This window comes from Microtus oregoni, unplaced genomic scaffold, assembly GCF_018167655.1.
Source record: "Microtus oregoni isolate MIOR12 unplaced genomic scaffold, Mior012 000117F_ref0000505, whole genome shotgun sequence".
Classification (NCBI taxonomy): Eukaryota; Metazoa; Chordata; class Mammalia; order Rodentia; family Cricetidae; genus Microtus; species Microtus oregoni.
Window position 1 is genome coordinate 257,422 of NW_024544746.1, and position 135,107 is coordinate 392,528.

General features: G+C 40.9%; 2 protein-coding genes and 2 pseudogenes across 2 annotated transcripts; 2 read left to right on the forward strand and 2 right to left on the reverse strand.

The window, feature by feature from the left end:
- Positions 1-12,850: 12,850 nt before the first annotated feature.
- LOC121444136 (60S ribosomal protein L6-like) lies at positions 12,851-13,748 on the reverse strand. The gene has a single exon (XM_041645930.1). The coding sequence runs from the start codon at positions 13,746-13,748 to the stop codon at positions 12,867-12,869; it is 882 nt and encodes a 293-aa protein (XP_041501864.1). The 3' UTR covers positions 12,851-12,866.
- A 6,762-nt stretch (positions 13,749-20,510) lies between these two features.
- LOC121444142 lies at positions 20,511-21,011 on the reverse strand (annotated as a pseudogene).
- Positions 21,012-27,910: 6,899 nt separating this feature from the next.
- On the forward strand, positions 27,911-29,809 carry LOC121444139 (annotated as a pseudogene).
- Positions 29,810-81,865: 52,056 nt separating this feature from the next.
- Positions 81,866-120,412, forward strand: LOC121444075 (zinc finger protein 120-like). Its single transcript, XM_041645833.1, has 5 exons — positions 81,866-81,949; positions 116,661-116,787; positions 116,971-117,031; positions 118,139-118,306; positions 120,328-120,412. Exons 1-5 carry the CDS (start codon positions 81,923-81,925, stop codon positions 120,410-120,412), a joined length of 468 nt encoding a protein of 155 aa, XP_041501767.1. The 5' UTR covers positions 81,866-81,922.
- The last annotated feature ends 14,695 nt before the right edge of the window (positions 120,413-135,107 follow it).

Below are 135,107 nucleotides of genomic sequence, written 5' to 3' on the forward strand. Positions count from 1 at the left end.
GGTCTCAACCCAGGATGGGGGCAAGAGCCAATCTCTGAAAACTACTGTTCTCTAAGCCTGCTTGATTGGAGAATTCTTTTCTTGCAGGTTGGCAAAGGGTTAAACTGTAGGTTACACAGTGGAGGCAGAACAGGAGGCTCTTGACTTGGGACCCTGCCTGGGCTGGCTACAGGGTGAGCCCTAATCACAAACCAAACCACCATCAAAAAGCAACAACAACAAAGGAAGATTCACATTACCTGGTTTTAAGTTGGTTAGATGCCTAGTCTAAAACTAGTAATCAGGACCACATGTTCTTGGCTAACAGATAGCTATACAGGTGGGTGGATAAGAAATGGGTTCACACTTGCCTGGTTAATTGATTTTGTACAAAAGTGCTCATACTGAACAGTGAAGGAAAGATAGTCTTTCAGAAGGTGATGTGTCCCCATGGTGATCTTTGAGTGTGACTGGCTCCTGTGGCAGAGATGCCATTCCCAAGGGTGTATTGCATCATGTCATAAACAGCAGCCACAGACCTGCTGGCTGATGAGAAAGCGGGAGCCTCTAGGAACAGAGGGTGGCCTGTGACAAGCTGGGCCCTTGCTCTTACAACTGCAGGCAAGTGAGCTCTTCCAGCAACTCAAATGAACTGGGCAGTGTGTTCCTAGTCACCAGGCCTCAGAGGAGAGAACACCACATGGCCACACCCTGGCGGTGGTCTGGGAGAGGCTCAGCCACACAAACTTCTGAGCCTCAGGAACTAAGATGACAAGTGTGTATGTATCAAGTGAGTAAGAGTGTGGTCATTTACAGTGTGGCGCAGAAAACTAGTCACTCCACATGCCAAACCAAACATGAACCTCCACCTTGTTTCCGAGCAGACTGAGAATTAGCGCAAGATGGATTATAGTCTTACCTGAAGTAAATGTACAGAAAACAGCAAAACCCCTGACCACAGACCCACCTGGACAGGTGGAAACCAAGATGGGCACCATGGTGAGGGGGAAAGGAAAGCACCAGTATGGTACGGTGGAGCTCAGACCACATCATGATGTATCAACTGGTGGCACCCCTGACACCAGGACCTCTGATGGTTTCCCTGGCCCCTTCTGGTTCCCTGCTTCCAGCTGCTCAATTTCTACATACTCGTTCTGGTCCAAAGCTCTGGTTGTCCTAGGTGGCTGACCTGCCTTGGCATGTACAGGCCCCACTTTTGTGCAGTCCTCGTCTGGTCACTTTCCACCTTTGTGCACAGCCAATCAACAGCCACTTCCTGGTAGTGTTGCTCAGTAGTGGAGTGCTTGCCAATAGCCACTTCCCAGCCAAGGTCGTGGGAGGAACATTGGACTGGACAGGTTCTGTGACACACACACACACACACACACACACACACACACACACATACACACAAGCAAAGGTTCTTCTTAGTCTTTGTCCCAGGAGCCGCAGGCTGCTGATCCTGTGCTAAACACATGCCTCCCACCAGAAGTTTCCACAAGGCTACCAAGGCTAACAGCTGAGCAGGGAGCCCATCTGAGAATTTTGAAGTTAATTGTAAATGTTAGTATTAGGGTAGAAGAGGAGTGTGGAAAGCTTCTGAGGCCTGACACTGTCTAGTTAGATCCTCAGGGGAACAGGCAGCCCAGCTTGGGGTCATTGCTGGACTAAATTCCCATGCATTGTGTGTGTGTTAGGAGGGGGGAGAGATAAGGACCGACAGATGACACTGTTAAGGAATCAGATGAAACGGTGGCCTGTGTTAAGCAGCCTGCATGGAGGAAGTTGTGGAGTGATCTACTAAAACTGAAGAAGGGTGAGCAGAGAGTGCTGGGCACCTGGAGAAGGGTGAGCAGAGAGTGCTGGGCACCTGCAGAAGGGTGAGCAGAGAGTGCTGGGCACCTGGAGAAGGGGTGAGCAGAGAGTGCTGGGCACCTGGAGAAGGGAGGGAGATGCACAGTAGCTCTGAACCTGCAGCAGACACGATGCCCTTGTTGAATGTTTGCTGTGAGTCAGATCCATGAGACCCCTCCCTTTGCTCACCTAAAGATAGGCTTTGCCTTCCAAGTTCAGTGGAAGGATTAGCTGAGGTCAGGGACAGAGTGGCCTGAGGCCAGGCTCTCCAACAGTCCAAACATGAGACTGTTTCAGATATAGAAGACAGCCCTGAGTCACTGGAGAGATGATCAGCAACTAAGAGCACTACTGCTCTTCCAGGGGACCTGACTGCAGTTCCCAGCACCCACATCAGGCAGCCCACAACTACCTGTAACTTCAGCTCTGGGGGTGGATCCAATGTCCTCTTCTGTCCTTGTGGAAATCTCAATGCGTTGTGCTCTGAGACCCTATGTGCATGCCAAACTAGAAAATAAGAATGGAGAAAACTAGCATATGAAATGGGAGGAGAGGCAAACAAGACATCGTGACAAAGTACCCAGTCCAGTCATCCTGGGTATGGGGGGTGGTCATCCCAACCTTAGAGGAAGCCTGTGGAATGACCTGAGTGTTGAAGGGGACCTCTGAGGACAGGTGGTGGCAGAGGCTTGTACCTCATCATATAAAATTCCTGACTGTTGTTAGGAAATGAATGTTGTAACAGTAACAGCGAAAGGAGTCCAGCAGGGAAAGCATTGTGAAAAGGTTTCAAAGGACAAAGTCTGGTATTAGGGAGCAATATTTCCCATGAACTCCTGCTAACTTATGTTCATTTGAAGTAACCTGAGGATGTCGCCTTACTTACTGACCTAATATTGATGGTGGGCTTGCTAGTAACAGAGAAACCAATCCTGCCTGAGTCCAGATGTGACAGATGACAAGGGCAGCCCAAGACATGAGGGGCTTCATCCTGGAAGACTAAGAGGAGGAGCATGAGGGAGTAAGCATGGAATGAACACAGACCAAAGGTAAGTATGGGGGACAGGGTGTTCTGTTTTCCAGCCTGTGTCCATCTGTCTTTTGGGGGGGAATGATATATTTCTCAAACAAATCAGTGTGTGTGATGATAATGGATGAGTACAAAGAAGATCCTAGGGGCACACAATTGAGACAGAAGAGGGTGACAGCTAGGGTATCCAATGCTGTGTAAGAAACATTCCCCAATGGTAGCAAACAACAAAATCCCTATACCTCTTTTTTCATTTAAGAAAAATACATATTTTTATTTTATGTATATGGGGTTTTCCCTCCTGTGTACCACATGTGTACATTGCTCTTGGAGGTCAGAGAGGGTGTTAAATACCCTGGAACTGGAGTTACAGATGTTTATGAACAGCCATGTGGGTTCTGGAGATTGAATCCAGGTCCTCTGAAGGAGCAGACAGTGCTCTTGACACAGAGCGAGCCCCCACCATTAACTCTTAGTTCTAAGGAAATGCAGGAAGAGCACAGTGGGAACAGTCTGGTTCTGCTATGCCTGGGACTTAACAGGGATCTAAAGGCAAAGGTCCTAGTGCTGTCTAAAAGCCCATTTACTCCCCTGGGGCTGGGCTGAGCTGTTGGGAGCTAGAGTGGACCAGGTACCAAGTAAGATCTTTCTGGGCAGCGAAAACACCAGGAATGGGAAAGAAGTGGCCTATTTGTACACCCATGGGAAAATCGGTATTTTAGAATGAGGTTGCACAGGACCTGCATGTCATAGGTGAATTTCACCTTGAGTCTGAGGGGTCTGTGAATCCAGGAAGAGACTTGATCAGGTAGGTCTTTCTTTCTTTCTTTCTTTCTTTTTTTTTTTTTTTTTTGATTTTTCGAGACAGGGTTTCTCCTTAGCTTTTGGTTGCTGTCCTGGAACTAGCTCTTGTAGACGAGGCTGGCCTCGAACTCACAGAGATCCGCCTGCCTCTGCCTCCTGAGTGCTGGGATTAAAGGCGTGTGCCACCACTGCCTGGCTAAGATTGCCATTTTTACTATGTTAATTCTACTGACCTAATAGCAAGAGAGATTGTTCTATCTTCTGGTGTCTTCAATTTCTTTCTTCAAAGATGTAAAGTTCTTGCCGTACAAGCCTTCCACTTGTTTGGTTAGAGTTACTCTAAGATATTTTATGCTATTTGTGGCTATTGTGAAGGGTAATGTTTCTCTGTTTTCTTTCTAACCCCATTTATCATCTCTGTACAGGAGGGCTACTGATGTTTTTGAGTTTATCTTGTATCCTACTACATTACTGAAAATGTTTATTAGTTGTAGAAGTTCCTTGATAGAATTTTTTGGGTTACTTATGTAAACTATCATGTCATCAGCAAACAGTGAGAGTTTGACTTCTTTTTCAATTTGTATCCGCTTGATCTTCGTGTATTGTCTTATTGCTCTAGTTAGAACCTCAAGAACTATGTTGAATAGATATGGAGAGAGTGGACAACTTTGTGTTATTCATGATTTCAGTGGGATCACTGTGAGTTTCTCTCCATTTAGTTTGATGTCAGTTGTTGGCTTGCTGTATATTGCCTTTATTATGTTTAGGTATGTTCCTTGTATCCCTGCTTTCTCCAAGACCTTTATCATGAAGGGATGCTGTATTTTGTTGAAGGCTTTTTAAACATCTGATGAGGTGATCATGTGGTTTTTATTTTTCAGTTTGTTTATATGATGGATCACATTGACAGATTTTCATATGTTGAACCACCCCTCCATCTCTCTGATGAAGCTGACTTGATCATAGTGGATGATGGTTCTGATGTGTTCCTGGATTCAGTTTGCAAGTATTTTATTTAGTACTTTTGCATCAGTGTTCATGAGTGAGATTGGTCTGTATTAGTAATGCTTTTATGTGATTTGGGTATCAGAGTAATTGTAGCCTCATAAAAAGAATTTGGCAATGTTACTTCTGTTTCAATTGTGTGAAACAATTGAGTAGTATTGGTTTTAGTTCTTCTTTGAAAATCTTGTACAATTCTAAACTGAAACCATCTGGTCCTGGGCAATTTTTTTTTGGTTGGGAGACTTTTTATGACTGTTTCTATTTCTTTAACAGTAATAGGTATATTTACTTTGGTTATCTCATCCTGATTTAATTTTGGTAAGTGATATTTATCCAGAAAGTTGTCCATTTCTTTTAAGTTTTCCACTTTTGTGGAGTACAGATTTTCAAAATATGACCTGATGAGTCTTTGGATTTCTTCCCTGTTTATTGTTATGTCCCCCTTTTCATTTATGATTTTGTTAATTTGGATAATCTCTCTCTACTTTTTGGTTAGTTTGGATAAATTTTTGTCTACTTTGTTGATTTTTTTCAAAGAACTAACTCTTATTCTCACTGATTCTTTGTATTTTGTTTGTTTCTGTTTTGCTGTTTCAGCTCTCAATTTGATTATTTCCTGCTGTCTTTTTCTTCTAGGTGACTTTGCTTCTTTTTGTTTCAGAGTTTACAAATGTTCTGTTAATTTACTAATGTGTGATTTTTCCACTTTCTTTATGAAGGCATTTAGTACTATGAACTTTCCTCTTAACACTGCTTTCATTGTGTCCCATCAATTTGGGTACATTGTATAGTTATTTTCATTGAATTTTAGAAAGTCTTTAATTTCTCCCTTTATTTCTTCTTTGACCCATTAATGCTTCATGTGAGCATTGTTTAATTTCCATGTGTTTGTTGGTTTTCTGGAATTAGTATTGCTGTTGAATTCTAATTTTAAGCAGTGGTGACCCAATAAGATACATGGCATAATTCCAAATTTTCTCTCTGTTGAGGTTTGCTTTGTTACCACGTATTTGGTCAATTTTTGAGAAGGTTCTGTGAGGTCCTAAGAAGAAGGTATATTCTTTTATGTTTGGATGGAATGTTCTATAGATATCTGTTAAGTCCATTTGAGCCATAACATCTGTTAGTTCCTTTATTTCTCTGTTAAATTTTCTTTCTGACATACCTACCCAGTGGTGTGAGTGGGGTGTAGAAGTTTCCCACTATTAGTGTGTGGTGTTTAATGTGTGATTTGAACTTTAGAAGTGTTTCTTTTACATATGAGGGTGCCCTTGTATTTGGGGCATAGATGTTCAGTACTGAGATTTCTTCTTGTGAATTTTTTCTATGACTATATGAAATGTCCTTCTTTGTCTCTTTCAATAGATTTTAGATTGAAGCCTATTTTGTTAGATACTATGATAGCTACACCAGCTTGTTTCTTAGGTCCATTGGATTGGAAATTTTTCCCAACCCTTATCTGAAGCAATATCTATTTCTGAGGTTAAAGTGTGTTTCTTGTATGCAGCAGAATGGTGGATTCTATTTTCATATCCAATCTGTGAGTCTGTGTCTTTTTATAGGTGAGTGGGGTTCATTTATATTAAGGGATACAGGATATTAATGACCAGTGTTTGCTAGCTCTGGTTATTTTAGTTTTTGTTGCTGGTGATGTTATTTTGTCTGTTTTTCTCTTCTTTGGGATGTTCTGCTGTGAGGTCATCTATTGTCCATGTTTTTGCTGGTGTATCCAACTTCACCGTGTTGGAGTTTTCCTTCTAGTACTTTGTGTAGGGCTGGGTTAGTGGTATTGGATAAATCTGGATCTGTCATGGAACATCTTGTTTTGTCCTTCTATAGTGATTGAAAGTTTTGCTGGATATAGTAGTCTGGACATCTGTGGTCTCTTAATGTCTGCCTAAAGGACCTTGTGGCTTTCATTGTTCCCATTGAGAAGACACATGTAATTCTGATAGGTCTGCCTTCATATGTTACTTGTCCTTTTTCCTTTGTAGCTCTTAATATTCTTTATTCTGTATGTTTAGTGTTTTGATTATTATATGTGATGGGGACTTTTTTTTAAATCCACTCTCTTTGGTGTTCTGTAAGCTTCTTGTATCTTCACAGGCATATTTTTCTTTAGGTTAGGAAAGTTTTCTTTTATGATTTTGTTGAATACATTTTCTGTCATTTTGAGTTGGACTTCTCCTTCATCTATCCAAGTTATTCTTAGGTTTGGTATTTTCATGGTGTCCCAAATTTCCTGAGTATTTTGTGTTAAACCTTTGTTAGAATTAGTTTAGATTTTGTTTGCTTTGACTGATGAGTCTGTTTACTCTATTGTATTTTCAGCACTTGAGATTCTCTCTTCCATCTCTTGTATTCTGCTATTTATGCTATAAAGATGGGTTCTGCAGTTTAACTAAGAAAACAAGCTCAAGATAAGGGTATGGGTGAGGATCTAGTGTAGTCTAGGCCATGTAGGTAGCCCAAAGATCACCAGGCTATTAATGACATCCATTCACACATTTCTGGGCATAAAACCAGTTATAGCCTATTGTTTTAAGGTCAATAGAAGTCCATAGTGGCCATGGGGAATCCTGATCTTCCAGTTCAATTGAAGGTTTGCTGTGGCTCCTGGCAGGAATGCTCCCCAATATGATGCCAACACTTCTAGGCCAACGAAACTTAAGGTTGTGAGAAGAGGAAGGAAAATTTTTTTTCCTAGGGAGTCACTAGGAATGTAATGAGTATACGTATTTCCTTTTCCATCCTGCCTTGTTTCCTGACCCATGGATCCTCACTATGAGAGAAACTGTACCATATACTGGATGCTGATTCAAAGCATATAACACCTTTTAGAGAACCTTGACCCAGAATCCCTTGCTTCTGCCACATAATTGATACTGGAACTATGTCTTCAAAAGATCACTCTATCTTTCATCAGGCCTGCTACTTTGGGATATTGGAGAACATGGTAAGACCAGTGGATTCTATGATCATGGGCTCACTGTCATGAACGACACTTTCTACCTCCCCTTACCAGCCTATTATGCCTTAAGTCTGGTTATAGGTCTAGAGGCAGCTATTGGTGGGCCCTGAGGGAAATCAGTATTGTGTTGCCTGACATTTCCTTTAAAGAAAGTCAGAGCTGGTTTAGAAGACAATGAAGAAGAAATTTTCTCAATCACAGATGACAATGATAACATTTCAAGAGGGAATGAGGGTGGAGTGATTACCAACCCCAGTTGAGATTAACCCTTGAGTACCTGAGAGTTCACAGTTCTGAGCCCTAATATAGTCCTCCCACACAACCCCATCTCAAGTCACAGGATCCCATTCTTTACCAATTAATGTCCTTGCATTAACTGCAGACACTCTCTGAGGCTGGGATTTGTATTTGCTGTAGTTCAGCCAAACTTATAATGTGGGCTTCTCTTTGATTTTCTGTAACTTGAGGTATATGGCTGCTGGAAAGATTATCTTCCAGGGCACACTTGGAAACTTTTATACTGTTTCCTTTTATACTGGAGTCTGTCAATCTTATCACTAAATTTCTTTTTAAAATTATTTTATTACTTAAAAAATACCAATCCAAATTCCCAATCCCTTCCCTTCTGCCACTCCCCTCCCACTCTTTCTACAGACCCTCCCACACCACCCCCTCCAATCCTAAGAGAGGGCTGTGCACCCTGATCTGTGGAAAGTCTAAGGCCCTCTCTACTACATCTAGGTTGAACAAGGTTTACATCCAAAGAGAATAGGGTCCCAAGAAGCCAGTACATGCCGAGGAGACAAATCCCAGTGTCACTATCAGTGGCCGCTCTGTCTGTCCCAATTGTCAACTTCCGTCAGAGTTGACTCCCAGTCCAACTGGAGTTGGTGAGCTACCATTAGCTCAAGCACACTGTCTCAGTGGATGAATCCGTCATTGTCTTGGATTCCTTGCTCATACTCTGACTCCTTCCACTCTTCAACTGGATTTTGGGATGTCAGTCCAGTGCACTGATGTGGGTCATTGCTTCTGTTTCCATCTATTGTTGGACAACGCTTCTATGGTGATATTTAAGATAATCATTAGTCTGATTACAGGGTAAGGCCAGTTCAGATGCCCTCTCCTCTATTGCTTAGGGTCTTAGCTGGGGTCATCACTGTGGGTTCTTTGGCATTATTCTAGAGCCAAGTTTCTTGCTAACACCATAATGGCTTCCTCAATCAAGATATCTCTTTCCTTGTTCTCTTATCTGTCCTTCCTCCATCTCAACTATCTTAGTCCCTCAAGTTCTCCTCAACCCCCCGTTTCCTCCCCTTTTTTCTATCCCCTGCCCCCAATGCTCCCAAATTTTTGTCTGTTTCCAATTTCCAGAAGGGTCTATATATGTTTTTCTTTGTGTTCACCTTATTTCTTAGTTTCTCTAGGATCATGAACTATAGGCTCAGTGCCCCTTTTATTTATGCATAATATCCACTTATGACTAAGTACATACCATATACACTTTTTGGGGGTTTGGGTTACCTCACTCAGGATAGTGTTTTCTAATTCCATCCACTTGCATGCAAAATTGAAGATGTCATTATTTTTACCACTGAGTAGTACTCTAATGTGTAGATGTGCCACAATTTCTTTATCCATTCTTCTGTTGAGGGACATCTAGGTTGTTTCCAAGTTTTATCTATTACAAATAATGCTGCTGTGAACATACTTTAACAAATGCTTTTGTAGTATGATTGAGCATCTTTTGGGTATATTCCCAAGAGTGGTATTGCTGGATCCTGAGGTAGGTTGACTCCTAATTTTCTGAGAAACCACCACTCTGATTTCCAAAGTGGTAGCATGAGTTTGCATTCCCACGAACAATGGATGAGTGTTCCCCTTGCTGCTCCACATCCTCTTTAGCATAAGCTACCATTAGTGTTTTTTATCTTAGCCATTCTGACAGGAGTGAGATGGTCTCTCAGAGTTGTTTTGATTTGCATTTTCCTGATAGCTAAGGAAGTTGAACATGCCCTTAAGTATCTTTTGGCCATTTGAAATTCTTCTGTTGAGAATTCTCTGTTTACTTCAGGACACCACTTTTTAATTGGGTTATTTAGAATTTTAATGTCTACTTTCTTGAGTATTTTATAAATTTTGGAGATCAGTCTTTTGTCTGATGTGGGGTTGGTAAAATTTTTTCCCATTCAGCAGACTTCCTTTTTGTCTTGTTGACTGTTTCCTTTGCTTTACAGAAGCTCCTCAGTTTCAGGAGGTCCCATTTATTTACTGATGCTCTTATTGTCTGTGCTACTGAGGTTATATTTAGGAAGTGGTCTCCTGTGTCCATGCATTGAACAACTCTATCAGGTTCAGTGTGTTTGGAGTTATATTGAGGCCTCTAATCCATTTGGACTTGAGTTTTGTGCATGGTGATAGATATGGATCTATTTTCATTCTTCTACAGGTTGACAACCAGTTATGCCAGCACCATTTGTTAATGATGCTTTTTTCCATTGTATAATTTTTGATTCTTTGTCAAAAATCAGGTGTTCATAGGTGTGTGAATTAATATCCACTTCTTCAATTCTATTCCATTGGTCAGCATCTCCGTTTTTATGCCAAATCCTAGCTGTTTTGATTACTGTAGCTCTGTAATAGAGCTTGATGTCAGGGATGGTAATGCCTATGGCAGTTCATTTATTGTACAGATTTTTGGCTATCCTGGTTTATTTTTTTTCCATATGAAGTTGATTATTGTTCTCTCAAGGTCTGTGAAGAATTGTGTTGGGATTTTGATAGGAATTGCATTGAATATATAGGTTGCTTTTGGTAAAATTCCCATTTTTACTATGTTAATCTTTCCTATCCAAGAGCATGAGAGATCTTTCCATTTTCTGGTATCTTATTCTTCAATATCTTTCCTCAAAGACTTAAAGTTTTTTTTTCAATAGGTCTGTCACATCCTTTGTTAGTGTTAACCCAAGATATTTTATGTGATTTGTGGCTATTGTGAAAGGTGATGTTTCTCTGATTTTCCTCTCTGCTTCTCTATCCTTTGTATATAGAAGGGCTACTGATTTTTTTGAGTTGATCTTGTATCCTGCCACTTCACTGAAGTTATTTATCAGCTGTAGGAGTTCTCTGGTAGAGTTTTTGGGGTAACTTATATACACTGTCATATCATCTGCAAATAACAAAAGTTTGACCTCTTTATTTCCAATTTGAATCCTTGATCTCTTTATGTTATCTTATTGCTATTGCTAAAGCTTGAAGAACTATGTTAAAGAGATGTGGACAGAGTGGACAGCCTTGTCTTGTTCCTGATTTTAGTGGGATGGCTTTGAATTTCTTTCAATTTAATTTAATGTTGGCTGTCGGCTTGCTGTATATTGCTTTTATTATATTTAGATATGATTTTTGTATCCCTAATCTCTCCAAGACCTTTATCATGAAGGGGTGTTGAATTTTGTCAAATGCTTTTTCAGCATCTAATGAAGTGATCATATCATTTTTTTCTTTCAGTTTATTTATATGATGGATTACATTGATAGATTTTCATATGTTGAACCAGCCCTGCATCTCTGAGATGAAGTCTATTTGATCATGATGGATGATTTTTTTTATGTGTTCTTGGATTTGGTTTGCCAGTATTTTATTGAGAATTTTTGCATCAATGTTCATGAGTGAGATTGGTTTGTAATTCTCTTTCTTGGTTGAGTCTTTGTGCAGTTTTGTTATCAGGGTAACTGTAGCTTCATAAAACGAGTTTGGCAATGACACTTCTGATTCTATTATGTGGAACACTTTGAGGAGTATAGATATTAGCTCTGCACTAAAACCATCTGGCCCTGGGCTTTTTTGGTTGAGAGGTTTTTGATGACAGCTTCTATTTCCTCGTGACTTATAGGTCTATTTAAATTTCTCACCTGGTCTTGATTTAATTTGGGTATATGGTATCTATCTAAAAAATTGTCCATTTCTTTTACATTTTCTAATTTTGTGGAGTACAGGTTTTTCAGTAGAACCTAATGATTCTCTGAATTTTTCAGTGTCTATTGTTATGTCCCCCTTTTCATTTCTGATTTTATTAATTTGGGTGTTCTCTCTTTGCCGTTTGATTAGTTTGGATATGAATTTGTCAATCTTGTTGATTTTCTCAAAGAACCAGCTCTTTGTTTCATTGATTTTTGTATGGTTTTCTGTGTTTTTATGATGTTGATTTCAGCCCTCAGTTTGATTATTTTCAATCCTTTACTCCCCCTGGGTAAGTCTGCTTCTTTTTTTTTTCTAGATTTAGTCATGCTGTTAGGTCACTGATGTGAGCTTTCTCCATTTCCTTTATGTGGGCACTTAGTGCTATGAACTTTCCTCTTAGCACTGCTTTTATAGTGTCCCATAAGTTTGCATATGTAGTTCCTTCATTTTCATTGAATTCAAGGAAGGTTTTAATTTCTTTCTTTATTTCTTCCTCAACCCAGGAGCAGTTCAGTAGTTGACTGTTTAGTTTCCATAAGTTTGTAGGCTTTCTGGGAGTAGTGTTGTTGAATTCTAACTTTTTTCTTTTTTTTTTTTTTTTGGTTTTTCGAGACAGGGTTTTTGAATTCTAACTTTATTCCATGGTGATGTGATAAGAAACAGTGGATTACTCCATTTTTTTTGTATCTGTGGATGTTTGCTTTGTTATCGAGAATGTGATCAATTTTAGAGAAGGTTCCATGAGGTGCTGAGAAGAAAGATGTCAGTTAAGTCCATTTTATTCATTACATCTGTTAGTTCTCTTATTTCTCTGTTAAGTTTCTGTTTGTTTGACCTGTCCATTGTCAGAAAAGGAGTGTTGAAATCTCCTGCAATTAATGTGGGGGTTTGATATGTGATTTAAGTTTTAGTAATGTTTCTTTTACATATGTGGGTGCTCTTGTATTTGGGGCATAGATATTCAGGATTGAGACTTCATCTTGATGAATTATTCCTGTTAGGAATCTAAAGTGTCATTCTCCATCTCTTCTGGTTAATTGTAGTTTAAAATATATTTTTTTTAGATATTAGGATAGCCACACCCACTTGTTTCTTAGATCCATTTGATTGGAAAACCTTTTCCCAAGCCTGTACTCTGAGGTACTGTCTGTCTTTAAGGTTGAGGTGTGTTTCTTGTAAACAGCAGAATGTTGGATCCTGTTTTCTTTTTCTTTCTTTCTTTTTTTTTGACACATAAAGTTGTTTAATTAGATTGTCAGCAATTTAGAAAACCAGTTTGTGAGGATACATCCCGTTGGTCAGACAGAACTGAGAGCGCAGGTAGCCCTGCAGCTGAGGGACAGCTTTGATCTTTGGCAGAATCTGTGAGTCCACCACTTTCTGATCAGCCTTGCGCTGCTCTGTAATCTCATATTTCTCCTTCTCTGTGTCAAAGATCTCACCCTCCTGATGCCTGGGCTTACGCAGCTGCTTTTTCTTGAAGTAAGCATCAGTCAGGTGTTTGGGGATTTTAACTGTGCTGATATCAACTTTTGTAGAGGTGGCGATGACAAACTTCTGATGTGTTCTTCTCAAAGGAACTCTGTTGCGGGCAAGAGGTCCTGTCACAAGCAGTAAACCACTGCCCAGTTGCTTCAGGAAAACCACTCTCTTGCCCCTGTGGCGCCCGGTAAGGATGATGAGGACAGTCCCAGGAGTGATGCTGGCACGCAGGCGTCTCACATGCTGACTGAAGGGCTTTTTGCCATGGTTCAGCAGCTTCCGAGGCACATCTTCAGTAGGATAATACCTGGGCATTTTTCGAAGCTTAACCACCCAGGTACCACCATTCTTGTCACCACCAACTGGTTTTGTGACAGTGGCAAGGACCTTTTCCTTTTTCTTCTTCTTTTCAAGCTTGGTTTTTGCAGCTGTGTATTTCCTTTTGTACATGGCCTTTCTGGAATACATAGCAGATCGGGAGTACCTGCCAATTCCTCTAACAAGGACTGGATTTTGGCTGCAATGGGGCTTCACCTTCTTGAGCTTTTTAGCCTTAGGGTCACCCTTTTTGGCTGCATCAGCGGCAGGGGCATCACCGCCAGCCTTCTTGGCTGCAGGTTTCTTCTCTTTTGTATCAGGTTTCTCGCCTTTTTCACCTGCCATCTTGCAAGAACTGGATCCTGTTTTCTTATCCATGCTCTTAGCCTGTGTTTTTTCATAGGTGAGTTGAGACCATTGATATTAAGCGCTATTAATGACCAGTGGTTGTTAACTCCGGTTATCTTTCGGTGGTGGTGTTTGTGTGTTTCCCTTCTTTGGGTTATGCTGGTGGGGGGGTTATCAGATGTCTGTGTTATTGTAGGTGTAGTTAGCTTCCTTGGGTTGAGGTTTTCCTTCTAGTACTTTCTGTAAGGCTGGGTTTTGTGGATACGTATTGTTTAAATCTGTTTTTGTCATTGAATATTTTGTTTTCTTCAAAACAATGAATGAAAACTTTGCTGGTATAGTAGTCTGGGCTTGCATCCATGGTCTCTTAGAGTCTGCTGCACATCTATCCAGGACCTTCTGGCTTTCATGGTTTCCATCGAGAAGTCAGGTGTAATTCTGATAGGTTTACCTTTATATGTTACTTGAACTTTTTCCTTTGTAGCGCTTAATATTCTTTGTTCTGTGTTTTGTGTTTTGATTATTATATGGTGAGGGGATTTTTTTTTTGATCCAGTCTATTTGGCATTCTGTAAGCTTTTGTATTCATAGGGATATCCTTCTGTAGGTTGGGAAAGTTCTCTTCTATAATTTTGTTGAATATATTTTCTGTGCCTTTGAGCTGGAGTTCTTCTTCTTCTTCTTCTTCTTCTTCTTCTTCTTCTTCTTCTTCTTCTATACCTATTATTTTTAGGTTTGGTCTTTTCATAGTGTTCCAGATTTCCTGACTGTTTTGTGTTAAGAATTTGTTGGATTTAGTGTTTTCTTTGTCCAATGAATCTATTTCCTCAATAGTATCTTCAGTGCCTGAGATTCTTTCTTCTATCTCTTGCTGGTTATACTTGTCTCTGTGGTTCCTGTTTGTTTATCCAGATTTTCCATTTCCCAAGTTTTATTGGTTTGTGTTTTCTCTATTACATCTATTTCAATCTTCAAGTTTTGAACTGTTTCCTTCACCTGGTTGATTGCTTTTTCTTGATTTTCTTTGAGGGATTTATCCATTTCTTCCAGCTTTCTGTTTGTCTTCTTCTTTATTTCTTTAAGGGAGTTTTTCACTTCTTCTTTAAAGGTCTCTATCATTTTCATAAAGTTATGTTTAAAGTCATTTTCTTCTACATCTTCTGGGTTAGGATGATCCAGCCTTCCTGTTTTGTTTCCACAGGGTTCTGGTGTTACTATGTTGTGTTTTAGGATGTTGGAGAAATTCTTACATTGGCGCCTACCCATCCCTTCTTTCAAATGAGGGCAGTAGTGTCTTGGCTTCTTGGTCCAATCTTTGCTGTGGCTCTCTCTTAGGTCCAGTCAGTATTGAAGCTGACTCTTAGGTCCACTCTGGATCGGTGCCAGTTGTGTCACAGGGTTCTACGGAGCTTGCAGGGTTGGGAGTGGGTTGGGGGCCAGGTGGATTGAGGGCTAGCAGGAAAGCTCCCTGCTAGCAGCTCTTATGTCCACCAAGTATTGGCTCAGGATGTATTGCTCACAGGGAATGATGAGTTGGGGTTGGGGTGGATTGAGGGCTAACAGGCAAGCACCCTTGCTGGGGACTAGGAATATCAAAGTACCTGGAGAGGGGCTCCTAGCTTTTCTCCCACCTGGAGTTCTTAGGGAGTGTGGGGTCCGGGGTCACAGGGCTGCTGCTTACTTACCTTTTGTGTCCCCAAGTATTGGCACAGGATGTGTGACCAGGTTCCATGGAGCTCGCAGGGCTCAAATATAATTTCTAAACCCCAATAGTAATAGTATTTGGAGCAACTCCCCTGTTCTCTAGTATGTCCTGCTCCCTTGTGTTTGACTGGCCAGCTTGAAGGTTTTGATGAGAACCCCTTTCCTGGCATTGCAGGTCAGCTCTGGCTTCACTGGGTCCACTAGCAAAAGCAGCATCACAATTGCCTCCTTGAGATATAAAGTACCATGTGACAAGGTAGAAGTACTTTGGCTTTGGTGAGATCTGTGAATCCAAAGCTACTTCCTCCTGTCCAAAGAATGGAAGCTGAGTTCTAATTTATGCTGGAATTAGGAAATGTGATCTGCCTTAAATATTAGATCCTTACATATTATTTTGTCTCCTCCCTTACACATTAATGTAATTGAGCCCATCAATGCCCTCCCCAGAATGCCTCTACTCAGAAAAGTGGATTCATTTGAAAACACAATAACTCATGGGAAAAATAATTGCCCCATTAATGAGACACTGGACTTACACTTCTTAGGGAGTCCTCTCTATATGTGGCAGTTTCTACATCATAGTCAAGCCTGCTTGCTTCCTGATTTCCAACTCAAACAAGAAAAATAAGGCATAACTTTTCCTTTTGCCATTCCAATTCTCTTATTCTTTTTTTCTTTTTGGTTGTTCATGACAGGGTTTCTCTGTGTAACAATACTCATTGCCCTAAAACTCACTTTGCACACCATTCTTTGCACGCTTGGATGACCTGCTAAACTGCCTGACTGTTTCTCTGAAACACACACATATACACTCACACAAGCACTGCAAAATCACTAATACCGGTCTTAGCATCAGCATTTCCTCATGAGGGAGTAGGAGTGTCCTGAGCCTTCCTCTGAAGATGCTGATGGAAACTGGAGTTGGTCCTTAGTCTGTGGTGAAGGTTTAGAGAGACACAGAGGACAAGGGTGAAGAACAGCACAAAGCCTGTGCAGATGACATCATGACCCTCTGACATGCTGTGATTTCTACATGAGGAGCTTGCTGTAAGGATCCACAGCTCAGATGCTTCCTTTGCAGGACTGAGCCAGCCAACTTCAGGACTCCGGGGACATCCTCAGGGAGCCTGGCATGTATGTTTAGTATAAATCATGTTATGTGATTATGGCCCCTGTATGCACAGATATGTTCATACAGGGCCATAGTTTAATAAGGCTCTGTTTCATCTGGAAACAATCTGTTCAGAGTATGTAGGTTGTGCTTTAAACGCATGGGTCATACAACTCTTGCTCTCTCCTCTCAGTGCTCTCAAGGTTGTGGGAACACAGGACTAAGGATGAGTGGTGTTCCCTTCCTGAATCTGGCTCACATAAAATAAGCACAGGACTTTGTATATTCCACATGCAAAATTGCTTTTTCCAAGTTGAGGCTAGGGGAGTTACTGGATAAACATGACTACACGAGGATACCTTGTCATTGTTAGGTGATGACAGCAGAATTCTTCATGACAGCCAGTAATGCATGTGCCTCACCTGCCCAAGGCTTGGCAGGACACCCCCATTGGGACAGGATAGGCCTTCTAGAAAGGGGGCCACAGTCACTCAGTTGCCACTGAGATGATTCCTGTTGCTTTGTATTTGCTGAAGATTTCCTGGTTAATATAGGGCAAGAGACCCTCAATGAGCAAATGCATTGATTATTTCTGGTTACTTTTGGAACTGGTTGACTGTGTACAGATCTGTGTTTATGATTATTAGTTAGCTGTTTCATAGTGCAAGAATCCTAAACTCTAGTCAGATGAAAAGAAGATTCTGACTTAAGAAGATTTTATGTGTGACAAGTATGAACATGGATTCTGTGCTCAACTGGCCATTGGGACATAGTGTTTTGTACCTACAGTTACATCCTGACCAGTTCCTGAAACCTTTCCAATTATAATTTGGGTTTTGTGTGTATGTACATGCACATGTGTGTGTGTGCGAGCACGTGTGTTGCCTAGTTGCCTATGTCTTCATTTCTGGGTGTACTTCATGAGTCCAGAATTCAACTTCATGATTCTCTTCTCATTGGCCTTCCAGTGTGATTTTTGGGAACCAATCTCTCCCCGATTCTGGAGCTCATCAGCTCTTTTAGACTCCTTCCTGAGAATCTCAAGAGTAGGGATTACCACTGTGTGCTAGCGCTGCTGACATTATATGCTGGTACTGGGACACAAATCTATGTCCCACTATTGTCTGACAAGTACTCTGCCAACTGAGGAATCCCCCTAACACAATCCCTAGTTCCGGTTTCTTAGTCCCAGTGTTCGCCATGAATGTCATTCTTTGTGTATCTCATGAACTGGATGTTCTTCAGAATGTGGAAGTCCACATCTCATTCCCCAGACTAGAGGTTAAGTGGTGTCTGTCCATCTGTGTTGATGTGACTTTGTTCCCTGAAAAAGATGATGACCCAAGATGAAGAACAAAGAAGTTCTCTGCCTGTTGGCCAGAACTCTCACCATAATGCTGGAAGTAACTCTTGTAGACCAGACTGGCCTCGAACTTATGGATATCCACCTTCCTCTGCCTCCTGAGTGCTGGGATTAAAGGCATGGGTCACCACCTCCCAGCCTAGGGATTATTTTAAAGCTGATGCTGGATGGTACAGTTCAGAGAAACCTCCATTTCCAACCCCTCTCTATGAAATTTGTAAAATGGTTTCAGGAAATACCTTAGTCAGAGAGTGTTGCTCCAGTATGCTACAGTATCTGATATAGATTTGTAGCACGGGACAGATGGAAGAGGGAAGCCAATATCTGTAATGTCAGCAGTTGGTAGTAGAGGCAGAATGAGCAGATGTTTGAGGTCACTCTGAGACACATAGGGCCTTCATTGAACTTCAGAATGGCCACTAGCCCCGCCTCAAAGAATCAAAATTCAAAATACTTTTAGACACACCAATCACTCCACAAAAGTCCAATTGATTCTTTATAATTCTTTCTCCATTTTATCTCTCTCCTGTCTTTCTCCCCCCATGTGTGTGTGTGTGTGTGTGTATCTGTGATTCTTCGTATATGTATATGGGTACACGTGTTTGTGTACACATACATTCCTTTAGTGTATATGCATGTGGAAGCCACAGCGAAACCTCATCTTCACCTTGTTTATGTGACACAGGTCACTCATTCACATCAGGTCTCAGTGATTCTGCTAGGCTGGTGGCATTGACAGTGAGTAATCAGCAGATGGCTGCCTCGCCAGTGGTGGGATTCCAAGCATATGTCACCATTCCTGTTTGTCAATGGAGAGGGGGAAGACAGGAAATCAGAACTCATGCTTGCCTACCAAGCAGTGAATGGACATCACTTTTTCAAGCTTCCTTTGCTTTTTTAGGAGAGGGTTTCTCTGTATAACAGCTCTTGCTATCATGGAACTCCCTTTGTGAACAAGGCCAATCTTAATCTCACAAAGATACTCCTGTCTCTGCCTCCTGAGTGTGCTTCCTTTGCTTTGGTTTTCATGTTTCCCCTAGTTGCTCTGATGTCTTTTTGTGTCTCTGAATTTCCTGAGGCAGATCTGTGCTGATGGCTGGACAGATGAAGCAGGGACATCTGAACTGAAGGCACCTTCTTAAGCCTCTTTTTTCTTGATCTATAAATGTTTTCAAATATGGTTGTAGCTTTACATCTCTTAATGTTTCCTTTTCATTTGGCCATCCCAGACACAGTCTGGTTTCTTCCCACCAATGAGAGCCCTGGGATCATGCGACCCCGAGCGCAGAGGACCTTACTAGCTACTTTCTAGACTACTTATGCCAATGCAGTCAAGAAGCATCAGGTGTCCCTGTAGCCAAGCTGCAGACATGACATGTCTGTGTGCTTCAGACACAGCTACCAATAAGACATAGGTGCCCTGAATCACAGGCTGCTACAAGAGTCAATGCCAAAGCTTTTGTGTGGAATAGTTCTGAAAAATACCTGCCATGGTGAAATCAAACAGGATTAAAAAATCCTGACTGAGAAGTTATTCTGAAATGTTTCAATTTACTTGGGACTGGATATCATAGGTTTATATCAATGTTAAGAGATGGATCAGGATAAAAATCAAATGAACCTTTAATAACATACATAATAATAAAATAACAATCAGAGAAATTTCTGTGTCAGGCTTGGAAAACTTTGTTTCAACTCTGGAGAGTGGAACATAATGTCAACATCCAGCGAAAAGTAGCCATAGGATCCATAGTACTGAGACAATGTGGAAAAGGGTTTCACACAAAGCTATGAGCTAACATTCTGTTGTGGTCCCAAAGAGGCAGCTTACAACAGGTTATCCTGCTGCTCTTCACAGATTCAAGTGACACGAGATTTTCAGCAGACTTGTCTGAAGAAACAAAAAGGAAGTTGAAAACACAGGAGCTTTTAGCTAGAATGCTGTGAACAAAATCACAGTTATTGCAAGTTGAGAAATAGTTCCTGAACATAAGAACAATCATTTATGAAAGATGAAACCTTCACCCATGTTTTTTCTCTTCCCTTTTCTTTCTTTTTTTTTGTTAATTAGCCTTTTTATTGTTTTTTTTAATTTTTTTTTAAATTGAAGGTCCCTTACTGGTCCTGTTTTCATGAGTGGCTGAGAACAAGGGGAAGGGGAGGGCAACCAGCTGGCAAGGGAGGATCATTTCCACATTTCATTTACACACAGAATTAAACAGACAAGCACAGAGTCACTATTGTGGTTAGAAGCTGGCAGCATGGGATGGGGGGATGAGGAATAAGGGTGTCATTAAAAATATAGCTCAGGCTCCACCAAAACTGGGTAGCTGGGTGACTTGGTCTGCTTCAACCCAAGAGGAATCAGAAGCTCAAAAGCAGTTTGGAAAGGCCAAAACCATCAGGGTGGAGGGAGAAGGATGGTCCAGGGGATGGGGGGACATTTGGCAACTGGGGGGAAGGGATTACCCTCACCCTGCTGGGATCCCCCCAGCCCCGTCTGACAGGAAAGGGGCAGCCTGAAACATCCATGAGCAGGTCTGGAGCTGCTAGATGCTCCAGGCAGGGGGCTGGAGGTGGCTCACAAAGGCTTGCCCTCCAGGGAGATGACAGCACTGGCACCTAGTTTCTCTGCCAGGGTGTAGTGGTCCTTGACCTCCTCGTAACAGTTTGCTTGGAATTCATGCATGATTCCTGTCAGCTTCTTCTTGATGGCATCCTTGTAGCTGGCGTAGATCATTTTGCTCTTAAGGGATGCACTCTCAGCGGCCCAGAAGAGGAACACCAGGTCCTCCTTCTTGCTCTCCTTGGTCTCATAGGTGGCATTATAGAGAGCTTAGCGGCAGTCCTTGTCTGTCAGCATCTTGACAAAAGTGGTGTAGGGATCGTCCACAGTCTGCCCCACATCTCCTACCAGGATCTCCTTGCCCTCCTCCAGGATGAGGTTCTTCTTGTCCTCACTCAGGCAGAAGAGCACCGCCTTCTTGCGTTTCTTCACTTCTTCTGGTGTTGAAGACTTGTGCACTTTCATGTCATTGAACATCTTGATGACACCATTAAAGACAGCCACACCAGAGGCCATGTTTCCGGAAGTGAAAGGGAGACAGGGAGAGCTAGAGAAGAACTGAGCCATTGCAGCTGCTACCGGGATCCGACTCTCTTCCCTTTTCTTCATGACTCCCAGCTGTTGTGTGTGTCTGGGCTCATATGTGTCTTCTGGAGCACTGCCAGTGTTCACTCCTGTGTGAGTAGGAGGGGTTCTCAAGTGTCACACTTACTTTGCTTCCTGAGACATTCTCCTTGAACTGGTAAATTGTCAAGAACTCTAGACAATCTGTACAAGGATGAAAACGGGACTTCTCCCTTCCATTTCTATAGAGGTAAGATGATATCCTCACACTGGCATGCAAGGCTTTTATGTGGCAGCTGGTTCTGAGTTCATGCTTTCATGTTTGAAGACCAACCACTTGGTGGAGTAAATCATTCCTGTCACTAGGAGGGCAATTTGATGGTTACATTCTCATCTTATGATATCTCTCAGGAGCTATCGTCAACAGAACAAATGAACAATTGACCCTGTGTGGTGGTTGATTCCCCTGTTGTAGCTCTCTATGGGAAGCAAGAAAAGTTCATGGTTGAATGTGTTCATGAGTGCCTGCAAAGGTTATTATCCATTTCCTGCCATGGTGAGCAGCCTGGGGAGTCAGGAAGTTTGGCCAAAAACAAAAAATCATTGTTTCTTGACTTGTGTGAAGATGAGCAGTGTGGATTTGCTGTCTGAAAGGGGCAGAGAAGTAACCACATGCTTTTCTGAGGTAAGACAGAAGGGCAGATGAGGCTGGTGCCTTCAAGTCTTTGAAAGGAAGTGGCCTGGCTTTATTGGAGGGTGTCCCTCAAGGATTCTATGACCTTGTCTATTAGAAACAGGTTTCTTTCACATTGTCCCTGGCTAGACAACCTTTGCTTGAGGAGAGCTAACCAGACATGTGTGTCACAGTCTAACCTTCCATGGTGCTCAGCCTGAATTCTCTGGCCACCTGCCCACTTGCCTCCCATTCAGCTTCACCATGACAGGAAACAGATCATGATGTTAGAGTCACACAGTTTGCTATTCCCCCTGCTTTCCATGGCCTCATGAGAAAGCTATGAAAATCACCCTTTGCTTGTTTAGATGGCTTTCTCAACAAGAGGAGCTGATTGACGGGGCACTCCCTAAATTACATCGTGTCCTGCGCTGGTCCAGGACTTATGGTCACATTGACTGCTGTGTCTATGATAGTCAGGGGTTGGAAGACACTAATGTTGAATGTCCCACGTCTTTCAGCAAGTTGGCACAGAGGCTGTGGCATGGCTTGGTTGACAGGTTGCCACTGTGGTCAGACTTCCATTGTCACATAAGGCAGACCACTGATGGTTTTGTGTGTTCTGTCTCCCAATGATAATTGAGAGGTGTGCCTGTTACTTGTTCTTTTTCTGAGACTATCTAGCTTATTCTGATCTTGTGAGGTGATATCAAATATCCAACTGGGTGCAGAGAGCCAAACAGTGCTCTTCTAGGTGAGGGGCTCCACAAAAGAAACTTCTTTGTAGATAAAATTGGAGTACAAGGGTCTCTTCTGTCTTCCAGACATCTTTATGGAAGTTCAGGTTTGCAACTTTCAAGAGAAACAGTGGTGCCATCTGCTCTCTGAAAATGCAAGGAGAGCAGAAGGGTAGGGACATCAACAGTCAGAGCTCAGGAGACACTACCCAAGAGTTTCCTCTACTTATCCTAGTTAATATGTGGCTTAGTTTGAATGAGAATGGACCCCATGGATGAACATATTTGCATATGAAACAGAAGGTGCCAGTAGGGGGCTGTAGTGAGGAGCTGCGGGCTGTATCCCTCCACCGGGATAGCTTTACACCCGAAATAATTACATGGAAACTGTATTCTTTTAAACACTGCCTGGCCCATTAGTTCCAGCTTCTTATTGGCTAACTCTCACATCTCAATTAACTCATTTTTAATAATCTGTGTAGCCTCACGAGGTGTGGCTTACCAGGAAAGATTTTAACCTGTGTCTGTGTCAGGTGGGAGAATCATGGCGACTGCCTGATTCAGCTTTCTTTCTCCCAAAATTCTGTTCAGTCTACTCCACCTACCTAATTTTCTGTCCTATTAAAGGGCCAAGGCAGTCTCTTTATTTAACCAATGAAATTAACACAAAACAGAAGACTCTCCCCCATCAGGGGGCCACAGAGCTTTAAGGTTTCTAAAGCCAAACCCATTCCAAGTAATCTCCCTCCCCCCTCCTCTTGCTTGAGAATCAGTGTCAGCTATCACCTCCAGCTTCAATGCCATGACTTGTTGCTAGATTCCTATCAGGATGGTCATGTGCTGTCCCCCATCTGTAACTGGGACCCCTAAATAACATGCTTTCACCCATGATGGCCTTGGCCACAGTGATTTGTCAAGGCAATAGAGTAGAAACAGCAGGAATGGACAAATTCAGTAAATGAATGCTAGAAGAGATAACTGTCTGCATCAAGTTTCTATCTCAAAGGCCCTAGGGTATCTGGCAAATGATTCATGACACAGGTAGACAACTGTTAAGCCCTCCACTGTACCATCAACACCAGTAGAGTTTGGCATTGTAGGCTGCCATAGAGACTTGTGTGTGCAAGCTGTCCTCAGTGGTGGCCAAGGAAGTATATTGCAATTTGCTAAGCAGACACAACACCCACATTCAGAAAGACCAATGCCAGCATTCTCAGCAGACATAAGAAAGCCCAATTCATTGATGGATTCCATCAAGACCAGGCTTCAGAAACTCATCTTCCACACAGAGACACTCAGAAAATCAAACTAATTCATCTAAATCAGTGCTTCTCAACCTGTGGGTCTCAGACTCTTTGGGGGTCACATGAGCCTTTCACAGGCTCACCTAAGATCATCAGAAAACACAGACATGTTCATTATGACTCATAACAGACACAAACATACTTATGAAGCAGGAGCAAAGGGGATCTTCACAACATAAGGAACTGTATTAAAAGGTTGCAGCATTAGGAATATTGAGAACCACTGATCCAAATAACCACTTCAGACAAGAACCATGGATTCCCTGTCAGCTGGGAAGCCCTCACTGACACAGAGAGCTGTTCACAACCTGCATGGAGACTATGAGGATTCTGCAGACACCTCACTCAGCAAGAATGTACACAATAACACTGGCTGACACCTCATAGCTCCACAACAGTGAATGTTTCCCCAATCTAGACCTCGGATGTCATCACTGAACACAAAGCAGTCCAAAGATGCTAACCTTATCTAGCAGTGATGCTCCACAGCCCTCTGAAGTCCTAGTTACCTTTTCACAGTAGCCAGAAAAGTTCTGTAATTTTAGCCAATCAAAGAGAAGGATTCATTCACTGGGATAAAAATACTACCAGTTTCTAAATTTCTGGAACATGGCAAGGGCAGCATGGGCCCTGGTGGCAGGAGGCTGTGAAGAAAAGGACACAGATGCTTCCAGATCAGCCTGAGGTTGGTTAGAGCAGAAGGAGAAGGAGGCTTCTGGGAAGGGGTTGGCTTGAACCCCCCCAGGAAGGAGTGCTCCTCTGCTCCTGGGAACCCCTGTCCTGTACCTCATATATCTCTTCTTCAGAGAGTTTCTCCCGATCAGCCCACCCAAGATCCCTGTCTCTGCCCTACATGCTCATCTCTTTCTTCTCATCTCCAGCTGCCTGGCTGGAACTGGAATTTCTTATGGGCAGACTCTCCTCCCCTTCCCCAGGGTCATGCCCTGTCCTCCTCAATCTCTTATTGATTTTCTTCTCTCTTGCCTTGTCCCACATACCCCTCTCCTCTCTACACTGTGCCCCTTTAACTCCTGGGCCTGCACAGTACATGAACTTCTTTATAGCTGGTCATTGATAAGGATCTTTAAAACTAGGGAATGACTTGGTGAAGACCCCATGTTGTGTGGAACATGAAGTTGTATAATGTGGATTGCAGAAGTTGGATGCCTGGCTCTTTAAGATGGGGTGGCCATGTGTCTGACTTCTCTGTCCAGCCATAGTGCTGGGCCAAGAATGAGCTAACCTTGAGGGAGCTAACAGCTTCCATTGCAGGGAGAAGAGGGCTAGAGCACTTGTGCCCATGTTGCTGGAGGTGTCTCACAGGGAACATTATATTTAAAGTTCTGGCCTGGCTTCCTCTTGTGGCTGGTGGGTCACACCAGGGCATAATGAGACCCATGGTTTAAGAACATGCCCCTAGGCCTATTGTTCAGACCTTGAAAGGAAACACAAGCAAAGGACTCTGTTAGTGACTCTGACATCATCAGGACTCACCACTGGGCTAGTCTGCTCTCCCATAGCATTCTATATGATTTCTCTTGACTATCCTGATCACCTTTCCCCAAGCCCAAACCCCTCTTCTTTCCTCCATGGCCTTTTGTTGCATCCTTTGTTTGTCTGTTTCAGGCTCAACTTTCTCAGAATCCACATATAAGGGTAGTGTCACGCCCCACCTCGTCCAGCAAGGATGGCGCGCGACACACCAAAGCTCTTTTCACTGCAGTTTATTCCAGGACCTTATTCATTTTCTCTCTCTCCCCTCTTTCCTTCCTCTCTCCTTGGGCAAACCTCTCCCAGCCCTTACGTAGGCATGGGCTGCCAACCCCGAACTGCCAGGTGGGCACTGCTCATAGGTCCACACATTTGCAGGCAGCTGATAATCATTGCGTGGTCATAGCATAGGTCAGGCCTTAGCCATCTCAGGAATTGATTATACATCTTCATCAGGTGTGACTCCACGCAGTTCGCTACAGGGTAGAGTGGAAAAGCTCCTTCTAGGGTCACAGACTAGGGTTGGTGTCCTATAAATGGGGCAGCATATCGGTGGCAAAAACAAAGATCAAGTACACAAGGACAAGTCTCTGGGTGTGCCTACCCAGCCTCACTGGGACTCCATTTCCCATGTTTCCCCATCTCTCACCTGGGGTTGAGTCTCCTTCCTTTGGGGTTAGGATGCAGCAGGAGAAACAGCAGCACAGATGATGGATTTGCCTCCTTACCTCTTTAAGATGTCTTCTCTGCTTCTTCTTGGAAGATATGGCTGCCTCCTGGGGCTTTCCCTCACTAGTGGTGGATGGCCACTCTTCAAAGGTGGTTATCTTGATGTTTTGATAGTCAGTGTTCTGTCACTTAGGGACATGCACATTGTCTTCATGGTCCACACTCCAGGAGTAGTTATCCATGGTGTCTTTGCAGTTTGTGCTCTGGCATGGGAGAGCACCCATGGTGTCTACATGGTCCATGCTCAGGCTAGGGTGAGTGCCCAGTATCTTTACATTCTGCCCTCTGGCTCTGGCAAGCGCCAATGGTGTCTTCAAGGTCTGCGCTCTGGCTGGGGTGAGGGCCCACAGTGTCTTTATGGTCCGTGCTCTAGCTACTTGGGGAGCATCCATGGTGTTGATAGTGTCATATGAGAGCTTCTTGGACTCCAGAGGAAATTCATTCAGGTCTCTAGACGTGCTGATCGTCTTGGTAACCGCAACATCATCCTGTGGTCCTAGGATGGGGTGACACTTGTTTTCCAGGACAAACAGCACATTGAGGGGTGATGGATGAGCATGATGATGCTGCCCATCTCCTGGATTTCATCCTCCCCACTGTCATCCAGTAACTCTGAGTCAGAATCCTCCATGCAAGAGAGGTGATTCTCTGATGTTTCACTACCAGTCTTCTGGATTTCATCCTCCCCACTGTCATCCAGTAATTCTGAATCAGAATCCTCCATGCAGGAGAGGTGATTCTCTGATGTTTCACTCTTGGTCTTCTGGATCTCAGCATCCCCACCATCATTCTATATGTCTGAGTCAGAATCCTCCAGGCAGGAGAGGCAGTCCTCATCTGTCTCACTGTCATGATCACTATCAGATGAGCTTTTATTCTCTGTCTCCTCAGAATAAAACCATGGATCAGAAAAACATGGACAGCTTATATCTAGCCCTTGTTTAAATCTGGACAGCTGGATGGTGTACAGGAGCTCTTGTTACTTATTTTTTCTTTCCCTCTGTATGGTGTTGATACTTTTCCATCACAGAGATTTTTACACTGAAATTCTTCCTGCATGTCCTCACTGTGACAGGTGGGGGATGGGACCACCACAAGATACTAGAAGGAAAAAGACAAAAGCAGGTCTAGAAGAGAAGTTTATGACTCTCAATGTCTACATCATGAAAATAATAGCTACTTCAAACCTCCTAATGATACATCTTAGAGTCAGAGGTTGAAAAGAAAATAATGCCAACCCAAACCCCAAAGCAATTATGAGAAAGCATAAGAAAGGTCAGAGATGAAATAAGTGGTCCCTTAGAGTTTGAAACAAGGACCAAAAAAAAAAAAAAAAAACACAAAGATCAAAACAAAGATCTGGTGATTTGAAAGGATGAAGTCTGACAAACCCTTGATACGTGTCACCCAGAGAGAAGATTCAAATTCTTGAAATGTGAGACAAGACATGAAGTATGAAAGAAGGACAAGTAGGATCTAGGGAACCCTGAGTGTGTGTGTGTGTGTGTGTGATGTGCACTGACTCTAGAGAGTTGACAATCCTGTAAGCAAGAGAGTGCTTGAATCATAAAAGAGACACTAGCATTGCTAAGATGTTATTAAGCCTATATACCACTTGCTGCCTTCCAGCTATTTTACCCTGGATGTGAGGATCAATTCCAGATGTTACAAAACATGCAAGTGATCAATTTAGATATAAGATGAAAAGAGAAACACAACTTCAGTTAGCAAGGACATCTCAGGACCAACATAGTGCATGACAGATCTTTCAATATAATGGAGACCACTGCTCCTCGAGAAGCATCAAAAAGACACAAGGAAAGATCATTGCAAACAGAGTCTTGAGCTTGCCAGGCATCCTTGTTAGAGTGACATCGTCTTTAAACCCTGCATGGCAATCCCTGATACACTACCATGATGCCCAGGGAAGACAGGACCACCTGGAAGTTGAACTACTTCCTTAAGATCATCCAGCTTTTTTTTAATTAATTAATTAATTTATTTATTAAAGATTTCTGCCTCCTCCCCGCCACCGCCTCCCATGTCCCTCCCCCTCCCCCAATCAAGTCCCCCTCCCTCATCAGCTCGAAGAGCAATCAGGGTTCCCTGACGTGTGGGATTCCAAGGACCACCCACCTCCATCCAGGTCTAGTAAGGTGAGCATCCAAACTGCCTAGGCTCCCCCAAAGCCAGTACATGCAGTAGAATCAAAAACCCATTGCCGTTGTTCTTGAGTTCTCAGTAGTCCTCATTGTCCGCTATGTTCAGCAAGTCCGGTTTTATCCCATGCTTTTTCAGACCCAGGCCAGCAGGCCTTAGTGGGTTCCTGATAGAACATCCCCATTGTCTCAGTGTGTGGGTGCACCCCCTTGTGGTCCTGAGTTCCTTGCTCGTGCTCTCTTTCCTTCTGCTCCTGATTTGGACCTTGAGATTTTAGTCCGGTGCTCCAATGTGGGTCTCTGTCTCTGTCTTCTTTCATCACCTGATGAAGGTTAATATTCAGGAGGATGCGTATATGTTTGTCTTTGGATTCACCTTCTTCTTTAGCTTCTCTAGGATCGCGAATTATAGGCTCAATGTCCTTTATTTATGGCTAGAAAACAAATATGAGTGAGTACATCCTATGTTTCTTTTTTTGGGTCTGGATTACCTCATTCAGGATAGTGTTTTCTATTTCCATCCATTTGTATGCAAAATTCAAGAAGTCCTTGTTTTTTACTGCTGAGTAGTACTCTAATATGTATATATTCCATACTTTCTTCATCCATTCTTCCATTGAAGGGCATCTAGGTTGTTTCCAGGTTCTGGCTATTACAAACAATGCTGCTATGAACATAGTTGAGCATATACTTTTGTTGTATGATAGGGCCTCTCTTGGGTATTTTCCCAAGAGTGGTATTGCTGGGTCCAGGGGTAGGTTAAGATCATCCAGCTTTCGAATGATTATCCAAAATGCTTCACTGTAGGAGCAGACAATGTGGGCTCCAAGCAGATGCAGCAGACCATATGTCCCCATGAAGGAAGACTGTGGTGCTGATGGGCAAGAACACCATGATGCAGAAGGCCATCCGGGGGCATCTGGAGAACCACCCAGCTCTAGAGAAACTGCTGCCTCATATCTGGGGGAATGTGGGTTTTGTAGGAGAATCTCACTGAGATTAGGGACATGCTGCTGGCCAACAAAGTGCCAGCTGTTGCCTGTGCTGGTGCCATCGCCCTATGTGAGGCCACTGTGCCAGCCCAGAACACTGGTCTGGGGCCCAAGAAGACCTCTTTTTTTCCAGGCTTTAGGCATCACTACTAAAATCTCCAGGGGCACCATTAAAATTCTGAGTGATGTGCATCTGATAAAAACTAGAGACAAAGTAGGAGCCAGTGAAGCCACGCTGTTGAACATGCTGAAATCTCCCCCTTCTCCTTTGAGCTGATCATCCAGCAGGTGTTTGACAATGGCAGTATTTACAACCCAGAAGTTCCTGACATCACAGAGCAGACTCTGCACTCTTGCTTTTTAGAGGGTGTCCGAAATGTTGCCAGTGTTTGTCTGCAGACCCAGCTATTGCTTCAGTGTCACACTCTAGCATCCATGGGTACAAGCGGGATCTGGCTCTGTCTGTGGAGACCAAGTACACCTTCCCACTTGCTGAAAAGGTCAAGGACTTCTTGGCTGATCCTTCTGAATTTGTGGCTGCTGCCCCTGCAGCTGCTGCCACCACTGTTGCTTCTGCTGCTGCTGCTGCAGACCCAGCCAAGGCTGAAGCCAAGGAAGAGTTGAAGGAATCAGATGAGGATATGGGATTTGTTCTCTTTGACTAATCCTCTCAAAGCAACCAACTCAGAAAACTTAATCTGAAAAACATGGAAATAAAAAGATTACTTCTGTTAAAAAAGACAAAACAAAACATAGTCTTGAAAGCCAGCACAATCCTGTGGCTGAACCATACAAACAACAACAACCACCACAGCAAACACAAACACACACACAAACACACACACACACACACACACGCTTGAGTGTACTCCAATGTCCTTGATGAATATCCACTTATACATCTGTTATCAGATTTCTTGCTTCTTCACACTAAGTCAACCAAGACATGACAGTGAAATGTTTCCTGTTTACAGAGAGTTCAACAGGGAATCCTAGGACAATTCTATAGGAAAACTATTTAGCCAGCATGTTAGGAGATCAACTGAAGAAGTCCACAGTCAGCCACAAAACATCAACTTTTGTCATTCTCTAAAGAGGAAATAGACATGAGGTTCATACTGTAAGCCCCTGGTTCCAGAGAAATGGTGACTAGAGCTGTGGATCAGTAGCTGGAACCTTAACTGAAATGGGGGACTTTGGGGCAGACACAAAGGGAAGCTGTAATGTCACAGAGCAGATGAAAATAATCCCAGGTCACTGTATACATCTATAGAAGTATTATAGAAAATTCCTTATTTCACACAGATAAGGTTTAAAATAAGAAAAATTAAACCAAAGTAAAACATGGCAAAAAATTTTAAACAGAACAATTAAGCAAAATGAACACATAAGCAGAAATCCATGCCTCAACAAAAAGTATTGAGTGTGTGTATTAAGAAGAATTAAACTGAACATAGAATTCAACCAACAAAGAGGAAATCTCCCAATGTCAAAGTCCAAGAGATTAGGAGATTACAGTTTATCAGATCAAGTGTAGAAGTCCAGGTGCTCTCTATTCAACAAGTTTCTCTGTAGCATCAAGACAAACTGCAGTCTTTCAATAACTTCTCACAAAGGCTTTTTGTGATGTCACAGTAAGGAATGGGCAGTAACAGCAAATAACCCAAAAGATAATTCTCTACCGAGCACCAGAACAAATTCCCAACAAGAAACGACTTAAATGACAAAGGATAACCTTCCTCTCAGGCTCTCACAGGACAGGGAAGGATGGAAGACAAGGAGCAGAGGACTTGGGAAGATAGGTCTAAAGCATTTGGGTACAGGACTTTGGCAGGTCCCTGGTGCATCCAGTCACACAATTACTCCTGATACCCTGGGCTTTTATGACCTCCCCAAACTACACCTCCCTTCTAGAGCCCAGACATTCAGATACATGATAAGGTGTGAGACCATTCCTGTCAAACCTGAGCAGGACACTTTGACTTTAAGAACATAGTAAGCAGGTAACATAATAACAAGGTAACAAGTGCCATAGTAACAAGGTGGACAGACTCAGCAACTCTGTGCTGACCTTTGTTAGAGACACAGGTATGGACTAGTTAGAGAATGAACCTATGGTCTGCCCCAATGCCCTTTGCACTAGGATGCTGTGTTCTTTAAGTATTCTGACTACACTTCACATATTCAATTCCTTTATCTAAAACTCCTATAGATGGTCATCTAAAGGATGCTAGCCTTCCCTGACACTGGGATGCTGTAATGAAATGGACTTACCTCATGATACACATGACATGTCTTTGGCCTTTTGGCAGTGCTCTAGGGTGCAACGTAGCAAGTATGGAAGATAGTTACCAGGATAGATGAGCATTTAAGTGCTTCAAAGGGTTTATGAGATAATAGATAGCACAGGTAGATGTGATAAACATTCACATATTCATGAAATAACTGGCTTTTTACAGCTTGTACATACTAATAAACCTTTGAAAACCAAAAAAATAAATAAATTAAAAAATGACAAGGAATCATGCTTAAGAATTGAAATATGGGACTAGTAAAAAGAAACTGAATGAATAGCACAATTTAAATCAAGAACCAATTCAGAGACATAAATCAAAAGCAACAAAACAGGAAGCAAACTCACTGTTTGGATGTCAAAGCAAATGAGCAGCATCTGTTTTTGTAGATCAGTAATATCAAGGTTTACATGAATCAATGTCTGAGCTCAACAACTCTGCAGCCAACCCAGCAACAGCCTCTGCAATGTGAGAAACCCCAGCCAGGGCCTCATGTGGGCAGAGCCTGCAACTTCCCACAATGGCTCCAGTGAGGCCATAGGAGGGAATGAACCATTCACAGCTATTCACAACTAAAGCAACAAAGCTATTCAAAACTAAAGCAACAAAAATCTTCACCTTCTGTCTCCAAGGACTGCATTGGTTTTCTCACTGCCATGACCAATTCTGTGAGAAAGAGCAACATTTGTTCCATAGGTTGTGCTATGGCTCAGACAATCAGGGGACAGGGAAACCATGTTGGGACTTGGGAAGATGGGTCTGAAGCAGCTGCTCACATGGCTTTTTCATGTCCTGTTGCCTCTAATGACTTCATTTCCCCTGCTGGGTTCCACCACCATAGGGCTTTACAACCTCCTGAACAGCAACCCTGTTAGAGACTGGAAATCCAGAGATGTGAGATGATGTGAAACCTCCCCCACACAAACCTTGAGGACATCTGGACTTTAATAACAGCTGCAGTACCAAGAGTGGACTCAGTTGGCTTTGGACTACCCTGGGTTAGAGACAGGGCTATGGACTAGATAGTGAACACACAAGCTTTCTCATGGCCCTTTTCACTCAGACCCTCAAATTCTCTGATGACTCCAACTACTGCAGCCCTCTTCATCTCTACCCTCATGGCACTTAGTTCCTTTCCCTTACACTCATATTTGTGGGCATCGAAAGGATGACGACCTGTCTGTGACACTGCAAGGCCATGAGGAAATTGTCATCCCTCAAGACTTTCCAGAGCATGTTTTGTTTAATGAGTGGCAAGGTGGGCAGAACACTCTTAACATGATAAGGGAATTTACAACCACAGGGAAATGCTGAGGGAAGTAACAAGGCAGGTGTATATGCTCCAAGCACATGACCAAACCAAATCCTTTATCTTTTACAGCTAAGTTAAGAAAACTTAACATAAAGAAATAAACCAATGTACAAAATGTTAAAGATGAATTGTAGAGAATAATAGAAAATGATTGATAATAAAATAAACTGCAGCACAGGCACTAACTAAATCTAAACCACATCAGTCAAAATTCAGGCACAAACCAGACCCCACTGGGAAGCACACTCACAATGTCCAGGTCGGTGGTGGTCACAGATATTTAGTTCCAAAAACAGACAATAAATATTAAAGTCTCTCAAGACCTAAGTCTTGAGTCAAGTCCTCTGCAGCCAACCAACAGCTTCACTGCATTCTAAGGACAAGATCTTGGCCTAGCTGGTGACTAATATGGGTGGACCTCTCTCATTTATCACAATGGTTCCTTGTGAGGTCACAGAGCCATGGACCAATCACAGTTGACCAGAAGCCATCTCTTTGGAGTTCTTCTCCCATGGCTCCTCCCACATTGATGGCAAGACTCAGTGTAAGAGAGGTAGAGGTTAATTTTGGCTCAGGCTTTCAGAGGATCAGAGCAGCATGGTGGTGGCTTAGCTGGTGGCACTAGCAGCAGGGCCTCAGGCAACTGCTCTCACTGATAGGTATCTCCTCACCCTCAAGCCTATTTAAAAATCCTTGCTATCATGGCCACTCCTGAAATTCTTTTCAGTTTCAAAACCAAAAAGTCCCAATTTGTCCTGAGTCAAGATTCCTAAAAGCTTACGGTACTCCTTAGACTGCTGAGGGTTGAAGTAGTAAGGGCAGTGGCGGGGCTGCGTCCCCAACACCCCAGCCGCCTGCCCGGCTAGCTTATGCCCCGAAATAATTACACGGACATTGTATTCTTTTAAACACCGCTTGGCCCATTTCTATCTAACCTCTTCTAGGCTAATTCTCACATATTAATTTAGCCCATTTCTAATCATCTGTGTTGCGCCCCTAGGTGCGCTTACCGGGAAGATTTTAGCCTATGTCCATCCTGGGTCGGAGCTTCTTAGCGTGCGTCTGCCCAGGAGCCAGGAGCATGGCGTCTCTCTCAGGCGTCTGCTCCTGAGACGAGAGCTGTCGAGACTCTGACCTCACTTCCTCTTCCTCCCAGCATTTTGTTCTGTTTACTCCTCCCACCTATCCTCTAACCAATAAAATGGGCCAGGGCAGTGCCTTTATTAGCCAATGACCTTCCTCTATCATTTCCCCTTTTTCGGTTTAAACAAAAAAAAGGCTTTAACATAGCAAAATTACATATAACAAAACAGGTATCAAGTAAAAGTTACAATAATCTTTATCATAACTAAGGAAAACTATAACTATAACTAACTATTCTTAACTCCATCAAAGACTCCAGAAAGATATAATATTACCTAAGTAAACAAGAACTAAGAAACTTCAAACTCTAGAAATGACAAAGACATCTTGCTGCCTGGACAGTCACCCAAAGTTCCTCTGGACCGTTGGGGCATCCATCTTCAGCCTTCAGGCCCATGGTATCCAGCAGACATTTCCATGAAGCAGGAAATTCCAAAGACAGTTCATTCACTTTCTGCTGTATCCTGCAGAATGTCTCGCAGACTCTTTCATGAATCAGGAACCCCGAAAGATCATCTCACCTTAGGCAAGTTCAGTAGTCCTCTCTCTGCGGGTTCTCTGTGTCCAGTTTATGCAATAGTCCAGGCAAGAGCAGTTTCTTGCACAAATGGCTACCAAACTCAATAACGAGCCTCTTCAATGCCCATCTTCCTCTTGAAGTAGATTGGTGCTGCCAGGAGCAGAGTGTCTCATTGTCATGAAAAGTCCTCAGTTATTAAAACATTAAATGTCCTATTCTGTAATCTTTGAAAGACATGAAGAATGTCTATCTAAAATATATCTCTATATATCTAGAAAATCTAATTAACATGACTACAAGCTTTACTATTATCGATGATTATCCATTAACAACCTATATTTCTTAATTATACAGTACATATTTAAATGAACTACACAATCGCAATACCTTAATCAAAATCAGAAACACTTATACATATAACAAAATTGACCTTAAATCTCTATCAATAAAGCAAAATCTATACTAATGCAAATTATTCATATCTATATCATATCCCCCTTTAAATGTAAAAGAACATTTATAAACATTTTTTGGGAATATGGGCGCAGTTATTTCTCTCCAAACTGCTTCCTGCTGAATGGGGGCATCATTAATTAGGTCTTTCATGGTATAACCTGTGTGCTAGTTTCATCTCAGTTGGCAGTTGAGCGAAGCAATTTTCTGAAGATGTTCACAGCAACCCTTCAGGAGGGCGTGGTCCATCATACCAAATCGGAATATAAGAAATGAACAGCGTCTCATCCTCTGTGAAAACAAAATAAGAAACTCCTTTCCAAAGTATCATATCCTTAGATCCAAATTCAAAATATCTATGTTGGATTAGTTCAGCAGCATTTATAAATAAATATCTTTTAGCATCTGTTGCTCCTTCCTCAGCATTTAAATAATTTAAAGAGAGCATAATAGCATACAGTATCAAAATTCTCTGTGTATTTTCCATCTTTGTGCAGCTTTGTTTTAACCTCTATTTTGTTTATTTTTACTTTTAACTCTTTGCTTTTTGAGACAGGTTCTCTGTATCTTTGACCTGAAGTAGTCTGTAGACCAGGCTGTCTTTGAACTCTCAGAGATCCCCCTGTCTCTGCCTCCCAGGAATTGGGATTAAAGGTGTAAGCTACTACACCTTGAACTCACAGAGATCTGTTTGCCTCTGCCTTCTAGGCACTGGGATTAAAGGCATGTGCTACCACACACAACAACTCTCTTCCTTTTTTTTTGTTACTTTAAGAATTTTAAATTTTAGTGTGGGTCTCTGTCTCTATCTCCATCCATCACCAGATGAAGGTTCTATGATGATATGCAAGATATTCGTTAGTATTGCTCAAGGATAGGGTCATTTCAGGTTCCCTATTCTCAACTGCCCAAGGAACTAACTGGGGACCTCAGCTTGGGCACCTGGGAGCCCCTCTAGGGTCAGGTCTCTTGCCAACCCTAAAGTGGTTCCCTTAACTAAGAATTGTGGTTCCGTGCTCCCCTGTCCAACCTTCCTTTATCCCAATCCTCCTGCTTTCCCAAGGCCCGACCCACACTGGAGCACTGGACGGAGCTCCCAAAGTCCCAATGAGGAGCAGAAGGAGGGAGAACATGAGCAAAGAAGTCGGGACCACGAGGGATGTACCCACCCACTGAGACAGTGGAGCTGATCTATTGAGAGCTCACCAAGACCAGCTGGACTGTGACTGAAAAAGCATGGGATAAAACTGGACTCTCTGAACATGGCGAACAATGAGGGCTGATGAGACGCAAAGGACAATGGCATGGGGGTTTGATCCTACGTAATGTGATGGCTTTGTGGGAGCCCAGCCAGTTTGGATGTTCACCTTCCTAGTTATGGACGGAGGTGGGAGGTCCTAGGTCTTACCACAGGGCAGAAAACCCTGACTGCTCTTTGGACTGGAGAGGGAGGGGGAAAGGAGTGGGGGGAGGGGGAGAAGGGTGGGAGGAGGGGGCTTAGGGGGGGAGGAGGGGGAGGGAAATGGGAGGCTGGGAGGAGGTGGAAACTTGGGTTTTTTTTTCTCCTTTTCTCAATAAAAAAAGAATTTTAAATTTTAGTCTGCATATATTTTTAACACACTTCAAACCATTTAGAAATTTTCTCTGTCTTTGAATCTCTCTTTACTGTATATCTCTCTTTTTTTGACCACATGAGTCTTTAATTTACCAAGCAATATCAGTAGGACTAAAGCCGTGGTTTTGCCAGCTAGATCCATTCCATTCCTTAGCTTTCCAGCCTCATGGCTGAGGTACTGGCTGTAGCCAGCAAGCGAGCTTCAGCAGCCTGTGCTTGCAAACCCCACAAACCGCCTGCATAAAAGAGTCAGAGTTTGCCCTGGCAGGACAGGCCAGAAAGCCGGCATTTTTAAACGGCGCAGCTTTTTTCCTGTTATGGCTGAGAACCGAAAAGCATGTGTTCAGCTTTTCGTCAACACCGTTTAAGTGTTTAGTGGCAGGACCTCTTAATGAGCTGCAGGGTTTTGCAGCCAAAGCTGAGTCAGGAAGCTTCTCTTAGATGAGAGAAGCTTGCTTGCCTCTAGCAAGCAGAGTGCCACAAATGCTTTAAAGTCAGAGTTCACGCTGGCAGCACAGCCCCAAGAAGCTGTGCTTTAAAATGACACAGCGTTTTTTCTGCTGCTGTTGCCGAATCAGAAAATCTCTCTACAGCACGCCACCAACAAACAGCAAAAATCTGTGTTAAATTCTCTCTCTCCCTTATTTTTAAGCCTTCTCAGGTTTTTTAGGTGGGTTTAGTCCATCACGTCGGGCGCCATTTGAAGTAGTAAGGGCAGCGGCGGGGCTGCGTCCCCAACACCCCAGCCGCCTGCCCGGCTAGCTTATGCCCCGAAATAATTACACGGACATTGTATTCTTTTAAACACCGCTTGGCCCATTTCTATCTAACCTCTTCTAGGCTAATTCTCACATATTAATTTAGCCCATTTCTAATCATCTGTGTTGCGCCCCTAGGTGCGCTTACCGGGAAGATTTTAGCCTATGTCCATCCTGGGTCGGAGCTTCTTAGCATGCGTCTGCCCAGGAGCCAGGAGCATGGCGTCTCTCTCAGGCGTCTGCTCCTGAGACGAGAGCTGTCGAGACTCTGACCTCACTTCCTCTTCCTCCCAGCATTTTGTTCTGTTTACTCCTCCCACCTATCCTCTAACCAATAAAATGGGCCAGGGCAGTGCTTTTATTAGCCAATGACCTTCCTCCATCAGAGGGTGACAGTGTAAAACTAGGTCTTGTCCAACAGAGGAATCTAAAATGGCTGAAAGACACTTAAGGAAATGTTCAACACCCCTAGTCATCAGAGAAATGAAAACCAAAACAGCTCTGAGATTCCATCTTACACCTTTAAGAATGGCCAAGATCAAAAACACGGATGACAACTTATGCTGGAGAGGTTATGGGGAAAAGGAAACACTCCTGCACTGCTAGTGGGAATGCAAGCTGGTACAGCCCCTTTGGGTGTCAGTGTGGCAATTTCTCAGAAAATTAGGAAACAACCTTCCTCAAGACCCAGTAATACCACTTTTGGGTATATATCCAAAGGATGTTCAATCATGCCACAAGGACATGTGCTCAACTATGTTCATAGCAGCATTGTTTGTCATAGCCAGAACCTGGAAACAACATAAATGCCCCTCAACTGAAGAATGAATGAGGAAAATGTGATACATTTACACAATGGAGTACTACATAGCAGAAAAAAATAAGGACAGCTTGAATTTTGCAGGAAAATGCATGGAGCTAGGAAACATTATTTTGAGCGAGGTAACCCAGACACAGAAAGACAATTATCACATGCACTCACTCATAAGTGGTTTATAAATATAAAGCAAAGAAAGCCAGCTTACAAACCACAATCCCAGAGACCTTAGATAACAATTAGGACACTAAGAGAGACTTACATAGATCTAATATACATGGGAAGTAAAAAGTAGAAAAAGACAAGATCTCCTGAGTAAATTGGGAACATGGAGACTTTGGGGAGGATTGAAGGTGGAAGGGAGAGGCAAGGAGGGGAGCAGAGAAAAATGTAAAGCTCAGTAAATATCAATAAAAATGTATATAAAAAAACCAGGTCTTGTCACCTCAATAGCTGACCTTTCTCGGGTGTTATGCCAAGATCCATCTTGAACCATTGGTGCTGAGTTGCCCTGACTGTCATGGACTGATCTATCGTGTGAGTGTGGGCTACAAAACAAGTTCCAGGACAGCCAGGACTATACTACAGAGAAGCCCTCTCTTGTAAAATAAAACAAAACAAAAAACAAAGAAAGGAAGGAAGGAAGAAAGGAAGGAAGGAAAGAAGGAAGAAAGAGTCACTGCCTGAACAAGAGAATAGAATGTCTGTGTAGAGTCCAAATATCCCAGGTGGACAGTGTCAGCATGGCCAAGGGGTCACCCTAGAAAGAAGTGTCCCCTTAAGCCATGCTAGAGGTCAAATGATTTTACCTTTAATAAATGCTGCACTGTCCCATCTCAGAACCCTGCTGTCTAGCACAGCATCTTACCATGTGCAGCCACACTGGTTCATATGCCTGCCCACTTTCCTGAAATACTCAGAACCTTTCATTTTGCTTTCTCTTTCTGATCTAAACACTTCCCCCATCACCTGCTTACTCCTCTAAGCTCTCCTTCCTGCCATGCAGATGTCTGTCTGTCCTGTGTCTGACCTCCATGGAGAACAGGATTGTGTTCCCCACCCCCCAGTCTCCTTTCCCTTCCATGAGGTGCTTTTCCGATAAGTTGGAATAAAATTTTCCTTGAAAAATAAAAGAGACTACACTCTCATCCATGTTGCATTTGGGGATCAATGGAACAAAATGAATTTTTCAGGGGGCATCATCATAATAGCTGATCCCTCAGATACACGATGCATGACCCAGGAATCTAGACTGTTGTTTTTTCATTTTCTTGCAAAACCTGTGCCCACTTAAAATTTTCATTCATTTTTAGTCCAATGAAATATTTTTAATATTTATTACATATTGGTATGAAGAAATCAAATGCATGTGTGCATATTTAAATGTGATTAATGCTACTTAAGAGGCCTGGGGACTGCTGATGAGAGGGCTTATACAGTGGTTCTCAACCTTCCTGATGTTGTGACCCTTTAATACAGTTTGTCATGTTGTGGGGACCCCTATAGTAATAGGAATGGCGGGGCTGCATCCCCAGCACCCCGGCTGCCTGCTAGCTTATGCCCCGAAATAACAACACACAAATTGTATTCATTTAAACACTGCTTGGCCCATTTCTATCTAGCCTCTTCTAGGCTAACTCTCGCACCTGGACTAGCCCATTTCTTATAATCTGTGTAGCACAGCTGGGTGCGCTTACCGGGAAGATTCTAGCCTACGTCCATCCTGGGTCAGAGCTGAATTGCGTCTGCCAGGGAGAGAGCTGCATGGCGTCTCTTCTGAGGCGTCTGCTCCCGAGAGGAGAGCTGTCGAATCTGAGCTCACTTCCTCTTCCTCCCAGCATTCTGTTCTGTTTTCTCCACCCACCTGTGTTCTAACCTATGAGGGCCAGCCTAGCAGTTTCTTTATTTTTTTAACCAATGACCTTCCTCCATCATTTCCCCTTTTTCTGTTTAAACAAAAACAAAGGAAGGCTTTAACTTTAACATAGCAAAATTACATATAACAAAACAGTTATCAAGTAAAAATTACAATAATCTTTATCATAACTAAGGAAAACTATAACTAACTATTCTTAACTCCATCAAATACTCCAGAAAGATACAATATTACCTAAGCAAACAAGAAAAAAGCAACTTTCACACTCTAGAAATGACAGAGACATCTCGCTGCCTGTACAGTCATCCAAAGTTTCTCTGTATCGTTGGGGCATCCATCTTCGGCCTACAGGCCCATGGTATCCAGAGACATTTCCATGAAGCAGAACATTTCAAAATCAGTTCAGTCACTATGTGTTGTGTCCTGCAGAATGTCTCACAGACTCTTTCATGAATCAGGAACCCCGAAAGATCATCTCACCTTAGGCAAGTTCAGTAGTCCTCTCTCTATGGGTTCTCTGTGTCCAGTTTATGCAATAGTCCAGGCAAGAACAGTTTCTTGCCCAAATGACTATCAAACTCAGTTCCTCTTCCAGGTTCCTGCCTAGAATTGCTGCCCTGACCTCCATTGATGATGGATTGTGATTGGGATGTGTAAGTGAAATAAGCCTTTTCTTCCCTGAGTGCTTTGGTCATAGTGTTTATCATAGCAATAGGAACTCCATCTAGGACACCTTTTAAGCACAAAGGTCTGAGTCACGTCTGGAGGGACTGGTGCCTGTCGCCATGCACTTGTAATCCCAGCACTGCAGAGGGAAGATGGGCAAATCCCTGGGCTCACTGCCAGCTGGTTTGGCCCACTTGGTGAGTTCCAGGACAGAGAAAGACCAGAGAAAAAAAGAAAGAAAGAAAGAAAGAAAGAAAGAAAGAAAGAAAGAAAGAAAAGGCATAAAGGGTCCAGGGAAAGGTTTCCAAGGTTGTTACCTGGTCTCCACATGTATGTCCACACAGACACTTGCTTGTAAATATGTAACCACACTGACAATAACATACACATAAATTAAAAATTAATAAAAATAATTAACCAGAGTTACTAGATAAAACATCTTCTGTGAGGTTTGATCCCTCAGAACCAACATAAAAAGCCAGATGTCATGAGCATCTGCAACTGCAGCACTGTTTTGGGGAGACAGGAGGCAGAGGTGGGAGAATCACAGGGAGGCTATCTCAGCAGCCGTCTTGCACTCTGTGGTGAGGAGACACAACAGGGGGAGACCCTGCTTCAAAGCAAGTTGGAAGGAAAGAATTCAACTCCAAAAGTCCTCTGAGAATCCCATTGAGACACCCATGCCCACAAGCCTGTGTACACACAAACAGTAAGTATAACTAAAAATGAAGACAGTGGAGCAGGATGGGATAGACAAGCCAGAAATGCATGCTGTTCTACAAGAGTATCTAAAAACCAGATCAGGATTTGCACCTAAGTATACATTATGGCTGCTAGTTTGGTGTTTATGGGAGACTCCTACAGTGGGAGTGGTGTATCTCTGGCTCTTTAACTTGCTTATGGGACTCTTCCTCCTATTGGATGTCTTGTCTAACCTATCACAATAGAAGGGCTTTTGCCTTGTCTTATTGCATCTCACTTTGTTCTGTTTGGCTGTGGTTTCTTGGAGGTCTGCTCTTTTCAGAAGACCAAACAAGAGTGGAGTGGGAGTGGATCTGGTGGAAAGGAAAGATGGACAATGTCGGGGGCAGGGGAGAAGAATCTATTTTCATTGAGAGAAAGAGAGAGGGGGGTGTCATCAGGGGTCTTTTTGCTTAGACATCAAAGAGAAAAAATTGTAAAGGAACGTATTATTGAATTTGACTACAAAAATAAAATTATGTGAAAAATAATAAACCAACTGCAGGATTCTTTCTCAATACTTGTTGCAAATATTTCTCTGGTTGTGATTTCTTTACACTAAATGTGGGAATTTTGATCAGATAAACACATTTCTTTTGGGGAGTCTTTGGATGTAGCTCAGTTGGTAGAGTGCTTGCCTATCATGCATGAGGCTCTGAGTCCCATCTTAATAACTGCACACAGGAGTGGAGACACACCCTTGTGATCCCAGCACTTGAGAAGTGGAGGCTGGAGAATTAGGAGTTCAAGATCATCCTCAGCTACAGAGCAAGTTTGAGGACAGCCTGGGCTGTATGAGACTCATCTTTAAAAATGGAAAAAAAAATGTCTTTTTATCATTGATTTTAACATTTTAAAAACAATGGGTGGGAATATTCAGTTAATGAATTAATTTAAAAAATACTGATGGAAGAACCCATGGTGACCATGAGGTATAACTCAATGACAGAGCCCTGGTCTCACATGCATGTGGCCTTGGGGACCATATGAAGTCCTTCTAAAGAAGAACAACATGGTGTGTCTGACTGAAGCACAGACAGGCACGGCTGCTTTAAATTGATCGTTCTGTCAAGCACCTAACAGGTTATCTCAAGGTTCAGGAGAAATTAGGAAAGAAGGAAGAGGGAGGAGGCTGAGAAGAACAGAAATCTCAGAAAAGTTCACTTAGGGAAATGTGTAGGGGGCACAGGAAACACAGATGTAAGGTGGCCTGGCCAGTTCTGTCTGTGGACTTTATCCTGAACCAGCACAGGGGTTAAGATGAGGAGTGGTTGGCCAGGGAGAGGCAGGTGGGTCCAACTTGGAGGGCATAAACCCATTTATCACTGGCACCCTGAGAATTGACAATGCAATTAATGATAATTGATTATTATTTGGTTCTTAATTTTATATTTTATTTTCTAAATATTTATTTTTATTAAATTTTTGCAAACACATAGTGGTACGTGCATGTGTATCTGTGTGTGTCACAGATTAACCTTAGTTGTTCCTTCCTCAGATATCATACACCTCATTTTTAAGACAGCATGCACCAGATGCTCAGGTACCTATATTGGATTGTCAGCATCCTGCGGGAAAACACAAACAGCCCTCTTCCCCACACCAGTACAGGATCTGGACCATACCAGGTGCTGTCTGCTAGATTCTTCCATTTGACATGAGGCATCCTGGAAGAGTCTGGCCACCAATGCCAGTCAGCAGCTGTATGAGATTGAGCATCAACAGTCCAAAAATTTAAAATGTATAAAATAAAAGACAAATGGTCTCTGGGGTTGGAACCATATTCCTCCTTTTTGTTTTATGCAAATAGGCTTTGAGCGTACAATGCGCTCGCTCCACTATAGCTTGTCCTTGAAGATTATAGGGTATTTTTGTCTTGTAAGAAATGGAGAACTTAGAGCAAAACTTAGCAAATCCTGTTTTGGTGTAGGCTGGCCCATTATTAGTTTTTACAGTTTTTGGAACTCCCGTGTATGCAAAAGCCTGGAGACAGTGACTTCTAACATCCCGTAATTTTTCTCTGTATGAGCCGAGGCAAAAATAAGATGAGAATATGTATCCACAGTTACGTGAACATATTGTATGTGCCCAAAAGAAGGAACATGGGTAACACCCATTTGTCATAAATGATTAGGAGCAAGCCCATGAGGATTAACTCCCAAATGGGGAACAGTTAAAAGTTCTGTACACAGAGAGCATTTTTTTAAAACAATATCAGTGGCCTTTTCTCAAGATATCTTAAAATGAAGTCTTAAAGACCCAGCATTGAGATGAAAATGATAATGAGTTTTTTTCTGCAGCTTCATAAGATTCTTGACTAACTGCATAAATTGGGTGAGTAAACTGATCAGACAATGCATTCCCCTCACTCAAGGGACCAGGGAGGTCAGTATGAGCCTGCAAATGTCCTATGTAAATGGGAACAGATCAGGCCCAAAGCAAAGTTTGAATAGCCAATAACTGCATCTGGACTCAAGATACAGAGGCAATGTAAGCTGCAGTTTCCAAAGGTGCAAGAATTTTGCTTATATACTGACTGTTAGTAAAAAGATTAAATGGAATATCAGGATATTTCTCTAGGGCCATCTGGACAGCAACCAATTCAGCCACCTGAGCCGATTTAGCATTAACAGGCTGAATATCAAAATCAGGAGGGGAGGCTACCACAGCTGTCCCAGTGGAAGACCCTTTAGTAAGCATACTGGATGATTTTTGAAAAAGGTGACCAACTTATAAAAACGAGGTCCAATCTTTAGCAAAATTCTGTAGCCAAGTTATTTTTGCCTGGGTATATGGTGTAATAACCTTATCAGGTAACATTTTAAAGTTGGTAAACTAAGTTTATACCCTTTCTGAATAACACGTAGCACAGCTCGTGGATATGAGATAACAATTTTTACAGGTGACACATGTTCATGTACCCATAGGATGGGTCCTTTCTGCCAAAAAACTCCAGTAGGACTATGTTGAGAGAGAAAATTATCAACAGCAGCGGCTGCCTAAAGTCAATATAATGAATATGAGCAGAGGCAAGCTTTTCTTCAATTAAAGTAATACATTGGATTGCCTGAGACATCAACTCTTAAAAGGAGGTTGGGTCTGGATTCCCCTGCAGAATGTCCATACAACCATTTACTGCTCTAAGATCTCACAGCAACTTCCATTTACGAGACTTTTTTTTAAATAACAAAGATAGGAGTATTCCAAGGAGAAGTGGATGCCACTATGCATCCTGTTTTTTAGCTGTTCTAGGAGCTCACTCTGTAGACCAGGCTGGCCTGGAACTCAGTTTTGCCAGTCTCTGTCTCCAGAGCTGGGATAAAGGTGTGCACCATCACATCTGGCTTTTTTTCTGGGCTGATTAACCTGCAGGGCAGTTTTTTTATGCGTCCTGACCTTTTGCATTGAAAACAATTTCTTGATCTAGCTCCACCTTGACCCCTCCAAGGGCAGAAACAATTACCTGACACATCACATGTGTAACCGGATAAAGTCATTTAAATTTCCATTTCTATGGGGGCGTAAAACCTCTTGCAAAATCTGTTAGTATTTTTAATAGGCCAATTGCTTTATGATTGGCATAGCTGAGTCCACATCCCCAAAAATGTGACTTCCCATCGGGTCAACAAACTCAGAATAAGGTTCTTGAAGGCCCTTGAAGGATCTTAGAAAGCTGTTCTCCTGCTCCTTGGTTAAGTAAAGCTTTCCAGGGTTTACTGCAGCTGAGTGTAAACAGCAGGATCATAAGTGATCTGTGCTGCTAAACCAGCATACTGTCCTGCACCAGTTAACATGTCAAGGCATTACAATCCTCCTGCATTTTACCTTCCACGACAATCTCTTCCCAAAAGACAGGCTCTGTAAAGCTGCCTTTCTTCTTTAACTAACTTTTTAAACAGTGCAATCTTTTTTAAAAAAGGTTTTTCTTTCTCTTTTATATTTTTCAGTACTCTTAAACTTCCTGCTTCTCAAAACTCTTAATAGAACTCACAGATTCTGCATCCTGAATCTCCTCAAAGGTTTTGTTCAAATTCTCTAATTGCTCTTTTACTTTATATCATCACTGAGAAGAGCATCTCTGACTAAATGCCATAGTGAAAATATCACTATGGAAAATCCTTCTGGCACTCACACTTTTAATACTTTTACCGTTACCTGCTCCCAGTTAGTAATATTAAAGCCCCCTGAGTGTAGAAACCAGGGACTAAACTCTCTCAAAAAATTTGGCAACAAACTACCTTACACAAAAGAAAATTGTCTTAAGGAACTCTTGTGCTATCTTATTTTAATACCGGTGCCTTCCTTGCCTTGCTTCTCTAAAAGCACTATCAATTGGCCCTTTAGTCAGCCATCAATACCAAAACAGAATTACTTGCACCCATTACCAATACACCCTCACCACTCAATTTCTTACCTGCTGGCCAGCCTTCTGAGGGCGACCTCTCAGGGATCCCTACTTCCCGATCTCACAGATGGGTCTCCGACTGCAGTTGCTGATGATCCCAGAGGGACCTCCAATTGTAACACCCAATTCTGTGTTACCCCCTCTGTACAGTTCTCGCACCACTGTACCGTATGCGAGTTGGGCAAGGGCCTGGAGATTGAAAGAACACACAAAGAGACCTGGGTCATTTGAAAGGAGATCAGCCAAATGCCATTTATTTAACCTTGGGGAAATCCTTATATACCTCGCTGCTGCACAAGGATTTCCATCCAGGCAGGTGGGAAATTACCACACCAAAGATGGAGTCAACAATGCCCTACAGCTAATCACCAGGAAGGGCAGAGGGAGCACAGAAACAAATAGAATGTTTTAGCTGGGTGACCAGAGACTGTCCTCAAGATGAACCCCAAGAACAAGGGTAGACCCGGGCCCTACACCCCTCAGAAAACCACTGCCCTGTGGACACTTTAGCCCTGAATGCTTGCTGCTGCCGAGTCTGTAACCTCTCTGGGCTTCTTGGGTGATCGTTTCCCTCACCTCAACAGTGACTTCATAGCTACTCCAGTTTCTTTTTTTTTTTTTAAATATTTATTCATTTATTATGTATACAATATTCTGTCTCTGTGTATGCCTGCAGGCCAGAAGAGGGCACCAGACCTCATTACAGATGGTTGTGAGCCACCATGTGGTTGCTGGGAATTGAACTCAGGACCTTTGGAAGAGCAGGCAATGCTCTTAACGGCTGAGCCATCTCTCCAGCCCGCTACTCCAGTTTCTGAAGGAACCTTTCTGCCTCTCACCAACCTTAACAGACACTCTGAAGAGGAAACCAAGGATCAGAGATGCCCTGGCACATGTCACGTGACTGGCACATGGCAGGTAACTGCATTTCAGTAATATTGAGTTTTTTTATTCCTCCACTCCACACTGACTTCTGGCTGCCTGCTTGGTGCAGCCTCTGAACTCTCCTCAAAGGCTACGGATCTGCTGCTGGCCCCCTGGGAGGCTGTTCCCACAAAACACTTGAGTGGTTTCTTCTAGCTGTGCCTGTTTTAGAGCCTTCTTGGGATGAAGTGGGCAAAAAAGGCTCACAACAGCAATGTGCCTCTCATGACATATTGCCTGGGACATCTCTGAGAGTGGACACAACTGAGTAGGTTCATGAGAGATGGAGCGGTGGCTGTGGTGGCCTAAGGGCTGGTTCTGTAGGAGGGTCATCCCTACCCTTTTCCTTGACAAGGTGCCATCAGTTCCCTGAAAGGCAGGAAAATGTGATTGTACCGGAGGAAGTGGCATCATTCTCTCTGAGTGACAAGGGCAGAGGTGGCTTCCCATTCCCTTAGATTTCCTGGCATTGATTGTCTTCTCCATGCTTCTCTGCAAGTGGCTATTCAGACTGCCCTCTGTCATATCTGCTTTCTCTGGCTTTCTCACAATTTCCATGGTCCTCATATCCCATGACCTGAGCTCTCTTGGTCATGGACTCATTCTCATGGCCTCACTGCCAACTGCACATGGACACACTTCTATATCCATCCACCCTGTCCTGGATGCAGAGCATAGAAACTTTGGGATGATTTAGGCCCAAATAGTCCATCAGTCAGGAGAGGGGACAGGGCCTATTGTACCTTTCAGAAAGTCCCACTTTATTGGATGTGGTCTCATGTAGCCCAGGCTGGGCCTTGAACTTGTTATGTAGCAAAGGATGACTTTGAATTCCTACAGATCCTCCTCTTGCCCTCCCATGTGCTAGGTGACAGGTGCACCCCATCATGCCCCTTTGTCCCCTACTGGAAATAGAACCTAGGGTTCTGTACATGTCAGGCTGGTAAGCATGCCACCAGATGAGCCTTGCCTTTAGTCTTAGTGGGACTGAGAGGGGGCCCTCTTGGTCATGAGTATTCACCTCAGTGTTTCACCTGGCCTTGCTTTACAGTCTAGGATCTGTAGGAAAGGTTACTTGTTGGCTAAGTTTCTCAAGAAGGGGTTGCCCCCCCCCCCCCCCATGACCCTGTATTATGTCAGTTGTTGGTCTCCAGCACTTTTATACAACAGGCTCTGGTTGGTTCTTCAGGAACCCAGCTTTGCCTTGTGTTCAGCCTCACTGCTGCCACCTGCTGGCCCCTCAATCCCAAGTCATGGGCTCTGTTCAGTTTCAAGACCTGGACTCAACTGGATCCCCATAGGGACACTGCTATGGGATGTGATTTCTGTCCAGGATGCTGTAATCAGATTCTTGCAGTTAGAACCCAGTCTCCTCTCATAGCAGTGACTGGGCCCTGCAGCCATGATGCTTTCACAGGGGAGGGGTACTTTTTTTGGAAGAGCATCCTGGGGCTGTAGTGTGCACAGATGGGGCTTTTACATACATATAAAAATGGGGAGTGTCAGACTGCAGTGTTAGAACCTGGCTGCTGCTCAGGCTATAGCACAAGTGTGCCCTGAACCCACAGAATAAATAAGCATAATTTTAAAAGTTAAAACAAAGTGAGCTAGGCATGGTTGTGCATGCCTTTCATTCCTTTGGGGAGGCAGAGGCAGAGTCAGAGGCAAACATGAGTAGATCTTAGTGAGTTAAAGGCTAGCCTAGTCTATATATCCAGCTCCAGGCCAGCAATGGCTATACAGATCTTGTCTCAAAAAAATAAACCAAACAAACAAATCCAAGTGGAATGTGTCCTGAGTAGTAACACCTAAGGTTGTCCACTGACCTCCACATTGGTGCGCACACGCTTGCACACATATGCTCCTGAATACAGACACAGACATATGCAAGGAGACATCCATAGCTGATGTGCCACCACATGTTTACCCAGTCCTCATCCTGAGTAAGCGTGGCCTCCCGAGGCCAGTCTCTGTGACTCTTCAGACTTCAGTTCCTGATGGTATCCCCAACATTCAGACTCTGATTTTATACCCAGCTGTGTTTCCCATGACAGTGGTGGCAGAGAACAGGCACAACCCTTCCTATTTCTCTCTGACCCATCCAACTCCAAAAACTTCCCTCAAATAACACACAGTGAAGGGCAGATGGGCCCTAACCCAGCAGATAACTCATAGATGAAAACTGCCCATCTGTCCACTAATATGTCCCACCACCTACTTTCCCCACTCCTTGAATTCTTTTCCCCAGTGACAACTAAGACAGCCCAGAAGGAATCCAGAGTAGCTGCCCAGAGTGGGTCCTGAAGAGAGGTGAGGAGATGCTAGAGTGGGTGGAAGGATGGAGGCTGGTGGTGTAGACTGGATACTTAGGCTGCAATTAGAACTTCACAATAGTATAGTTGCCCTGGATCCATCTGAACCCTTCTTTCTCCCTTAGGATGACACAATCATCTTCATCTCTGTCATCTGCTGTTCAATCTCAGCAGGAGCACCTTTCTCCATCCCTGTAGAGGAAAGCCACCAGAAGAGACTCTCTACTATGTCCTAAAGTCCAGTGAGTGGCAGGGTAACGAGGGCTGTCACCTACTCCTGTGATATGAAATCCCCCAGATTCTGCAGGTAGCCAAGGCAGAGGAAGGAAATCATATGTCATGGAGTTTGAGGTCACAGAAACTGAGAAACTCTCAATCTCCTCTTCAACTTTATATACTGCTTAAATGAAACTATTAATAGTCACAAAATTTGTTTCAGTGATCTAAAGAAAAACTGGTTACATCTTCAAGTTTTCTGTCTTCAACCAAAGTGAACTAGTGGATGACCTGCCTCCATGACCTCTCTACTGTTTGGAGTTTTGGTTAGCTTTGGTTTGTTGGTCTCAAGACAGAGTCTCATGGAACCCAGGTTGGCTTCATACTCTACAGGTACCAATGATAGCTTCCAATTCATAATCTTGCTATCTCTACCTGTCAGTCATTGGGATTACAGGCTTGTGGCACCATGTCCAGATTCCTGGCTGGGGAACACAAATCCTAGAGAGCCCGGCTAGACCCCATGTCTGCTCCCGTTCAAACAGCCATGTTCTCTTCACCCTGATGGAATTTGACCTAAATGTTGTTGAGAATGTTGGTCTTGTTCAATGCTTTGTAATAGGCTCCTTTGTTGTTCCTCCCTTTTGAATAATGGAAACTTGTATGACAAGTCACATGACTGTTGGAGTACCATCCATGAGGCCTCTTCTCTGTTCCCAGCTACCTAGACGGAGGAGATGGTGAATGGACCTTTCTTCAGATGACTGGACAGACAGTCATCATGGCAGTCTGCTTGTATGAACACTTCATGGGTGCTCAGAGGAGTCACTACCCCAGATACCAAGGTTACTGTGACCACAGCTGATGCTAAGTTCAGCCTCAGAGGGTTGGATCCAGTTACACCACAGCAGACATCTCACAGCTGCCCCAGAAGACTCTACTTTAGTCAGGAGAAGCCTTGGTGACTTCTCCATCGCTCCTATCTTCAGCTAGTCTGATCAGGAGGGGACAATTTTTCACTGACTCAGCAAAGAACCCAAATTGATATAAATTAGAGGCTTGTCATTGAGGGAATAAAAGCTCCAACTATGCAGGGCTGTGATTGTTGAATCTGAATCCTGCATGTCTGTCTTAGGGTTTCTATTGCTTCCAAGAGACACCATGAGCATGGAAACTCTTATAAAGGAAATAATTAATTTGGGGTTGCTTATAGTTTCATAGATTTATGATGGAGGAAGGTCATTGGCTAATAAAGGCACTGCCCTGGCCCGTTTAATTGGTTAGAGGATAGGTGGGAGGAGAAAACAGGACAGAACGCTGGGAGAAAGAGGAAGTGAGGTCAGAGACTCCACAGCTCTCTCGGGAGCAGACACCTCAGAGAGAAACGCCATGCCCCGCTCCCGGGATGAAGCTTGGACCCAGGATGGACTAGGCTAGAATCTCCCCGGTAAGCGCACCTTGGGGTGCTACACACAGATGATTAGGAATGGGCTAAATTAATATGTGAGAATTAGCCTAGAAGAGAATGGGCCAAGCAGTGATTAAAAGAATACAGTGTCTGTGTAATTATTTTGGGTAAAGCTAGCTGTAGGGGTGGCCGGGTGCTGGGGATGCAGCCCCGCCGTCCCTATTATTACATATGGCGCCCACGTGGACAACTGCTTCGACATAAAGCCTGAGACAGCTTGGGAAGTAATTCTAGAACAAAATGAAAGCATTGTGCCTGGTTTCTTGGTAGCAGCATTTTCTCAGTTCTACTCTGCTTACTAGAGGCAAGCAAGCGCCTCATCTAAGAGAGGCTTCCTGACTCAGCTTTAGCTGCAAAGCCTGCAGCTCATTAAGAGGTCCTGCCACGAAACACTTAAATGGTGTTGACAAAAAGCTGAACACATGCTTTTCAGTTTTCAGCCGTAACAGGAAAAAAGCTGTGCCGTTTAAAAATGCCAGCTTTCTGGGCTGTCCTGCCAGGGCAAACTCTGACTATTTGAGGCAGGAGGGCCGGCTACCAAGAGAGGACTTGAGTGTTGTCTGTTGTAGCTCACTTGCTGGCAGGGACCTTGAAATGCCATACAGTTGTTGCAGTAAACATGGCTACAGCCTGTATATCCGCCATGAGGCTGGAAAGCTAAGGAATGGGCTGGATCCAGCCGGCAAAGCCACGCCTTTAATCCTACTGATATTGCTTGGTAAATTAAAGACTCGTGTGGTCAGAAAAAGAGAGATATACAGTAAAGAGAGATTCAAAGACAAAGAAAATTTCTAAATGGTTTGAAGTGTGTTAAAAATATACGCAGACTAAAAGTTGAAGTTCTTAAAGTAAAAAACAAAAAAAGGAAGAGAGTTGTTGTGTGTGGTAGCACACGCCTTTAATCCCAGTGCCTAGAAGGCAGAGACAAACAGATCTCTGTGAGTTCAAGGTGTAGTAGTGTACACCTTTAATCCTGAATGCCTGGGAGGCAGAGACGGGCGGATCTCTGAGAGTTCAAAGCCTGGTTTACAGAGTTACTTCAGGTCAAAGATACAGAGAACCTGTCTCAAAAAGCAAAAAGTTAAAAGTAAAAATAAACGAAATAGAGGTTAAAACAAAGCTGTACAAAGATGGAAAATACACAGAGAATCTTGATACTGTATGCTATTATGCTCTCTTTGAATTATTTAAATGCTGAGGAAGGAGCAACAGATGCTAAAAGATATTTATTTATAAATGCTGCTAAACTAATCCAACATAGATATTATAAATTTGGATATAAGGATATGATACTTTGGAAAGGAGTTTCTTATTTTGTTTTCACAGAGGATGAGATGCTGTTCACTTCTTCTATTCCGATTTGGTATGATGGGCCACGCCCTCCTGAAGGGTTGCAGTGAACATCTTCAGAAAATTGCTTCGCTCAACTGCCAACTGAGATGAAACTAGCACACAGGTTATACCACGAAAGACCTAATTAACGACGCCCCCATTCAGCAGGAAGCAGTTTGGAGAGAAAAAACTGCGCCCATGTTCCCAAATATGGTTTATAAATGTTCTTTTATATTTAAAGGGGGATATGATATAGGTATGAATAATTTGCATTAGTATAGATTTTGCTTTATTGATAGAGATTTAAGGTCAATTTTGTTATATGTATAAGTGTTTCTGATTTTGATTAAGGTATTGTGATTGTGTAGTTCATTTAAATATGTAATGTATAATTAAGAAATATAGGTTGTTAATGGAAAATCATCGTTAATAGTAAAACTTGTAGTCATGTTAGTTAGATTTTCTAGATATATAGAGATATATTTTCGATAGACATTCTTCATGTCTTTCAAAGATTACAGAATAGGTCATTTAATGTTTTAGTAACTGAGGACTTTTCATGACAATGAGACACTCTGCTCCTGGCAGCACCAATCTACTTCAAGAGGAAGATGGGCATCGAAGAGGCATCTTATGGAGTTTGATAGCCATTTGGGCAAGAAACTGCTCTTGCCTGGACTATTGCATAAACTGGATACAGAGAACCCACAGAGAGAGGACTACTGAACTTGCCTAAGGTGAGATGATCTTTCGGGGTTCCTGATTCATTTTGAAAGAGTCTGCGAGACATTCTGCAGGACACAACAGATAGTGACTGAACTGACTTTGAATTTTCCTGCTTTATGGAAATGTCTGCTGGATACCATGGGCCTGAAGGCTGAAGATGGATGCCCCAACGGTACAAAAGAACTTTGGGTGACTGTCCAGGCAGCGAGATGTCTTTGTCATTTCTAGAGTTTGAAGTTTCTTGGTTCTTGTTTACTTAGGTAATATTATATCTTTCTGGAGTCTTTGATGGAGTTAAGAATAGTTAGTTATAGTTATAGTTTTCCTTAGTTATGATAAAGATTATTGTAACTTTTACTTGATAACTGTTTTGTTATATGTAATTTTGCTATGTTAAAGTTAAAGCCTTTTTTTTTTGTTTAAACCGAAAAAGGGGAAATGATAGAGGAAGGTCATTGGCTAATAAAGGCACTGCCCTGGCCCGTTTAATTGGTTAGAGGATAGGTGGGAGGAGAAAACAGGACAGAACGCTGGGAGAAAGAGGAAGTGAGGTCAGAGACTCCACAGCTCTCTCGGGAGCAGACACCTCAGAGAGAAACGCCATGCCCCGCTCCCGGGATGAAGCTTGGACCCAGGATGGACTAGGCTAGAATCTCCCCGGTAAGCGCACCTTGGGGTGCTACACACAGATGATTAGGAATGGGCTAAATTAATATGTGAGAATTAGCCTAGAAGAGAATGGGCCAAGCAGTGATTAAAAGAATACAGTGTCTGTGTAATTATTTTGGGTAAAGCTAGCTGTAGGGGTGGCCGGGTGCTGGGGATGCAGCCCCGCCGTCCCTATTATTACAGATTTAGTCCATTATCTTCATGGTGGGACATGGTAGCATTGAGGCAGACATGGAGCCAGAGCAGGAGCTGAGTGTCATCCATCTGGATCCACAGGCATCAGGAAGTGAACTTCATCTACCATAAGTGTAGCCTGAGCATAAGAGACCTAAAAACAACCCCCATGATGACACACTTCCTCCAACAAGGCCTCACCTATTCCAACAAAGCTATGCCTCCTAAGAGTGCCACTCCCTACGGGCACATGGGGGCCAACTACAGCCACACTGCCACATGCCCATGCACCATCTCTGGCTGTCCTTATTGGTCAGTATGGATGCTGTCCTTGTGTCCCAGTGGGCCCTTTGGTAGAAACTGACCCACTGACTATTAAATGTTAAAACAGACTGGAGTTGGGAAGGAAGTCTTGTCCTAGAGGAGACCTCAGATGTCAGAATATCATCATGGCAGGAAATAAGGAAAGAGAGTGTTTGTAGATGGGCCTGTGAGGAAAGGAAGCTGAATATGAACCCAAGCAAGCCATGGTCTGATGAGGAGCATGGAGGACTTAGGGCCTGTAGCTGAGATGATGCTGTCTGTGGAGTAAGGGAGGAACCAGAATTTTCAGGCAGTGGTTCTCACTGTGGTCCATGGTCCCTGCCACTCTCAGTGTCCCTGCTTCTGGACACAGTCTGATATTCTCTAAGATTTCATGTGGGGTACTAAGAGAGACATGAGATGCATTATTGGGAGGAAGACATTTGTTAAAAAGTGTTATTAACTCCATGGACAGATAGGAAACAGCAGAGTTGGGATCTCGGGACCAGACTCAGACAGATTGACCTGGGTTCTGAGGAGAGGAAATCAGAGTTCACACGGCAGATGTGGGGGTTCTCTCCTTGTACCTGTCCAAGGATGTGTGTCTCACAGCACAGGCCTGCAGCCCAGCTCTCTGATCCTGAGGCAGGAAACAAGGAAGCTGGTGAGATGCGGGGTGTGTAGTCAGCAAGCCCTACTTTGATGGAAACTCACTACCCTGGTGAGAGATTTTGGCTCATGGAGTTCTGTTAGCTGGGGACTCACAGACAGTGCTGTGCTTAAGAAGGAGAGGACCGTTTTCCATAGTTAGTTTTCTACTTCCACAATTTGGGTCCCCAAAATGAACTCACATCATTGGGCTTGGCTGTAGACACCTTTTCCCACGGAGGTATCTCTCTGGTCCCCACTCTTCTTTTATCCCTTAATATGTAATTTTCAAATGCTTTATTTAAAATGAACTTGGAAAATGCCATGGCCATGATTTATGCCCTTGAAGAATCTACATTATTTTTTAAGACATGGTCTCTTATTGGCCTGGAACTCAGCAATAATGCTATTCTAGCTGGACAGACATCACCACGACTCTGAATGTCACTTATTTGTCCAGAACTGGGACTACAAATTTATAATGTGTGTGCTCCCCATTAAACTCAAGTCCTCCTGTCCATGTACAAGGGCTTTCTAACTCAACTGTCTCTTTAGCTCCCTTGCATGCCTCTTATAACATGCCTGCTTCATGGGATGACAGTCACTGACCTGGCTGGGGTTTGGGCTTCATTCTGTTGGTTGTAGGAGAAGAAACATTGCCAGTGCAGCAGTCATGCTGATCTTCTATCTGCCTCTCAGCTGTTCCCTGTCTTCAGAAACATTAGGGGCCCAGGGCAGCTCTGCAGCAGACATTCAGGCACAGGTCTGCGAGTCACCAGGATCTGAGGCTAGTTCTCAGCTGTCCTTCTCCAAAACACAACCCATCAGAGGAACACTCCCCAGCTCCATGGTCCCTCATCCATATCCTTCTTTCTTTACTTCCTTCTGCTGCGTTGAACTCATGTCCCTCCCCTGCTCTCCATGCTTTGCACTCACAATGCCTCTATTGTCCCCCTGAAAACGGGCTCTCTGACTTTCCCTGTGAGTACAAGCTGTTGTACCCTGCAGATTCAATCTAAGGTTTAGAATCCCAGTCAGACCTCTGCTGCCTCCCAGTCTGTTGCTCTCCAGCCCTCAGCTGTTCTTACCTATTGAAGGGCTGAGCCCTTCTGAAAACCAGGGCCTGCAGGATCAAGTCTGTATTTCTGTGCCTTCCACAGCACTCCACTATCTGCTCATCTCTGTTCCTATGCTGTACTCTTCTGCTTACCATGGATTTAAGTCTGTTCCTAATCCAGTCCACACTTCGCTTTTGTTTTATGTGTGTCCAAGGTCTTGTGGAAGCCAGGGTGACCTTCAATTTTCCATGTAACTTCAGTTGACCTTGTACTCTTAGTTCCCCCTGAGCACTTCCCAATGTTGGTATTAGGGTGTCACCTACTGTGTCCCAATATTTGTTTCTTATAATCCTTTTGATTTTAGAAGTCAAACCATTTATCTTTATAAAAAAGCATTTGGGATTTTTATAGGATTGCATTGAACTTTGAGACTGTTTTGCATTGTAAGGAGTCATTGTATAACATTTACCATTATACAAATATCCTTACATATTTCAGTATTTTTCTAGTTTTCAAAAATTTATTTTCATGCAGCATGTATATGTATGTGACTCTAGAGAACCCTGACTAATACATTTCCCATCTCCATGTCCCACAACTGTGAAAACTCAGAGGGATAGCTCAGGTGAGGCCCTCTCCTGGGCCATTTACCTTTGTTTCCACCAGAGGAAGATTATCAGCACATAGACTGGTGTTATGAACACAGCTGCGGCCACTGTGGTTCACGGGTTCACATGTGAAGGATTTCTCTGGTCCTCTAGTCCAGCTGTGGTGACTGCGGAGGTGACAATGGAGGGGCTATGCATGGTGGCTGACTGCTGGGAAGAGATGAGGAGTGAGCATATCCTCTCTGGAGGAGGAGGAATAGGGAACAAAGTTCACACAGAGAAGGTGATGGAGGAAGGTCATTGGCCAATAAAGAAACTGCTTGGCCCTGTGGGTGGAGTAAACAGAACAAAATGCCGGGAGGAAGAGGAAGTGAGCTCAGACTCCATAGCTCTGCTCTCCTGAGCAGACGCCTCAGAGAGACGCCATGCCCTGCTCCCTGGCAGACGCACGCCATGAAGCTCCGACCCAGGATGGACATAGGCTAGAATCTCCCCGGTAAGCGCACCTTGGGGTGCTACACACAGATGATTAGAAATGGGCTAAATTAATATGTGAGAATTAGCCTAGAAGAGAATGGGCCAAGCAGTGATGATGGAGGAAGGTCATTGGCTAATAAAGGAACTGCCCTGGCCCATTTTATTGGTTAGAGGATAGGTGGGAGGAGTAAACAGAACAGAACGCTGGGAGGAAGAGGAAGTGAGGTCAGAGACTCAACCGCTGTCCTCTCTGGAGCAGACGCCTGAGAGAGATGCCATGCTCCTGGCTCCTGGGCAGACGCACGCTATGAAGCTCCGACCCAGGATGGACTAGGCTAGAATCTTCCCGGTAAGACCGGTTCTCAAGATTATTAGAGATGGGTTGATCGGGATAACAGGATTAGCCAGTAAGGGCTAGGGCTAAAGGGCCAAGCAGTGATTAAAAGAATACAGTGTCTGTGTAATTATTTTGGGCATAAGCTAGCTGGGCAGGCGGCCGGGGATGCAGCCCCGCCATCCCTATTACTTCATATGGCGCCCACGTGGACAACTGCTTCCACATAAAGCCTGAGACAGCTTGGAAAGTAATTCTAGAACAAAATGAAAGCATTGTGCCTGGTTTCTTGGTAGCAGCAATTTCTCGGTTCTACTCTGCTTGCTCGAGGCAAGCAAGCGCCTCATCTAAGAGAGGCTTCCTGACTCAGCTTTAGCTGCAAAGCCTGTAGCTCATTAAGAGGTCCTGCCACGAAACACTTAAACGGTGTTGATGAAAAGCTGAACACATGCTTTTCGGTTTTCAGCCATAGCAGGAAAAAAGCTGCGCCGTTTAAAAATGCCGGCTTTCTGGGCTGTCCTGCCAGGACAAACTCTGACTCTTTTACGCAGGCGGCTTGCAAGCACAGGCTGTTGAAGCTCTCTTGCTGGCTACAGCCAGTACCTCCGCCATGAGGCTGGAAAGCTAAGGAATGGACTGGATCTAGCTGGCAAAGCCACGCCTTTAGTCCTACTGATATTGCTTGGTAAATTAAAGACTTGTGTGGTCAGAAAAAGAGAGATATACAGTAAAGAGAGATTCAAAGACAAAGAAAATTTCTAAAAGGTTTAAAGTGTGTTAAAAATATATGCAGACTAAAAGTTGAAGTTCTTAAAGTAAAAAACAAAAAAAGGAAGAGAGTTGTTGTGTGTGGTAGCACACGCCTTTAATCCCAGTGCCTAGAAGGCAGAGGCAAACAGATCTCTGTGAGTTCAAGGTGTAGTAGCATACACCTTTAATCCCGAATGCCTGGGAGGCAGAGACAGGCGGATCTCTGAGAGTTCAAAGACAGCCTGGTCTACAGAGTTACTTCAGGTCAAAGATACAGAGAACCTGTCTCAAAAAGCAAAGAGTTAAAAGTAAAAATAAACAAAATAGAGGTTAAAACAAAGCGTACAAAGATGGAAAATACACAGAGACTTTTGATACTGTATGCTATTATGCTCTCTTTGAATTGTTTAAATGCTGAGGAAGGAGAAACAGATGCTAAAAGATATTTATTTATAAATACTGCTGAACTAATCCAACATAGATATTATGAATTTGGATCTAAGGATATGATACTTTGGAAAGGAGTTTCTTATTTTGTTTTCACAGAGGATGAGACGCTGTTCATTTCTTCTATTCCGATTTGGTATGATGGACCACGCCCTCCTGAAGGGTTGGTGTGAACGCCTTCAAAAAATTGCTTCGCTCAACTGCCAACTGAGATGAAGCTAACACACAGGTTATACCGTGAAAGACCTAATTAACGACGCCCCCATTCAGCAGGAAGCAGTTTGGAGAGAAATAACTGTGCCCATATTCCCAAAAAATGTTTATAAATGTTCTTTTACATTTAAAGGGGGATATGATATAGATATGAATAATTTACATTAGTATAGATTTTGCTTTATTGATAGAGATTTAAGGTCGACTTTGTTATATGTATAAGTGTTTCTGATTTTGATTAAGGTATTGTGATTGTGTAGTTCATTTAAATATGTAATGTATAATTAAGAAATATAGGTTGTTAATGGATAATTATCGATAATAGTAAAGCCTGTAGTCATGTTAGTTAGATTTTCTCGATATATAGAGATATATTTTAGATAGACATTCTTCATGTCTTTCAAAGATTACAGAATAGAACATTTAATGTTTTAATAACTGAGGACTTTTCATGACAATGAGACACTCTGCTCCTGGCAGCACCAATGTACTTCAAGAGGAAGATGGGCATCAAAGAGGATCCTTATGGAGTTTGATAGCCATTTGGGCAAGAAACTGCTCTTGCCTGGACTATTGCATAAACTGGACACAGAGAACCCGCAGAGAGAGGACTACTGAACTTGCCTAAGGTGAGATGATCTTTCGGGGTTCCTGATTCATGAAAGAGTCTGCGAGACATTCTGCAGGACACAACAGATAGTGACTGAACTGACTTTGAATTTTCCTGCTTTATGGAAATGTCTGCTGGAAACCATGGGCCTGAAGGCTGAAGACGGATGCCCCAACGGTACAGAGGAACCTTGGGTGACTGTCCAGGCAGCGAGATGTCTCTGTCATTTCTAGAGTTTTAAAAGTTGCTTTTTTTCTTGTTTACTTAGGTAATATTATATCTTTCTGGTGTCTTTGATGGAGTTAAGAATAGTTAGTTATAGTTTTCCTTAGTTATGATAAAGATTATTGTAACTTTTACTTGATAACTGTTTTGTTATATGTAATTTTGCTATGTTAAAGTTAAAGCTTTTTTTTTTTGTTTAATCCGAAAAAGGGGAAATGATGGAGGAAGGTCATTGGCTAATAAAGGAACTGCCCTGGCCCATTTTATTGGTTAGAGGATAGGTGGGAGGAGTAAACAGAACAGAACGCTGGGAGGAAGAGGAAGTGAGGTCAGAGACTCAACCGCTGTCCTCTCTGGAGCAGACGCCTGAGAGAGATGCCATGCTCCTGGCTCCTGGGCAGACGCACGCTATGAAGCTCCGACCCAGGATGGACATAGGCTAGAATCTCCCCGGTAAGCGCACCTTGGGGTGCTACACACAGATGATTAGAAATGGGCTAAATTAATATGTGAGAATTAGCCTAGAAGAGAATGGGCCAAGCAGTGATTAAATGAATACAGTTTCCGTGTAATTATTTCCGGCATAAGCTAGCCGGGCAGGCGGCTGGGGTGTTGGGGACGCAGCCCCGCCGCCGCCCTTATTACAACAGATTGGCGCCCAGACGCGTGGACAGCTAAACCCACTTAAAAAACCTGAGAAGGCTTAAAAATAAGGGAGCGAGAGTTTAACACAGATTTTTCTGTTTGTTGGTGGTGTGCTGTAGAGAGATTTCCTGATTCGACAACAGTAGCAGAAAAAACGCTGTGTCATTTTAAACCGCAACTTTCTGGGGCTGTGCCGCCATTGCGATCTCTGTCTGGCTCCTGCGGGAGACAGAGCTTTTGAATAGAGCATTTGGAATAAAGTGCTACGATTTGTTTGATGGCAACTAGACTCGCTGTGTTCTCGGGTCTGCTCTGCTTGTTTGAGGCAAGCATGCGCTTTCTTCTAAGAGAAGCTTCCTGACTCAGCTTTAGCTGCAAAGCCTGCAGCTCATTACGAGGTCCTGCCACGAAACACTTAAACGGTGTTGACGAAAAGCTGAACGCATGCTTTTTGGTTTTCAGCCGTAGCAGGAAAAAAGCTGCGCCGTTTAAAAATGCCGGCTTTCGAGCTTCCATCCAGAACCCTCCCCAATTTGCCCCACCACCCTCTTTCTGCACATAACATCACCCAGCGCAGCCTGTCTGGGCACTGGGTCCGAATCCTCGGGGCACCCAAGCGGGCGGGAGTCTCTTTGTTTCTATGGCCTGCCTGCACCAAGCAGGGTAGGCGCTTTGTTTGCCACCTGCCCACCAGCACGGAGGCCTGATCTCTCGGCGCCAGGAGACCCAGCATTGGGGTGAGTTTCTCACCCTGCGGCGCCAGCCCGGGAAGGGGAGTTCAGAGCTTCCTTGGCCCCCTATCCTTCTTGAGCTCTCGGCAGGGCCCCCACTCCCTGCATACCTCCTCTTTCTTCCTAGCCCACCCAGCTTCCATCCAGAACCCTCCCCAATTTGCCACACCGCCCTCTTTCTGCACATAACATCACCCAGCCCAGCCTGTCTGGGCACTGGGTCCGAATCCTCAGGGCACCCAAGCAGGCGGGAGTTCCTTTGTTTCTTTGGCCTGCCTGCACCAAGCAGGGTAGGCGCTTTGTTTGCCACCTGCCCATCAGCACGGAGGCCTGATCTCTCGGTGCCAGGAGACCCAGCCTTGGGGAGACCCAGCATTGGGGAGAGACAACGTTGGGGAGATCCAGCATTGGGTAGGCAAGGAGACCTGATCCGGTAAAGAAGATCCATAGGGAGCATTTGGAAGAAGAGATGGGTAGATGCCAAGGCAAGAATTCGCCCAATAAGCTGAAAAGCAACATGAAGCCACCAGAAACCAGCGACCTCACAACGGGAGGACATGAACACCTTAATCAAGAAGAAGTAGAAAAGGTTGACTTCATGAAAGTGATTGACGCCCTTAAACAGCATGTAAAAAATGCCCTTATAGAAATGGATGAGAAATATAACAGAAAGTTTGAAGAACTGAATAAATCAGTGAATGATACCCTAGAAAACCAAGGAAAAACAATCAAACAGATAATGGAAACGGTGCAAGACGTGAAAACTGAAATGGAAGCAAAGAAGAAAACACAAACAGAGGGCCGGCTGGACATGGAAAATTTAAGTAAACAAACAGAGTCTACAGAAACAAGCATAACCAACAGAATACAAGAGATAGAAGAAAGAATCTCAGATTCTGAAGATACCATAGAGAAAATAAACACTCTGATCAAAGAAAACAGCAAGTCCAACAAACTCTCATCACAAAATATTCAGGAAATATGGGACACAATAAAAAGACCAAACCTAAGAATAATAGGAGTAGAAGAAGGAGAAGAAGTGCAGCTCAATGGTCCAGAAAATATATTTAATAAAATTATAGAAGAAAACTTTCCCAACCTAAAGAAAGATATACCTATGAAGGTTCAAGAAGCATACAGAACACCGAATAGGCTGGATCAAAAAAGAACATCCCCTCGCCATATAATTATCAAAACACAAAGCATACAGAATAAGGAAAGAATATTAAGAGCTGCAAAGGAAAAAGGCCAAATTACTTATAAAGGTAAACCTATCAGACTTACACCTGACTTCTCCATGGAAACCATGAAAGCCAGAAGGTCCTGGATAGATGTACTTCAGAAACTAAGAGACCATGGATGCAAGCCCAGATTACTATATCCAGCCAAGCTTTCGTTCACTATAAATGGAGAAAATAAAATTTTTCAGGATAAAAACGAATTCAAACAATACGCAGCCACAAATCCAACCTTACAGAAAGTAATAGAAGGAAAATCACTAACCAAGGAGTCCAACAATGACCACAATAAATCAGACATCTAGAGACCCTTCACCAACACAAATCAAAGAAGGGAAACACACAAACTCTACGACTAAAAAAATGACCGGAGTTAACATCCACTGGTCATTAATATCACTTAATGTCAATGGACTCAACTCACCTATTAAAAGGCACAGGCTAAGAGATTGGATACGAAAACAGGATCCAACATTCTGCTGTTTACAAGAAACCCACCTCAACCACAAAGACAGGCACCTACTCAGAGTAAAGGGCTGGGAAAAGGCTTATCAAGCAAATGGACCTAAGAAACAAGCAGGTGTGGCCATACTAATCTCTAACAAAGTTGACTTCAAACTTAAATCAATCAGAAGAGATGGAGAGGGGCATTTTATACTCATAACAGGAACAGTTCAGCAGGATGAAGTCTCAATTCTGAACATCTATGCCCCTAATTTAAAAGCACCCACGTACATAAAAGAAACATTGCTAAAACTCAAGGCAGCCATCAAACCGCACACACTAATAGTAGGAGACTTCAACACTCCTCTCTCACCAATGGACAGGTAAAACAGACAGAAACCTAACAGAGAAATAAGAGAATTAATGGAGGTAATGAATCAAATGGACTTAACAGACATCTATAGAACATTCCACCCAAATAGGAAAGAATATACCTTCTTCTCTGCAGCTCATGGCACCTTCTCAAAAATCGACCACATAGTTGGTAACAAAGCAAACATCCACAGTTACAAAAAAATATTAGTAACCACCTGTGTATTATCAGATCACCATGGATTAAAGTTAGAATTCAACAACAATGCTACCCCCAAAAAGCCTACAAACTCATGGAAACTGAACAGTCAACTACTGAACCATACCTGGATTAAGGAAGAAATTAAGAAAGAAATTAAAGTCTTCCTGGAATTCAATGAAAATAAAGAAACAACATACTTAAACTTATGGGACACTATTAAAGCAGTCCTAAGAGGAAAGTTCATAGCACTAAGTGCCCACTTAAAGAAAACAGAGAAAGCTCACATTGGAGACTTAACAGCCCAACTGAAAGCTCTAGAAAAAAAAAGAAGCAGACTCACCTAGGAGGAGTAGAAGACTGGAAATAATCAAACTGAGGGCTGAAATCAACAAAATAGAAACACAGAAAACAATCCAAAGAATCAATGAAACAAAAAGCTGGTTTCTGGAGAAAATCAACAAGATTGACAAACCCCTATCCAAACTAATCAAACGGCAGAGAGAGAATTTGCAAATTAATAAGATCAGAAATGAAAAGGGGGACATAACCACAGACACAGAGGAAATTCAGAGAATCATTAGATCTTACTACAAAAGCCTGTATGCCACAAAACTGGAAAATGTAAAGGAAATGGACACTTTTTTAGATAAATACCATATACCAAAGCTAAACCAGGACCAGGTGAACAATCTAAATAGACCTGTTAGTCGTGAAGAATTAGAAGAGGTTATCAAAAACCTCCCTACAAAAAAAAGCCCAGGACCAGATGGTTTCAATGCGGAATTCTACCAGAACTTCCAAGAAGACCTAATACCTATACTCCTTAATGTATTTCACAATATAGAAACAGAAGAGTCATTGCCAAATTCCTTTTATGAAGCTACAGTTACTCTGATACCAAAACCGCACAAAGACTCAACCAAGAAAGAAAATTATAGACCAATCTCACTCATGAACATCGATGCAAAAATCCTCAACAAAATACTGGCAAACCGAATCCAAGAACACATTAGGAAAATTATCCATTATGATCAAGTAGGCTTCATCCCAGGGATGCAGGGCTGGTTCAACATACGAAAATCTATCAATGTAATCCAGCATATAAATAAACTGAAAGAAAAAAACCATATGATCATTTCATTAGATGCTGAAAAAGCATTTGACAAAATTCAACACCCCTTTATGATAAAAGTATTGGAGAGATTAGGGATACAAAGGTCATACCTAAATATAATAAAAGCTATATACTGCAAGCCGACAGCTAACATTAAATTAAATGGAGAGAAACTTAAAGCCATCCCACTAAACTCAGGAACACGACAAGGCTGTCCACTCTCGCCATACCTCTTCAATATAGTACTTGAAGTTCTAGCAATAGCAATAAGACAACATAAGGGGATCAAAGGGATTCGAATTGGAAAGGAAGAAGTTAAACTTTCGTTATTTGCAGATGATATGATAGTGTACATAAGCAACCCCCAAAACTCCACCAAAGAACTTTTACAGCTGATAAACACCTTTAGTAATGTGATAGGATACAAGATAAACTCCAAAAAATCAGTCGCCCTCTTATACACAAAGGATATGGAAGCAGAGAGGGAAATCAGAGAAGCTTCACCTTTCACAATTGCCACAAACAGCATAAAATATCTTGGGGTAACTCTAACCAAGGAAGTGAAAGATCTATTTGACAAGAACTTTAAGGCATTGAAGAAAGAAATTGAGGAGTATACTAGAAAATGGAAGGACCTTCCTTGCTCTTGAATTGGGAGGATCAACATAGTAAAAATGGCAATTCTACCAAAGGCAATTTATAGATTCAATGCAATCCCCATCAGGGTCCCATCAAAATTCTTCACAGATCTTGAGAGGACAATAATCAACTTTATATGGAAAAACAAAAAACCCAGGATAGCCAAAACAATCCTATACAATAAAGGATTGTCTGGAGGCATTACCATCCCTGACTTCAAACTCTATTACAGAGCTATAGTGATGAAAACAGTGTGGTACTGGCATAAAAACAGAGAAGTCGACCAATGGAATCGTATAGAAGACCCGAATTTTAACCCACAAACCTATGAACACCTCATTTTTGATAAAGGAGCCAAAAGTATACAATGGAAGAAAGAAAGCATTTTTAACAAATGGTGCTGGCATAACTGGATGTCAACCTGTAGAAGAATGAAAATAGACCCATATCTATCACCATGCACAAAACTCAAGTCCAAATGGATTAAAGACCTCACTATCAGTCAGAACACAGTGAACCTGATAGAAGAGAAAGTGGGAAATACCCTACAGGAGATGGGCACAGGAGATCGCTTCCTATGTGTAACCCCAACAGCACAGACTTTAAGGGCAACATTGAATAAATGGGACCTACTAAAACTGAGAAGCTTCTGTAAAGCAAAGGACACTGTCACCAAGAAAAATAGGCAACCTACTGACTGGGAGAAGATCTTCACCAACCCCGCAACAGACAAAGGTCTGATCTCCAAAATATATAGAGAACTCAGGAAACTAGACTTTAAAATGCTAATTAACCCAATTAAAAAATGGGGCACTGAACTGAACAGAGAATTCTCAGCAGAGGAAGTTCAAATGGCCAAAAGACACTTAAGGTCATGCTCAACCTCCTTAGCAATCAGGGAAATGCAAATCAAAACAACTTTGAGATATCATCTTACACCTGTCAGAATGGCTAAAATAAAAAACTCCAATGATAGCCTTTGCTGGAGAGGCTGTGGAGGAAGGGGAACACTCATCCATTGCTGGTGGGAATGCAATCTTGTGCAACCACTTTGGAAATCGGTGTCTCGGTTTCTCAGGAAATTAGGGATCAACTTACCCCTGGACCCAGCAATACCACTCCTGGGAATATACCCAAGAGATGCCCTATCACATGACAAGAGCATTTGTTCAACTATGTTCATAGCAGTATTATTTGTAATAGCCAGAACCTGGAAACAACCTAGATGCCCTTCAATGGAAGAATGGATGAAGAAAGTGTGGAATATCTACACATTAGAGTACTATGCTGCGGTAAAAAACAATGACTTCTCGAATTTTGCATGCAAATGGATGGAAATAGAAAACACTATCCTGAGTGAGGTATCCCAGAGCCAAAAAGATGAACATGGGATGTACTCACTCATAATTGGTTTCTAGCCATAAACAAGGGTCACGGAGTCTACACTTGGTGATCCCAAAGAAGCTAAGTAAGAAGGTGAACCAAAGGAAAAGCACATAGTTGTCCTCTTGGCTATGGGAAGTAGACAAAATTGCCGGGGAGAAGATTGAGATCTTGGGGGTGGGGTGGGATGGGGGTAAGGGGAGATGGGGAGAGAGGGGGGAGAGGGGGAGAATGGGGGGGAGCTTGGGAAAGGGGGAGGATTGGGATGAAGGAAGGTTGGATGGGGGAGCACGGAAGCACGGTTCTTAGTTAAGGGAGCCACCTTAGGGTTGGCAAGAGACTTGAACCTAGAGTGGCTCCCAGATACCCAAGCCGAGGTCCCCAGTTAGTTCCTTGGGCAGCTGAGGATGGGGAACCTGAAATGACCCTATCCTAGAGCAATACTGACGAATATCTTGCATATCATCATAGAACCTTCATCTGGTGATGGATGGAGACAGAGACAGAGACCCACACTGGAGCACTGGACTGAGCTCCCAAGGTCCCGATGAGGAGCAGAAGGAGGGAGAACATGAGCAAAGAAGTCGGGACCACGAGGGGAGCACCCACCCACTGAGACAGTGGAGCTGATCTATTGGGAGCTCACCAAGGCCAGCTGGACTGTGACTGAAAAAGCATGGGATAAAACTGGACTCTCTGAGCATGGCCAACAATGAGGGCTGATGAGAACCCAAGGACAATGGCATGGGGTTTTGAACCTACTTAATGTGCTGGCTTTGTGGGAGCCTAGCCAGTTTGGATGTTCACCTTCCTAGAAATGCACGGAGGGGGGGAGGACCTAGGACTTACCACAGGGCAGGGAAATCTGACTGCTCTTGGGCTGGAGAGGGAGGGGGATAGGAGTGGGGGGAGGGGGAGAAGGGTGGGAGGAGGGGGAGGGAAATGGGAGGCTGGGAGGAGGAGGAAATTTGTTTTTTTTTTTTCTCTTTTCTCAATAAAAAAAAAAGTTAAAAAAAATGCTGGCTTTCTGGGCTATCCTGCCAGGGCAAACTCTGACTCTTTTACTCAGGCGGTTCATGCGGTTTGCAAGCACAGGCTGCTGAAGCTCGCTTGCTGGCAGGGACCTTGAAATGCCATACTGTTGTGGCATTAAACATGCCTACAGCCGGTACCTCAGCCATGAGGCTGGAAAGCTAAGGAATGGACTGGATCTAGCTGGCAAAGCCACGCCTTTAATCCTACCCATATTGCTCAGTAATTTAAAGGCTTGTGTGGTCAGAAAAAGAGAGATATACAGTAAAGAGAGATTCAAAGACAAAGAAAATTTCTAAATGGTTTACAGTGTGTTAAAAACAAATGCAGACTAAAAGTTGAAGTTCTTAAAGTAAAAAACATAAAAAAAGGAAGAGAATTGTTGTGTGTGGTAGTACACACCTTTAATCCCAACACTTGGAAGGCAGAGGGAAATTGACCTCTGTGACTTCAAGGTGTAGTACTGTACACCTTTAATCCCAATGCCTGGGAGGCAGAGACAGGCGGATCTCTGAGAGTTCAAAGACAGCCTGGTCTACAGAGTTACTTCAGGTCAAAGATACAGAGAACCTGTCTCAAAAAGCAAAGAGTTAAAAGTAAAAATAAACAAAATAGAGGTTAAAATAAAACGAACAAAGATGGAAAATACACAGAGAATCTTGATACTGTATGCTATTATGCTCTCTTTGAATTGTTTGAATGCTGAGGAAGGAGCAACAGCTGCTAAAAGATATTTATTTATAAATGCTGCTGAACTAATCCGACATAGATATTTTGATGCCTTGACTTTGAAATTTGGATTTGGAAATTTGGATGCTTTGGAAAGGAGTTTCTTATTTTGTTTTCACAGAGGATGAGACGCTGTTCATTTCTTCTATTCCGATTTGGTATGATGGACCACGCCCTCCTGAAGGGTTGGTGTGAACGCCTTCAAAAAATTGCTTCGCTCAACTGCCAACTGAGATGAAGCTAACACACAGGTTACACCGTGAAAGACCTAATTAACGACACCCCCATTCAGCAGGAAGCAGTTTGGAGAGAAAAAAACTGCGCCCATGTTTATAAATATGGTTTATAAACGTTCTTTTACATTTAAAGAGGGATATGATATAGATATGAATAATTTACATTAGTATAGATTTTGCTTTATTGATAGAGATTTAAGGTCAATTTTGTTATATGTATAAGTGTTTCTGATTTTGATTAAGGTATTGCGATTGTGTAGTTCATTTAAATATGTACTGTATAATTAAGAAGTATAGGTTGTTAATGGATAATCTTCGATAATAGTAAAGCTTGTAGTCATGTTAGTTAGATTTTCTAGATATATAGAGATATATTTTAGATAGACATTCTTCATGTCTTTCAAAGATTACAGAATAGGACATTTAATGTTTTAATAACTTAGGACTTTTCATGACAATGAGACACTCTGCTCCTGGCAGCACCAATCTACTTCAAGAGGAAGATGGGCATCGAAGAGGATCCTTATGGAGTTTGATAGCCATTTGGGCAAGAAACTGCTCTTGCCTGGACTATTGCATAAACTGGACACAGAGAACCCGCAAAGAGAGGACTACTGAACTTGCCTAAAGGTGAGATGATCTTTCGGGGTTCCTGATTCATGAAAGAGTCTGCGAGACATTCTGCAGGACACAACAGATAGTGACTGAATTGACTTCGAATTTTCCTGCTTTATGGAAATGTCTGCTGGATACCATGGGCCTGAAGGCTGAAGATGGATGTCTCAACGGTACAGAGGAACTTTGGGTGACTGTCCAGGCAGCGAGATGTCTCTGTCATTTCTAGAGTTTTAAAAGTTGCTTTTTTCTTGTTTGCTTAGGTAGTATTGTATCTTTCTGGAGTCTTTGATGGAGTTAAGAATAGTTAGTTATAGTTATAGTTTTCCTTAGTTATGATAATGATTATTGTAACTTTTACTTGATAACTGTTTTGTTATATGTAATTTTGCTATGTTAAAGTTAAAGCTTTTTTTTTTTTTGTTTAAACCGAAAAAGGGGAAATGATAGAGGAAGGTCATTGGCCAATAAAGAAACTGCTTGGCCCTGTGGGTGGAGTAAACAGAACAAATGCCGGGAGGAAGAGGAAGTGAGCTCAGACTCCACAGCTCTGCTCTCCTGAGCAGACGCCTCAGAGAGACGCCATGCCCTGCTCCCTGGCAGATGCACGCCATGAAGCTCCGACCCAGGATGGACATAGGCTAGAATCTCCCCGGTAAGTGCACCTTGGGGTGCTACACACAGATGATTAGAAGTGGGCTAAATTAATATGTGAGAATTAGCCTAGAAGAGAATGGGCCAAGCAGTGATTAAATGAATACAGTTTCCGTGTAATTATTTAGGGCATAAGCTAGCCGGGCAGGCGGCTGGGTGTTGGGGACGCAGCCCCGCTGCCGCCCTTATTACAACAAGAAGGGAACAAATGCTAAAGGCTGAGACCCTAGGAGAGCAAGCTCAATGCATGCTTTCCACCTGTCCTGGCTGAGTGTCCTTAGATTTACGTTGTTCACAGATAATTAAACCATTGAAATAGAGTTGTTTTAGTCATAAGTGTATGGAACAAGCATGTCTCAGTCCATATTGTGTTTGCTATTGGGTACTTGTATTCTGAGCTTGATCCCTAGTATCCATATGGAGAGCCTGGTGAACTGGGCATGGCCTTTAATATTAGCCTTAGAGGCAGATGCAGCCAGATCAAACAGAGCTGAGTGAATTGTGTCCCAGTAAAAGGAGGCTGAGACAGTTATGTCCCTGTGGCTCAGAGTGGTTAGCCAGCCCAGTTTACTTAGCAAACCTGTCTCAAAAAATAAAGGAATGGCTCCTCAATTTGTACTCTAGCCTCTGCATGCATATGAAGAAATGTCAGCATTTGCACACATACATATACACAGAGAGACACGTATACACACACCTGAATTAACAGACCCTCGTGACCACACACACACAAAATACATAACAGAAAATATATAACTTTGATCATAAGTGTCCAGCCCAGTACAGGGAAACACACATTCATTTGGTCTTCAAACATCACCAAGGTCACTTTCCACATTTACCTATTTGGAGACACTAGACCAACAGGTTTCAACCTGGGGTTTGCTACCCCCATGGGGGTAGATTACAAGATAACATGCAATCAGATATTTACAGTACAATTCATAACAGTAGCAAAATTACAGTTATGAAACAGCAATGAAAATAATTTTATGGTGGGAGGAATCACCACAACATGAGAAACTGTATTGAAGAGTCTCTGCATTAGGAAGGTTGAGAATCACTGCTCTAGATCCAAGAAACAGCTCCTTTCTCTCCTTTCCCTGAGCACTGGCAGCTGCAGTTAGACATTACATCAGGTCAATATGGCAGCTGTAGAGAACTGTGTTGTGGGTGTCCTCCCACAGGTTGGCTTTAATCCAGTCAAAAGTCACTGTTGGATGTGGTGGCACAGGCCTTTAATCTCAGCACTTGGGAGACAGAGCTAGGCAGATTTCTCTGAGTTCTAGAAGAACCAGCACTAAAAGGTGAGATCCTGTCTTATAAAAGCCAATATAGCACATGCCACAGAGCAAGGTTTTCGTCACCAATGAAGCCTACAGAGATCACAGCTTCTGCTGGATCATTTATGTTTTCCTTTTTTAATTTTTATTGAGTCCTACATTTTTCTCTGCTCCCCACCCTGTCTCTCTGCTCCCCTTCAACCATCCCACATTGTCCCTATGCTCCCAATTTACTCAGGAGGTCTTGTCTTTTTCTACTTCCCATGTAAATTAGATCTATGCATGTCTCTCTTAGGGTCCTCATTATTGTCTGGCTTCTATGGCACTGTGATTTGTGTGCTGGCTTTCTTTGCTTTATGTCTAAAAACTACTTATGAGTGAGTACATATGATAATTGTCTTTCTGTATCTGAGTTACCTCACTCAAAATAATGTTTTCTAGCTCCAACCAAATGGAGCCTGCAAAATCAAGATGTCATTATCTTTTTCTTCTGTGTAGTACTCCATTGTGTAAATGTACCACATCTTCCTTATCCATTCTTCCGTCGAGGGGCATTTAGGTTGTTTCCAGGTTCTGGCTATGACAAACAATGCTACTCTGAACACAGTTGAGCACATGTCTTTGTGGCATGATTGAGCATCCTTTGGATATATACCCAAAAGTGGTATTACTGGGTCTTGAGGAATGGTGTTTCCTAGTTTTCTGAGAAATCACCACACTGACATCCAAAGGGGCTGTACCAGCTTGCATTTTCACAGGCAATGCAGGAGTGCTCTCTTTACCCCAAAACCTCTCCAGCATTAGTTGTCATCCGTGTTTTTGACCTTGGCCATTCTTACAGGTGTAAGATGGAATCTCAGAGTTGTTTTGATTTGCTTTTCTCTGATGACTAAGGGTGTTGAACATTTCCTTAAGTGTCTTTCAGCCATTTTAGATTCCTCTGTTGAGAGTTCTCTATTTAGGTACGTACCCATTTTTTATTGGATTATTTGATGAGCAATTTCTTGAGTGCTTTGTATATTTTGGAGATAAGACCTCTGTCTGATGTGGGGTTAGTGAAGATCTTTTCCCATTCTGTAAGCTGTTGTTTTGTCTTGTTGACGGTGTCCTTTGCTTTAAAGAAGCTTTTCAGTTTTAGGAGGTCCCATTTATTAATTGTTTCTCTCAGTGTCTGTGCTGCAGGGGTTCTATTTAGAAAGTGATCTCTTGTGCCAATGCGTTCAAGTTCACTTCCCATTTTCTTTTCTATAAGGTTCAGTGTGGCTGGCTTTATGTTGACATCTTTCATCCATTTGGACCAGAGTGTTGTGCACGGTGATAGATAAAGGTCTATTTTCATTCTTCTACATGTTGATATCCAGTTATGCCAGCATCCTTTGTTAAATATGCTTTCTATTTCCCCATTTGATATCTTTTGCTTCTTTGTCAAAAATCAGGTGTTCAGAGGTGTGTGGATTAATATCCGTGTCTTTGATTTGGTTCCATTGGTCCTCCTGTCTATTTTTGTATCAGTACCAGACTGTTTTCAGTACTGTAGCTCTGTAGTAGAGTTTGAAGTCAGGGATTATGATGCCTCCAGAAGCTCTTTTATCATACAAGATTGTTTTGGCTATCCTGGGTTTTTTGCTTTTCCTTGTGAAGATAAGTACTATTCTTTCAAGGTCTGTGAAGAATTTGCTGAGATTTTGATAGGCATTGCATTGAATCTGTAGATTGTTTTTGGTAAGATTGCCATTTTACTGTGTTAATTCTACTAACCAAAGAGCAAGGGAGATTGTTGTATCTTCTGATGTCTTATTCAATTTCTTTCTTCAAAGATTTAAAGTTCTTGCCATACAAGTCTTCCACTTGTTTGGTTAGTTATTCTGAGCTATTTTATGCTATTTGTGACTATTGTGAAGGGTAATTTTTCTCTCCTTTTTTTCTAACCCCATTTATCATCTCTGTACAGGAAGGCTGTAGTAAGAGCTGCGGGCCTCTTTTCATAGCCTGACTCCTGGCTGCCTGGCTAGCTTATGCCCCAAAACAACAACACACAAATCATATTCTTTTAAACACTGCCTGGCCCATTATCTCTAGCCCCCACTGGCCAATTCTCACACCTGGACTAGTCCATTTCTAATAATGTGTGTAGCACCCCAAGATGCGCTTACCGGGAAGATTCTAGCCTATGTCCATCCTGGGTTGGAGTTTCATCACATCTGCCCGGGAGAGGGGAGCATGGTGTCTGAGGTCACTTCCTCTTCCTCCCAGCATTCTGTTCTGTTTACTCTGCCTATCTAAATTTTAACCTATCAGGGCCATGGCAGTTTCTTTATTTAACCAATGACCTTTCTCCATCAAAGGGCTACTAATGTTTTTGAGTTTATCTTGTATCCTGCTACATTACTGAAAATGTTTATGATTTGTAGAAGTTCCATGGTAGAATTTTTCAGGTTGCTTATGTAAACTGTCATATCATCAGCCAATAATGAGAGTTTGACTTCTTTTCTGATTTGTATGGCCTTGATCTCCTTTTGGTGTCTTATTGCTCTAGCTAAGACCTCAAGAACTATATATCATAGATATGGAGAAGGTTATGGACAACCTTGTCTTGTTCTTAGTTTCAGTGGGATAGCTGTGAGTTTCACTTCATTTAGTTTGATTTTGCCTGTTGGCTTGCTGTATATTGCTTTTATTATGGTTAGGTATGCTCCTTGTATCTCTGTTCTCTCCAAGACATTTATCATGAAGGGATGTTGTTTTTTGTTGAAAGCTTTTTTGGCATCTAATGAGATGATAATATGGTTTTGATTTGTCAGCTTGTTTATATGGTGGATTATATCGACAGATCTCTGGGATGAAGCTGTCTTGATCGTGATGGATGATGGTTCTGATGTGTTCTTGGTTTCGATTTGCCAGTATTTTATTGAGTATTTTTGCATCAATGTTCATGAGTGAGATTTGTCTGTAATTCTCTTTCTTAGTAATTTCTTTCTGTGGTTTGGATATCAGGGTAATTGTAGCCTCATAAAAAGTATTTGGCAATGTTTGTTCTGTTTCTATTTTGTGGAATAATTTGAGGAGTATTGGTATTAGTTCTTCTTGGAAAATCTTGTAGAATTCTGAGCTAAAACCATCTGGTCCTGGGCTTTTTTTTTTGGTTGAGAGACTTTTGATGACTATTTCTATTTCTTCAGCAGTTATATGTCAGTTTAATTTGTTTATCTGGTCTTGATTTAATTTTGTTAAGTAATATTTATCCAGAAAGTTGTCCATTTCCTTTAATTTTTCCAATTTATTGGAGTACAGGTTTTCAAAATATGACCTGATGATTCTCTGTATTTTCTCCATGTCTGTTGTTATGTCCCCCCTTTCATTTCTGATTTTGTTAATTTGGATATTCGCTCTCTGCCTTTTGGTTATTTTGGATAAAAGTTTGTCTATTTTGTTGATTTTCTCAAAGAACCAACTCTTTGTCTCATTGAGTCTTCATATTGTTTTCTTTGTTTCTATTTGGTTGATTTCAGCTCTCAATTAGATTATTTCCTGCCATATAGTTCTCTTGGGTGAATTTGCTTCTTTTTGTTGAAAAGTTTTCAAATGTTCTGTTAATTCACTAGTGTGGGATATTTCCAGCTTCTTTATGTAGGCATTTAGTTTTAGTTAAAACAAGAGAAAGACTTAAAAGGGGTAATTATGAGAAAGGAAAAAAAATCAAATTATCCCATTTGTAGATATGATTATGATTTGGTTTTGTTCTTTTGTCTTAATTTTGTTGTTTTGAGACAGGGTCTTACTGTGTAACTCTAACAGGCATTCATTTATACCAACATTCTATTCTCAGAGGAATCATGAAAAATATTCCATTCAAAATAACCTCCCAAAATTAAGTGTCTGAGAATTGATTTAGGCAAAGAAGTGAAAGACCTCTACAAGGAAAACTTTAAGGTAATAAAAAAGGAAAATCCAGAAGATACTAGACAATAGAAACATATGCCATGCTACTAGATTTACAGAATGTGGTGGAAATGGCTATACTACTAAAATTAACTTATAGAATTAATGTAATACCTAACAAATTTTCCATTTTATGTTTCACAGCTTCAGAAAAACACACACACAAGAATTCATATGAAACCAAAAAGAAAAAAAGACCACAAGTAACCAAAGCAATCCTAAGGAGCAAGAACCTTCCTGGCAGTATTACAGCATCGGACCTCAAATTACACTATCTATTTGTAGTAATGAAAATAGCCAGGTACACAACCATATGATACCTCTATTGTGCTCCTGCACATATACCCAAAGAACTCCATACCCTATCATAGAGATTTTTGTAGTCCCAAGTCTATCATTGTTTCATTCATTATAGCAAAAAACTTGAATAAACCTAGTTGTCCATTAGTAGATGACGTTTCTACTTCCGCTCCTTCCCTTGATTCCCTCAGTGATAGACTTTGACCTGGAAGTGAGAGTCAAATAAACCTCTTCCTCCTCTAAGCTGTTTTTGGCGTGGTTTATCATAGACATACTTTCTTGAAGATCATCTTACATCAGAAGCTCCACAAGTTTCCACATACTCCTGCATCGTTGACTGCTTGACTTTTATCATTGGGTCTGTCTGACAGGTATGAGAGGGCCCAGCAGGCATCGGCTAGCACGTTAGTGTCACTGACAAACAGCAGCCACGGAAGGACATTCAGACAGGGAGGAAACCTAGAAAAGAAAAGATGATTAGAAACTAAACAGAAACAAACTGAAATAAGATTAAGACTCTAAAGAAGCCTATCAGGCAGACACTCGGTAAGTTACAGAATGGTTTACACTTCAAGCGTTTGAAGGACATTTTGATCTCTGGCAATGTGGCCAGTACTTAATCAGTTTTCTGAGCTGAGGTAGTCAGAACCCAGTGAAAATGATTTCAGGAAGAAAAATGCTATGTATTAATCCTTAAATTAGAATTCTTTGTTACAGTACACACTTACAGAAAGTAAAGGAAGTAAAGGAACTTTCAAAGATACTACAGCAAGAAATTCTGTTACAGAACTCTGTTATCAACAAAAACTGCTATGGTTCTAAGAGTGATATAGAGCTTCATACCGGCAGTTAGAAACTACCCTATATTAAAACAAAAACTACCAAAAGCATTGTCTCTACAGAAAAATACAATTTCTTTTTTTAAAAAGATTTTATTTATTTATTTGTTATATATACAGTGTTCTGTCTGCATGTATGCCTGCAGACCAGAAGAGGGTGCCACATCTCATTACAGATGGTTATAAACTACCATGTGGTTGCCGGTAATTGAACTCAGGACCTCTGGAAGAGCAGGCAGTGGTCTTAAACATTAAGCCATCTCTTCAGCCCCCAAACACATTTTCTAACACTCTAAAAATTTTAAACAAAAATCGTCTTTCTATAAACATTAATATTGGTTACTATATTACTTTAAGAGCATTTTGTTTCCTAATGATTTCCAATAAGCAAACAATTGTTTACCTTAGCAAATTTTGGAGGAAGACTCTTTCATTTACAGAGATTAGATAAAGGTCATACTGCATTCTGAGTCATGTTCAAGCAGTTTGCCTTTAAAATAACCTATCAGGGCTGGAGAGATGGCTCAGTGGTTAAGAGCATTGCCTGCTCTTCCAAAGGTCCTGAGTTCAATTCCCAGCAACCACATGGTGGCTCACAACCATCTGTAATGAGGTCTGGCGCCCTCTTCTGGCCTGTAGGCATACAGACAGAACATTGTATACATAATAAATAAATAAATATTTTAAAAAAATAAAATAAAATAACCTACCAGTATAATGAACCCACAGTAAATTATAAAAGATCCTAATGCTCTATAAAGAATATAATACTCTTGATAAGAGATGTCTTTCTTGCCGGGCGGTGGTGGCGCACGCCTTTAATCCCAGCACTCGGGAGGCAGAGGCAGGCGGATTTCTGTGAGTTCGAGACCAGCCTGGTCTACAAGAGCTAGTTCCAGGACAGGCTCCAAAACCACAGAGAAACCCTGTCTCAAAAAACCAAAAAAAAAATAAAAAATAAAAAATAAAAAAAAATAAAATAAAAAAATAAAAAAAGAGATGTCTTTCTTCTCCAAAATAAATATTCATTCTTTTCTTAAAATATTCATTCTTGAAGAGAAACATTAATTCTAATGCAATATTTCATAATTTCAATAAGAGACATCACCCTAACAAAGTAACAAGAAAATATATGGAATCAAAAGAACACAAGGAAAACACAACATGGCTTCCCAAGGTGTAATACTTCTTATGTATACATTACTCAGAAAGAGATAAGAAACTTACTGCAGAATATGGGAGAAGATATTGCAGTCTAAGACATAGTCTCTGCACATGGTATTATCTCCAGCAATGCTGCCAAGGGCCCAGACTGCCTGTGAAAGAGCTTTTCATTAATAAAGTTGAATATTTTCATTCCCTCATAATTCTTTCAAAAGAGATACCAGCAGATCACAGTAACACTTTATAAAATCAACATTTTACATAAGGACTATTATTTTCTTAAAATCACTCATAAGGGAATAAAACCAGTTATAGTATCAGTGTTAGAAAATGCAATAACTACACAATAAACAAAGAAAATATTATTTCATTAAAGTAAAAGCTTTACTAGTAAAAGAGAACTTTTTTCCCACTGCTGGGAACTGAACTCAGTACCTCAAAAAGGGTAGACAATTGCTCCACAAATTTCCCTTCAACAGTATGAAGTATGAATCCTTATTAGTCTTAATCAATGAAATCCAGAGTCGTATATTCAGGGTGAAAGCTGAAAGAGCAGAGAAGCAGAGCAGCCAGTTATCAGAGACTTCTTACCTCTATGAAATCTCAGACTGAATAGAGCAGGTCCTGTCATCAGATTGAATGGGCAGCCGAGATCCTGTTTCCACCTGCATTATATTCCTGTCTCCATCTTCCTAGTCCTGGAATTAAAGGTTTGTGCTACCACCACCTGGCTCTGTTTTTCTTTTATACTGATTCAATCTCAGGTAGCCCAGTGTAGCCTTGAACTCCTGTTCTTTCTGTTCCTCCTCCCAAGTGATGGGATTAAATGTGTGTGCCACCACTGCCTGGCCTCTATGTTTAACTGTTGTAGGAAGGCCACTTGTTTGTTTCCTGGCTGCCCAGACTCCCATTATAATCACAGAGAAACATGCTGTGCATGTCCTACTTTATGACTTGGTGGGCCCAGTAACACACAACTCATGATCGGCAGTTCAGGTGGCCCACTGTCAAATGGTCAGATTCTTCCAGCACCTGGGATAAATATCATGTGCTCATATGATTGACCATATTTGTGCTTGAGTGTGTGCATGTGTGTGTGTGTGTGTGTGTGTGTGTGTGTGTGTGTGTGTAGACTATGTAGCACGGACTTTAAAACTCACAGTGATCTTCCTGCCTCTGGTGTCCAGATTGCTGGCAGTAAAAGAATACACTACCACAGATAGCTTGAAAATAATTTTTATGGTCTATATATCCTGTTCTTATCATGGCCAAGGAGGCCAGAAGATGGTGTCAGAGCCCCTGGTACTAGAGTTACAGATAGTAGTGAAATTCTATATGTACCAGGAATAGATTCTGGATGCTCTGACAGAATCTTCAGTGCTCTTAACAGGTAAGGTATTTTCTATCCGAAGTTTTCTATTTTTGATTTTACTGTCTAAGGCAGCCTAGTCAGGCTCAGATACCTGATGCTGATTAAAAAGTAAGAATTCTCCTTTACTTGGGAAAATAAGTCTCAGGCAGGGATGAGCTCCCTGTTTATCCAATACAACATAATCGGCCAATTATTCATATATGCACAATCAACAAAAATGGATTCTTCAGTTTGTATTCATGTGTTTCAGCATTCTTATTCACTCAAACTTAACAAGGAAGAAACTGGAAGGGATTGGGAAAGGAGGGAATGAAGAGATAAAAGGAGAAAGTGATACAATATCTTTAATTATCATTTTATGGTATTGTATGGAGTCTGCTACTTTGTTCCTGGCCACCCGGCTAGCTTAGACCAAAAATAATTACACAAAACTGTATTAATTAAATCACTGCTTGACTCATTAGCTCTAGCTTTTTATTGGCTAGCTCTTACATGTTAATTTAACCCATTTTTATTAATCTGTGTATCGCCACGTGACTGTGGCTTACCAGCTAGATTCCAACCAGTATCTGTCTCTGGCAGCTCCATGGCTTCTCCTAACTCTGCCTTCCTCCTCCCATGCTATAGACCAAGCCAGTTTTCTTCATTCATTAACCAATAAAAGCAACACATAGACAGAAGGAACCTCCCTCACCATTATGGAGATAAGTTTTAAATAAAAAGAGGGACTAGAGAGATGACTCAGCTATTAAGAGCACTGGGTGTTGTTACAGATCCCAAGGTTTCATTCCCAGAACCTACATGGTAGCTAACCATTTGCTGTAACTCCAGTCCTAGGCATCTCCTGCCTTCTTCTGGCCTCTGTAGGTACTGTGCACAGAGGTATGCTGGCAAAACACCCATACATCTATTTATTTTTTAAAGTTAGAAAAGGAAAGAATAGAATTCTCTACAGTGATGTCACAGTCCTGAGACAGCAGCCAGGGCTAGTTAAAATCAACTCCTGATCTTGCATGGAAACAGTTGTGGTTTTCTGCTGAGGCAGCCTGCTTAGAGGTGAAAGCAGCTTTATTCTGAGGTTAATAGAGTTCATCATAACCGTCCAACTAAGAGCAGAGTACACAATGCTGTTAAGTGGCCTTTTCTTGAAGTATTTTCTATTTATGTTCTCTATCTTTTGTATCTGTGAGAATTGTGGCATTGGTACAGTTATCTTTTAGATTAAACATCAAGATTGACAGGTCACATAGGCTCCAAAGCAATCTTCTTTCACTGTGTGGTTTACCTGATTTTCAGCTAAGACCTTGTTGTTGTAAATTTAAAAAGTGTCACAAAAAGAGAGCTCACAAGGAGGGATTTTTTATTAGGGTAAAGGGAATGTGAAAAAAATGGGGAGACCAGTCTTTAGGTAAAGGAGCAGCAGAAGAGAAGATAGAGGCAGAGAGATGGGGGTAAAAGACAGAGACATGCAAAGAAGTAGAAAGAGAAAGAGAAAAGGGGAGAAAGGTAGAAATGGAGGGAGAGGGAGAGGGAAAGAGAGGAAGTGGGCAAGGCCCACCTTTAATGTGCACAGGAGGTGATCTTAGTGACTGAAGCTGAGGACATATCTTGTCACAACCCCAAGGGCAGACCAGTACAGATGCCTGAATACTAACACTTGTGATACAAGATAATCATGTCAGAGGCATTTCTTTCCATCATTATTATAATTTATATGTTTCTACATGACTTTGAAGTGAGAATGTCCCTAAACATCTCCACTTTTATATTGTCATCATATTCAGAAATGGATTTGTTAACTGAACCTGCTTAGGAATAGACAGAACTCTACATAAATGTGTAGACTCCCTTAGTAAAATCCACATGCTTCCTTTGTTTTGGAAAAGCATTGTTTTGGAAATAACTCCCATGCTTTCCCTGTCTCCTGGAGGTAACAATTTTTCTTATTTCTTCTGTCTTGACTGTTGTGATGCTAATCTTGGAAGTCAAATTGACTACATCTGGAATTAACTAAAACCCAATGGGTATACCAATGAGGGATTTTTCTAAAGGTTTTAAAATTAAAGGCCTGTCTTTAATCTGGATCATTTGAAGAGATATCCATGTTCAGATGCTTGGTTGCTGTGCACACCTCTAACCCCAGCACTCAGGAGACTAAAGGAGTCAGATTTTTCTAGGTTTGAGACCAGCCTTATCTACAGAATGAATTCCAGGGCTACAGAGAAAAACCCTGTCTCAAAAACACCAAAAAAGAATAAAGAAAAAAACCCCAATCAAACAAAGACTAAGATCTGCCTTAAATCTAGATCACACTTTCTGGTAGTCACCTCCATGTATAAGGAATATTTGTTGTGTTTGGTGGTCACACAATAATGGTGGGATAGACCTCCAAAATCTATTAAACAAGAAGTAAGCTTTATTCCAGAAAAAGAAAAAAAAAAAAACCACCACGGGGCACACAAATCTTGTCACCTATACCTGTGATCACAGCCAGAGGCTGGCTTCTGAAACTGTGGCCCTGAGGGCTGGTTTGGAGCCTCTTCCTATAGTAAAATCTAGCACCAGGTGTGTGTCAAAGGTCTTTTACAACCTTGAGGTCAGGCTTAAAGTCACTTTACATTGTGAGTTTTACAACTTTTGTTTATAGAACATAAGAATGCTAACTTAGAGTTATCCCTCTCCTTAGTCCTGAAAAACCACAAAGCTAGATATAGCACTCTGTCTCTCTCCTTAGCCTAGTCAGTGAGTCTGCAACCCATAGATATCCAGTTTTAGCATCGCCTGAGCTGAGGGGCCCAGCAATATTTCAGCAAAGTTTAACATAGTACATGGGCATGGGGGTCTTTCAAGTATGGGGGTCTTTTGATTTGTTTTTAATCTGTGATCTAGTTCTTACTTTTCTTTCCTGGTTATCTGAAGTCCCTGTGACATCCAGGTAAAAATTATTTTCAGTTCACCTGACCTCAGTGTCACATAACAAATATCTCCTTTTGTATCTTTAAATCTCCCTTTGGCTGATAATATTCTTGGCATCCTTCCACTGTGAGACAGGGACATAGTATATTACAGTGGCCCGCACAAGCTAGCTAGCCACATTGTGTCAAGGAGAAGAACGGGCAGTGCCTGTGGAGAGCTGGAAGATAGCAGGGTCTGCTATTGGAGCCAAGGGCCCGTGCTATGGAAACACATTTCTGCTGATCTAGAAAAGGTCTTTGGGATGAAAGGCAGGGCCAGGAACCACTGAGCTATGTCTTTAATTTTCATTTTTTAAATTTTTATTTCAATAGTTAATTAATTAATTTATTGTTTTTCAAGACAGGATTTCTTTGTAGCTTTGGAGCCTTTCCTGGAACTAGCTTTTGCAGATTTCTTTCTTTCTTTCTTTCTTTCTTTCATTTTTAAATTTAGTTTTAGTTTTTCGAGGCAGGGTTTCTCTGCACCTTTGGAGCCTGTCCTGAAAAAGGCAGGCTGGTTTAGAACTCAAGGAGATTCGCATACCTCTGCTTCCCAAGGGCTGGGATTAAAGGCATGTGCTGCCACCATCACCACCCGGCTGAGCTGTGCCTTTAAGCTATGGGAAGTGCTCTTGTCACTCAGGACTCACTAGCCAATCAGGCCCTCCAGGTGACCTGCCAGTCAGAAGTTGTGCAGGATCCTTCCGGGGGTGGCCACTTTCAAGCTTGACTTCGAAGAGAAGATGGCGTTAGTGGTTTTGTGTGTTCTACTGTGAGTGCAGGGAGCTGAGCAGGGAGCATGGACAAGCTGGAAAATCATGACATGGTGAGCTTGGGGTTATCCTCAGACCGGGAGAAGTGGCTAGTTGAGCCATGGGAGACAGTGTGGTGCATCCTCCTCTAAGCTGGGTGGGAGCCGGTGACCAGATGCAGAGTTCATCATGTTTCTGCCTGGGCCTGCTGGTCCTGCGTGCCCCAGCAGGGTCTGTGTGATCCTGTGTGATTCTGCATGATCTTTGAAATTCCTGAGCTGGCTGGAAGCCTCTGAGTAACTTACTATCCTTACTGCGTCTGCTCAGAGATTTGGGAGTGGGACTGTGCTTTGAAATACCCTTGTTGTTGACTTCACTGTGACATGTGGGCTCCCTTAGTGCTTGTATTGTCGCAATGGACACAGATTTGCCGAAGTCAGATAGCTCTGTTCCCTTTAGTATCTTCCAGAAGTTCTTCACTTGGAACATTTAATATTTAGGTTTAGGATCCATCTGGAGTTAATTGTGTGGAGCTTGTAAACAGTATTTCTTGTATAGAGTAGCACTCCACTGCTAAACTGTAGAAGAGTAGAATTGATGCTAATATAATTTCCAGTTCTTAGGAGACATTAAGTCACAAAATAGAATTTCGGTAAGGGAGAGCTGCATCCCAAATGCCCCAAAGGCAATGGTATTCTTACCTGTTAGAGATTAGTATGATAAAATATAAAAGTTTGTTCCCCAGGATTAATCAGCTACATTCCCATCACAAAGGAGACAAGCCTGATTTACAACCAGCACAAATGCCCATCTGTCCATTAAAAAACTGGCTTCTAAATGCTGCTCAAGGGGCCATTACAGGATCACAACCTTAAGTCCTGTTGTGCCATGAATGTATATTTATTCTATAATTAATTTCTAGTCTTTTTGAAAAGTTATTTTGAATCAAGGTCTCCTAATTTGATTGAGATGTGCTAGAAACCTGTCTGTAGCCCCACAAGGCATTGTCCTTGTTCTCCTCTTGACTAAGCACTCTAAACCTTGCATTACTTGTCTGCAGCACCACAAAGTTCTAAAATTACCACACAGTTCTAAAATTGTGTTTGAGTAACATAGTGGACTGTCCATTGCAGAATAGGGAAAGGATTTGTGTGTGGAGCATGGCTTCTCCCTTCAGAGCAGAAGAGGAGGAACATTGTTCTGTGTTCACTGTAGGGGAAACAGACTAGATAATGGCTAGGTCACAGACTGCTCTGCAGGAGTCTCCATTATAAAGAAGGACTGATGGGGCATGGTGAGTGACTTTCTCTGTAATTTCCCTGCAGGTATTAATTCCTTCCATGTGAATGAAGACAGACAGAATTGGTGGGTGTACAATTTAGGGAGGATAGCTTGAACTACTAAGTATTCAGTTTCCAATTAGAGAACTCTCCTATGCAGATATGTACAATCTTAGCTGACATTGTTAAGTTAGCTGAAAGGTTTGAAAAACAGGCAATTGACTGTAACACCATCACATCACAACACTTAGTAGCTAACATTTTACATGGAACAAAGTCATACAGTCTCTTATTAATGGCACTATTTCTCTCAGGGAAAGGACTACTCCATTTCAAATTTAGTATAGATAAGTGTTCTATTATTTTTATTATTGTAAAGCATCAATTATTGGTATCATTTTTAACATTCATTTTCTTTAGATGAATTACTGCTATATTTTCAATGTTTCCTAGTTTAGGAGTTTCATTCCATTCTTTCTTAAGTGCTGTTTATTTATTTATATCAATTTAGAGCAGGGTTTCTTAACCTTGTTGGTCACAGCTTCCTTTGGGGGATCAAATGATCCTATCACAGGACTGGCGAAGACCATCAGAAAGCACGGATATTTTATATTATAATTCATAACAGTAGCAAAAATATAGTTATGAAGTAGTAGTGAAAATAATTTTATAGTTAGGGGTTCAACACATCAGGAGGAACTGTTTTAAATGGTCACAACATTAGGAAGATTGAGAGCAACTGGTTTATATCAGTGGCTCCTGTAGCTCAGGCTTTCCTCACACTATGTAATTGAGAATTGCTTTGAACACCTAATCCTGCCTCTGCTACCTAGTGCTAGAAAGATAGTCCTGCAACTCCAACCAGGATGGACCTTGACTGGTCTGTGGAAAGGAGAAATAGATCAGTGAATGAGTACCCTCCAACTTCTCTAGATTTTATTGTGAATTTACAAGTGGAGTAGGACCAGTGTAAGAATTTAGTTCACTGACCAACTGTAAAGCAAGCAAAGTCACAACAGAAAAGGGGATTGGCAAGAAAAAGGGTGAAAGATTTCCTGCTGGGGCAAAAGTTGTCATTAGCAATGAGTAGTGACACACCACAGACCATGCATTCAAGAATCTATATAAAAACATAATTAAACCAAATTACTGTAGTTACAGTAGTTCAAGCAAACTAGAAGAACTGGGTAAAAGCATGTGGTCCTGCCTAACATGACTGTATACCCCGAGAGAAATGATGTGAGTTGTACTTGGTGTGCTCTAATACAGATCCCTAGTCTCTGGAGCACATGACCATGAAGCTTGTTTGAACTTTTTAACCGTATTCTTTTGATATTGTAATTACATTATTTTCACTATCTGTCTCTAGCTTCCAATTGTTCTCATGGACCCTTTATTGTGTTCTAATCCATGGCCTCTTTTTGTTTAACAATTACTGCTTGGATGTGACCTGGGTTTGGTTACAAGACCTCCCAGCTATGAAGTAAAGGGTTGACTACACTGGACATTGAGTGTGTAATAGAATATGTACACATAGGACCATGTGCCTTGGAGGAGGAACAGGAATTGCTCTGGGAAAATGGAAGATTTTACTAAACTATAAATTAGGGTCTTGTCTCACCATAATGTGGAAGGAAACCTGAAGGGGTTTTGCTCTCTGAGACATTTGATCTCTGTTCACCCAGTAGGTTAACTGCTAATGTCTTGAAGCCCAGCTGGGTGGTTCTAGCTAATGAAGGACTCTACTTGACAGTCAGTATCACCATAGGTGGTAGCTTACAGGTTCTTTCCAGGATTCTCTTTTTCTGCTGAATGGAGCTGTAAGGAGGAACACAAAGCCATGCAATGGTAAATGTAGGGGCCACTTTCCCCAGACCAGAAAGAGCTGGTTGGCTGAGCTATTAGCTGCTTGGAAAGCAATGGACCATGATCCAGACAGATTCTGTTAGTTTGTTTGGTGATCTGGGTAGTGGCTTTGTTGAGTGTGGATTCCCTGGGGGAGGGGGAGACTCTGCCATACTGGTGTGGGAGACTATGAGCTTATAATATTGTTGCCTCATGCTATATAATTGATAATCTCTTTAAACTCCCAATCCTGCTTCTGCTGCCCAGTGCTGGGTAGATAGTCCTGAAACTCCTTCAGGACAGGGCCTTGACTGGTTTGTGAAAAGGAAAAATAGACCAGCTAGTGAGTGACCTCCAGTATCTCAGTCTTTTAGTGCTTGCTTATAAATGAAGAGGGATCTGTGCAAGAACTGAGTACATAGGTCAAGCTTGAAGCTGGTATATTCACAGTGCAGAAAGTGAAAGACAGGACAGTGGTTGAGAACTTTCCTACTTCAACGGTAGTTGAGATTAGCAATGCTTAGCTATTTACTAATTATCTAATTAGGAATTCAGTAATCAATTTTAGATGCTCCATAATTGTCCTGGTGGCCATTTCTTGTTGTCCACAGGCCAGGACTATCAAGAATCTAAATAAAGAACTGACCTTCTCATAAAACTAAATTGCTATATTTATAGTAGTTCAACCAAAATAGATCTGAGTAAAATGTAGCCCGCCTAACCGGACTGTTATTTTACTGGTTTTAAATATATCTCCAGAGATGAAAGGTTTGAGAAATCTTTGATGTGCTCTAATATAAATCTCTAGTTTCTGAAGCACATGGCCATGAATCCTATTTCAACTTTTCAAAATATTTTTTTGAGATTATAACAATATCATATCCGCATTCTCTTTCCTGTCCCCAAGCTTTACTATGACCCCTTATTATCTTCTAATTCATGGCCTATTTTTCATTAACAACAGTTGTAAATGTGACCCATGTTTGGCTGCAGGATTTCCCAGGTATGAGGTGATAGGTTGGCTGCACTGCACATTGAGTGTGTAATAGAAGGTGTATTCAAAGGACCCTGTGCTTTGGATGAGGAATGGGATATGTGCTAGGAAAGTGGATGACTGTCTACTAAAATACAAACTTTCTGGTCTAGAACCCTGTCTACTGGGCTGGAAGGGCAGAATAGGAAGTACTGTGCTGTCTGGTGATCTCTGATCACCCATTAGGGGAGCTGAAAATATTCTGAGGCCCAGCAGAATTGGCCTTAGCCAATGAGGGACTCTGGACATCTTAGCAAGCAGGTAGGTTGCAGGTTCTTTCCAGGATTCTTTTCTACTTTTGTTGTAATGAGTTGTAAGGAAGACCACAACCTATGCCATGGTGCGTGTAGGGTGTTCAGAGCTGTAATTTCTGCTGGGGTTTGGATGGACCATGAGCCAGGCTGTGGTTCTGTTGCTCTGTGTAATGACTTGCGTAGTGCCCCTTGTCTTCTGAGCCTCCCCGTGTATGGATTTCCTGGGGAGAGGGAGACTCTGCAGCCCTGGCATGGTCGGATATTGTCCTTGTAATATCACTGTCCAGTGTACATACAGAGCCATGCTCTTGGTGTACAGTGGAAAGAAAAATTTGAAAACTGATAATCTGGTTTCTAGAAGTTCTGAATATTGCAGTCTACTTTCAAGTTTGTCTGATAAATGTCTCAAATGGTTTAAAAGCTGGTAGAACTATGGTGATGTTGATTGTCTTTTAGCAATACATGATTAAAATGCTTCTAACTTTCTGCTACCACCAGCTGCAATGGTGTAATTCAGTGATGTTTAGTTCCATGGGACAAAGGGAGTTTCTGTGCTACAGAGATTTCTTAGGTTTTTATGGTGTTGGGCAGGTAGATAGAGCAGAATCTATATCTTGCACTAAAATCCATTTGACAGGAAGCAGATGTTATTCTATATTGTTTTGGGATTGATCTTCAGTGTATCTGGGTTTACCTAAAAACACAAGGAGGTCTAAGGGGCTGCATAACCATAGCAGGAGATCATCTCTTTTTGCAGAGAGGGCTCTAGAGCATGAGGCCTCTCTGGAAGAAATAACAGTAGCTGGAAGGTCAGAAACAACAGTTTAAGGGTCACATTGAAGTAATTTTGTGAAAATTGTGAAGACTTTATTTAATTTCCATACACATAGAATCATAGGTAGCTGGGTAACATTGGTCAGGACCACACGTTTCCTGACTGTTTCCTTTGGTCTTTTGATTAATAGCTGACTATATTTTCCTGACTTTGCTCTTGGCCTTTTCTCTCCATCCTCTTTATTCTTTCCCAAATATCATACACATTCTAGGTTGATCAGCTTTGTGATATTTTTTTTTTCCTGAGACAGGGTTTTTCTGTAACTTTGGAGCCTGTCCTGGAACTCACTTTGTAGACCAGACTGGCTTCAAACTCACAGAGATCCTGCTGTCTCTGCCTCCTGAGTGCTGGGATTAAAGGTATGTACAACCTCCACCCAGAAAGAAGTCATATTATGTCAATCTGTGTACTATTTTTTGATAATCCCATGATTACTCTTTGTGCTTGCAATATGAATGTAGCTTTGTAATAGCTTTCCTGTTATAAATCGTTGGGAATTGCCATTGCACTGTATTCATTTACGGTGCAAATTTACCATACACGTCATCTTAGTTTTGACGCATCATGTTTCCAAGGATCATTTATATACTTCTTTCTTTATTTAGGTTTTGTTGCTTTTGTTCTTAATCTGTGAGAGACTTTTGGTTTATTGGATAAAAGGTATTATGGATGTTGGCAGGTGGCTCAGCACATATTCATTTTGGAGGTGACCTGAGTTCAGATACCTACACTCAAGTTGTGAGGCTCATAACTCTAGCATTTTAGATCCAGGGCATCTGAAACCCTTTTTTGTATGTTACTTGTATATATATGGAAGATATTCTCACTCATTGCCACACATATGCAAAAAATAGCAATAAACTTGTTTTCAAAAATGCTTGTGACTTATAAAGCAATTAGAGTAAAACAAGCTGCTCTAGGTGTCCACAGATTCTTTAAAAATCTGTAATCTTGCATTTTGTTTTAAAATATTTTCATTTCCTCACTTTGATTGTAGACTTGCAGGCAATCAGCAGTCAGTGGGAGCAAAATGGTGTCTAAGTGATCCTAACAGACATCCTTTTATTTACTATAAGATAATGGGATTTTTTTTAAGTAGTCAAAACTATTTTCTATGAAAAACATGAGAAGGTTTCAAGTGAATCTCTCCAATTTTTGTAGAACAGCCTTCTTCACCCAAGCCATTTTCTATTTTTTGTAAAGGATAAATAACAGAAGTGTATAGGATGAGTGCTAGTCACTGATTTCTTAGAGTTTGATTTTGATTAGAATCTTGTAGTTTTTATTTAAAGGAGAATAATATGTCTTTGTGTCTTTGTCAGTGCTATCAATCTATGTTGTTGATTTTATTCATTGTTATCTAAGTATATTGTTTATTTTCTGGAAAATAATGGTCTCACCAATTTCTTATTCAGATTTCTCATGTTATGAGTTCCTTGAGTTTTTGTTTGTTTGGAAAGTTTCTGTGGAGAGACAGTTTTAGTTTTATCTTCTTTATCTTAAATGGTTTTTTCTTCTTTCCATTTCCTGGCATATCTATCTTTGTTTGAGTTTTTGCTGCTTAAGTTATTGATATAATTAGTACATTGCCTTGTATCTTAAAATCTTCTGGCATATTAGCCTCAGCTATCAAAATGTTATTGCTTAGAGTAATCTCAGAAAATACCAATTGAAGAGTATGCCTAGATAAGAATATCTGATTAGGGTATCTCAGAGAGATTGTATTGATTTTGATTGATGTAGGAAGGCTCTTCCACTGAGTTGGCAATATCTCTGAGCACAAAGCTCTGAGCACAAGACGGTGACAAAACAAGAGGGAAAGTCAGAAAACAATGATTCCACATGTTTTGCCTTTAGATATCAGCTTGAGTATCTATCCTAAGCTCTCATAAGGAGGAACTGTGAAATAGGGTTAACAACCAAATAAACATGTTCATTACCTGAGTTGCTTTTGATTGCATAATTTAATAACAGCAACAGAAGAAAGTTGGAACAAAAATGGGATTCAAAGGGGATTTTGTTGCTACAAAGGACCTGGAAATGTTGACTCTTATAAGAATGCTGAAGAGATCAGAAAACTGGACAAAGAGCTTAATCAGCTGTTTTTGTAGGACATAGACAAAGGAAATGTTGAGAGTAATGGCAGACAGTGGAGGTCAAGGTCATAGGATTTTAGTGGGCAGTAGACTTTTCAAGGAACCATGGAGTTGGCCTGACCTAACTGCCTTGAAAGACATGTGTCATAGGATTTTCAGGTTAAAGCCCATGGTTCCTGGGTCACAATATACCTCCTAGTTCCTGACAGACTGTTGCATTCCCTCAGGCAGTGAAGCATTCAGGATGATTTGTGCTTCTTTGTACAATTCCTTAGTAGTCAGGGAACAGGACATTTGAACTTAGACATTAATTGTGTGTATGCTGTATAGCTTGCAAACTTCATTATATCCTGGTATAGACAGAGGTTGTTTAGTCATTTCCCCACTATCCAGAGCCATAATAATTATACAGAACTTATATTAATTATAAGACTGCATATCCAATAGCTTAGGCTTCTTATTAAATAACTTTTACATCTTAAATTAACCCAATTCATCTGTGTATTGCCACATAGCTGTGGCCTACCAGTAAGGTTCCATCCAGCATCTGTCTCCTTCAGTGGCTACATGGCATCTCCCTGACTTTGCCTTCTTTTCTCCTCTATCTCTGCTTGGAATTCTCACCTTTTTTAATTCTGTGCTACCATAGGCCCAAAGCGGTTTCTTTATTAACCAATGGGAATAAAACATATTCACAGCATACAGAGGGGAATTTTGTCTACATAAAAAAGAAGGTTTTAACTTTGATATAGCAAGATTACATATAACAAAACCATACCAAGCAAGAATTATAGTTACAATATTTAGTCCATTTATATTTGGCAAATTAAGAAAAATACTCTATCATGTATTCTATTTTTGTGAGTCTAAAGTTTTATATCTGATCAATTTTTTATTATAATAAAATGGTCTTTCTTCAACTCCACCAAAGACTCTAGAAGGATATATATTACTTAACGAATTATAAGCACTTCCAAAACTCTAGAATTGACAAAGACCTCTTGCTGCCTGGACAGTCACCCAAAGTTCTTCTGTAACATTAGGGCATCCATCTTCAGTCTAGAGGCCCATAGTGTCTGGTAGACTTTTCCATGAAGCAGAAAATTTTAAAGACAGTTCCACTTATATTGCCACTTTCTCAGTCACCTTTTTTTCTGTGTCTTGCAGAATGTCTAGCAGATTCTTTCATGAAGCAGGATATGTCTCATCTTTTTTAGGCAACTTTACTAGTTCTTTTTTGTAGGTCCTGCATGTTCAGTTTATATAACATACCATCAAGCAATCCAGTCAAGAGCAGTTTCTTGCCCAAGTGGCTAGCCTAGTCACATTGAAGGCAAATTCCATAATAAGTTCCTTCAATGCCCATCAACCCCTCTGAAATAATTGGTGCTACCAGAAGGATTCATGTCTCACTGTCATGAAGAGGCATACATTTTAAAAACATTTAAAATGCCATATTCTATGTCTTTGAAAGATTTGAAGAATACCTATCCATATGAAATATATCTCTGTACATCTAGAAAACCTAACTAACATGACTACAAGTTTATCTATTATAAATGACTACCTATTAATTTGTATTTCTTAACTATACGTTATCATAAATGAACTGAACAAATATAATACCTTAAACAAGAGCAGAGATTTATTTAACAAAATCGACATTAAATTTATATCAATAGACTTCCACTGTTTCTCTGATCTTTCAGGTTTTTACCCCTGATATCTGACTCCCAATTTTTATTGATAAAGATTAATTAGTTAATGTTTCATTTGACCCCCTAAAATATGCTTAATAAACAGAAAGGGGTAATTAAGACACCTACATATAGATTGCATAGTAGTTTTTTAACTTTAATTTTTTAATGCTAACGGAAAAGAAATGGCCGCCATGGAGAAAGTTAAAAGTTGTAACCTTTCATTTTTTATTTAGACAAAAGGGGAAATGTTGTATAACATTAACTGAAGATATGTTACATTTATTTATGCTGTGGAATATTTGTTTAATGATGCAAGAATGTGTTGCATTCTTTTATGTTGCATTTTTTAACTCTGAAGCAGCGTTACTTTGCCTGCCTAAAACAACTGATTGGTCTAAAAAAGATCTGAATGGCCAATTGCTAGGCAGGAGAGGGATAGGTTGGGATGCCAGACAGCGAGAATAAATAAAAGGAGGAAGAGAGAAGGATTGAGGACCAAGAAGAGAAGGAGGAGAATGTCAGGGACCAACCACCCAGCTTCACAGTTAACCACAGAGTAGGAAGTAAAGAAAGGTATATAGAATAAAGGTAAAATCCCAATGGCAAAAGTAGATAGAATAATGTAAAATAAGAAAAGTTGACTAGAACCAAGCTAAGGCTGGGCATTCATAGGTAAGAATAATCCTTATGTGATTTATTTGGGAGCTGGGTGGTGGGCTCCCAAAAGAACCAAACAGTAAAAAACTAACTACAGGATGAATCATCTGTGGGTATATGCCCAAGACTGGTACAACAGAATCCTGAGGAAGATCTATTTCCAATTTTCTGAGGAACTGCCATTGTGATTTCCATAGTAGCTATATAAGTTTGTAAAGGTTTTTTTCCCATAGATAACCAGAGTGTTATAGCTAAAGTGCTGCTCAGCTCATACCAGTCTATATTTTAAGAGTTTTTGGTGATTTGAAATTATTAGGCCTGTTCATATCCCAATATCTGAGTTGGGAGTCCCAGAACCACCTGCTACCCTAGATTCAGGGGATCTGACACCCTCTTTTCTTATATGTCACCTGTATATACATGGAAGACATTCTTTCTCACAAATAAACATATATAAAATGTGGGGATAAGCTTCTTTTCAAAAATCCTTGTGACTCATAAAACAATTAGAGCAGAACAAGTTGCTTTAGGTATATAATACAAATCATACACTATTTCTTTAAAAATTTGTTATCTTGCATTTGGTTTGAAAAAGTTTTTATTTTCCCACTATGATGCAGACTTAGAGGCAATCTTCAGTCATAGGAAACAAAATGGTGCCTAAGTGATGTTAATCAATATAATTTTCTTTTTATAAGAGAATAGGATTCTTTTAGTAATCAAAACTCTTAGTGGATCAGCTCTCCTCACCCAATCCATTGTCTATTATCAGCAAAGGAGAGAAATCATACACAGGATGACTGCTGGCCAGTGATTCCTTGTTATTTAATTTTGGTTAGAATCTTGTCATTCTTATTTAAGGAACTATGAGATGTATTTGTAGGCCTGCCTTTGTGTCTTGTTTTGCCTATGATACCATCTATATTGTTGATTTTATTAATTATTATATAAATTTATTGTTTTTTTCCTTATTAGATGACAGATTTTCATTATTCTTTTTCAGAAAATTTACTATATTATGAGGTCCCTGTGCATTTCTTGGGTTAGGAAGTTTCTGTGGAGAAACAGTTTTAGTTTTCTCTTCTTGATCTTAGAGGCTTACTTTTTCTCATTTCTTTTTTTTTGGAAATGTGTCATATTTTTATTAGAGATCAATATAGCATATATGCCTCTGTGCACAAATTTAATAACACATAGAAAGTATAGAACATTATCATTGTCCATGCAATCCCACAGGTTGTTGGGATCCCATGTTAGGGTGACATCTGTTGGAGTCAAGTCTTGACAAGTTTATATGTTCCACCAGGGTAGGAGCATGTGGATTAGAAATGTCAGACAAAAACAAAAAAGAAAGAAAAACACAAAGACACAGAATAGAGTTGGGAAGGAAACCCAGTGAATACTGAATTCTCATTTATGTTCCATATGCTTTATATACCCCAATCCAAAAGCAGGGGAAGAAGACAAGACTTCTTTACCATAATACAAACAAGGAAAAAACAAACTACTTATCTCTACAATACCTGTACCATCAAGTCACTCTACCCTAAGTTAAGTTGGTTAGGCAGGACACACAGCAACCACACCTTAGGTCAAACATCCTGTAGATAGATACACCTTGGGTCAAAATTCCTATCATAACCTTGAAGGAGCAAGAATAGGCCTGAATTCAGAACCTTTGGTCAAGGTGAAATGGATTCACATCCATGGGCTTTAGTAACATATAAACAAATGCACATACTTGAGTCATTTTGATTTGGACAAATTTGCAATATATTTAAGATTCTATCATCTGATTCCACTGGAGATATTGTGAATTTTGGCTTAAACTTACCTTTTGTTTTTTAGCTCAATCTTTGAAGTTTGTAGACCTGAAAGTCTGCTTTAAATATTCACTTATCTTAATGTTGATTAATTAATAATATATATGATTATATGTAAGAAAGTAGGATTTTAAAATTTTGTTTACCATCATAAGAATAAAATATGTTGGTATTTAATAATAATTTTGAAAGATTTATGATGAAAAGTGTTTAATAACTTTCAATTATTTACAGAAGTAGAAAATAGAGTAACACATATTTTGTTAATTATTTGACTTTTATTGTGGTTTGTGTATATTTTACAATCTTTGAGGAAGATTATAATTATTAAATAAAAATGTCGTGCATCATTAAGAAGAGATAAAAGGAGACCAACCATGAGATTCCAAAGAACTAGAGCAAACTTAAGACCAAAGCTGAAGACCTTAAAGTATTTCATTTCAAACTACATTTCAAATTACAAACTCATTATAATAACAAATTATGATCCTGGCATAAAAATAGACTCAAAGGTTAGTAGAATAATGGAGAAATCTTCCAAACTATACCCAAACACTTACAGTCAAGTGTAATTTATCATTCTATCAAAAGTTTAATAGGGAAAATATGTTCTCTTCCAGAAATACTATTGTGAAACAGGTTATCCATTTGTAAATAATGAATTGGGGCTCTTCCTTTAAAGTATGCATGAAAGTTGGGTCAAAATGGATGAAAAACTTTAATGTAAAACCTGAAATTACAAAACTATATTTTTAGAAGAAAATGTAGGGCAAATCTCAAATGATCTTGGTTTGAGAATATGTCCTTTTTATTGTTGATAGCTACAATCTCAGAAGTAGAATGAATAGAATGAAAAAATAGACGAATAAGACCACATATAATTAAAAGCACTCCGCATAACAAAGTAACTTGTTAACCACGAAAAGAAAACTGAGAATAGCAGACTATATCACCAAACACCTTATCTAACAAGGGAATAAATCTAAAGTTTCATAAGAAATTATTCAAAGCAAAGCAAAATCTAAATAAAAGCAAAACCAAACAGTATGCTCAAACGGTAGGTAAAATACTTGAAAATGAAAATGTGTTCATCATTAATATTAGTATTTGAATTTCATAAATTTTTAATTGTTGTATTAGCTGTTTTTTTATAGAAAGTATATTTTTCTTTTGATATAACAACTATTTATTTTTATCTTTATTTTTTAATTATTTTTATTAAATTTTTTTTAATTAAAAATTTCCACTTACTCCCCGCCTCCCTTTTCCCTCCCCCTTGCTCCACTCCCCATGCCCCACTCTCCTCCCCCTCCTTCTCCTGTCCAAAGAGCAGTCAGGGTTCCCTGCACTGTGGGTAGTTCAAGGTCCTCCCCCTTCCATCCACGTCTAGGAAGGTGAGCATCCAAACCGGCTAGGTTCCTACAAAGCCAGTACATGCAGTAGGGTCAAAACTCAGTGCCATTGTCCTTGGCTTCTCAGCAGTCCTCATTGTCCACCATATTCAGGGAGTCTGGTTTTATCCCATGCATTTTCAGTCCCAGTCCATCTGGCTTTGGTGATCTCCCAATAGATCAACCCCACCGTCTCAGTGGGTGGGTGCCCTCCTCGTGGTCTTGACTTCCTTGCTCATGTTCTCCCTCCTTCTGTTCCTCATTTGGACCTTGGGAGCTCAGTACATTGCTCCAATGTGGGTCTCTGTCTCTATCTCCATCCATCGCCAGATGAAGGTTCTATGTTGATGTGCAAGATATTCCTTCGTATGGCTGTAGGATAGGGTCATTTCAGGCTATCTCGCCTCAGCTGCCCAAGGACCTAGTTGGGTACATCTCTCTGAACCCCTGGGAACCCCTCTAGAGTCAAGGCTCTTGCCAACCTTAAATGGCTCCCTTAATTAAGATATATACTTCCCTGCTCCCATATCCATCCTTCCATTATCCCAACCATCCCATTTCCCCAAGTTCTCCCTATCCTCCCCTTCTCACTTTTCTCTCCCCATCTCCCCTTTACCCCATCCCACCCCACCCCCCACTTCCCAAATTTTTGCCCAGCAATCTTGACTGCTTCCAATATCCAGGAGGATAACTTTATGTTTTTCGTTGTGTTCACCTTCTTATTTAGCTTCTCTAGAATTGCGAATTATAGGCTCAATGTCCTATATTTATGGCTAAAATCCAATTATGAGTGAGTACATCCCATGTTCATCTTTTTGGGTCTGGGTTACCTCACTCAGGATAATGTTTTCTGTTTCCATCCATTTGCATGCAAAATTCAAGAAGTCATTGTTGCAAGGCGGTGGTGGCTCACGCCTTTAATCCCAGCAGCGGGAGGCAGCGGTAGGCGGATCTCTGTGAGTTGGAGACCAGCCTGGTCTACAAGAGCTAGTTCCAGGACAGGCTCCAAAACCACAGAGAAACCCTGTCTCTAAAAACCAAAAAAAAAAAAAAAGTCATTGTTTTTTTTACCGCTGAGTAGTACTCTAATATGCATATATTACACACTTTCTTCATCCATTCTTCCGTGGAAGGGCATCTAGGTTGTTTCCAGGTTCTGGCTATTACAAATAATGTTGCTATGAACATAGTTGAACAAATACTTTTGTAGTATGATAGGGCATCTCTTGGGTATATTCCCAAGAGTAGTATTGCTGGGTCCAGGGGTAGGTTGATCCCGAATTTCCTGAGAAACCGCCACACTGCTTTCCAGAGTGGTTGCACAAATTTGCATTCCCACCAGCAATGGATGAGTGTACCCCTTGCTCCATAACCTCTCCAGCAAAGGCTATCATTGGTGTTTTTTATTTTGGCCATTCTGACAGGTGTAAGATGGTATCTTAAAGTTGTCTTGATTTGCATTTCCCTGATTGCTAAGGAAGTTGAGCATGACCTTAAGCGTCTTTTGGCCGTTTGAAGTTCTTCTGTTGAGAATTCTCTGTTCAGCCCAGTGCCCCATTTTATAATTGGGTTGATTAGCCTTTTGCGGTCTAGTTTCTTGAGTTCTTTCTATATTTTGGAGATCAGACCTTTGTCTGTTGCGGGGTTGGTGAAGATCTTCTCCCAGTCAGTGGGTTGCCTTTTTGTCTTAGTGACAGTGTCCTTTGCTTTACAGAAGCTTCTCAGATTCGGGAGATCCCATTTATTCAATGAGGCCCTTAATGTCTGTGCTGCTGGGGTTGTATGTAGGAAGTGGTCTCCTGTGCCCACATGTTGTAGAGTACTTTCCACTTTCTCTTCTGTCAGGTTCAGTGTGTTCAGACTGATATTGAGGTCTTTGATCCATTTGGACTGAGTTTTGTGCATGGTGATAGACATGGGTCTATTTTCATTCTTCTACAGGTTGACATCCAGTTATTCCAGCACCATTTGTTGAAGATGCTTTCTTTCTTCCATTGTATACTTTTAGCTCCTTTATTGAAAATCAGGTGTTCATAGGTCCTTGAACATTTCTTGGTTTAGTAAGTTTCTGTGGAGAAACAGTTTTTGTTTTCTCTTCTTGATCTTAGAGGCTTACTTTTTCTCATTTCTTGACCTATCTGTGTTTTTCAGTTCTTCATGTTTTATATGGTTAATATATTGATTTTGTGTTAAAAAATCTTCTTCTCATATATTATCATCTCTACCTTAATTAGCTTCAGCTGTCAACATGATGTAGATTAGAGTCATCTTGAGAGAACATCAGTTGAGGTTTTGCCCAGATCAAAATTGCTACTAACTATGGGAAAATTGTGTTGGTTGATGATTCATGTGGGAAGGCTCTTCTCTTCCACTCATGGTTTCAATACCCTAAGAAAGTGGGACTGAGAGGGATAAGAAGGCTAGCTGAACAAGAGAGAGTGACTAAGCAAGAGTGAAAACTAGTAAACATTTTTCCTTCGTGTCTCTTGCCTTCATTTTGTAACTTGAATTTCTATCCTAAGCTTCCACAGTTGTGGGTTGTGATCTGAAAATATCAGTCAAAGAAACCTGTTTATTACCTCACGTGCTTTTATTTAGAGAATTTAATCACAGCAAGAAATGAATAAATTAGGTCAAAATGTGTACACCAAAAGTGATTTTGTTGCTGGGTAGAATGTGGGAACGTTGTCTTTTGGAGGAATGTGGAGGATATTAGGACTTTAGATGGCAAAAGGCATAGAAAACTGTACAGAGCTTAATTAACTATTCCTGTAGGACTAGGAATGTGGGGGTGATGAAAGTAATGCACACAGTGGAGCTTGAGTTCATTGGATTTCAGTGGGAAATAGACTTCATGAAAAATTTATCTATGGGTCATTTGTTTAATATTTTCTTCCCAAATCATTCCAATTTTCTCCATTCCCTGAGAAGTTGAGTAAGGCAAACTTAAAAAGTAATTGGGTGATTTCTTAGACAAAGCATTGATTCTGTTAGGTATTTGTTACTGATGATTTATTCAGTGGAAAAAAATGAGTGATGTGAATAGAAACAAAAAGTCAGTTTTGTGGAGAAAAACACTAGGAAGATTCAAATGGCAGTCCTGTCATGAAAAAGAGGACAAAATTTCAAGAAGTTTAGAACCATTAAAGAGAAGGCCCTTCTTATTATTTGAAGCCTAGGAAGGTAACTTAGGGAAAGATTTCATCTATCTAAGTCTTCAATTTCTCAAAGGAATAGGCAACCTGATTCCTAATCTGATAAAGCAACTTCATGCAGAAGCTGCTGGAACTCTGAACCAAGCATAGTAGCATCCATAACAACTTAGAAGCCAAATTGTGTGTGTTGTGGAGGGACCCATGTTGTATTGTTTCTGGAATAAAGAAAGAAGCAAAATTTACAGGTCATAAATTCTTCCTCTTTAGTTTCAGTTGAACATGGTTTTGTCCATCTGTGTTTGGCAGAGTCAGAAACCCACTGAGGAGACTGTGAAACTTTATCGCATGAAGTTGTGAAGATGAAGACAGAGTTGTATTTTTAGATGATAGGATGTTGTGATACCCAAGCTATGAGATATCTGCCATGGAGAACTACATATAGGAGGTAGATATGTACATATATATATATATATATATATATATATAATTTTTCATGAATAGTACTATCTAAGCTCTTTGAAAACGGATCCCTACCTATCTGAGGCACAGCTAAAGGATTTGTTGTTTGCCCTACTGAGTTTTAGTGTTACCATGAACCAATCTTCCCTCACTGTGTCCAGATTTCTCTCTCTCTCTTCTCAAAATTTATTCTTCTTGTAAACACAGGCTGCTTATTCATTTCCCAGGCACCCAGACTTGAATAATCACACAGAAACTATATTAATTACAGCACTCTTTGGCCTACTAGCTCAGGCTTCTTATTAACTTGCTCTTTCATCTTAACCCTTGTCTATTAATCTCTGTGTCACCACGAGGCTGTGGCCTACTGATAAGGTTCTGGGGCGTCTTTCTGCTTTGGCAGCTACATGGCCTCTCTTACATTCTGCCTACTCATATCTCTTCCAACCTGGCTATATTCTGCCTTGCCAAAGCAGCTTTATTCATTATCCAATAAAAGCAACACTTATACAGAAAGACATCACACTTCACTTTTCTTATAATATATCCCAACTTCAGTTTTTCTATTCTCCATTTCTCTCAGTCCTCTCCACTACTCTGTTCTCCACCAGATCCACTCAATCTTCATTTCCCTTCAGAATAGAGCAGACACATAAGAGATATCAATAAAGCCATACATAGCAAATTGAAATTAGACTAGGCACATATCAAAGACTGCATGGGTCAATCTAGTAGGAGAAAAAGGGTTCCAAGAGCAGGAAAAAGAGTCAGAGACATTCCCCACTCCCACTGTTAGGAGTTGCACAAAAATAGCATGCTACAAATGATAACATATATATAGAGGAATTGGGGCAAACTCCTACAGGCTCCATGATTGCTATTTCAGCCTCTGTGAGCTCCTAAGAGCCCTACTTAGTTGATTCTGTGGCCTGCGTTCTCCTGTGTCGTTTTAGTTAGAAAAGATTATGACTATGAATTTTTTTGAATTTTCTGTGTTTTTGGGGTAAGATACTTCTCCATTTCCTGTTATTATTAGGGTTGGTATTTTTCTAGTGTTTCAGATTTCCTGGATGTTATGTTTCAGGAAATTTTTGGTTTAACATTTTCTTTGATCAATATGTCCATTTCTTTGATCATGCCTTTAAAGTCTGAAATTCTCTGTTCAATGTCTTGTATTCTTTTAGTGAATATGCCTCTCTATGTCTTATTTGATTACTTAGATTTTCATTTTCATAATTATTTCAGTTCATATTTTTTAATTGCTCCTATTTCTATTTTAAGGTCTTGAACAGCTTCATTTCTGTCAACTGTTTCTTCATTTGCTTTTTGGTTTTCTTTAAGGGATATATTAATTTTCTCCAATACTTCATTTATCCTTTCTCTACTTTTTTAAAAAAGGGATTCATTTACTTCTTTAAGGACTTCTGTCATCTTCATAAAGTTGGTCTTAACTTAATTGTGCTTCAACTCTATTGGAATATTCAGAGCTTGCAGCAGTAGGATACCTGGAATCTGGTAGTGACTTATTGCTCTGGCTGTTGCTGATTGTGTTTTTTTTTTTTTTATTGCGAAAAGAAGAAAAAAAACATAAACAAAAAAACAAGTTTCCACCTCCTCCCAGCCTCCCATTTCCCTTCCCCTCCTCCCACCCTTCTCCCCCTCCTCCCACCCTTCTCCCCCTCCCCCCACTCCTTCCCCCCCTCCCTCTCCAGTCCACAGAGCAGTCCGGGTTCCCTGCCCTGTGGAAAGTCCTAGGTCCTCCCCCCTCCGTCCATATCTAGGTAGGTGAACATCCAAACTGGCTAGGCTCCCACAAAGCCAGCACATTAAGTAGGATCAAAACCCCCTGCCATTGTCCTTGGTGTCTCATCAGCCCTCATTGTTCGCCATGTTCAGAGAGTCCGGTTTTATCCCATGCTTTTTCGGTCACAGTCCAGCTGGCCTTGGTGAGCTCCCCGTAGATCAGCTCCACTGTCTCAGTGGGTGGATGCACGCCTCGTGGTCCCGAATTCTTTGCTCATGTTCTCCCTCCTTCTGCTCCTCCTTGGGACCTTGGGAGCTCAGTCCAGTGCTCCTGTGTGGGTCTCTGTCTCTATCTCTATCCATCACCAGATGAAGATTCTATGATGATATGCAAGATATTCGTCAGTATTGCTCTAGGATAGGGTCATTTCAGGTTCCCAATCCTCAGCTGCCCAAGGAACTAACTGGGAACCTCATCTTGGGCACTAGGGAGCCCCTCTAGGGTCAAGTCTCTTGCCCACCCTAAATTGGCTCCCTTAACTAAGAATTGTGGTTCCGTGCTCCCCTATCCACCTTTCCTTTATCCCAATTCTCCTGTTTCCCAGGTCCCCCCTCCTTCCCTTCTACCTTTTCTCTCCCCATCTCCCTTTACCCCCATCCCAGCCCATCCCCAAGATCCCATTTTCTCCCTGGAAATTTGGTCTACTTCCCTTAGCCAAGAGGACAACTATATGTTTTTCCTTGGGTTCACCTTCTTACTTAGCTTCTTTAGGTTCACCTCTTGTAGACTCCGTGATCCTTATTTATGGCTAGAAACCAATTATGAGTGAGTACATCCCATGTTCATCTTTTTGGGTCTGGGACACCTCACTCAGGATAGTGTTTTCTATTTCCATCCATTTGCATGCAAAATTCGAGAAGTCATTGTTTTTTACCGCAGCGTAGTACTCTAGTGTGTATATATTCCATACTTTCTTCATCCATTCTTCCATTGAAGGGCATCTAGGTTGTTTCCAGGTTCTGGCTATTACAAATAATACTGCTATGAACATAGTTGAACAAATGCTTTTGTCATTTGATAAAGCATCTCTTGGGTATATTCCCAAGAGTGGTATTGCTGGGTCCAGGGGTAAGTTGATCCCGAATTTCCTGAGAAACCGAAACACTGACTTCCACAGTGGTTGCACAAGATTGCATTCCCACCAGCAATGGATGAGGGTACCCGTTCCTCCACAGCCTCTCCAGCAAAGGTTATCCTTGGTGTTTTTGACTTTAGCCATTCTGACAGGTGTAAGATGATATCTCAAAGTTGTTTTGATTTGCATTTCCCTGATTGCTAAGGAAGTTGAACACGACCTTAAGTGTCTTTTGGCCATTTGAACTTCTTCTGTTGTGAATTCTCTGTTCAGTTCAGTGCCCCATTTTTTAATTGGGTTAATTAGCATTTTAAAGTCTAGTTTCTTGAGTTCTCTATATATTTTGGAGATCAGACCTTTGTCTGTTGTGGGGTTGGTGAAAATCTTCTCCCAGTCAGTAGGTTGCCTTTGTGTCTTAGTGACCATGTCCTTTGCTTTACAGAAGCTTCTCAGTTTAAGTAGGTCCCATTTATTCAATGTTGCCCTTAATGTCTGTGCTTCTGGGGTTATACATAGGAAGCGCTCTCCTGTGCCCATCTGTTGTAGGGTATTTCCCACTTTCTCTTCTATCAGGTTCAGTGTGTTCGGGCTGATATTGAGGTCTTTAATCCATTTGGACTTGAGTTTTGTGCACGGTGAGAGATATGGGTCTATTTTCATTCTTCTACAGGTTGACATCCAGTTGTGCCAGCACCATTTGTTGAAGATGCTTTCTTTCTTCCATTGTATACTTTTAGCTCCTTTATCGAAAATGAGGTGTTCATAGGTTTGTGGAATAAAATCCGGGTCTTCTATACGATTCCATTGGTCGACTTCTCTGTTTTTATGCCAGTACCACACTGTTTTCATTACTGTAGCTCTGTAATAGAGTTTGAAGTCCGGGATGGTAATGCCTCCAGAAGATCCTTTATTGTATAGGATTGTTTTGGCTATCCTGGGTTTTTTGTTTTTCCATATAAAGTTGATTATTGTCTTCTCCAGATCTGTGAAGAATTTTGATGGGATCTTGATGGGGATTGCATTGAATCTATAAATTGCCTTAGGTAGAATTGCCATTTTTACTATGTTGATCCTCCCAATCCAAGAGCAAGGGAGGTCCATCCATTTTTTGGTATCCTCTTCAATTTCTTTCTTCAATGCCTTAAAGTTCTTGTCAAATAGATCTTTCACTTCCTTGGTTAGATTTACCCCTAGATATTTTATGCTGTTTTTGGCTATCGTGAATGGTGAAGCTTCTCTGATTTCCCTCTCTGCTTCCATATCCTTTGTGTATAAGAGGGTGACTGATTTTTTGGAGTTGATCTTGTATCCTGCCACATTACTAAAGCTGTTTATCAGCTGTATAAGTTCTTTGGTGGAGTTTTGGGGGTCGCTTATGTACACTATCATATCATCTGCAAATAACGAAAGTTTAACTTCTTCCTTTCCAATTCGAATCCCCTTGATCCCATTATGTTGTCTTATTGCTATTGCTAGAACTTCAAGCACTATATTGAAGAGGTATGGCGAGAGTGGACAGCCTTGCCGTGTTCCTGAGTTAAGTGGGATGGCTTTGAGTTTCTCTCCGTTTAATTTGATGTTAGCTGTCGGCTTGCTGTATATAGCTTTTATTATATTTAGGTATGACCCTTGTATCCCTAATCTCTCCAAGACTTTTAACATAAATGGATGTTGAATTTTGTCAAATGCTTTTTCAGCATCTAATGAAATGATCATATGGTTTTTTTCTTTCAGTTTATTTATATGCTGGATTACATTGATAGATTTTCGTATGTTGAACCAGCCCTGCATCTGAGGAATGAAGCCTACTTGATCATAATGGATAATTTTTCGGATGTGTTCTTGGATTCGATTTGCCAGTATTTTGTTGAGGATTTTTGCGTCGATATTCATGAGTGAGATTGGCCTGTAGTTCTCTTTCCTGGTTGAGTCTTTGAGTGGTTTTGGTATCAGAGTAATTGTGGCTTCATAAAAGGAATTTGGTAATGACCCTTCTGTTTCTATATTGTGAAATACATTAAGGAGTATAGGTATTAGGTCTTCTTGGAAGTTCTGGTAGAATTCTGCATTGAAACCATCTGTTCCTGGGCTTTTTTTGGTAGGGAGGTTTTTGATAATAGCTTCTAATTCTTCGCGACTTACAGGTCTGTTTAGATTGTTCACCTGGTCCTGGTTTAGTTTTGGTAAATGGTATTTATCTAAAAAAGCGTCCATTTCTTTTACATTTTCCAGTTTTGTGGCATACAGGCTTTTGTAGTAAGATCTAATGACTCTCTGAATTTCCTCTGTGTCTGTGGTTATGTCCCCCTTTTCATTTCTGATCTTATTAATTTGCGTGTTCTCTCTCTGTCGTTTGATTAGTTTGGATAGGGGTTTATCAATCTTGTTGATTTTCTCCAGGAACCAGCTTTTTGTTTCATTGATTCTTTGGATTGTTTTCTGTGTTTCTATTTTGTTGATTTCAGCCCTCAATTTGATTATTTCCAGTCTTCTACTCCTCCTAGGTGAGTCTGCTTCTTTTTTTTCTAGAGCTTTCAAGTGGGCTGTTAAGTCTTCAATATGTGCTTTCTCTGTTTTCTTTAGGTGGGCACTTAGTGCTATGAACTTTCCTCTCAGGACTGCTTTCATAGTGTCCCATAAGTTCGAGTATGTTGTTTATTTTCATTGAATTCAAGGAAGACTTTAATTTCTTTCTTAATTTCTTCCTTAATCCAGGTATGGTTCAGTAGTTGACTGTTCAGTTTCCATGAGTTTGTAGGCTTTTTGGGGGTAGCATTGTTGTTGAATTCTAACTTTAATCCATGGTGATCTGATAAGACACAGGTGGTTACTAATATTTTTTTGTAACTGTGTAAGTTAGCTTTGTTACCAAGTATATGGTCAATTTTCGAGAAGGTTCCATGAGCTGCAGAGAAGAAGGTATATTCTTTCCTCTTTGGGTGGAATAATCTATAGATGTCTGTTAAGTCCATTTGCTTCATTACCTCCATTAATTCTCTAATTTCTCTGTTAGGTTTCTGTCTGATTGACCTGTCCATTGGTGAGAGAGGAGTGTTGAAGTCTCCTACTATTAGTGTGTGCGGTTTGATATCTACCTTGAGTTTTAATAATGTTTCTTTTACGTACGTGGGTGCTTTTATATTAGGGGCATAGATATTCAGGATTGAGACTTCTCCTGATGAATTGTTCCCGTTATGAGTATAAAATGTCCCTCTCCATCTCTTCTGATTGATTTAAGTTTGAAGTCAACTTTGTTAGAAATTAGTATGGCCACACCTGCTTGTTTCTTAGGTCCATTTGCTTGATAAGCCTTTTCCCAGCCCTTTACTCTGAGTAGGTGCCTGTCTTTGTGGTTGAGGTGTGTTTCTTGTAGACAGCAGAATGATGGATCCTGTTTTCTTATCCAATCTCTTAGCCTGTGCCTTTTTATAGGTGAGTTGAGCCCATTGATATTAAGTGATATTAATGACCAGTGGTTGTTAACTCCGGTCACTTTTTTAGTAGTAGGGTTTGTGTGTTTTCCTTCTTTGATTTGCGCTGGTGAAGAGTCTCTAGATGTCTGAGTTATTGTGGTCATTGTTGGACTCCTTGGTTAGTGATTTTCCTTCTATTATTTTCTGTAGGGCTGGATTTGTGGCTACGTTTTGTTTAAATTTGTTTTTATCCTGGAAAATTTTGTTTTCTCCATTTATAGTGAATGAAAGTTTGGCTGGATATAGTAGTCTGGGCTTGCATCCGTGGTCTCTTAGTTTTTGGAGAACATCTATCCAGGACCTTCTGGCTTTCATGGTTTCCATAGAGAAGTCAGGTGTAAGTCTGATAGGTTTACCTTTATAAGTAACTTGGTCTTTTTCCTTTGCGGCTCTTAATATTCTTTCTTTATTCTGTATATTTTGTGTTTTGATTATTATATGGCGAGGGGATGTTTTCTTTTGATCCAGCCTATTTGGTGTTCTGTATGCTTCTTGAACCTTCATAGGTACATCTGTCTTCAGTTTGGGAAAGTTTTCTTCTATAATTTTATTAAGTATATTTTCTGTACCGTTGAGCTGCACTTCTTCTCCTTCTTCTACTCCAATTATTCTTAGGTTTGGTCTTTTTATTGTGTCCCATATTTCCTGAATGTTTTGTGATGAGAGTTTGTTGGACTTGCTGTTTTCTTTGATCAGAGTGTTTATTTTCTCTATGTTATCCTCAGAATCTGAGATTCTTTCTTCTATCTCTTGTATTCTGCTGGTTATACTTGATTCTGTAGTCTCTATTCGTTTACCTAGATTTTCCATGTCCAGCCGGCCCTCTGTTTGTGTTTTCTTCTTTGCCTCCATTTCAGTTTTCAAGTCCTTAACTGTTTCCTTTATCTGCTTGATTGTTTTTCCTTGGTTTCCTAGGGTATCATTCACTGATTTACTCAATTCCTCGAACTTTCTATTATACTTCTCATCCATTTCCATAAGGGCGTTTTATATATGCTGTTTAAGGGTGTCAATCACTTTCATGAAGTCAGTTTTTTCTACTTCTTCTTGGTTAAGGTATTCATGTCCTCCTGTTGTGGGGTCACTGGCTTCTGGTGGTTTCGTGTTGTTTTTCAGATTGTTGGGAGAATTCCTGCATTGGCGTCTGCCCATCTCTTCCTCCCAATACTCCCCTTTGGATCTTCTTTTACAGGATCAGGTCTTCTTGCCCACTGATGTACCTTCCCAGTGATGTCACTACCCAGAGATGTTTCTCCACAATGATGTTTCACTCGGTGCCCAGATCGAAACTCCGTGCTGCTTGGTTAGCTCGCGAACAAAGGGCCCACCCTGCTCGCTGGCTGAGGGCAGGCTATGGGAACAAAGGAGCTACCGGCCACCCCTTTGTCCTCCCGGGTCGGATTCGGTCCCAGCGTCCTAGCAGGCTGGGCAGGGAGGCGCTATGCCCCAAAGGAGGGAGAGAGGGAGGGAGACAGGGGGTGTGGGGATCTGGATGTAAGCTGAATGGGATAGAAATAGAGAGGCAGTTTGGGCAGTATAGCCCCTGTAGGATGGCCTGGAAGTGTGGGCGGGCTGAGGTATGTTCCCACCTGCCGCAGCACTCACTCACCACAATAATGTTTCACTTGGTGCCCAGATCGAAACTCCACGCTGCTTGGTTAGCTCGCGAACAAAGGGCCCACCCTGCTCGCTGGCTGCGGGCAGGCTATGGGAACAAAGGAGCTACCGGCCACCCCTTTGTCCTCCCGGGTCGGATTCGGTCCCAGCGTCCTAGCAGGCTGGGCAGGGAGGCGCTATGCCCCAAAGGAGGGAGAGAGGGAGGGAGACAGAGGGGGTGTGGGGATCTGGATGTAAGCTGAATGGGATAGAAATAGAGAGGCGGTTTGGGCAGTATAGCCCCTGTAGGATGGCCTGGAAGTGTGGGCGGGCTGAGGTATGTTCCCAGCTGCCGCAGCACTCACTCACCACAATGATGTTTCACTTGGTGCCCAGATCGAAACTCCGCGCTGCTTGGTTAGCTCGCGAACAAAGGGCGCTGATTGTGTTTTTATGTTGGTGTCCAAGTATCTGGGTTTTAGGAATTTGTGGATCTAGGTACTCATCTCTCAGTTTGTCTTTGTTGCATGGGTATTTTTTTGCTTGGTTTCTATTTGCTTTCTAATTTTCTGCTTTATGTGGCCTATGGTTGAGCAGGTGCTCTCATCCCAAGTTAGAGCTGGAAATCTTACAAATGGTGTCCACCCATGTTTGGGCATGAAAGGAAAGGAGACCGTAGAGAATTTGGAGATAGTGTTGATGGGGACTGAGAGACTGAGGAAGGTCAGTTGGAAGGTGGCCTACATAGACTTCTTGCAGATAGTTGAAGTTCAAGGCTACAACAAAGAGAAGAGGAGGGAAGTGGGATTGGGGATAGTGTTGTGGGATTATTAAAAGAATGGAGGAGGTGCACAGATAAACCCATGTGAATTTCTGGTGACTTTCATATGTTCTGGTCCAGCAGAGAGTCTTTACCTCTGTTTTCCTACCTGTTTTTTTTTGGCTGATGTGGCCTGCACTTGAGCAGAGGCTATGCATCTGACATAGGTGTGGGTACATGGTTTTGGGGGTAGCAGCTGTAGGGTTGCTGAAAGATCATTTCTGTGGGAATGTAGGGAGTGTGGAAATTTCATGGGTTTGTGGTCTGCCTATCTGTTCTCACTGGTGTGACATACACATGAGTCTGCCTAAGATGGGAGGTGTAACACAGTCACATTCCTGTTTTTATGAATGGGAATATGCCCTGTGCCATTATATGTTGTAAATCTTTATTTTTTTATTTTACAACATGTGACAGTCAAGAGATTGTCTAAAATGTCAGAAGAGACTTTGGACATTTGTGATGTTTGGGCTGCTACAGATTATAAGGATCATTGAACTTACACTAAATGCATTTTATTTTTATTTGTATTTATTCTTCTCTCATTCTATATATCCTGATTCAATTCTCACCCTCCTCTACTCATTCCAGTTCCTCCCCCACCAAATCCCATTGTCCCAGCTCCACTGCTTCCTTTTTCCTTCAAAAAAAAAAAAAAAGAGCGGACCTCCCAGGGAAATCAACAAAATAAATCATACCAAGGTGCAATAAGACTAGGCACAGACTCTTATTTCAAGGCTAGACAAGGCCAATGCAATAGAAGGAAAAGGGTCCTAAGAACAGACAAAAGAGTCAGAGATGCCATGACTCCTACAGTTAGGAGTTTCACAAACACCCCAAGCTAAACTATAGCATGTATGCAGAGGACCTGGCACAGAGCCATGAAGACTCTATGATTGCTACATCAGTTTTCTTTGAGCCACTATATGCCCTATGTAGTTGATTGTGTGGGACATGTTCTCCTGATTTCCTCAACCACTGAATGCTACAATCCTCACTCCCTCCTTCTACAAGATCAATACAGCTCAAGCTTATGTTTGGGTAAGGATCTCTGATGGGCTTCCATCAGCCCCTGGATGAAGCCTCTTAATAACAAGTAGGCCAGGTATCAACCTATGATTATAGCAAGAAATAGTTAAGAATCATTTTATTGATATCATTTCTTGGTCAGCTGTTATTTGGTTCTACCCCTGTTCTCTGAGCCATTCAAGTTCTGGTTCCTGGCCATCTAGGCAATGTCAGTTATGGGTTTCCTCTCACAGTATGAGCTTCAAGTTAGACCAGTCATCTATTGGCCATTAAGAAATCTCAGAGTCACCAGTGCCCCAGCATATCTTGCAGGTGGTACAAGTGGGTTGAATATTTTGTGGCTGGCTTGGTGTCCCAGTCCCACTGGGAGCTTTATGTGGTTACAGAAGATGGCTAGTTCAACCTCCATATTCTTGATTACTAGGAACAGTCACTAGGGTCACCTTTATAGTTTCCAGAATGTTTTCACTACAGTTTCCACATCCCCTGTTAAAATCTCCTCTATTCCCATCATCTTTCCCTGTCTTCTCCCCATCTCTCCCTTCCTTGCTCACCTGATCCTTCCTCTTCCCATCCCCCCTGCCTCCAGTATACCTACAAGATCTGTTCTATTTCTGCCTACAAGGGAGATCCATGCATCTCCCCTAGAGCTGTTGTTACTTAGCCTCTCTGTGTCTGTGGATTGTACTGCGATTAACTGTGATTACTGTGATTATACTTTACTTAACTGCTAATATTCACCTATAAGTGAGTAAATATCATATTTTTCTATGTGATTCTGGGTTTCCTCACCTAGGATATTAAAGAATTCAAGAAACTAGACAACAACAAAGCAAATAATCCAACTATAATGGGGAACACCTCTAAACAGAATTCTCAGTAAAAGAATCTAAAGTGACTGAGAAACACTTGAAGACATGTTCAACATCTTTAACCATCAGGAAAATGAATATCAAAACTACTTTGAGATTTTATTTTACACCTGTTCGATTTGTTAAGCTCCATAAATTAAGGGGCAGCTAATGCTGGCAAGGACATGTAGCAAGGGGATTCATTGTACAAGTGCAAACCTGTACAGCCAATGTGGAAATCAACATGCAGTCCTCAGGAAGTTGTGAGTAAATTCACCTCAAGACCCAGCTATACCACTCTTGGACATAAGATCCTACCACAAGGACATTTGCTCAACTGTGTTCAGAGTGGTGTGGTTCATAAAAGCCATAGACTGCTGTATCTGGGAGAGATTGTGTTGATGATTGACGTGGGAAGGCTCCTCCAATGAGGGTGGCAATATCCCTAAGAAAGTGGGCTTGGGCTTCAAAAGGGAGCTATCTTAGCATGAATGAAGAGTGACTGACTAGGCAAGAGCGAAAGTCAGGAAAAAATCTTTGTCCATGGATTTTTGCATTCAACTATTAACTTGATTTTCTATCCTAAGCTCTGAAAATGATGAAGTCATATTACCCCACTCATTGTCTGAGCTGGTTTTGGTTAGAGGATTTAATCAGAGCAACATAAATGCAAGTTAGGACAAAGAAATGGAAAACCAAAAGTAATATTGTTACTAGGCAGAACCTGGGAATGATGCCTCTTGAAAGTGTGTAGAAGATATCTAGACTTTAGGTGGTGAAAAAAATATAGAAAGTAGTACACAGAACTAAATTGGCTGTTCTTATAGGACCAGGAAGACAGAAATGTTAAGAAGAATGCCAGAAAGTAGAGACTGAGATCATAGGATTTCAGTTGGAAATTATAGACTCCATAACAGATTAAGTTAGAGGTCATTTGTGTGATATTTTGGCTCCAAAATCTTTCTATTACCTGGAAATTTAGTAAAGCACAATTTAAAAAAATGGGCTGATTCCTTAAATAAAATATTGGATCTGTTGGATGGTTATTACTGATGATTCATTCAGGTCTACAGTAAAAAGAAAACACGTGGGGCTGAAATAAATGAAAATGAAAAGGTAGTTCAGGATGGCAACCAATTACTGAAAGAAGCAGGGATTTTCAAGGATTTATTACTATTATAGATAGGCCCTTGCCATGGAATGGAAGTCTAGCAAGGTGCTCCAGGAGTAAGACTCCATCCACATAAATCTTCAATTTATGTAAGGAGTAAGCAAAGTGATTCCTAATCCCAGGAAGCAATTTCATACAAAATCTGCTACGCCTGTGGTCCAAGTGTGTTAGTGTCTGTCAATTAAGAAGTTAAGCTTTTCAGTACCACTCATCATGTGCTGGTCCTGGAAACAAGAAAGAATCAAAATTTAGGGTACTGGGTTTTTAGTTTGTGGTTACAATTCAGCATTGTTACTGGCATCCATGTTTGGCAGAGACAGAAACCCAGTGAAGAGATTGTGAGAGTTCATACCATGAAGCTATGAGGACAAAACCTGTTGTTTTTGTTTTTACTCTTTTGGAAGTCTGCCACCCAGCTCTCAAAAAGTGACATACACTGAGGCTTATTATTATTATTATAATTATTATTATAAATTTCTGGTCTTAGGTTGTCTTATTTCTAGCCAGCGTTTCTAAACTAATTGTCCCATCTACCTTTTGCCTCTGGGTTTTTATCTTTCTCTATTCTGTATAAATTTTATTTACTTCTTATTCTGTGGCTTGCTGTGCATCTGAGTCGCTGGCCCATGCTTTTCTCCCCTTTTCTTGGTCATCCTTCCTTTTTTTCCTCCAAGATTTCTCCTCCTGTTTATTCTTTCTGCTTGCCAGCCCTACTTATACTTTTCTACCAAGCTACTGACTGTTCATTAGGCCAAATAGGTATTTTAGACCAGCCCAGTATCATAGCTTCACAGAATTATACACATGCAACATAAAAGAATGCAACACATATTTGTATCATTGAAACAATTGTTTCACAACATAAACAAATATAACACATCTTACAATAATATTCCACAACAGCCAGGGTTGTATTTTGATACAGCCTAGGTTGCATTTTGATACCACAAGATATTGAGATGCCTAAACTATAAAACATCTTCTGTGGAGAACTAGCTGAATATAGGGAGTGAAATTAACCACAGAGATATATGAAAAGATGCAGGGCTGGGTGGTAGTGGTACATGCCTTTAATCCCAGCACTCGGGAGGCAGAGCAGGTAGATCTCTATGAGTTTGAGGTCAGCCTGGTCTACAAGAGCTAGTTCCAGGACAGGCTCTAAAGCTACAGGAAAACCCTGTCTCAAAAAAACAAAAAAAAAATGAAAAATAGATGCAGGGATAGGGCCGTCTAAGCCCTTTGAAACTGAAGCCTTGTGTATCTGAGACAGAGCTACAGGATTTGATATTTGTCCTGCTCTGCTTCAGTCCTGCCTTGGTTCAATCTTCTCTCACTATGTCTCCATTTCTCTATTTTGGAATGTAAATAGTATTCTATATTCTATACCATTGTATGTTGGAAAGATGTAACTTGTTTTCTGATTTTTACAAGATGTTATTTGCTGTGGGACACTGGTCTTGTACCTTGCAAAGATTTGTCACTTGTATTAGTTTAATAAAATGCTGATTACCAGTAACCAGGCAGGAAGGATATGTGGGGTGACGAGAACAGGTGAATTCTGGGAAGAGGAAAGGCTGAGTCTGCAGTCATCACCCAGACATAGAGGAAACAAGATGAGAATGCCTCACTGATAAAAGGTACCAAACCATGTGGCTAACCATGTAAGATGTGAGAATTAGTTAATAAAAAGCCTGAGCTAATAGGCCAACCAGTTTATAATTAATGTAGACCTCTGTGTGTTTCTTTGGGATTGAATGACTGGGACCAGGTGGGACAGAAACCTCTGTCCACAAGTCACTGTCAAGTGATTGTTTTGAGCATCAGAAGAGACTTTTAACATTTGAAAAGTGTAGGGGCTATTGCAGACTATGAGTATCATTGAAATGACTAAATTAATTTTCTTCTTGGATGACTATAAGCCTCTAGTGACCCAGGATAGAATTTAATTGATTGAATGAAAACCTCCCAGATAAGAAGATGTATTTTAACATGTGCCTCTTCTTGGTAACTTTCATTTGATTGCTTGTGAAATTATTAGTAGGAGGAGCCTCTCTGGATGGAATCTTTCATTGGGGCTGTGATATGATGTAGTAAAGAGGGCTACTTGTTTGTTCCCAGCTGCTCAGCCCTGAAATAATCAAACAGAAACTGTATTAATTAAATCACTGCTTGGCCTTTTAGCTTTAGCTTCTTATTTAAGGCTAACTCTTACATTTTAATTTAACCCATTTCTATTAATCTGTATAGCACTATGTGGCTGTGGTTTACCAGCTAAAGTTCCCAGAATCTGTCTCTGGCAAGGCTACATAACTTCTTTCTGACTCCGCATTCTTCCTCCCAGCATTCAGTTTAGTTACCCCCCCCCACCTAAGTTCTGCCCTATAGCTCTGCTATAGGTCCAAAACAGTTCCCTTATTAAACAATGATAATCACAGCATAGAGAGAGGAATTCCATATCACCTCCCAATTCTTCAACTCCATCAGAGACTCCAGAAGGATATAATATTACCTAGGTAAACAGGAAGTATATTGTAAGCAACTTCCAAAACTCTAGAAATGACAAAGACATCTTGTTGCCTGTAGTCACCCAAAGTTCTTCTGTGTTGTTGGGGGCATCCAATCTTCAGCTCACAGGTCCATACTATCAAGCAGACTTTTTCATAAAGTAGGAAATTTGAAGACCTGTTCTGCCTTGCAATGGAAAAGTCCATCAGTTGCCTTCTTCTGTGTCCTGCAGAATGTCTGGCAGATGCTTTCATGAATCAGGAACCCTGTGAGTCCTGCATGTCTAGTTCATCAAGCAGTCCATCCTAGAGCAGTTTCTTGCCCCAATGGCTAACAAACTCCATAAGGAGCCTCTTCGATGCTGATTATCCTCTTGAAGTAGATTGGTGCTGCCAGGAGCAGATGTGTCTCATTGTCATGAAAAGTCTTAAGCTCTTAAAACATTTTAAAGGTCATATTCTGAAAGTCTCTGTAAGATTTGAAGAATCCCTATCTATCTGAAATACATTTCTATACATCGAGAAAATCTAACTAATATGCTACTATTACTATTATAGATGACTCTCTATTTACCTATATTTTAATTATACATTACATTTTTAAATGAGCTAGACAAACACAATGCCTTAATCAAGAGCAGAAATGCATATAATAAAATTGACCTTAAATTAGTATCAATAAACCAAGATCCATACCAATGCAAATCTCTATAGCATATTCCCTTTTAAATGTAAACAAACATTTATGAACAGTATTTGGGAATATGGGCATAGTTCTCTCCAAACTGCTTCCTGCTCTTTATTTGGTGAAGTAATTTTTGGGTGTGTTCATAGTGACCTTTTGGGTGGTCTTGCTTCATCAAACCACATTAGTCTGGAGGGATTCCACAGGTTCTCATCCTTTGTGGAAAAAAAAGGAGAACCTCTTTTGCAAAGCAACAAATCCTTAGACCCAAATCCTGAAGACATGATACCTTTAAAATATATATGTTGGTTACTTAGCTCCTTTACAGCCAAAAAAATTAAAGAAAACACAATAATATACATAATCCAGAGACTCTGTATATAGTCCATGTTTATGTGGCTTATTATTTTATTCTATTACTTTTTAATATTTATTTTATTATATTTACTCCTTTAATTTATGATTGTCTATATTCTGTTTCTTTAAAGACTTTGTTTCATTTTTATAAACCATTTACTTCTTTTTATAACTTTCTATATTTTTCTTCTCTCTCCCAAGCCTATGTACATTTTTTAAACACACCATGTCTCATTTAGAGGTCTTTTATGTATGAATCTGTCCTATTGTGTGTCTGTAATTCTTTACTGTTTAGGAGCACTTCTTAAAATGCTAAGCACTTTGGAACTTAAGCTGTGCCATTGGTAGAGTAAATACGGCCTGCCTGCTCACTCCACCCAGTCCAACATGGCAGAGGCATGCTTGCTGCCTCTGAGAGCCATGTACATTGCCCCATTTTCAGGCATATAGGGGATCTAAGTTGCCAGTAGCAATCTGCTCACAGATCCCATAGCTGGTCCTCCAGAAAGTCAGAGTTCATGGTGGCCGCACAGTCCAGAAAGCCGGCATTTCAAAATGGTGCAGGTTTTTTCCTGCTATCTCTAAATCAGAAAAAACTCTCTTAAAGGAACCGCAGCATGTCACTAGTAAGAAAACCCCATTTGGGGAAATAAATGTGGCTAAACTTTATTTTTTTAGTGTCTAGAATCCTTTTCCAAGCCCTCTAAGATTTTAAGTAGATTTTAGTTGGCCACACAAGCACCAGTTTGTTGTGGGAAGCCACTTGTTAGTTCCCAACTGCTCAGCCCTGAAATAATCACACAGAAACTGTATTAATAAATCACTGCTTTGCCCATTAGCTCTAGCTTCTTACTGGCTAACAGTTACATATTAATTTAACCAATTTCTATTAATCTGTTTATTGCTATGTGACTGTGGCTTACGTAAAGATCTCAGCATCTGTCTCTGGAGGGGCTCCATGTCTTCTCTCTGACTCCACCTTCTTTCTCCTAGCATTCAGTTTCGTTTTCCCCACCTAGCTAAGTTCTTTCCCATAGCTCTGCTTAAGCCCAAAGCAGTTCCTGTATTAACCAATGATAATCACAGCATACAGAAGGGAATCCCACAATATGAGTTTCTGTAGCCTCAACCCATTTCCTGTTCTTTGTGCCTACCATGTTGTGGTTGAAACTAATCAGTCAGCTTTCTTCTTTTGCTGTCATAACTTCCCCACCATCATAAATTCTAACATTAAATCACACAAGATTCAGTAGAATTAGTGCCTAGGTGGTTTAATAGCCCACTGTTTTCATTTTTGTTAGTTTATTTTTGGAGACAAGGTTTGTCTTTGTAGCCCTAGCTGTCCTGAAAGTAGCTCTATATACCAGGCTGGCTTCAAACTCAGAGATCTTTTGACTCTGACTCCCAAGTGCTGGGATTAAAAGTGGGCCAGCATTCCTGGCTTTTTTTTTTAATATTGTTGTATGATGGTTCCTATCAAGCGTATGCTATTGTACTGAGTTTCACCCATATCTTGAATTTTAAAATTTGTCAGAAGGTTTCATTATGTTTCCCAGAATGGCATGTATTCATGACATTAATACTGCCTGTGCCTTCTGAGTCATTGGATTGCAGGTGCATAAACTTCTTCCTGCCTGTTTTGTTTGTTTTGAATTTTTATTTTAAAAAGAATATTTTTGTAGTAGGAGGAGGGTGGCCCTTTGTTCCCTTCTTGGTGACGAAGATGGGATTGCTTGTCGTCCTGGCTAGCTTACACCCAAAATAATCACACAGAAGCTGTATTAATTTAAACACTACCTGGTTCATTATCTGTAGCCTCTTATTGGCTAACTCTCATATATTGATTTAACCCATTTCTAGTAATCTGGATATCACCACAAGGTTGTGGCTTACCCGGAAATATGCAGCATGTCTGATATTGGCACCTCCATGGTGGTACTCTGACTCTGCCTTCTTCCTTCCAGAATTCAATCCTGTCTACTCTGCCTACCTCTACGTATTTTACCTGTATGCATGGATATGCACCATGTGAGTACCTGGTCTTTACATTGATCAAAAGATGGTATTAGAAACCCTATGCTGGGAACAATGCATAGTTATGATCCCCCATGTAAGTCCTTGAGCCCACCTGTATGCAAGACCAGGAGGACTATTTACTGTTGATCTATCTTTCCTGCTCTGTGTTGATTATTTATAATCAGCATATTAATTGCTATTGTTTTCATTTGTCAATTTGTAACTTTAAACACACAGTGCTTTTAGTAAAATGTTATTTACATTGCAGTTAAAATTGGGACACTTCAGGTTTCTGGTAGATGAATAAAGAGTTCAAGTGAATGCATAACTCTTTGTAGAAACTTCAGCAAAACCTATGAGTTATTTCTTTTATATTTGTTTGATATTTTTCATGTGAAACAGATATTTAATATGTATTTCTTGCTGTCCTAGAAGTTATTGCATAGACTAGGCTGGTATTCAACTCAGAGGAAGATAGATATACATGCCTCTGCCTTCTGAGTACAAGGATTAGAGGTATGATTCAATACATCTGGCTTTTTCATCTTATTTTTCTTTTTGTAGGTAGGAATTAATCTTTCATACAGTTTCTCTTATCTGTACTCTGTACTCTTGATCTGTTTACATATCTTTCATTGTTGGTTAGTAGGCATTTCTCTTGTATGGTGTTATCCCATTCAAAGGGTCAGAAATGACAGAGGTGAGCCTCCTATTCATTTTGCTTCTAAAGTGACTTGGTGATTAAATTATGATGTCTGTGTCATGGAATAAGTATGGGGAGCACCAGAATTATATGACTATATTGTCAAAGAAGTATACATTTACAGTGTTGTCAGAATCATGCTTTTGGTTGTACACATGTATGGCATATTTTAGAATACAGTGACCTATGATGATGTGCATGTCGACTTCAATTGGGAAGAATGGACTTTGCTGGATCCTTCCCAGAAGAATCTCTACAAAGATGTGATGGTGGAGACCTACAGAAACCTCACTACTATAGGTAGGGCTGAATTATCTTTCATGTTTCAAATAAGGGGACAACTGTCCATTGGTTAATGGTGCTCTTTTGTAATGTGATTGAGAAAGAAGAATGGGGTAAATAAATCAGGCATGGTTGTAAGGTTTGCTACAAATGGTAGCTAAATTTTTTTTACAATTTTTAATGTCTGGCACTATATTTTAGGATACAGTTGGGAAGACCATAATGTTGAAGAGCATTGTCAAAGTTCTAGAAGACATGAAAGGTAATTTTCATTTATAAATATACAAATATACCTCTGAAGAATTGTAATACATCCTATATGTTTTAAACAAAAGCAGCAGTGTATATAATAACATGCATTGATAATTATTAAATTCTCACAAAATCATATACCTTAATTTCAGATAGGTGAACTGCATTTGCAAGTCATTATTTTAAAAAAGAAGTCAAGGAAACAATGTCTTAACTTGTATTACCATTTGAATCATAATACAATGAGAACTATACTGTAAAGTTGTCTGTTTATTTCATATTATTCATATTATAAAAGATATACATGTTGAAAAGATGTTAAGTATATCTCTAAAACTCTCTATTACACTAATATTCCATAGAAAAGGTAGTTTAACCCATATACTTGTGACTGTGTTAAGTTTAGTGAGGGGGCAGTTAGAGTCATGAATCAAGGGGCAGCTGTTGTAGAGAGGCCTTAATCCAGATGCCACAAGTCTATGAGGACATAAAGTGTTAACTCAATGTGGAAATCTTGTATTTGTTATTCTTCCTTTACTAGGTATATCATATGTTACTCTGGATAGAAGCCACATGAGCATAGGGATGTGAAAAGATATAGCATACCTCTCTCTCAGAACAAACAGAAGATATGTAGCAGTCTCCATGTTGAGTATACTTGTTGAATTTGATATAAAAGTATACAAGTAATTAGTTTTATAGCCTCATTGTTAATATATCAACAATCTCACATTTCAGAAAAGCACCATGAGTACTAGGACTGTATAAATGTTTCTCTTTGTCCTAGTTTACTTAGCAAATGTAGTATCACTCACAGTAGAGGACACATTATGAATGCAATAAGAGTGGTAAAGCTCTGAGTTTTTTCAGTTCTCTTCAAATACACGAAAATTCTCATGTAGAAAAAAGATTCTGTAAATGTGAATCATGTATCTTTAAAGATGAAAAGCAAGCCTTAATAATGGGGAAAAACAAAATTGTAAACATGGTAATAAAACATTAACATATAATTCCTCTTTAAAATAGGACTAAATTATAAAATTAATTCATACAGATAAAAAATTTCAACAATGTATTAAATGTAGTAATGCTTTCACATGTACCATTATCATTGTAGGCATGAAAAAAGTCAAATTAGAGAGAAAACTTCTGCATATACTCAATGTATTAAAGCCATTACATGTGACAGTCATCTTCACATGCCTGAAAAAACACCTACTAGATTAAAACCCTATAAAGGAAATGAGTGTGGTCAAGCCTTTTCACATCACAGTCATCTTCAAATGCATAAAAAGACATACACTGGAAAGAAACCCTATGAATGTAATCAGTGTGGTAAGGCCTTTGCACGTCACAGTGATCTTCAAAGTCATGAAAGAACGCATACTGGAGAGAAACCCTATGAATGTAATCAGTGTGGTAAAGCCTTTGCATCTCACAGTAACTTCCGAAAGCATAAAAGAACCCATACTGGAGGGAAACCCTATGAATGTAACCAGTGTGGTAAAGCCTTTGCATGTCACAGTCATCTACAAAGGTATGAAAGAACCCATATTGGAGAGAAACATTGTGTATGTAATTAGTGTGGTAAAGGCTTTGTTTATCATAGTCATCTTCAAAGACATACTAACACATACTGGAGAAAAACCCTATGAATGTAATGAGTGTGGTAAAGCCTTTGTACGTCACAGTACTCTTCAAATGCATAAAATATCACACTGGGGATAAACTCTATGAATGTAATCAGTGTGATAAAGCATTTGCATGTATGAATAATCTAAATCATGAGAAAAAATCATACTGCAGAGAAACCCTATAAATGTATTCAGTGTGGTAAAATTTGTGCTTTATATAGGAGTAAAATTTTTGTGTGCAGCTTTCTTTTAAAATCTTTGCATATTACAGTAGACATTGACTACCTGAAATAAAAAAGAGGACCTCTTATTAAACAGTATTTGGTCAGATCTTTAGCCAAAACATTTATAATCAGCTACATAGTGATTTGGTATTCCCCTCTGTATGCTGTGAATATATTTCGTTGCCTTTGTTTAATAAAAATATCTGCTTTGGGTCTATGGCAGGGCAGAATAGAGCAAGGCAGGAATTCCAAGCAGAGATAAAGGAGAAAAGAAAGTGGAGTCAGACTCCATGTATCTGGAGTCTGGAGAAAGATGCCCTGGAATCTTACTGGTAAATCACTAGTCTTGTGGTAAAATACAAAATAATAGGAATGGGTTAATATAAGATGTCAGAATTAGTTAATAAGAATTCTAAGCTAGCTGGGCGGAGGTGGTGCATGCCTTTAATCCCAGCACTAGGGAGGCAGAGACAGGCGGATCTCTGTGAGTTTGAGGTCAGCCTGGTCTACAAGAGCTAGTTCCAAGACAGGCTCCAAAGCCACAGAGAAACCCTGTCTCAAAAACCAAAAAAAAAAAAAAAAAAAAAAAAAAAAGAAATCTAAGCTAATAGGCCAAGCAGTGTTTTAATTAATATAGTTTCTGTGTAATTATTTTGGGTCCAGGCAGCCAGGAATGAACAAGGATCTTCTGCCTACAACACAGAGCTATTTCTTCTGTAGAAATAAATTTGACAGTGTTAACAATCTTTTCAAGCATTATGATGTCATTTTATACTGTTTGTATTTACAAACTCATGGTAAAATGAATTTATGAATTTATGAAGTCCTATGTGTAGGGTAAATGGGCCAGCCAAAGAAACACATCCTGACTCTGAAATCAGAGCCAGTGAAATACATAATTTTGACTCTGAAACTGAAGACAAAGAAATACATCCTGACTCTAAAACCAAGACAAGGAAATACACTTTGTTTCTGAATCCAGAGCCAATGAAAGAAACACCTGACCCTGAAATCAGACTTAAAAGACTATGAAAGGCAAGTGACAGAACACACTTTGACCCTAAAACAAAAGCCAAAGAAACACACTCTACCCTTGACCAACTGAGCACAAAACCAGCTAATCCTTAAGCTCAAGATCTACCAACCCCTGAACATGAAATCCAGCCAATCTCTGCATTGTTCAAGATCAGGGATTGACATCTAACCAATTCCCACCCTGAGAACCTTCTCCCTGGGAATACTCTGTGACTAAGAAGTCCTATATAAGTTCTGTACTTGTTCAGTTGGCTTCTGCCCTGGCAGAGACAGCCCCTCTCCTGGATTCTTCCCTTCCAAATAAATTTCTTGAATGAGTTTTGGGTGAAGACCTTCACTGTAGTGGTAAGAAACTTTGTTGTGGATTGGAACAGAGAAGCTTTGGTCACCTCTGCTGGCAAACTCCCTTAAAGGAGCAGTGCAGAAGTAGCAACTCTTCACCAGAGACTGCAACATTTCTGCAAGTTTCCCATTAACTCCAGTGAAGCAGAGAAGTAACAATTTGGGCTGACGCTGAGAAAAAAAAATTGGCATCTCTGTTAGGAAACTCCCTAGTGGAGTGGAACAGAGAAGCATTGGGCACCTCTGCTGGGAAACTCCCTTAGGGAAGTGGAACAGAACAGCCATGGACATGTCTGTTTGAAGCGCTCTTAGCAGAATGAAGCAGGGCCCAGCTGTGATGGCTCTTTTGGAGAGGAGCAGTATTTCTACATCCTGCATGGAGAACATCTCCCACTAGAACACAGCCTCACACATAGCCGGACTTCCCAATAGCCAGTATTTGTCAGGGACCATCTTTGACAAGTATATCTGTTACCAGGGTAGGGGTATGGGGATTAGAAAAATAAGTAAAGAGAATGAAGACACAAGTGAAAATAATAAAGCAGAAGCATAGGATAGTACTGGCAGGGAGTTCCAGTGAATACTGTAAATTTGCCTGCGTTTAATTTCCCATTATGTTTATACCCCAATACAACGGGGGGAAGAAGACAAAAGACTGCTTTAACACCTTGCCAAGGACAACTAGAACAGTTACTTGCTTCAATACTTTGATCCATCAAGTCCTTGATTATTGAGAAAAACATTCTGTTATTCAGGCAGTGAACCGACCCTAGACCAAGGATCCTAAAGGCAGTCATTCCTTAGGCCAAACATCTTAATTCAAAAGAAGGAGCAGAAGTATGTTTGAATTCTCTCACTTTTGCTCAAGGGGGAGTGGATTTATCTGCCTGGGCCCTCTTAAAGTCCAAAACACAAAACAACCACACCTTAGGTCAGGGTGTGTAGCCACACCTGTTAACAACTTTGCCACCCTGAAACTCTGACCTTCAGACAAGATGGAAATAGGCTCATGGTTTGGGGCCTCTACAAGGATACCTTTTCTTGTCATAGCTGTAGGTATCCAGTACACTTTCCTTTCACAGCTGTAGGTATGGCCTGACTTCTAACAATCAGGCTACCATTTTCTTCAGAGCCCTAGGTATCAGGCTACCTTCCCTCCACAGCTTCAGTTATAGCCAGACTTCTCAACAGTCAGGATTCCTTTCTCCTTATAGCTGTAGGTATCCAGTATACTTTCCCTTCACAGCTCTAGGTATGTCCTGACAGGACAGTGAGGGTACTTTTCTCTTTAGAGCTATAACTATTCAGAATACCTTTTCTCCACAGTTTCAGGCATAGCCTGACTTAATAACAGTCAGGGTAGCTTTCCTATCAGCTGTAGATATCCAGGATTGTAATTTGAGACTGTTCAGGAAGTTTCTGGAGCCATCTAGACCCAAATAGTCACACAGAAAATATATTAGTTACAACACTGTTTGGTCTGTTAGCTCAAGATTCTTATTGACTAATTCTTACATCTTAAATTAACCCATTTCTATTAATCTCACCACAGGCTGTGGCTTATCAGTAATGTTCTGTTCTGGCATCTTTCTGCTTGAACAACTACATCTCTTTTACTCCACCTATTCTCTCTCTCTCTCTCTCTCTCTCTCTCTCTCTCTCTCTTCCAGCCTGACTATGTTCTGCTCTGCTGTAGGCCAAAGCAACTTTTTTTATTTACCAATGGTAATAAATCATGTTCACAGCATACAGAGGGGAATCCCACATCCCAAGATACCTTCTCTTCACAACTGTAGGTATAGCCTGACTTCTGACAGTCAGTGTTGTAGGGAGGTTGCTTGTTTGGTTCCCAGGCACCTGGCTAGCTTAGATCTGAAATAATCACACAAACACTGTATAAATTAAACAATTGCTTGGCCCATTAGCTCTGGCTTCTTATTGGCTAAGTCTTACATATAAATTTAACCCATTTCTATTAATCTGTGTATGGTCTTGTGGCTGTGACTTACTGGGTAAAATTCCCAGCATCTGTCTTCAGCATCTCCATGGCATCTCACTTACTCTGCCCTTCTTTCTCCCAGCATTCAGTTCAGTTATCCCTGTCGACCTAAGTTCTGCCCTATCAACAAGCCAAGGCAGTTTCGTTATTCATTAATGGTAATCACATCACACAGAGGGGAATCCCACATCAGATCATCGTATCTTTCTCCACACAGCTGTAAATATCCAGACTACCTTCCTTTCATAGCTGTAGGTATAGTCTGACTTCTGACAGTCAGGATAACTCCTTCCGCCCAGAGCTGTTACACTTGCACTATGAATTTTAACAGTAATGTAACCCTTTTAGATTTTATATTTCTCCTCAATTGAATGGAATCACTGATTCAGGTGTAAAACTTTATTGATTTATATTTGTTCCTTTTCTGTTGTTGTGATATAATGTCTAGGTCAACTTATAAAAATTAATTTGGCCTTTGGCTCCAGCGGGATACAGCATCACCATGAAAGTGACATGACAGCTGGACAGTGGTGGTGCATACTTTGATCCCACACTCAGGAGGCAGAGTCAGGTGGGTCTCTGTGAGTTTGAGGCCAGCATGGTCTACAAAGCTAGTTCTAGGACAGACTTCAAAACTACAGAGAAACACTTTCTCAAAAAAGAAAGAAAGAAAGTGTTATGGCTACAACTGTCTAACATGACAGCTAAAACAGGAAGCTGAGAACTCAAATCCTTGATCTACAGCATGAATCAGAGAGTATAAACTAGAAAAGCCTACCCCCAGTGACTTATTTCCTCAAGCAGGACAGCATTTCATAAGTCTTCCCAAATGATTCCATCAACTTAGAAGGATTGATTTCTCAGATTTCAAGCCTGCCTGATTGCTTCATGGTGAAGAAAACCTCTGTAAGCCATTAGGTGCCTTAACACCTATATTATAGGAATGAATTCTTACATGAGAAAAATTTTCATGAGTGAAAACATGTTTAAAGAGTTGTTTTGATTGTGATTATGGTGTGGGTATGTGAATGTGCATGCTGGTTTCTGATATATTAGATCCTAGGATTTTATTGCAGAAATTACAGGAGGGTGTCAAAAAAATCAGACCTTGGTCCAGGTAGCAAACATTTCTTAACTGCCCAGCCATGTTTCTAGTGCTCTAACTATTTTAAAGCCTATTTGTATCTATTAAAAGACAGAAATAGGAATAAACTCACATAAAAGAAAACGCTTTCTGAAAATGATTTTGTAAAGGCTTTAGACATTACAGTTGTCTTCAGCTTCAAGAAAAAAATAATGATCCATTTATTTTTCATCATAGCCTTGAAGGAAGTAAATTATTTACCATGCTCACTGAAGACTGATGGTAGAGAGCACTGCATTGTGGTTTCTACTTTGAAACATTTGAGGTAGATACTAAAGTGTGCTCCATGTGTGACAGATCCATTTAGTGGAGTTTATTTTGTGGTCCTTATATTTCTTCTGTGACTTTTGTTAATCTGTTGTGTTTTTACTTAGTGATAGGTATTTTTCTACTATAATGTGTAGAATGGTAACCCCATCATCTAATTGATTCATTTTTTTTATCTAAATATCAGGCAGTGTGTGATCATACTTTTTAAGTAAGAGTATCTATGAAATGGTGATGGGTTGTTGCTCCTGGTTTTGTTTTTCGTATTTCCACAAATTCCCAGATTCCCTTGAGATTTTCTTGTTTGTTATTCAGTTTTGCCTAGATGTTAGTAATGATTCAGGGATACATTTGAACTCATGATCCTCAAGTGTCTACCTCCTTAGTACAAGTCTAAGGGTAGATGATGTACTCACAACATTTGCTCTTTGGTCAACACAATTTAACAATGTTAATGTTAAAAATGCTTAATAGAAGAGAATATAAGAAACATTAATGATCTCGTGTGTGTATTCAAGACAGTATTTTCATTTATCTGGTAGAGATGTAATAAAGTAGGATAATGAACATTCAACTGTGTATCTCATACCATAGCTTGATGTTTTATATGTGTGTTATAAATATATATTAGAATATATATACATAATACTGATGTTCCATGCTTCCCTGGTCCCGATTAGTTAACCATTTTATCTTGAAGAATTGCCTTCTAAGGAAATTATCCAGAGATGTCAGGTAATGTAAGGGCACTAAGATTTATTTTGCAACAAAGATTTATGGTGTGTGTGCAATGTGATTATGGGTTTTTAGGACCAATGCAGATATGTGGAGACCAGAATACCACTTTGCAGTTTCTACTTTTGGTCCTCTTAATATGATGATCAAGGTCAGTTTTCCATCCTTGCACACCACAGACCTTTCCCTTGGAGCCATTTCCCTGGTCCTCAAATAAGATTATGAGGAATATTATAACAGTAAACTATTGTCCTCTTTTCAGATTGTAAACAAGGACAGATGAACACTGTATAATTTGAATAAAAAATCATCTTTGCATAGGAAAATATTTATATGATCAAACTGCCACACCAACTCCTGTGTCGTCTGTGTGACATGACATATGTCATTATACCGGACAGGAGCTACGTATCCTATGGGACTAGGCTTCCTGGAGGTCAATGGAAGACAGCCTGGTATTAGCCACCGTTGAGGCATAGACGGGTTTCTCGATTAGCTGGCTGTGCGGGATATGAACTTTGCACGAATCCTTTCATAATAATGATAGTCTTTATATATACAAGACAAGGATAATTCTGTTCAGAAACAGCTCTGGGATAAAGAATCACAGTATGGGAATGTATAAGACTACAGCAGAACCTTTGTCATACACAGGGTGTATGGTGAGCAAGGGAATAAATGGGTTAATGTTGATGGAAAAAGACTGTTATATTATACTTTGAACTTTATGGATAGGCTTGCTAGATCCCAACCCCCATGATGTCTGCTGCATAAGAAGGTACTAAAAAGTATAGTTCAACAGGTGCAGAGAACTGATTAGGTATATTTGGTCACTAGATGAAATAAAGGGTTAGGAAGAGGAAGGGCCATGATAGCGATATTGAGACAGAAACTTTCTATTCATAAGATGAAGCCACTTGTCTGAGGTCTACAGTCCCAAGGACAAGATTTCCTCTTCTAAGGATGCTTTATGTCTAACACCTGTTCCTGATAATGTACTTTTCTTAAATATTGCTGTGACTAAAAGAAGCTTTCATACTGTGCCAACCAATGACACATGACCTTCTGATTTGTTCTTTGTTTGAATACTATATAATGAAAACATGAATTCAGTAAAATTGCAGCAGATTCCAACCACTCTCTTGTGTGTTGTGTCTGTCTGTCATTTGCCGAACTTGTGCCTTCCTGTTACCAGGACCCTGCTTCTCCCACGGTCTGAGTGGCTCCCCTGAGCCAGTCCGTGGCACAAACATCTTTTTAACTTGTTTATTCTGGGGACTAAACGTTTGTTTATAGCACTTTCTCAAAAACCATAATTGAATTCCAATTAATTGTCTCATTCATTAAAATTGGTTGCTGATAAGCCTGATGACCTGTGTTCTATCTCTGGGTGATCCATATTGCTCCTACTAGTTTTTTCTTTTATTTCTAATCTTGGGAGGTGGCATATGCACACTCCTACACACATAAATAATTTTTAATCCTGAATAAGTGCAATTGAGACCAATTGCAGTCAAAGAAATCCCTAGGTTTTGAAGGCGTAAGTCATAAACAATGCCACACTAGTTTGGAATTATGATTAATAGGGTGGTATTTATTTAAAGGGGAAAAACCTTACAGATCACCGTCAGCCCTCTGCGCAACCAGGGAGGGAGTCTAGTCGCCGGCAGAGCAGGAAGTGAAGAGAGAGAGGAGAGGGAAGTGGCTGCTTTTTTTAAAGGGAGAGAGACCACGGCCCAATGGGCTGGTATCTCAGCGGCGATAGGCTGGAGGAGTGGGAGGACCTCCCGTAACACCTCCCCCTTTTGTTTAAATAAGGGAGTTCTAAACCTACTATGAAATTATATACAATAAGTACAAATATCCTATTCTAACTAGCTTAGGTCTTGGATAATAAATAACTTGGCCAAGTCATGAGAGAAAGTAACTACATTTATATAGTCCTCAACCCCATCGAAAATCTGAGAAGGGAAATAATGTTACCTGGGTAATTAGGAAGTTCAGTAAAACAACTTCCAAAACATGCAACAAATCACAGAGACAACTAGCTACCTAGGCAATCACCCAAAGTCACATTAGCAGCTTTGAAGCAACCAATATTGGCTAAGGCCTAACATAACTGACATACCATTTTCAAAGGCAAGCAACTTTTCAAAACTATCTTACCCTGTCTTGGCAGGATATGACAGCCCTGTTTTATCCATTGATGCATGCTCTGTATCTTTGTCAGTGGTTGAGGTATGGGCATTTCTTTGCCCCAAGGCCAGTTCTGCCAAAAAGAAGGCTCTAGGTGGAGTGTCTTTGGTGCTCAACATTCTCTCGGTAATAGAGTGGTGTTGCCAGGAGCAATTGTGTCTAACTACCGCAAAACTCTGAGTTAGATTAAAGGCCATTTTCTACAGCTCTTTGAAGAAGTTGAAGATTATCTATCTATACTGAGTATAATCTCTATATACCTAAAGAACCTGATTAGTCTAATTATAAATGACAAACTTAAATGACTATTAGTCTATATAATTCTCAATATCTATCTAACTTAAAGACTAAGACAATAAAAGACTGTGAAACAAATGAGGACAATGGCCTCCAAATATAAACAATGTACAAATATACATTGCAGTAGGTAAATATATATCAATACACAAACATTATATAAGTATCTTAATCAGAGGTAGAAATGTACACTGCAATATGGTAAATATATACTATATATATATCAATACATGTCAATACATAAAAAATGTTTTAAACAGAGGTAGAAACATGCATGCATACAATAGTCAATATAATTTAACTTTGTGTCAATATACAAGAATCTATACCAATATATTTGTCTAAAAACAGTAACTCACAATTAGAAATCTATTATCCCATCATCCCTCTTTTTTTTTTCCAAAATGATCCTTGAGCTTATAAAATTCCTCCCCCAACCCTCAATCGTATACTAATTATAATCAACCCCTAAATGATGTCCCTAACCCAAGGGCAAACTTTACTGGGAGAGGGGACGTCATCCTCTAGAATTACTTCCAGGTGTCATGGGGGCGACGTTCTTTCTGGGGGATCCTGTGAAAGTAAAATGATGGTTAAATTTCAAGATCAATGTCTTTTAAAATTGCCAATAGTCTCTGACTATTTTGTGCAGGTCTGGCCAAAATGTTGTACAAGATGTGCACCATTTCAGCTAACCAAGTTGGAACTGTCTTGTGCAGCTGGTATCCAAAGCAGGTCTTGTAGTAGCGCTATCAGTATCATGACGTCATATCAACCAGGTGGAGTTGTTGTTATGGGGCCCCATCTTCTTCCTGGAAACTTCAAATGTCACTTCAGGAAAAACTCATTGTTCATTATGAAAAACTTAAACATTAATCATATAGACATATATATATATATATATATATATATATATATATATATTCAATGAAAGACATGATAGATATATTCAATGAAAAGTATGGTAGATATGAAGAAAAGCAAAGATGTTTTCTAAACTCATATTTCTTTCTGTCCCACATCATGGCTCTTGACATGAGACAGAAACTCCAGAAACTCTGGGTTTTTCTCTTACTAACAGGCTTGGAATTGGAGAGGGACTGAGCCAGAGTCCAACTTCAAAACCAGCTTTATAAATTTAGAAATATTGTTTAATTTTACTTACACAACCCATTCAGTTTTCTTTATATTTCCTATTGGGCAGGTATTTTTCCATCTGTCAGTATCCAAATATCCAGGGTCCCTTGAATTTTTCAAAGATGAGTGTTTTCCTGTGGAGATAAGAAAAGAACCCTGCCCCCATTCTATATGTTTTTCTTACCACCTGTATGAATATCATCATTGTGGATAAGTTGTCATTTCTCCTTTCCAAGAGGTTTCTCCTCTTCATATCGAAACTTTATTAATTTTGATGGTATCCACAATTTTTCTTCTCCTGTGGAAACAAGAGCAAAACCCCTTCCCCAACGTAGCATATCTCCTGGCTTCCATTGAGAGGTCAGCACATCTTTGAAATAAATCGTTTGATTTAGTTCAGCAGACTTTTCCATTATCCAATGTCTTTCTGCTGCTGTCGTTCCTTTCTCATTAGCGTTAAGAAAATTCAAGGTTAATGAAGCATTATGTAATCTATTTCTGGGGGGTATTTTCGGTCCCTTTCTGTTGTTCAGCATATCCTTTATTGTACGATTTGATCTTTCTATAACTGCCTGACCTGTAGGATTATTTGGTATACCTGTAATGTGTTTTATATTATAATAATCAAAAAAGCGTTTCATTTTCTTAGATATGTATGCTGAACCATTATCTGTCTTTATTTGCGCAGGTATACCCATGATGGCCATAACTTCCAATAAATGTGTGATTACTGAATCAGCCTTTTCTGAGCTCAGGGCAGTAGCCCATTGAAAACCTGAATACGTGTCTATGGTGTGGTGTACATATTTTAATTTACCAAATTCCATAAAGTGGAACACATCCATCTGCCAGATTTCATTTCTCTTAGTACCCTTTGGGTTACTCCCTGCAGGCAACGGTGTTTGATTATAGAAAGAACAAGTAGGACATCTCTTTATAATGTCCTTAGCTTGTTGCCAAGTAATGGAAAATTCTTTCTTTAGGCCTTTACTATTGACATGATGTTTCTTATGAAATTCTGAGGCCTGCAACACACTTCCAATCAATAATTGATCAATCTCAGCGTTGCCTTGGGCTAGAGGACCAGGCAGACCTGTATGGGACCGGATGTGTGTTATGTACATCGGACAAAGCCTGTTCCTGATTATGTCTTGTACCTGGATAAACAATGAAGTCGACTCTGTGTCATCTGGTATAAATTCAGCGGTTTCAATATGCAAGATAACTCTTTCTGCATATTGTGAATCTGTAACTATATTAAGAGGTTCTTTAAAATCCCTTAGCACCATAAGAATGGCATATAATTCTGCCTTCTGGACAGAATTATAAGGGCTTTGTTCCTCCTTACTCAATTCATCTGACTTGTAACCTGCTTTCCCTGATTTATTTGCATCAGTATAGAACGTACGGGGTCCAGTTATTGGAGCATCACGTACAATTCTTGGAAGAATCCAAGAAGTTCTTTTTATAAGGTTAAGTCTACCACTTTTGGGATAGTTGCTATTAATTTCTCCCAAAAAATTAGCAGATGCTCTTTGCCACGGTTCATTGTCTTCCCATAACTTTTTTATTTCTTCAGTAGTAAAAGGCACTATAATTTCTGCTGGGTCTATACCTGCTAGTTGACGAAGTCTCAGCTTACTTTTTATAATTAATTCAGAGACTTTTTCCACATAAGTTTTTAATTTTTTACTTGGTTTATTAGGTATAAATATCCACTCTAAAATAATATCTTCCCTCTGCATTAGAATCCCTGTAGGAGAAATTCTGGAAGGCAATATGACTAGGATGCAGCTAAGATTTGGGTTCACCCTATCCACATGTGCCTCCTGTAATTTTTCCTCAATCATTGTCAGTTCCTTTTCTGCTTCAGCTGTCAGTTTTCTTGGACTATTCAAATCTTTATCACCATCTAAGGTTTTGTTTAAATGAACTATTAGATCAGGTGTTATCCCAACAGCTGGTCGTAGACTGGAAATGTCTCCTAACAATCTTTGGAAGTCATTAAGAGTCTTTAAGCTGTCTCTCCTAATTTGTGCCTTTTGCGTTTTAATTTTCTCTAACCCTATTCTGTAACCTAGGTAATTAATAGAATTTCCTCTTTGAATCTTTTCAGGGGCAATTTGTAATCCCCACCTAGGCAAGACTTTCTTTACTTCTTCAAACATCCTTTCTAAAGTATCTTTATTTGAATCAGATAACAAGATGTCATCCATGTAATGATAAATGATGGACTTGGAGAATTGTTTACGAATTATTTCCAATGGCTTACTTACAAAATATTGGCACAGTGTAGGACTATTGAGCATACCCTCTGGGAGGACAGTCCATTGATATCTCCTATTAGGCTGAGAATTATTATAAGTAGGCACTGTGAAGGCAAATTTTTCTCTATCCTTTTCTTGTAACGGTATAGTGAAAAAACAATCTTTCAAATCAATAACTATAAGAGGCCATCCTTTTGGTAACAGAGAAGGCAAAGGAATTCCAGATTGTAGTGGACCCATAGGTTGAATTACTTTGTTGACAGCTCTTAGATCTGTCACCATTCTCCATTTACCAGATTTCTTTTTTACAACAAACACAGGAGAATTCCAAGGGCTGGTTGATTCTTCAATATGGTGAGCATCTAGTTGCTCTTGCACCAGCTGTTCCAATGCCTGTAGTTTATCTTCAGCTAGAGGCCACTGTTTGATCCATATTGGCTTTTCAGTTAGCCATTTTAAAGGTAGGGCTGTTGGTACCTCTAAAGGTTTGGTATTTGCTGTATGTTCTTGTACAGCCTGAATGGCTGGTGACCTTTTTCCATAATACCTCATCATATCCTTCCCAGAATTATGAGTTCCTGGAACTACAGGAATGTTAATCTGTGTATTCCATTGCTGTAGCACGTCACGGCCCCTTAAATTTATGGCAATATTGGCTATATATGGCCTTAGTCTTCCTATTTGCCCTTCGGGCCCTATGCATTCAACCCATCTTGTGCTTTGTTTTACACGAGATAGGGTTCCAATTCCCAGAAACTGAACATCTACCTCTTGAAGAGGCCAATTTGGATGCCAAGATTCTGGGGTAATGATACTTACATCCGCACCTGTGTCTAATAAGCCTTCAATAAAAGTGCCATTTATACAGACTCTTAGCTTTGGTCTTTGATCATTAATAGAAGTCTGCCAAAATATACATTTACTCTGTCCTACTGGGTTTTTTGACTCATCCTCCACACGTATTTCATCATTTAGACCAGTATTACTTTTTACAGCAGAAATTGGAGCTTTTAATTTTCTTGTTGAGGCACGTTCTCCACTGTGACTGGGAATGACTGGGCCACTGTTGGCTTGGGGGCCTGCGAGAGGCCCCTCAAGGAGTTTCCCGATGGTATCGGGTTGCCTTGTTTGTCTGTTGTTGACCTGCATTCATTGGACCAATGTCGGCCTTTACCACATCTCCTACATATACCTGAAGGCCTAGGTCTCCTATTTTTGTCATTCCCAGAGGAGATAATATTCCTAGAAATTCTGTGCCTGCAATCCCTTTTCAGATGTCCTAATTTACCACAATTAAAACACCTGGCAGTTTGATGTCTCCTCATTGCTGTGGAAATCGCTTCTCCTACCCAAGGTTCATCGTTATAACTAAACGTCTCAACATTCATCGTATGCTGAATCCATTCATCCATAGGTGCTGATCTAGACTTTAAAGGCCCAATTATCTTTTTGCATTCTATGTTTGCATTCTCAAAAGCTAGAGATTCAAGAAGTATTCGTCTAGCTTCTGGGTCTGTTACCCCTATGTCCAGAGCCTTAATTAATCTTTGCAAAAAGTCAATAAAGGGTTCTCTCGGTCCCTGCCTAATTCTAGTATATGATTCAACCCTTTTTGCTGGATCTTGTATCCTATTCCAAGCATTTAAAGCTGCTTGGTGACATAGACACAGTACTTCATCGTCATAAAGAGCTTGGACCTGTGGATCAGCATATTCTCCTGCACCAAGAATTTGATCTTGGGAAACCTCGACACCTTTTGCTCTTCCTTGCTGTTCCATATGTTTGGATTCTTCTCTGAAATAAATTCCAAACATCAAGGAAGGTCCATTATCTAAAACTGCAGACACTAACTGATGGAAATCATGGGGGGTAGCTCTAACATTAGAAGCCCAAGTCCTTATCATTTCCTTTACATATGCAGAGTGCAAGCCAAAATTAACAATAGCTTGCTTAATTTCTTTTAAATCATTCATTGCTATTGGCGTCCATCTAGCTTCTCTGACTCCCTTTGAGCCTTTAGAAGTTGACACTTTGTCAGAATTAAGTATAGGGTATGCCGCTAAAACCTTGGGTAAGCCAGTTCTAATAGCTGGTGTTGGCATTGTATTCTGTCCTTGTGCCTTATTACTCTGTTCACCAACTCCAATCATTTCTTCAATCATTTCAAGTCTTTTTATTATTATCTTTATTATTGTCTCTTTTGAATCCTGAATCTCCTGACCTGCATGAGTTTCTAGTAAAGATTGTATGGTTCTTAGGAGTGCCATGATCTTCCTAAATGATAGAATATTCAAAAGAATACTGAAGCCTAGTAACCAGTAAATTAAGTTATCCCCATAGTAATATAAACCTTGCATGATATAACCCATTGTATTGGCAACCAGAACAGTAAAATTTGCATTGGAAACGAAAACTGCCATATTCCTATTATCCAGCAGGTGGCGCTGTTGCCAAGTCGCGATGAAAACAGAGTCCTGTTTCAGAGTCCGCCTAGTATTTGTTAAAAACTGGAAAATGTAAGTTGCTCAACAAAGTAAATGTAATTAAATCAATTCCAGAGACGGAATCAGAAACCCAGAATCCAGGGGTAGAGAAGAGCAACCTGGAAGCCGCTTATGCCTCCACGTGACAGAGTCACCTTGAGAGGTTGCAGCTTTCAGCAACCACGTGCTCTGGTTCGTGCCACTTAAGAGCTGTGCTTGCAAGGGAGATTTAAAAACGACTCAGAAAAGAGCAAACCACGCGGCAGAGACTGCGCGGGCCTGTGGAGTTTAAATCCACGTGGGGAGGCCAAGGCCACCAGCGGCGGCTGAGGAAGGGAGGGCTCCTGCCAAGCCGAACTCGCGGCCGGCAGCCGAGCGGGGAATGGAGAGGTTCTAAAACCAAATGTTGGGTGCCAACTGAAGGCGTAAGTCATAAACAATGCCACACCAGTTTGGAATTATGATTAATAGGGTGGTATTTATTTAAAGGGGAAAAACCTTACAGATCGCCGTCAGCCCTCTGCGCAACCAGGGAGGGAGTCTAGTTGCCGGCGGAGCAGGAAGTGAAGAGAGAGAGGAGAGGAAAGTGGCTGCTTTTTTAAAGGGAGAGAGACCACGGCCCAATGGGCTGGTATCTCAGCGGCGATAGGCTGGAGGAGTGGGAGGACCTCCCGTAACAAGGTTTCATCACTAAAACTCACATAGGGGAAGAAAATAATAGACACCTGTGAGTTGCCCAGGTGTATATACACAAACACTGTTCAAACATTTTTACATGGATAAAGTTAATAAAGTAAAGACAATGACCCAATTATTGAGCACGTATTAAACGACTGCACATTTCAATTATAGAATTTCAAGAAATTTACTCATCAGAACAATGATGGTCCCTTTAAAACCATACTTTATTTTTCATTCTCTGATTCAATGATAGGTCATTTAAAAACATATACCTCAACTGGATTTAGAGGTGCATGGCTATTATCCTAGCACTTGAAGGATTGTGTTTGGCCAGTCTCTGAGTCTGTGGCCATCTTGGCGCCCATAGTGAATTCCATTGCAGCTATGGCTCTGTGGACATACCCTGTGTCAAAAATTCCAAAAATACAATCTTATCTCAAATTTTGGAACTTTTCCTAATATAATCTGGCTGGACTCTGAATGGTTTTAACAGAAACTTTTATAATCTTACATCAAGAGAACTGTGTTAACAATGAAACTCAGAAACAATATGGAGAGGTAAAGAAATCCATTAAATTCTTTGACAACCATCAAGAGGGGACTTTCCTCACCCTCAAGTGATAGGAGACAGAAGGAATAGTAGCTCATCTTCATCTTTAGCATTATTATGACCTGGAGAGTTGGCTCAGTAGTGCTGCTCCTCTTGGATACTGAAGTTTAATTCCTGGCACCTATATCTGATTCTTCAGAATGACTTGTATTTCATTCTTGGAGATCTGGTGCATTCATCTGGCCTCCTAGGGAACCAGATATGCAAATGGTGGAAAGACATCTATGTATATGATTACATATTGTTAAAAGGGTTTTCTTCATGTGTCTATTACCTTAGAAAAGAAATTTTATTTAGAAAAGAATAAAATTTAATTTAAGTGTATAAGTTTTGCCAGTGAGTGTACCAATGGCATGCCAGGAACCAGTAGTGACTAGAAGATTTTGTCTGATCCCCTGTGACTGGAGTTACTGACAATTGTAAGCTGTCTTTTGGGTGCTGGAAATCAAAAGTCAGGCCCTGCGGGTGAGCAGCCAGTGTTTTAAGTGCTGAGCCTTCTATTCAGTCCCATGAACATGTCATTAATAGCAATAAGGTGTGACTGGTTGATCTAAGTAACTGATGACTCCCATCAAATGCAGCCTTCCTGTCTTAAGGTCCACTGTCTTCCAACTATGAGCAATATTGTTTTTCTTTATCTTTGTATTATAATTCTTCAAGAGACTAGATCACAGTACTGTCTTTAGTCTACAGATTGTTGAAACCCAGGCTCATGGAGATTGGTGGAGTTTTAATATAATTAAGTGTAACTGCTCATCTTACTCATCCCATCATTCTAACGAATAATTAAATGGAGTTAAAGCCAACTAAGTCAAGCATGGTTACAGATGTATAACCATGGTACTTAGAAAGTGGAGGCAGGAATTTCAGGATTTCAAAGTCATCTAAAATGAGAATGGTCAGTAGGGTATGGTGGAAGGCCCATTGAACCCAGCAAGCCTGTGGTTTGTGCAGGACAGTGTCCATAGTCTTTCCTGCAGCCCTAAAACTTCAGGGCTGTGGCACCAGCAAATATTAGCTGAGGTATTTGCCAAT

Coding starts and splice junctions, on each gene's coding strand:
- LOC121444075 (XM_041645833.1), top strand. CDS start 81,923: ATGGACAAGCTGGAAAATCATGACATG. Junction 81,950..116,660: donor AGCTGGAAAATCATGACATG/GTGAGCTTGGGG, acceptor GGCATATTTTAG/AATACAGTGACCTATGATGA. Junction 116,788..116,970: donor CAGAAACCTCACTACTATAG/GTAGGGCTGAAT, acceptor ACTATATTTTAG/GATACAGTTGGGAAGACCAT.
- LOC121444136 (XM_041645930.1), bottom strand. CDS start 13,748: ATGGCAGGTGAAAAAGGCGAGAAACCTGATACAAAAGAGAAGAAACCT.